Below are 144,179 nucleotides of genomic sequence, written 5' to 3'. Positions count from 1 at the left end.
CCCAGTTCCAATACAGTACATAGAAACCCCCCACAATAATCAGAGAATGTGTGTAAAGATTAAAATCCACACTCACAAACCAGAAATTCACAGGTATTGATTAAAACACTCACTAATATATCCCAAACAGAAAGTGGATTAAAATTTGACTGGATCCTACGGCCATGAATTGAACCCAGATCAACTAGCTTGGAAGGCAGCTGTGCTCACCACTCGACCACCATCACACGCATCAAGCGGGACAGCATCCCTTTCTGCTTTTACACGTGCCTGTCAATCCCACACTGACACACTGTACCAGACAGTGACAGATAGTGTCTTTACTATACTTCCCAGTCAATCCCACACTGACACACTGTACCAGACAGTGACAGATACAGTGTCTTTACTATACTCCCCAGTCAATCCCACATTGACACACTGTACCAGACAGTGACAGATACAGTATCTATCCTACACTGACCAGTGAATCCCACAATAGCACACAGCACCTGAGTGACAGAGGCAGTGTCTGTCCCACACTCGATGATTAACCCCAGCACAGTAGACGGCTCTGCAAAGGCACGTTTGGTTGAAATGGATTGCCCAGTAATGTCTATCCCACACTCAGTGATTAACCCCACTGTTCACACTAGAATCGGATGAGCGCCTCCAACTGCTTTTAATGGTTGTTTGGAGTTTTCAGCCGGACCAATAAAATACTTTGCAATAGTTTAAGCTGAACATAAACATGGTTCTGAACAATTTCTGGAATTTAAAATGGGTTCTGCTGAATGATTGTCACTTGTTGCAGCACTCGCTTTCAGCCAGGAGATGGCAGCAACCTCTAACAGTTAGGAGTGTGCAGGTTGTGTCCACACATCGAGACGGGCATTAGTCTGGCACTGCCCGGGGAGCTAGCCAAGCACACCAGCTCCAAGTAAATCTCCACAAATTACTGACAAAAAACCAGAAAACACCACGATTCACAAACAAGAAACTGAAAGATGCAGGTTAAAATCTCAACTCCAGTGATTCACAACCCTCAGTGAACAAATTTCTCCCAATCTCAGTTCTATATCATTGTACCAACGCTACCTTACTCCAACCCATTTGGATTAAGGGCTAACATATCATTTATCTTCCTAATTGTTTGCTGTAACTGCATGTTAACTTTCTGTGATTCTTGTACAAGGACACTCAGATTCCACTCAATAACATTTACTCGTCTTTCTCTTTGTAAAAAAGATTAGTTACATTCATATAAAATAAAATCCACACACACACTTCAGAGTCTGAACAATACACAATAAAACCCACACTCACATAACAGAAACTTACAGGTAGAGAGTAAAACACGCATTTGCATAACAGAAACTGACAGGTGCAGAATAAAACCCACACACACATCCCAGGGACAGTGAGATACTGTGAAAATCACACTCACATACTCGAAGCTGACAGGTGTACAATGAAACCCAAATTCGCCAAGCAGAAACTGAAGAAAAAACAACACTCACATACCAGAGACTGACATCTGTAAGAAATAGGAGAAGGCCATAAGGCCCATCGAGCCTGTTCCACAATTCAATAGGATCATGGCTGAACAGCCAAAAATCCACGTGGTGCTCCAGACAAAGAAATCCAATGCTGGCCCCAGCAAGAGCAAGTAAAGTGGACAAGATTTAATCTAATAACACGTTGGTTCTTTTCAGAGCCACGCACTCTATCTGTGAAAGGGCTGGTTACTGTCTGAAGAAACTGATCTATTGATCACAATCTTATCAGCTGTGCTTCAGTTGGTAGCACCCTCGCTTCTGAGTCAGAAGGTTGTCGGTTCAAGTCCCACTCCAGGGACTTGAGCACAAAAATCTAGGCTGACATGCCAGTGCAGTGATGAGGGAGTGCTGCACTGTCGGAGGTGCCATCTGTAGGAAGAGACGTTAAACCGAGGCCCGTCGCGCTCTCAGGTGGTTGTAATAGATACCACGGCCACTATTTTGAAGAAGAGCAGGTCAGTTATCCCCGGTGTCCTGGCCAATACTTATCCCTCGATCAATACAACACAACAGATTATCTGGTCATTATCACATTGCTGTTTATGGGAGCTTGCTGTGCGTGAAATTTCTGCCGCCGTTCCTACATTACTACAGTGTCGACACTTCAAAAAGCACTTCATTGGCTGCGAAGCATGTTTAGAAGTCCGATGGTCGTGAAAGGCGCAATATAAATCCAGGTCACTATTTCTCTACTTGATATTAAATCCCTATGGTTGATAAACTGGGAGTTTCCTGACCAGAAGTCACCCTCAGTCAATCTCGGTTATAAACCGGTCAATGTCTGTTGAACATGTAAAAATCTAGATCGATAAACAGAGCAGCGAGTTTGCTGTTCAGATTATTGAATATATACGAAAAGATTTATGAACCTTGCTCATAAGATTTTTGTCTGCTAACAGAACAGAAACACACAAAGAACAGAGTATAAATCAGGAGGTGTTGCAACACATGACCTCATTCAAGAATTTGAGATTATGGCGAGCAACAAATCTGATTGGTCTCTTTAAACATCCAATCAGAGAGATACAGAACAATGGATATTGACAAGCCAATCACAACCATTGCCTTCCCCCATCCCTCATTAGCATAGGGCTGTGGGCGGAGTGTGGGGCTGCCGATATAATGCGGGTTCGGAGCAGAATTTCCCCAAATCTACGCCTGACGAAACGAGACGATGGCTGACAAAAAGAAAACAGGTCCCGCCAAGAAAGGCGCCAAGAAAGTAATCAAGAAAACCCCAGCGAAAAGCGGCAAGAGGCGCAGAAGGTCGAGGAAGGAGAGTTACGCCATCTACATCTACAAAGTGATGAAGCAGGTTCACCCCGACACCGGCATCTCCTCCAAGGCCATGGGCATCATGAACTCGTTTGTGAGCGATATTTTCGAGCGCATCGCGGGTGAGGCTTCCCGCCTGGCCCATTACAACAAGCGCCGCACCATCAGTTCCCGGGAAATCCAGACCGCCGTGCGCCTGCTGCTGCCCGGGGAGCTGGCCAAGCACGCCGTGTCGGAAGGGACAAAGGCGGTGACCAAATACACCAGCTCCAAGTGAGACTGCCCCGCTGTCCTGAGAGATCAAACCTCAAACACAACGGCTCTTTTAAGAGCCACCCACAACCTCTCTGAACGAGCTGCACAAACGCATCTCCCTTTACACTCTGTTTACTGTAATTATTTCCTGAACAAGTATATTTGAGAACCTTTACACTTCCAGTTGTAGATTTAGTTTTGAATTCTCAGATATCAGTTTCACTGTCTGGTTCCACTTTGCGTCGCTGGAATTTTCCGCCAACTACAAACACGGTCCCTGGTCGCTGTTTCCCTTTGCTCTCAGACCCGTTCATTTTCACCGCCTGCCAAATTAAGAGCTTGTTTTGGGGCTGAGACTCAGATTTCAGTCACACATTCTCTCTCGCAAGCCCTTTTCAAGTTTATTTTTCAATTCCTGTTGCGGGTCAGTCCGTTTATTCAACCGACACTCCCCCGCAGTGTAACAACCCAGAATGGGAGTTCTTACAGAGATCAGAACCGGGGCAGTTTGAACACTCTGTCCCTCTTCTCTTTTCACAGAAGGACCCCCAGTTCTCGACTCACTTTCCGCCTTTGCAGGGGATCGATCGATAATCTGTGAAACACAACTTTTACAAAGATTGAGTTGGAATGTGTCCCGTTACAGAATCGGTGGGGATTGATTCCCGCCCATTAGACAGTTTGAAATAGTACCCGAATTTAATCCTGATTGTAACAGCCTGGAACTTGCAAGGGAAATATGGAATAAGACAAAAGGAATTAAAACGTGTTGGGAAATCTTTGACTAATGGTGAATTTATATTAACATAATCCGCTATTTAAAAATTTCTTGGCGGGGTTTTTGAATTAAAAATCGATATTCTGACTGTTGGAGACAGTAATTTCCGCCCTACTTTCATTGGTGGGCGAACCAGACTGTGACCTGAAAAGACCAATGAAATGCACCACCGAGCGACCAATCACAAATTCGCGCCCTGCATTCCTCCAGAAGGTATAAGAAAGACAGATGTGGGAGGAGTTTCTCATTCTTTCTCTGAACGTGTGGATTGTGGAAATGTCTGGGAGAGGAAAAACCGGAGGTAAAGTTCGGGCCAAGGCCAAGTCTCGCTCCTCGCGGGCCGGACTGCAGTTCCCTGTGGGCCGTGTTCACAGGCATCTGCGAAAGGGGAACTACGCTGACCGTGTGGGTGCCGGAGCCCCGGTCTACATGGCTGCTGTGCTCGAGTATCTGACCGCTGAAATCCTGGAGCTGGCCGGCAACGCGGCCCGCGACAACAAGAAGACCCGCATCATTCCCAGACACCTGCAGCTGGCCATCCGCAACGACGAGGAGCTCAACAAGCTGCTGGGAAAGGTGACCATCGCTCAGGGCGGAGTGCTGCCTAATATCCAGGCTGTGCTACTGCCCAAGAAAACCGCCAGTGCGCCCAAGGGCAAGTAAAGCGGACAGGATTTAATCTAATAACCCAAAGGCTCTTTTCAGAGCCACCCACATTGTCTGTGAAAGGGCTGCTTTCTGTTCTGTGGAACATAATTGTCCAAGATTTAATTTAACATACTATACTGTCATTAAGGTGGGAGTTTGCTGATCAGAAATGAGCCGCAGACATTCTCAGTTATAAGCATAACCATCTAGAAGTCCGGATCATCAAACAGTGCCGCATGTTTGCTGTTAGCCGATATTCTGATCAGCGATTTAATATAGAGGGGGTCTGGCTTCCGAGAAATGCAGAACAGACGGAAGCTGAACGTGAGACCGTTAGTCATTGAACATGTTGGAGAGCCGAATATGAACCGGATGTTAAGAGCTAAGTGTAAAGGGAATGAGCGGTTGATGGGCCCACCGTCTCCTATTCGGGCAATAATTCAAAAAGGGAGAAGTATATACATCCTGAACACATTGATCCATGCAGACCTTTAACCTTTTAATTTTCTGGAGGGAACCAGAATTCCAGCTTTGGTTAATTCAAAATATCCCAAATAGTATCCCACCTGTGCCCGCATTAAGAGCTGGGTTAAAGGTGAGATACAGATTGCAGGCAGCTCGTCCCCTCTCTGGAATTTATCCATCCCATACTCCACACCCAGAGATGGCTATCAGAGAGAGCGATAGAGAGACAGACACAGTATCAGTCTTAAACTCCCGAACTGTGTCTCCATATGATCGCACATTCATGCACAGCACCAGCGGAAAAGACACAGAGACAGACACAGTATCAGTTTTACACTTTGTATCAGTGTCTCCATAATACGCTCAGTAACAGTGTCACACCTTCACGTATCGCACCACAGAGAAACAGAGACATTATCAGTCTTGCACTTCCAACAGTGTTTCAACATCACGCTAAATAACAGTATCCCGCCTTCACAAACAGTAAGAGAGAGCGGATAGAAACTGAGAGGCAGAGAGAGGGGAGACGGCTGAGCGAGAGACAGGAGAGTGCGAGGTAGGGCGATGAGACACAGAAAGAGATGCACAGTATCAGTTCCAGACTGACCGGTGAAGTCCCGTTTTATTCTGAAAGATCCCATTGGAGAGACAGAAGATGCAGTCTCCTCTCTCACTGATATTGTACCAGAGACAGACACATTATTAATCCCACACTGCGGGCCAGTGTCAGAGAGTGAGAGAAACAATGTCACACATTTATCACTCGCTTGCCTGTTGCACTCTCTGCAATCTTGCAGCTCAGCGCCATAAGAACATAACAAATCGGAACAGGAGTAGGCCATTTGGCTCCTCGAGCCTGCTCTGCCATTCAATAAGATCATGGCTGATCTGATCATGGACTCAGCTCCACTTCTCTGCCCCCTCCCCATAACCATTTACTCCCTTATCGCTCAAAAATCTGACTATCTCCGCCTTAAATATATTCAATGACACAGCCTCCACAGTTGTCTGGGGCAGATAATTCCATAGATTTACAGCCCTCCGAGAAGAAATTCCTCCTCATCCCAATTTTAAATGGGCGGTCCTTTATTCTAAAACTATGTAACCTAGTTTTAGTTGCCCCTTTGTGGAAATATCCTCTCTACATCCACCTTGTCAAGCCCCCTCATTATCTTATAAGTTTCAATAAGATCACCTCTCATTCTTCTGATCTCCAATGTGTACAGACCCAACCTACTCAAACCTTTCCTCATAAATCAACCCCCTCATCTCCGGAATCAACCGAGTGAACCTTCTCTGAACAGCCTCCAATGTAATTATATCCTTCCTTAAATACGAAGACCAAAACTGTACACAGTACTCCAGGTGTGGCCTTACCAATACCCTGTACAGTTGTAGCAGGACTTCTCTGCTTTTATACTATGTCCCCCTTGCAATAAAATCCAACGTTCCATTTGTGTTACTGATTACTTGCTATACCTGCACACTGACTTTTTGTGTTTCATGCACAAGGACCCCCAAGGCTCTCTGTACTGCTGCACATTGCAATTTTTCTCCATTTAAATTATAATTTTCTTTTCTATTATTTCTGCCAAAATGGATAACCTCTCATTTTCCCACATTATACTCCATCTGGAAGTGGACCTGAGTCTATGAGCGGATCAGCCATGATTGTATTAAATGTCGGAGCAGGCTCGAGGGGCCATATGGCCTACTCCTGCTCCTATTTCTTATGTTCTTATGTTATTATCTGCCAAATGTTTGCACACTCACTTAGCCTGTCGAGATCCCTTTGCATATCTACTGTGTCCTCATCACAATTTGCTTTCCCACCTATCTTTGTATCATCAGCAAACTTGGCTAAATTAAACTTGGCCCCTTCATCCAAGTCATTAGTATTGATTGTAAATAGTTGACGACCCAGCACCGATCCCTGTGGCACCCAACTCATCACTGTTTGCCAACCGGAAAATGACCCATTTATCCTGATTCTCTGTTTTCTGTTAGTTACCCAATTCTCTATCCATGCTGATATATTGCTCCCAATCTCATGAGCTTTAATCTTGTGCAGTAACCTCTTATGTGGCACCTTATCGAATGCCTTCTGGAAATCCAAATACACCACATCCACAGGTTGTCCCTTATCTACCGTACTGGTTACATCGTCAATGACCTCCAGCAAATTTGTCAAACATGATTTCCCTTTCATAAAACCATGCTGACTCTGCTTGATTCAATCATGCTTTTCCAAATGTCCTGCTACTGCTTCCTTAGTAATGGACTCCAGCATTTTCACAACAACAGATGTTCGGCTAACTGGTCTATAGTTTCCTGCTTTTTGTCTGCCTCCTTTTTTGAACATTTGCAATTTTCCAATCTGCTAGGACCTCCCCAGAATCCAGGAAATTTTGGTAGATTACAAACAATGCATCCACTATCTCTACAGCCACATTTCTTAAGACCACAGGATGTAAGCCACCAGGTCCAGGGGACTTGTCCGTCTTTAGTCCCATTATTTTACCGAGTACTACTTCATTAGTGACAGTGATTGTAATAAGTTCCTCCCTACCTATAACCTCTTGATTGTACACTTCGGTATTACTCACAGTGAGAGTGTTTAAACTAATCTCGGACTCTTTCTGTCAGATATTAACTCCTGCACGGTCCCAGCAAACACTCCCACTCCCTCGTCCCTCCGATGTTTCTGCAGGATTGCTTTGTGAAGACGGGCTCATGGAGAGAGAAATACCCTGCACGGAATGATCCCAAATTGAGCATCTCCAAGGGACAAGGCTCCCAGCTTTAATCATTCTCTGTCCTTTCCCCCCAGGCCCAGTTCCTTTGTCAGATTCTGATAAAAGTAAATTGGGAAAGGTGCACTTTGATTTTTACAGGCTGAATTATTGCAGAGAGCTGCGCATGCGCGGCTCAGCCCCGCCCCCTGTGTCGATTCCCAGTGAGCAGAAGAGCGCATGCGCCCTCCCCTCCCCAAGTCCTGCCTTTGATCGCCATTCACTCTGAGCGAAAGAAGATGGTTTCAAACAGCCCGGAATGGAGAGCCCGCGGCCCCGGGGTAAGGCAGCGAGCAGCAGCCTCCTTACAGCAGCGCAGCGCTTTGGGAGCGTGTCCGCAGATGGGCTCAGAGACCGGCACTGAGTCCGGGGGGAGTCGGGGGCTGTGTGCAAGGGGCGGAGTGGAGCAAGAACCAGTGTCAGTGCGTGGTGTGAGTGGGGGGAGGGAGAGGCCATTCTCGGGCTGTGTGTGTCCAGGGGGAAGGGAGACAGAATGGGCAGAATCTGCTGTTTACAATCATTGCTGCTTTCTCTCTCCTAACCAGGAGTGAACGTTACTGGTTTAGTTCCGTCGGGGGCTGTTTGTTTGTCAGAGGCAGAGTGAAGCAGGAACTAGTTCCGGAACATGGAGTGAGTGGGAGAAGGGAGAGGCCATTCTCGGGCTGTGTGTGGACAGTCTCTTACTTTCTACTTGAGGATAAAATGGTCCTCTGATGATTCTGGTTGTAAGCAGTACTTACAGTAGCATCTCATGGTTCTCCGCAGGCCGTTGCACATGAACCAATGAACGTTACTTGGTAGAGTTTGCTTGATGGCTCCTGCATAAGGATGACACTCGTTAATCGTTTGCACTTCAGTCCCCTGCTCCTGATCTTTGGGCCCCCTGTGTGGAGGGGAGCGGGCAGATCGGAAGGTCTCCTCATCGGACTGCTCCTGGGCATGACCAAGGTTGCCATTAACCGGTTCAGGCCACGGGCGGTCGAGGGGGTGTTCAGCCCGACTGCCTGCCTCTCTTCCGCGGTTATGTTCGAGCCAGGGTGTCCCTGGAGATGGAGCACGCGGTGTTCACCGGTACGCTCGCGGCCTTCTGTGAGAGATGGGCGCCAGAGGGACTGGAGTGCATCATCACCCCCAGGAACCAAATTTTAATTTGATCCATTTAATGCCAAAGTTTAATTTGTCTGTTTTAATGCCCCTTTAATAAGGGGGTACTTGATTTATTGTTTTACTAAAATAGTTGTGTATACAGTGTGGGGTAACAGTGAAAGTAAATCACCTCGCTCTTTCAAATCATTGCTGCTTTCTTTCCCCAAATCAGTAGTGAATGTTCCTGATTCAGTCCCAATCTCACCGTGTCTGTTGTTCTTGGACAGTGAACAGTGGAAACACACCCTGAAGGTGAGGACGTGAGGAGTTTCACAAAGTGTATCTATTGCAGACACCAGGTGAGGAGTGTGGGAGAAGACATTTCAAGCATCGGTTATTTTGTTTTGGTGCATTGAGTTGTCCAGAACCGTTGTTGCTGGTGATCGAGAGACTGTCGCTGCCTCAGATGCATCAGGATCCTGGCTCTGTGACATTCTGTTAACTACACAGGCCCTCAACTCAGTTTCAGAAGACTGAAAACAAGTGTTGTACAGCCCAGGTACTATGGTTATATTCCAGGAAGAGATTCAGAATTTTACAAGTAGTCCCATGGGAGTGGGAGATATAAACCTGAACTGTTCCAATCGGGTGGTCCTATTCATGGACCAGTGCTGTTTGTATCGTGGTTTCCCCTCTCCAGATACTTTACTTTATTATAAACAAACATGTTAATTATAACTTTACTTTTTATATTCTCCCACTCACCTGTCCATATCATAACTAATATTGTTCTTGTATTATTATTCTCAGAGAGAAGTACTTCACTGAGCCTGAATAAATGTGATCTTTACTCCACCCGGAACACAAGGAACAGTACTGTCAGCTCCTTCTCACTCACAGTAAGTATATTATCACTTACAGAGCACAGAGACACAAAACTGGTCTCAATCCTATTGTCATAGGCAGCAGAAGCAGTCAGTCCCACAGTGATCCGAATTTCCAGAGTTACATTATGAATCCCAGAGTCACTTGGAGCAGTACAATAAGATGTTGTTTCAAAGTCCAAACATATCGCACTGAGAGACAGATCCATTTTCACTCACTTACTCACAAACACAGGAACAGACAGACACTGACATAGTGTCAATCCACACTGCTGGCATACACGGACTGTCAACCAGTGCAGGCAGCTCCTTCCCACACACAGTAAGTACATTATCACTCACAGAGCGCAGAGACACAGAACTGGCCTCAATCCTATTATCACAGGCAGCAGAAGCAGTCAGTCCCACAGTAATCCACAGTACAAGAGTTACATTGTGAATCTTACAAGGAGCAGTAGAATCAGACGCTGTTTCACCATTGAAACAGATCAAACTGACATGTAGATTAAACACCCGCACTCACTTGCCAGAGACTGGCAGGTAGAGAATAAAACACACAATCACATACCTTAATATATAAGTTAGAAAGTAAAAACCATACTCTCATATCAGAAGCTGACGGGTACAGAGCAAAAGCAATAATCACGTATCAGGAAAGGAGCGATTCAGTATTAAGCCACCTCAAATATACCAGAAAATGACAGGTGCAGAATAAAACCATAGACTGACAGATACAATATACAACCCACACCCACAGAGATGAAAATGACACGCACAGAGTAAACTCCACACCAGAGAGTGACAGGTAGAGTGTAAATCCCAGAGTCACGTCAGAAAACACAGATAAAAAGGAAAACTGATACTTGCATTGCAGAATCTGACAGTTTCTGAGCTAAAGACATATTACCATCTCATAAACTGGCAGATGGAGAGTGAAACCCACACACACCTATCAGAAAGGTAAAACCTTTACTCACATATCAGACAAATTCAGGTACAACATAAAACAGATATTCACGTTCACATACCAGAGACGGGCAGATACAGAGTAAATCCCCGCTCATATAGCAGGAACTGACAGGTACAGTCTAAAACATACACCCAAATTGCAGGAGCTAATAGGTGCTGATTAAACCCAGACTAACACACCAGAAACTGAGAGGCACAGATTTAACCCCCACACACATACCTAAATCTGACAGTTACAGAAATATACACAGACTCGCATATGAAAGACACATACAGTATAAAGCCCATATTCATGTATCATACATAAAAGCTGACAGTTACAAGTTAAACTACCACTCGTAAGCCAGAAACTGACGGGTACAGATTAAACCAACACTCACATATCAGAAACTGACAGGTTCAGAATAAAATCCACAATCACATACCAGAAACTGACCAGTACAGATTAAAACAATACTCAAATACCAGAAACTGACAGGAACAGATTAAAACACACACTCAGATATAAGAAACTGACAGGTACAGAATAAACCCCACTCTCACATACCAGAAACTGACAAGTACAGATCATAACGCACATTCACATACAATAGACTGATAAGTACAGAATAAAACACATCCTCATATATCAGAAACTGACTGGCAGAGATTAAGCACCACACTCATCTATTGAATCTTACATATCAGAAACTGACAGGTAAAATAAAACCTATACTTAGATACTGACAGATACAGAGTAAATGCCACATTCGTGTTCTAGCGAAAGATACATACAGTGTAAATTACTAACCCACTAACTTGAAATCAACAGGTGCAGAATAAAGTACCCAATCACATACCAGAAAGTGACATGTACAAAGTAAAACCCACACTCACATAACAGATAGAGAAAAGCATATACGCATATACCAGAGCCAGACAGATGCAGTGTGAACTCACACTCACATACCAGAGACAGATAGATACAGAATGAACTCACACTCACAGACCACAGACAAATAGGTACAGAATGAACTCTCACTCACATACCAGAGACAGATAGATACAGAGTGAACTCACACTCACATACCAGAGACACATAGATACAGAGTGAAACTCACACTCACATACCAGAGACAGATAGATAGAGTGAAACTCACACTTACATACCAGAGACAGATAGATACAGAATGAACTCACACTCACATACCAGAGACAGATAGATACAGTGTGAACTCTCACTCACATACCAGAGACAGATAGGTACAGAGTGAACTCCCACTCAATACCAGAGACAGATAGATACAGAATGAACTCACACTCACATACCAGAGACAGATAGGTACAGAATGAACTCACACACCAGAGACAGATAGGTACAGAATGAACTCACACTCACATACCAGAGACAGATAGATACAGAGTGAACTCACACTCACAAACCAGAGACAGATTGATACAGAGTGAAACTCTCACTCACATACGAGGGACAGATAGATACAGAGTTAACTTACACTCACAAACCAGGGACAGATAGATACAGTGTGAACTCACACTCACATACCAGAGACAGATAGGTAGAGAATGAACTCACACTCACATACCAGAGACAGATAGATACAGTGTGAACTCCCACTCACATACCAGAGACAGATAGGTGCAGAATGAACTCGCACTCATATAAGAACATAAGCAATTGGAGCAGGAGTTGGCCATTTGAGGGACAGGATAAAGCTTCATTTGGAAAGACAGGGATTAATCAAGGACAGTCAGCATGGATTTGTTAAAGGAAGGTCATGTCTGACTAACTTGATTGAATTTTTCGAGGAGGTAACCAGGAGGATCGATGAGGGCAGTGCATGTGATGTAGTGTATATGGATTTTAGCAAAGCTTTTGATAAGGTCCAACATGGCCAACTGGTCACAAAAGTAAAAGCCGATGGGATCCAGGACAAAGTGGCAAGTTGGATCCAAAATTGGCTCAGAGGCAGAAAGCAAAGGGTAATGGTTGATAGGTGTTTTTGTGACTGGAAGGATGTATCTAGTGGGGTTCCGAGGGGCTCAGTGCTGGGTTCCTTGCTTTTTGTGGTATATATCAATGACTTGGACTGGAATGTTGTGGGTATGATTAAGAAGTTTACAGTTGACAGTAAAATAGGCTGTGCGGTTGATAATGAAGAAGAAAGCTGTGGATTGCAGGAAGATATCAATGTACTGGTCAGGTGGGTGGAACAGTGCCAAATGGATTCAATCCAGAGAAGTGTGAGGTCATGCATTTGGGGAGGGCTAACAAGGCAAGGGAATACACATTAAATGGTACACCACTGAAAAGTGTAGAGGAACAAAGGGAACTTGGAATACATTTCCACAGATCCCTGAAGGTAGCAGGCCAGGTAGATAAGGTGGTTAAGAAGGCATATGGAATACTTGCCTTTATTAGTCTAGGCATAGAATACAAGAGCCAAGGAGGTTGTGCTTGAACTGTATAAAACACTGGTTAGGCCGCAGCTGGAGTACTGTGTGTAGTTCTGGTCACCACATTACAGTAAGGTGTGATGGCACTGGAAAGGGTGCAGAGGAGATTTACAAGAATGTTGCCTGGACTGAAGAATATTGACAATGAGGAAAAATTGGAGAGAGGAGGCTGAGGAGAGACCTGATTGAGGTGGATAAAATTATGAGGGTTCTGGATAGAGTGGAAAGGAAGGACTTGTTTCCCTTGGCAGAGGGGTCAACAGCCAGGGGACATAGATTTAATGTAATTGGGGGGAGGTTTAGAGGGGATACGAGGGGAAATGACTTCACCCAGCTGGTAGTGGGGGTCTGGAACACACTGCCCGAAAGGGTGGTAGAGGCAGAAACCCTCACTACATTTAATACTTGGATATGCACTTAAAAGTGCCGTAACCTTCAGGACTAGGGACCAAGAGCTGGAAAATGGGATTAGGCAGGATAGCTCTTGGTCGGCCGGCGTGGACGCAATGGTCCAAAATGGCCTCCTTCCATGCTGTAAATTTCTATGATTCTATGATTTGCCCCTCGAGCCTGCTCCGCCATTGAATTCGATCATGGCTGATCTTCTACCTCAACTCCCGTTGCCCGCACTATCCCCATATCCCTTGGTTCCCTTAGTATCAAACAAAATGTCAATCTCAGTCTTGAATACACGTATCACCTGAGCATCCACATCCCTCTGGGATAGAGCATTCCAAAGATTCACAACCCTCTCAGTGAAGACATTTCTCCTCATCTAAGATCTAAATGGCTGAGCCCTTATTGTGAGTCTAACACTCCTAGTTCTGGACTGTCCATCCAGTGGAAGCAGCCTCTCAGCATTTACCCTGTCAATCCTCCTCAGGGTCTTATATGTTTCAATAAGATCACCTCTCATTCTTCTCATCTCCAAGTGTATAGACCCACACCTTTCACCTTCCTAAGTGCTTGCTGTACCTACATGTTAACTTTCAATGTTTCGCGTACAATGGCACTCAAGTCCACCTGAATTGCAACATTTACTAATCTCTCAGGTTTTAAACAATATTCTGGTTTTCTATTCATATAAAGTAAAACCTCCACTCATACCAGAAACTAGCAGATACAGAGGAATACCCACACTCACATCTCAGAGCCTGAAAGATACAGAGTAATACCCACACTCGCGTACCAGAAAATGAGAGTTACAGAATAAAACCCACAAATGTAATTCCAGAGACAGACAGGGACAGAGTAAAACCCACATTCTCATTTCAGACACTGACTGGTACATAATAAAACCCACATTCACAGACCAGAAAGAGAAGATACTGAAAAAAAAAATCACACACACAAAGCAGGGACTGACGGATAAAGACTAAAACCCACACTCACGTAAACCCCTCTCTTCCACAGCAGAAATTGACAGGTAGAAAGGAAAACCCACACTCATGTAGTGGTAAATGAATGGTACACATCAGAAACTGACAGGTACAGAGTGGAACCCACATTCACAAACTAGAAACTGACAGTTACAGCGTAAAACCCACTCTCACTTTTCACAACCTGACAGTTAGAGTAAAACACAGATTTGCATATCAGAAACTGACAGGTAGATTAAGTCCCACATTCGCAAACAGAAACTGATACATACAGTGTAAACCACATATCCACTTCGCTGAAATCAGCTGGTACATAATAAAATACGCACTCACACACCAGAACTGGTGCAGAGTGAAACTCACTCACATATCAGAGACAGATAGATACAGAGTGAAACTCACACACTCTGTGTTGTACCATTATTTTATAAAAGGGCGATAGCAGAATGAATAAATCAACTAAATTAACACTGTGGTTTCCTCTTAAAAGAGCCGTTGCCTTTTTTAATGCTTTTTCCTGTGTTGTGAATTTATTTGCAATGGTCACCGCCTTTGTCCCATTCCGACACGGCGTGCTTGGCCAGCTCCCCGGGCAGCACCAGACTCACAGCGGTCTGGGTGTGGACACAATCCACAACAGCCAAACTATTGGAGGTTGGTGCCATCTTCTGGCTGCCAGCCAGTAGTACAACAAGATAACCATTCATCAGTAACTGTTTTAAGCTGGAGACAAATAACCTGAACACCTTGTTTACGTTCAGATTACAATGATTGCAGTTAGTCCTGACTAAAGCTCCAAAGACCCATGGTGAGTGGTCTGTCAATACAGAGGTTTACATGTTAAACTTAGTGTGATGGTGCTATAGTGCTGAGCATAGCTGCCTTCCCAGGGGTTGACTCAGGTTTCATTCTCGGCCAGCACAAACAGGCTCCATTTAATACAGTTTATGTCACCATGTCGCAGTTTAGAACCGAACACGAGTACCTTCCAGCAAATGCCATTTCTCTAACATTTACAAAGCACATTCATCATCCATTTATTTTTGGTGATAACTATTGTTTAATCTAGAGGGGACTGAAGAAAAAGTAACTGGGGTGAGGACTCAGTCCAGACTTTAAACTAATAAATGGGGTGAGGGCTCAGTCCAAGCAAGATTACTATTGACAGTGACCATTTGTAATTGGAGGGAAAGTGTCCCAGCACCGTGCTTACATTCTGATTAAAATGATTGCACAGCAATTTATTTGTCCCGCTGAAGACCCGTAAGAAGCAGTTTGTCTGCAAATACAAAATGACTGCTGTGTGGGCAATGGTGGTATACTGCTGAGCATAGCTGCCTTTCAAGCAGTTGACCCAGGTTCGATTCTTGGCCATCTCAACCGAGGTACTTTTAATATCCGTCGCAGGTCAGAACTGAATTATGGGATCTTGCAGCAGGATTTTACAACCAGACAATTGCCAATCCCATTTGTAAATTAAAATTAACAAAATTAAACTAAAAGGGACTTCAAACTAATAAATGAGTACTCAGTGAAAAACTATAGTAAAAATGGTAGTTAAATGTCCAAAAAATGGGTGAAGAGCAGAGTTCGGGTTCCAAATAGTGCCAAGGATACTCCAAGTGAAGATAATAGTAAAACAACGAATGTAGTTACAGCAGCAGTGACAGACAAGAAAGGTGTTGATTTAAACGGTATGAGATAGGCGGCATCAATTCTCAATTAAGCAGAAACTGTTAGGTACAGAGGAAGACCCACACTCACATACCAGAGACAGGTATATACAGAGAAAATCCCACCCTCACACACCAGAGACATATATACAGAGAAAATCCCAAACTCACACACCAGAGACCGATAAACACAGGGAAAATCCCACCCTCTCACAACAGAGACCGATAAACACAGGGAAAATCCCACCCTCTCACACCAGAGACCGATTATATTCAGGGAAGATCCCACCCTCACACACCAGAGACAGATATACAGAAACACAGAAAATAGGTGCAGGAGTAGGCCATTCAGCCCTTAGAGTCTGCACCGCCATTCAATGAGTTCATGGCTGAACATGCAATCTCAGTACCCCATTCCTGCTTTCTCGCCATACCCCTTGATCCCCCGAGGAGTAAGGACTATATCTAACTCCTTTTTGAATATATTTAGTGAATTGGCCTCAACAACTTTCTGTGGTAGAGAATTCCACAGGTTCACCACTCTCTGGGTGAAGAAGTTTCTCCTCATCTCAGTCCTAAATGGATTACCCCTTATCCTTGGACTGCGAGCCCTGGTTCTGGACTTCCCCAACATTGGGAACATTCTTCCTGCATCTAACCTGTCTAAACCCGTCAGAATTTTAAATGTTTCTATGAGATCCCCTCTCATTCTTCTGAACTCCAGTGAATACAAGCCCAGTTGATCCAGTCTTTCTTGATATGTCAGTCCCGCCATCCTGCGAATCAGTCTGGTGAACCTTCGCTGCACTCCCTCAATAGCAAGAATGTCCTTCCTCAAGTTAGGAGACCAAAACTGTACACAATACTCCAAGGCCCTGTACAACTGTAGCAATACCTCCCTGCCCCTGTACTCAAATCCCCTCGCTATGAAGGCCAACATGCCATTTGCTTTCTTAACCGCCTGCTGTACCTGCATGCCAACCTTCAATGACTGATGTACCATGATACCCAGGTCTCGTTGCACCTTCCCTTTTCCTAATCTGTCACCATTAAGATAATAGTCTGTCTCTCTGATTTTACCACCAAAGTGGATAACCTCACATTATAATTCATCTGCCATTCATTTGCCCACTCACCTAACCTATCCAAGTCACTCTGCAGCCTCATAGCATCCTCCTCGTAGCTCACACTGCCACCCAACTTAGTGTCATCCGCAAATTTGGAGATACTACATTTAATCCCCTCGTCTAAATCATTAATGTACAATGTAAACAGCCGGGGCCCCAGCACAGAACCTTGCGGTACCCCACTAGTCACTGCCTGCCATTCTGAAAAGTCCCCATTTACTCCTACTCTTTGCTTCCTGTCTGACAACCAGTTCTCAATCCACGTCAGCACACTACCCCCAATCCCATGTGCTTTAACTTTGCACATTAATCTCTTGTGTGGGACCTTGTCGAAAGCCTTCTGAAAGTCCAAATATACCACATCAACTGGTTCTCCTTTGTCCACTTTACTGGAAGCATCCTCAAAAAATTCCAGAAGATTTGTCAAGCATGATTTCCCTTTCACACATCCATGCTGACTTGGACCTATCATGTCAACATTTTCCAAATGCGCTGCTATGACATTCTTAATAATTGATTCCATCATTTTACCCACTACTGAGGTCAGGCTGACCGGTCTATAATTCCCTGTTTTCTCTCTCCCTCCTTTTTTTTAAAAAGTGTGGTTACATTGGCTATCCTCCACTCCATAGGAACTGATCCAGAGTCAATGGAATGTTGGAAAATGACTGTCAATGCATCCGCTATTTCCAAGGCCACCTTCTTAAGTACTCTGCGATGCAGTCCATCAGGCCCTGGGGATTTATCGGCCTTCAATCCCATCAATTTCCCCAACACAATTTCCCGACTAATAAAGATTTCCCTCAGTTCCTCCTCCTTACTAGACCCTCTGACCCCTTTTATATCCGGAAGGTTGTTTGTGTCCTCCTTAGTGAATACTGAACCAAAGTAATTGTTCAATTGGTCTGCCATTTCTTTGTTCCCCGTTATGACTTCCCCTGATTCTGACTGCAGGGGACCTACGTTTGTCTTTACTAACCTTTTTCTCTTTACATACCTATAGAAACTTTTGCAATCCGCCTTAATGTTCCCTGCAAGCTTCTTCTCGTACTCCATTTTCCCTGCCCTAATCAAACCCTTTGTCCTCCTCTGCTGAGTTCTAAATTTCTCCCAGTCCCCGGGTTCGCTGCTATTTCTGGCCAATTTGTATGCCACTTCCTTGGCTTTAATACTATCCCTGATTTCCCTAGATAGCCACGGTTGAGCCACCTTCCCTTTTTTATTTTTACGCCAGACAGGAATGTACAATTGTTGTAATTCATCCTTGCGGTCTCTAAATGTCTGCCATTGCCCATCCACAGTCAACCCCTTCAGTATCATTCGCCAATCTATCCTAGCCAATTCACGCCTCATACCTTCAAAGTTACCCTTCTTTAAGTTCTGGACCATGGTCTCTGAATTAACCGTTTCATTCTCCATCCTAATGCAGAATTCCACCATATTAGGGTCACTCTTCCCCAAGGGGCCTCGCACAATGAGATTGCTAATTAATCCTCTCTCATTACACAACACCCAGTCTAAGATGGCCTCCCCCCTAGTTGGTTCCTCGACATATTGGTCTAGAAAACCATCCCTTATGCACTCCAGGAAATCCTCCTCCACTGTATTGCTTCCACTTTGGCTAGCTCAATCTATGTGCATATTAAAGTCACCCATTATAACTGCTGCACCTTTATTGCATGCACCCCTAATTTCCTGTTTGATGCCCTCCCCAGCATCACTACTACTGTTTGGAGGTCTGTACACAACTCCCACTAACGTTTTTTGCCCTTTGGTGTTCTGCAGCTCTACCCATATAGATTCCACATCATCCAAGCTAATGTCTTTCCTAACTATTGCATTAATCTCCTCTTTAACCAGCAATGTTACCCCACCTCCTTTTCCTTTTATTCTATCCTTCCTGAATGTTGAATACCCCTGGATGTTGAGTTCCCAGCCCTGATCATCCTGGAGCCACGTCTCCGTAATCCCAATCACATCATATTTGTTAACATCTATTTGCAGTTAATTCATCCACCTTATTGCGGATACACCTTGCATTAAGACACAAAGCCTTCACGCTTTTTTTTTTTAACACCCTTTGTCCTTTTAGAATTTTGCTGTACAGTGGCCCTTTGTTCTTTGCCTTGGGTTCCTCTGCCCTCCACTTTTCCTCATCTCCTTTCTGTCTTTTTCTTTTACCTCCTTTTTGTCTCCCTCTGTCTCCCTGCATTGGCTCCCATCCCCCTGCCATATTAGTTTAACTCCTCCCCAACAGCACTAGCAAACACTCCCCCCTAGGACATTGGTTCCGGTCCTGCCCAGGTGCAGACCGTCCGGTTTGTACTGGTCCCACCTCCCCCAGAAGCGGTTCCAATGCCCCAGAAATTTGAATCCCTCCCTGCTGCACCACTGCTCAAGCCACGTATTCATCTGCGCTATCTTGCGATTCCTACTCTGACTAGCACATGGCACTGGTAGCAATCCCGAGATTACTACTTTTGAGGTCCTACTTTTTAATTTAGCTCCTTAAATTCGTTCCGTCGGACCTCATCCCTTTTTTTACCTATGTCGTTGGTACCAATGTGCACCACGACAACTGGCTGTTCTCCCTCCCATTTCAGAATGTCCTGCACCTGCTCCGAGACATCCTTGACCCTTGCACCAGGGAGGCAACATACCATCCTGGAGTCTCGGTTGCAGCCGCAGAAACGCCTATCTATTCCCCTCACCATTGAATCCCCTATCACTATTGCGCTCCCACTCTTTTTCCTGCCCGCCTGTGCAGCAGAGCCAGCCACGGTGCCATGAACTTGGCTGCTGCTGCCCTCCCCTGCTGAGTCATCCCCCCCAATAGTACTCAAAGCGGTGTATCTGTTTTGCAGGGGGATGACCACAGGGGACCCCTGCACTACCTTCCTTGCACTGCTCTTCCTGCTGGTCTTCCATTCCCTATCTGGCTGTGGACCCTTCTCCTGCGGTAAGACCAACTCACTACACGTGATACTCACGTCATTCTCAGCATCGTGGATGCTCCAGAGTGAATCCACCCTCAGCTCCAATTCCACAACGCGGACCGTCAGGAGCTCGAGGTGGATACACTTCCCGCACACGTAGTCGTCAGGGACACCGGAAGTGTCCCTGAGTTCCCACATGGTACAGGAGGAGCATAACACTCGACCGAGCTCTCCTGCCATGACTTAACCCTTAGATACACTTAAATTGGCAACAACAATGTTAAAAGTTACTAATATAAAAAAGAAAAAGAAAAATTACTCACCAATCACCAGCCAATCACTTACCCCCTAGGCTGTGACGTCACCTTTCTGTTTCTTTCTACTTTTTTGCCTTCTCCCTGTAGCTGCACAAGTACGTATTCTATAGGCCTCTGCTGATCCCCGGACTCACGCTTCACCAAGGAACTCCCGACGTCTCTCGCGGCCTTTTATAGGCCTCCGACCCCGGACTCACGCCTCACCAACGAACTCCCGACGCCTCTCGCGGCCTTTTATAGGCCTCCGACCCCGGACTCACGCCTCACCAACTAAGAAATAGGAGAAGGCCAAAAGGACTCTGGAGCCTGCTCCACAATTTAATAGGATCATGGCTAAACTGCCCAATATCCAGGCAGTGCTTCTGACAAAGAAATCCAAGGCTGGGTTCAGCAAGAACAAGTAAAGTGGACAAGATTTAATCTAATACCACGTTGGTTCTTTTCAGAGCCACCCACTCTATCTGTGAAAGGGCTGGTTACTGTCTGACGAAACTGATCTATTGATCACAATCTTATCAGCTGTGCTTCAGTTGGGAGCACCCTCACTTTTGAGTCAGAAAGTTGTGGGTTCAAGTCCCACTCCAGGGTCTTGAGCAGAAAAATCTAGGCTGAAACTCCAGTGCAGTGTTGAGGGAGCGCTACATTGTCGGAGGTGACATCGATCGGATAAGACGTTAAAGCGAGCCACCATCTGCTCTCTCAGCTGGACGCAAAAGATCTCATAGCAATATGGGGAGTTATCGCGTGTCTTGGGCAATATTTATCCCTCGATCAACACAACACAACAGATCATTTGACCATTATCATGTTGCTGTTTGTGGGAGCTTGCTGTTCCCAAAATGGCTGCCACGTTACATTACATCAGTGCCGACACTTCAAAAAGTATTTCATTGGATGTGAAGCAGGTCATGAAAGGCGCTATATAAATCCAAGTCAGTATTTTTCTACTTAATATTAAATCCCGACGGTTGATAAACTGGGAGTTTCCTGACCAGAAGTTACCCTCAGTCAATCTCGGGTATAAACCGGTCAATGTCTGTTGAACATGTAGAAATCGAGATCGGCAAACAGAGCAGCGAGTGGAAGGGACAAAGGCGGTGACCAAGTACACCAGCTCCAAGTGAGACTGCCCGCTGTCCTGACAGATCAAACCCCAAACACAACGGCTCTTTTAAGAGCCACCCACAACCTCTCTGAAAGAGCTGCACAAACGCATCTCCCTTTACACTCTGTTTACTGTAATTATTTCCTGAACAAGTATATTTGAGAACTTTTACATTTCCAACTGTAGATTTAGTTTTGAATTCTCAGATATCAGTTTCACTGTCCGGTTCCACCTTAGCGTCGCGGGAATTTTCCGCCAACGACAAATACGGTCCTTGGTCGCTGATTCCCTATGCTCTCAGACCCGTTCATTTTCACCGCCTGCCAAATTAAGAGCTTGTTTTGGGGCAGAGACTCAGATTTCAGTCACACATTCTCTCTCGTAAGCCCTTTTCAAGTTTATTTTTCAATTCCTGTTGCGGGTCAGTCCATTTATTCAGCCGACACTCCCCGCAGTGTAACAACCCAGAATGGGAGTTCTTACAGAGATCAGAACCGGGGCAGTTTGAATACTCTGTCCCTCTTCTCTTTTCACAGAAGGACTCCCAGTTCTGGGTTCACTCCCGCCTTTGCAGGGGCTCGATCGATAATCTGTGAAACACAACTTTTACAAAGATTAAGTCCCGTTACAGAATCGGTGGGGATTGATTTCCGCCCATTAGACAGTTTGAAATAGTACCCGAATTTAATCCTGATTGTAACAGCCTGGAACTTGCAAGGGGAATATGTAAAAGACAAAATTAATTAAAACGTGTTGGGAAATCTTTGACTAATGGTGAATTTATATTAACATAATCCGCTGTTTTAAAATTTCTTGGCGGGGTTTTTGAATTAAAATCGTTATTCTGACTGTTGGAGACAGTAATTTCCGCCCTACTTCCATTGGTGGGATAAACAGATTGTGATTGGTCACCTGAAAAGACCAATGAAATTCACCACCGAACGACCAATCACAAATTCGCTCCCTGCATTCCTCCAGAAGGTATAAGAAAGGCAGATGTGGGAGGAGTTTCTCATTCTTTCTCTGAACGTGTGGATTGTGGAAATGTCTGAGAGAGGAAAAACAGGCGGTGAAGTTCGGGGCCAAGGCCAAGTCTCGCTCCTCCCGGGCCGGACTGCAGTTCCCTGTGGGCCGTGTTCACAGGCTCCTGCGAAAGGGCAACTACGCTGACCGTGTGGGTGCCGGAGCCCCGGTCTACATGGCTGCTGTGCTGCTCGAGTATCTGACCGCTGAAATCCTGGAACTGGCCGGCAACAAGAAGACCCGCATCATTCCCAGACACCTCCAGCTGGCCATCCGCAACGACGAGGAGCTCAACAAGCTGCTGGGAAAGGTGACCATCGCTCAGGGCGGAGTGCTGCCTAATATCCAGCCTGTGCTGCTGCCCAAGAAAACCGCCAGTGCACCCAAGAGGAAGTAAAGCGGACAGGATTTAATCTAATAACACAAAGGCTCTTTTCAGAGCCACCCACAATATCTGTGAAAGGGCTGCTTTCTGTTCTGTGGATCACAATTGACCCTCATCTAATTTCATACAAAACAGATGGAAGCTGAACGTGAGACCGCCAGTCATTGAACATGTTGGCACAGCCGAATATGAAACCGATCATAAGAGCCGAGTATAAAGGAATGAGCGGTTGATGGGCTCAGTCTTTTATTGGGGCAATAATTCCACAGGGAGAAATATATACATTTGAACACATTGATCCATGCGAACTTTTACCCTTTTTTTAAATTTGCGTAAAGGGGAGAGAGAGATTACAGGCAGCTCGTCCCCTCTCTGGAATCTGTCCCAGTATGTGCAGTGGGATCAATACACGATCAGATCTCCCACTTATAGTTCGCGACACACATTGGGCGGGTGCAGTCGGTATACTGGGCATCTGACTCAGATTAAAACCTGGAGCAACGCTACACCGTCAAATAATCACCGCCTACATTGTATAAAGCCCCAGTTATCGTAACACTACAAGACATGCACGATGTGTCCACAGGACAGTTTGCGTGGAGCCGGTCGCAACTCTTTCCTTTGCTGATTTGGTGGCTCTGAAAAGAGCCGTTGTTGCATTTGGTGCTAAAACTTGGAGCCCGGGCAGGGGGAGTCTAGGCGCGCTCCCCGCGGATGCGGCGGGCCAGCTGGATGTCTTTGGGCATGATGGTGACTCGCTTGGCGTGGATGGCGCACAGGTTGGTGTCCTCAAAGAGCCCCACCAGATAAGCCTCGCTGGCCTCCTGCAGGGCCATGACAGCCGAGCTCTGGAAGCGCAGGTCAGTCTTGAAGTCCTGAGCGATCTCCCGCACCAGGCGCTGGAAGGGCAGCTTGCGGATCAGCAGCTCGGTGGATTTCTGGTAGCGGCGGATCTCCCTCAGAGCCACGGTGCCGGGTCTGTAGCGATGAGGCTTCTTCACTCCGCCCGTGGCCGGAGCGCTCTTCCGGGCCGCTTTGGTTGCCAGCTGTTTGCGAGGAGCTTTCCCTCCGGTCGATTTGCGCGCTGTCTGCTTGGTCCTGGCCATCTTCTGAACGGATCTCAGCACAATCTGGGACACACGGACTGGGAATGGTCCTTTTAAAGTGTCTGTCAGGGCCCGCCCCTGGGCTGTGAGTGGTCATAACCCGACCGCCAATCATGTTTCAACCAATCACCAAGAGCGAAAGGGAAGGGCGGGGATTACTGGGCCATGATTGACTGAAATGAAACTGACAGTTCGTCAATTTCAAACAGCCCGCCAATTTCAGAGTCTCAACGAACAGAGATTAAAGAAACTCTAATTTCCCGCCAGCAATTTAAGAATTCGACTCTTTATAACCTCGATGGTGCCCCATTATAAATCACCAATCCCATTCTCTTTAACATTCCGGTTTGAATTCTGTCCCATTCCCTGATGGGTCTGTACCGGGCGGGAATAATTCCCCGGTCACTGCATCCTGTAAACACAAAGTCCCGCATCCATCCCGCCAGTGCCGTCCCGTTTCACCGATTGTCACACACAAAGCTCACAACATGACAGGATTATCTGTGAGGGGAGACTGTAATGTCGGGTAAAGGAGACTGTGTATTCCCGCCCGCTCATTGTGACCGGGACACCCGGAGTTTCTGATCTCATATTAAACTATTGTTCGAAAATATTTCATAGTTCCATATTCCTACAGCGACTACACTGCAAAAGTACTTCATTGGCTTTGAGAAGTCCGATGGCCGTGTAAGGCACTATATATATCCAAGTGTTTCTTTCCTTTAATTAAATAGCTGAAATAATTTCCCAACAAAACTTTCCACACTGCCATCCCCAGGTCACTACTCTCTCTGTGAGGCGGTGGGTGGCTCTTAAAAGAGCCTTTGTGTTGTGCTGGGTGGAAAGGGTGGAGTTGTTCAGCCACCGAATCCATAGAGAGTGCGGCCCTGACGTTTGAGAGCGTACACCACATCCATGGCAGTGACCGTCTTGCGCTTGGCGTGCTCGGTGTAGGTGACGGCGTCCCTGATGACATTCTCCAGGAAAACCTTCAGTACCCCGCGGGTCTCCTCGTAGATCAGGCCCGAGATCCGCTTGACACCGCCACGGCGAGCCAGGCGGCGGATGGCGGGTTTCGTGATGCCCTGGATGTTATCACGGAGCACTTTACGGTGCCGCTTGGCTCCACCTTTGCCCAGTCCTTTGCCTCCTTTTCCTCGTCCAGACATGATTATTCTTCACTCAAACTGTCGCTGAATGACGAACCAACTGCTCCTGGCTCCTTTTTTATAGAGCCGGCCCCGACCTGACTGAGAAAGCGCAGAGTGAGAGAGGCGGGAAGGGGAGGAGACAGAGTGAGAGATTAAACAGAGAGCGCGGCAGGGGAGGAGACAGAATCAAGATTGAGAGACAGCAGAGCGCGGCCTCTGATCTTCCAGCTCCACCTCCAGCTTTCTGCAACCGCCAATTTCAAATTGTTTTCTCCACAATACAACCGATACACAGCGCTCTGCACAAACCCTTACAGACTCGGAATTCATATTCAAGGCTTCCAGGGACCAGAAGCTGTTAAATAAGGTCCCGGTACAATTAACAATCAGGAATATTCCCGCCTATATAGTTCGTTCGCTGTCAATCTCAGACCTTATTCCATCTCCTTTCACAGACCGGTTCAGCACTTTACAAACACCTTATTCCAGCTGATTTGGAGAATCTGGTGTTTGGGGTTTGAGTTGTGAGGCGGGGTATCGCCGCCAGTCCCACTGTCTCACAGAGACTCTTCCCCTTGAATCTGTGAAATGACTGACCAGGAACTGAGACTGGAGCCGGACTCAAACCCCAGTTACAGTGAGGCCCGGGCCGGACATCACATTCTCTGTGTTTTATTGTAGGCACTGGGGGAGGGGTGTGTGCAGACACGGGATGGGTGCAGACACTGGGGAAGGGGTGGGTGCAGACACTGGGGGAGGGGGGTGTGCAGACACTGGGGGAGGGGCGGGTGCAGACACTGAGGGGGGCGGGGATGGGTGCAGCCAATGCCAACGAGTCACGAGGGATCCACGGGTCATTTTCAATTATTTCTATCTGGAATCTGAGCCCGGGACAGGGATTATTTGATTCCGGGATCAGCTCTTTTCTGAGAGGCGTGGGTGGCTCTGAGAAGAGCCTTTGGGTTTAAATATTTAGAAGTTGCTTTTTATTTACTTTTTGGGTGCTGCTTTCTTGGCCTTTGCTGATTTGGGCGTGGCCTTGACCCTCGGGTTCTCCACCTTTTTGGCCGCCTTCACTTTCTTGGGGCTCTTGGGCTTCTTCACCGCCGCCTTCTTCCCAGCCGGCCCTTTCGCTATCTTTTTTGCCGTTGGCACCTTCTTGGTGCTCGTTTTCTTGGCTGCTGCTTTCTTTGCTGGAGATTTCTTGGCTGCTGCTTTCTTTGCTGGAGATTTCTTGGCTGATGCTTTCTTTGCTGGAGATTTCTTGGCTGTTGCTTTCTTTGCTGGAGATTTCTTGGCTGCTGGCTTCTTCACCTTCTTTCCCACTTTCTCCTGGGGATCCGTCTTAGCGATTTTGAAGGAGCCCGAGGCGCCCGTGCCCTTGATGTGCTTCAGGGAGCCATTCATCACATTCTTCTGATTACTGAATCTGATCTGGGACCCGCGCTTCTCCACATCCACGCTTTTGGCCGCCAGAGCCTTCTTTATCGTGGCCAGGGACATTCCCCTGCAATCCTTGCCATCGGCCACAACCTTGAGGATGTTGGTCGCCCAGACACAGACAGATACAGTATCAGTTTTACACTTTGTATCAGTGTCTCCATAATACGCTCAGTAACAGTGTTACACCTTCACGTATTGCACCAGAGAGAGAAACAGAGACATTATCCGTCTTGCACTTCCAACAGTGTTTCCACATCACGCTAAATAACAGTATCCCGCCTTCACAACCAGTACAAGAGAGAGCGGATAGCAACAGAGAGGGGAGAGGTCTGAGCGAGAGACAGGAGAGTGCGAGGTCGGGCGGTGAGACACAGAAAGACATGCACAGTATCAGTTCCAGACTGACCTGTGAAGTCCCGTTTTATTCTGGAGAGACAGAAGATGAAGTCTCCTCTCTCACTATATTGTACCAGAGACAGACACATTATGAATCCCACACTGCGGGACAGTGTCAGAGAGTGAGAGAAACCGTGTCCCACATTTATCACTTGCTTGGCTGTGATCAGAGCAGGAGTAGGCCATTTGATCCCTCAAGCATGGTCTGCCATTCAATAAAATCATGGCTGATCTGATCATGGACTCAGCTCCACTTCCCTGCCCGCTCCGCATAACCCTTTTGTTATATCTGTATACTTGTATTTACTCTGTACATCCACCAGAGGGCTCATCCCCTGGAGTCCCAAGGATCCCATAATTCTTTGGGAGCACAGGTATTTAAGGAGGCTTCCCAGGTTGGAGAGGCACTCTGGAGACCTGCAATCAAAGACAAAGGTCACACTTTACTTTGAGCTCACAGTGTTCAGTCTGACTCTTTCTCCACACACACCTTTACTCGATTATCGCTCAAAAATCTGACTATCTCCGCCTTAAATATATTCAATGACCCAGGCACCACAGCTCTCTGGCGCAGAAAATTCCATAGATTTACAACCCTCTGAGAGAAGAAATTCCTCCTCTTCCCAGTTTTAAATGGGCAGCCCCTAATTCTAAGATTATGTCCCCAAGTTTTAGTTGCCCCTATGAGTGGAAATATCCTCTCTGTATCCACCTTGTCAAGTCCCCTCATTATCTTATAAGTTTTAATAAGATCACCGCTTATTCTTCTGAACTCCATTGTTTTTAGGCCCAATCTACTCAAACCTATCCTCATAAGTCAATTGCCTCATCTTCGGAATCAACTGAGTGAACCTTCTCTGAACAGCTTCCAATGCAAGTATATCTTTCCTTAAATACGGAGACCAAAACTGTACACAGTACTCCAGATGTGGCCTCACCAATACCCTGTACAGTTGTAGCAGGACTTCTCTGTTTTTATACTCTATCCCCCTTGCAATAAAGGCCAACATTCCATTTGCCTTCCTGATCACTTGATGTACCTGCATGCAAACTTTTTGTGTTTCATGCACAAGGATCCCCAGATCGCTTTGTACTGCTGCACTTTGTAATTTTTCTTTATTTAAATTATAATTTGCTTTTCTATTATTTCTGCCAAAGTGGATAACCTCACATTTTCCCACTTTATACTCCATCTGGAAGTGGACCTAAGTCCATGATCGGATTAGCCATGATCATACTAAATAGCGGACCAGGCTCGAGGGACTATATGGCCTACTCCTGCTCCTATTTCTTATGTTCTTATGGGCCACATTTATGCTCACTCACTTAGCCTGTCTATATTCCTTTGCAGATTTTTTGTGTCTTCCTCACAATTTGCTTTCCCACCCATCTTTGTATCATCAGCAAACTTGGCTAAATTAAACTCGATCCCGTCATCCAGGTCATTAATATTGATTGTAAATAGTTGAGTACCCAGCACTAATCCCTGCGACACCCCACTAGTTACTGTTTGCCAACCGGAAAATGACCCATTTATCTCGACTCTCTGTTTTCAGTTCGTTCGTCAATCCTCTATCCAAGCATATATTATTCCCAATCCCGTGAGCTTTTATCTTGTGCAGTAACCTCTTATGTGGCACTTTATCGTATGCCTTCTGAAAATCCAAATACACCACATCCACTGGTTCCCCCTTATCCACCCTGCTCGTTACATCCTCAAAGAACTCCAGCAAATTTTTCAAACATGATTTCCCTTTCATAAAACCATGCTGACTCTGCTTGATTGAATCATGCTTTTCCAAATGTCCTGCTACTGCTTCCTTAATAATGGACTCCAGCATTTTCCCAATGATAGATGTTAGGTTAACTGGGTGATAGTTTCCTGCTTTTTGTCTGCCTCCTTTTTTAAATAAGGGTGTTAAATTTGCGGTTTTCCAATCTGCTGGGACCACCCCAGAATCCAGGGAATTTTGGTAGATTACAAACAATGCATCCACCATCTCTACAGCCACATTTCATAAGACCACAGGATGTAAGCTATCAATTCCAGGTGACTTGTCCGTCTTTCGTCCCATTATTTCACCGAGTACTACTTCATTCGTGATAGTGATTGTATTAAGTTCCTCCCGACATATAACCTCTTGATTATCCACTTCGATATTACTCTCAGGGACCGAGTGTTTGACTCTAATAGAAACATAGAAAATAGGTGCAGGAGTAGGCCATTCGGCCCCTCCAGCCTGCACCGCCATTCAATGAGTTCATGGCTGAACATGCAACTTCAGTATCCCATTCCTGCTTTCTCGCCATACCCCTTGATCCCCCTAGTAGTAAGGACTTCATCTAACTCCTTTTTGAATATATTTAGTGAATTGGCCTCAACAACTTTCTGTGGTAGAGAATTCCACAGGTTCACCACTCTCTGGGTGAAGAAGTTTTTCTAACTAAACTAATCTCAAACTATTTATGTCAGATATTAACTCCTGCGCGGTCCCAGCAAAAACTCCCACTCCCTCGCCCCTCCGATGTTTTTGCAGGATTGCTTTGTGAAGATGGCTGAATGGGGAGAAATTACAACATGCTGCGGTGCAGAGGGACCTGGGGGTCCTTGTGCATGAATCCCAAAAAGTTAGTTTGGAGGTGCAGCAGGTAATCAGGAAGGTGAATGGAATGTTGGCCTTCATTGTGAGAGGGATGGAATACAAAAGCAGGGTCCTGCTGCAACTGTATAGGGTATTGGTGAGGCCGCACCTGGAGTACTGCGTGCAGTTATGGTCACCTTACTTAAGGAAGGATATACTAGCCATGGAGAGGGTACAGAGATGATTCACTAGGCTGATTCTGGAGATGAGGGGGTTACCTTATGATGATAGATTGAGTAGACTGGGTCTTTAATCATTGGAGTTCAGAAGGATGAGGGGTGATCTTATAGAAACATTTAAAATAATGAAAGGGATAGACAAGATCGAGGCAGAGAGGTTGTTTCCACTGGTCAGGGAGACTAGAACTAGGGGGCACAGCCTCAAAATACGGGGGAGCCAATTTAAAGCTGAGTTGAGAAGGAATTTCTTCTCCCAGAGGGTTGTGAATCTGTGGAATTCTCTGCCCAAGGAAGCAGTTGAGACTAGCTCATTGAATGTATTCAAATCACAGCTAGATAGATTTTTAACCAATAAGGGAATTAAGGGTTATGGGGAGCGGGCGGGTAAGTGGAGCTGAGTCCACGGCCAGATCAGCCATGATCTTTTTGAATGGCGGAACAGGCTCGAGGGGCTAGATGGCCCACTCATGTTCCTAATTCTTATGTTCTTATATTATGTAAACACCCTGCACGGAATGATCCCAAATTGAGCATTTCCAAGGGACAAGGCTCCCAGCTTTAATCATTCTCTGTCCTTTCCCCCCAGGCCCAGTTCCTTTGTTCAGATTCTGATAAAAAGTAAATTGTGAAAAGTGCACTTTGATTTTTACAGGCTGAATTATTGCAGAGAGCTGCGCATGCGCGGCTCAGCCCCACCCCCTGTGTCGAGTCCCAGTGAGCAGAAGAGCGCATGCGCCCTCCCCTGCCCCAGTCCTGCCTGTGATCACCATTCACTCAGTGAGCGAAAGAAGATGGTTTCAAACAGCCGGAAATGGAGAGCCCGCGGCCCCGGGGTAAGACAGCGAGCAGCAGCCTCCTTAGAGCAGTGCAGCGCTTTGGGAGCGTGTCCGCAGATGGGCTCAGAGACCTGCACTGAGTCCGGGGGCTGTGTATAAGAGGATGATTGAAGCAAGAACCAGTGTCAGTGAGTGGGGGGAGGCAGAGGCCATTCTCGGGCTGTGTGTGGACAGTGTAAGATAACAGAGAAAGTAAATCACCTCGCTCTTTCAAATCGTTGCTGCTTTCTTTCCCCAAATCAGTAGTGAATGTTCCTGATTCAGTTCCAATCTCACCGTGTCTGTTGTTCTTGGACAGTGAACAGTGGAAACACAGCCTGGCAGTGAGGATGTGAGGAGTTTCACAAAGTGCATCTATTGCAGGAGAGGAGTGTGTGAGAAAATATTTTAAAACTGGTTATATTGTCTGGTGCACTGACTTCTCAATTGACTGCTGGTGATCGAGAGATACATTGTTGCTCTCTCAGATCCATCATAATCTTCACCTGCATCTTGTGACTAATATTGTTCTTGTATGATTATTCTCAGAGCAATATTCTTCAACCAGCCAGAACAAATGAGAGCTTTCCTCCACCCGGAACACGAGGAACAGTTCAGGCAGCTCCTTCTCCCACACAGTAAGTACATTATCACTCACAGAGCGTAGGGACACAGAACTGGCCTCTAATCCTATTATCACAGGCAGCAGAATCAGTCAGTCCCACAGTGATCCGAAGTGGCAGAGTTACATTGTGAATCTTACAGCCACGTGGAGCAGTAGAATCAGATGCTGTTTCACCATTGAAACCGATCGCACTGGCAGGTACATTAAACACCCCACACTGGCAGGTACATTAAACACCCACACTCACTTGTCAGAAACTGGCAGGTAGAGAATAAAACCCCTATCGGAACAGATAACAAATAGATAGTATAAATCGTACTCTCATATCAGAAGCTGATGGGTACAGAGCAAAAGCCATATTCAAGTTTCAGAATCTGACGGATTCAGTATTTAACCCCCAGAACATAACAGAAGATGACAGGTGCAGAATAAAACCCACATTCCTGTACCATAGATTGACAGATACAGTATACAACACACACATACACATACATGAAAGTGACAGTAACAGAATAAAATCCGCACTTGCACACCAGAGAGTGACCGGTAAAGTGTAAATCCCATGTGCACATATCCAAAAACTGAAAGGCAGTAAGTAAAATTGGTACTTGCATCGCAGAAACTGATAGGGGCAGAGTAAAACCCACATGCACACACCAGAAAAATGACAGGTAGAAGGCAAAATCTTCACTCCCATATCAGAGAAATACAGGTAAAAAGTAAAATTGATCCTCACGTTCACATACCAGATACAGAGTAATTTCCACACTCTCACAGCAGAAACTGACAGGTACAGACTAAAACACACAATCAAGTAGCAGGAACAAATAGGTACAGATTAAACCCAGACCAACATAGCAGAAACTTAGAGGCACAGATTAAACCTCAACACACATACCAAAACCTGACGGGTACAGAATAATACACACACTCGCACATCAGAGACTGAGGATACAGTATAAAACCCACACTCACATATCAGAGGCTGAGAGAAAGTATAAAACCCACACTCACATATCAGAGGCTGACATATTAAAATCCACATTCCCATAACATAAATTGACAGACACAGTGAAATGCCATACTCACTTATCAGTACTTGACAGGTACAGAGTAAAGACATCTCTTCCATACCAGAAACTGACAGGTACAAAGAAAAGCCCACTCTCAATTAAGCAGAAACTGGCAGGTACAGAGTAAGGCCCACAATCACATATCAGAACTTGACAGGTACAGAATACCTTCCGGATATAAAAGGGGTCGGAGGGTCTAGTAAGGAGGAGGAACTGAGGGAAATCCTTATTAGTCGGGAAATTGTGTTGGGGAAATTGATGGGATTGAAGGCTGATAAATCCCCAGGGCCTGATGGACTGCATCCCAGAGTACTTAAGGAGGTGGCCTTGGAAATAGTGGATGCATTGACAGTCATTTTCCAACATTCCATTGACTCTGGATCAGTTCCTATGGAGTGGAGGGCAGCCAATGTAACCCCACTTTTTAAAAAAGGAGGGAGAGAGATAACAGGGAATTATAGACCGGTCAGCCTGACATCAGTAGTGGGTAAAATGATGGAATCAATTATTAAGGATGTCATAGCAGTGCATTTGGAAAGAGGTGACATGAGAGGTCCAAGTCAACATGGATTTGTGAAAGGGAAATCATGCTTGACAAATCTTCTGGAATTTTTTGAGGATGTTTCCAGTAGAGTGGACAAGGGAGAACCAGTTGATGTGGTATATTTGGACTTTCAGAAGGCTTTCGACAAGGTCCCACACAAGAGATTAATGTGCAAAGTTAAAGCACATGGGATTGGGGATAGTGTGCTGACATGGATTGAGAACTGGTTGTCAGACAGGAAGCAAAGAGTAGGAGTAAATGGGGACTTTTCAGAATGGCAGGCAGTGACTAGTGGGGTACCGCAAGGTTCTGTGCTGGGGCCCCAGCTGTTTACACTGTACATTAATGATTTAGACGAGGGGATTAAATGTAGTATCTCCAAATTTGCGGATGACACTAAGTTGGGTGGCAGTGTGAGCTGCGAGGAGGATGCTATGAGGCTGCAGAGCGACTTGGATAGGTTAGGTGAGTGGGCAAATGCATGGCAGATGAAGTATAATGTGGATAAATGTGAGTTTATCCACTTTGGTGGTAAAAACAGAGAGACAGACTATTATCTGAATGGTGACAGATTAGGAAAAGGGGAGGTGCAAAGAGACCTGGGTGTCATGGTACATCAGTCATTGAAGGTTGGCATGCAGGTACAGCAGGCGGTTAAGAAAGCAAATGGCATGTTGGCCTTCATCGCGAGGGGATTTGAGTACAGGGGCAGGGAGGTGTTGCTAAAGTTGTACAGGGCCTTTGTGAGGCCACACGTGGAGTATTGTGTACAGTTTTGGTCTCCTAACCTGAGGAAGGACATTCTTGCTATTGCGGGAGTGCAGCGAAGGTTCACCAGACTGATTCCCGGGATGGCGGGACTGACCTATCAAGAAAGACTGGATCAACTGGGCTTGTATTCACTGGAGTTCAGAAGAATGAGAGGGGACCTCATAGAAACGTTTAAAATTCTGACGGGGTTAGACAGGTTAGATGCAGGAAGAATGTTCCCAATGTTGGGGAAGTCCAGAACCAGGGGACACAGTCTAAGGATAAGGGGTAAGCCATTTAGGAGATGAGGAGGAATTTCTTCACCCAGAGAGTGGTGAACCTGTGGAATTCTCTACCACAGAAAGTTGTTGAGGCCAATTCATTAAATATATTCAAAAAGGAGTTAGATGAAGTCCTTACTACTAGGGGGATCAAGGAGTATGGTGAGAAAGCAGGAATGAGGTACTGAAGTTGCATGTTCAGCCATGAACTCATTGAATGGCGGTGCAGGCTAGAAGGGCCGAATGGCCTACTCCTGCACCTATTTTCTATGTTTCGATGTAAAACCCAGACTCCCATAACAGAAATGGAGAGATACAGAGAAAGGCCCACACTCACATACCAGAGACAGATAGATACAGAGTGAAACTCAGACTCATTTACCAGAGACTGACAGATTCAGCATAAACACTCACCTCCATAACAAAAATTGACAGAAAGTAAAACGAATACCCTATCAGGAATTGGTGGTACATAGTAAAACAATACTAACATACTGGAGAATGACGGGTATGAAGGAGAGCTCACATTCACATAACACAGATGGACAGATAGAGCACAAAACACACACACTCACACACCAGGAATGGAAAGATACAGAATGAAACCCACAGGCAATTATCAGAAATTGATAGGTACAGGATAAAACCCACACTCTCGTATTAGAAACTGACACACACAGTAAAACCCTCATCCACATACCAGAGATGGGCAGATACAGAGTCAACCCACATTCATATACCAGACACCCACAATATAAAAAAATAAGAACATAAAAAATAGGAGCAGGAGTACGCCATACGGCCCCTCGAGCCTGCTCCGCCATTTAATACGATCATGACTGATCCGATCATGGACTCAGGTCCAATTCCATGCCTGCTCCCCATAACCTCTTATTCCCTTATCGGTTAATAAACTGTCTATCTCGATCTTAAATATATTCAATGTCCCGGCTTCCACAGCTCTCTGAGACAGCGAATTCCACAGATTTACAACCCTCTGAGAGAAGAAATTCCTCCTCATCTCAGTTTTAAATGGGTAGCCCCTTATTCTAAGATTATGCCTCCTAGTTCTAGTCCCCCCTATCAGTGAAAACATTCTCTCTGCATTCAACTTGTCAAGCCCCCTCATAATCTTATACATTTCAATAACTCACCTCTCATTCATTCTTCTGAATTCCAATGAGTAGAGGCCCAACCTCTTCTCATAAGTCAATCCCTTCATAGAAACATAGAAACATAGAAAATAGGTGCAGGAGCAGGCCATTCAGCCCTTCTAGCCTGCACCGCCATTCAACGAGTTCATGGCTGAACATGAAACTTCAGTACCCACTTCCTGCTTTCACGCCATACCCCTTGATCCCCCGAGTAGTAAGGACTTCATCTAACTCCCTTTTGAATATATTTAGTGAATTGGCCTCAACTACTTCCCGTGGTAGAGAATTCCACAGGTTCACCACTCTCTGGGTGAAGAAGTTTCTCCTTATCTCGGTCCTAAATGGCTTACCCCTTATCCTTAGACTGTGACCCCTGGTTCTGGACTTCCCCAACATTGGGAACATTCTTCCTGCATCCAACCTGTCCAAACCCGTCAGAATTTTAAACGTTTCTATGAGGTCCCCTCTCACTCTTCTGAACTCCAGTGAATACAAGCCCAGTTGATTCAGTCTTTCTTGATAGGTCAGTCCCACCATCCCGGGAATCAGTCTGGTGAATCTTCGCTGCAGTCCCTCAACAGCAAGTATGTCCTTCCTCAAGTTAGGAGACCAAAACTGTACACAATACTCCAGGTGTGGCCTCACCAAGGCCCTGTACAACTGTAGCAACACCTCCCTGCCCCTGTACTCAAATCCCCTCGCTATGAAGGCCAACATGCCATTTGCTTTCTTAACCGCCTGCTGTACCTTCATGTCCGGAATCAACCTAATGAACCTTCTCTGAACTGCCTCCAAAGCAACTATATCCTTTCATAAATATGGAAACCAAAACTGCACGCAGTATTCCAGTGTGGCCTCACCAATAACCTGTAACCTGTATAACTGTAGCAAGACTTCCCTGCTTTTATACTCCAGCCCCTTTGCAATAAAGGTCAAGATTCCATTGGCCTTCCTGATCACTTGCTTTACCTGCATACTAACCTTTTGTGTTTCATGCACAAGTACCCCCAGGTCCCGCTGTAGTGCAGCACTTTGCAATCTTTCTCCATTTAAATAATAACTTGCTCTTTGATATTTTTTCTGCCAAAGTGCATGACCTCACACTTTCCAACATTATACTCCATCTGCCAAATTTTTGCCCACTCACTGAGCCTAACTGTGTCCTTTTGCATATTCTTTGTGTCCTCCTCACACATTGTTTTTCCTCCCATCTTTGTGTCATCAGAAAACTTGGCTACGTTACACTCAGTCCCTTCTTCCAAGTCATTAATATAGATTGGAAATAGTTGGGGTCCCAGCACTGATCCCTGTGGCACCCCACTAGTTACTGATTGCCAACCCGAGAATGAACCATTTATCCCGACTCTCTGTTTTCTGTTAGTTAGCCAATCCTCAATCCATGCTAATATATTACCCCCAACCCCGTGAACTTTTATCTTGTCCAGTAACCTTTTATGTGGCACCTTGTCAAATACCTTCTGGATGTCCAATTACACCACATCCACTTTATCCACCCTGTTCATTACATGCTCAAAGAATTCCAGCAAATTTGTCAAACTTAATTTCCCCTTCATTAATCCTTGCTGACTCTGCCTGACCGAATTTTGCTTTTCCAAATGTCCTGCTACTGCTTCTTTAATAATGGACTCCCAACGTTTTCCGAACAACAGATGTCAGGCTAATTGGTCGACAGTTTCCTGCTTTTTGTCTGCCTGTTTTTTCACCGAGTGCGGCTCTCAGGCCCCAGGTAACACCCAGTGCAGCTCTCAGGCCCCTGGTAACACTGAGTGCAGCTCTCAGGCCCCGAGTCAGAGCCGCCAAGCCTGGCACCAGCAAACCCCGGGGGCAGTGCCACCCGCACACCACTTGCATTTATGCAGCAGGCCCAGCAATTCCCAGTTGCTCTTTCAGGGAGGGCGCTGGATGTGGAAGTCTCTCCCTGACCTCCTGTGTGGGTCTGTTCGTTGCATCAGTTTGAGCTGGAGTGGGGAGGAGGGAGAAGCTGCTGGGTTTCACCCCCAGTACTTCTGGGCCCAGTGGGACCAACAATTTCCCATGTGGGACTGTCACGGGAGGTGGGTTCCCTTCCCTGAAGGACAGTCGTGACCCAGATGTGTTTTTATGACAATCCGGCAGCTTTCATTGTCACTTTTTTCTAGTGCTGGCCCCACAAATGACCAGATTCATCAAGCTCAATTTCATAACCTGCCTTTGTGTTTTTGTGGGTTCTCTCTCACACTCCCTTTTTCCTGTTTGAAATTCACTTTATAAGGTATTAAAAGGGGAGGATTTGTAGACTGGAAGCTCAAACCAAACATCACTTCAAGATCTGACAGTCACTCGATACATCGGGACCGGAATATCATCAGCTTTTGACCATGGAAGCAGAAGGCACCGTTCACAGTGGGGAGAAACGGTACACGTGCTCTGTGTGTGGACAAGGCTTCAGCCAATCATCCAACCTGGAGAGACACAAGCGCAGTCACATTGGGGAGAAACCATGTAAATGTGAGGACTGTGGAAAACTATTCAACTACCCGTCCCAGCTGAAAATGCACCAGCCGTTTACCTGCTCCGACTGTGGGAAGGGATTCACTGCATCATCACACCTGCTGACACAGCAAGTTCCCACTGGGGAGAGGCTGTTCATCTGCACGGAGTGTGGGAAGGGATTCACTGTATCATCCAGCCTGCTGACACACCAGTGAGTTCACACTCGGGAGAGTCCGTTCACCTGCTCCGATTGTGGGAAGGGATTCACTGCATCATCCCACCTGCTGACACACCAGCAAGTTCCCACTGGGGAGAGGCCATTCATCTGCACGGAGTGTGGGAAGGGATTCACTGTATCATCCAGACTGCTGACACACCAGCGAGTTCACACTGGGGAGAGGCTGTTCACCTGCTCCGACTGTGGGAAGGGATTCACTCAGTTATCCGCCCTACTGAGACACCAGCGAGTTCACACTGGGGAGAGACCTTTTAAATGTTCTGACTGTGAGAAGAGTTTTAAAAGCAAACAGCAACTCCTGACACGTCAGCGACTTCACACTGGGGAGAGGCCGTTCACCTGCTCCGAGTGTGGGAAGAGATTCACTCAGTCATCCAGCCTGCTGACACACCAGCAAGTTCACACCGGAGAGAGGCCGTTCACCTGCGTGGAGTGTGGGAAGGGTTTCACTGTATCATCCAGCCTGCTGATACACCAGCAAGTTCACACTGGGGAAAGACCGTTCTCCTGCTCCGACTGTGGGAAGGGATTCACTCAGTTATTCGCCCTGCTGAGACACCAGCGAGTTCACACTGAGGAGAGACCTTTTAAATGTTCTAACTGTGAGAAGAGTTTTAAAAGCAAACAGCACCTGCTGATACACCAGCGACTTCACACTGGGGAGAGGCCGTTCAGCTGCTCCGAGTGTGGGAAGGGATTCACTCTGTCATACCACCTGCTGAGACATCAGCGAATTCACACTGGGGAGAGGCCGTTCAGCTGCTCTGAATGTGGGATGGGATTCACTCGGTCATACCACCTGCTGAGACACCAGTGAATTCACACTGGGGAGAGGCCGTTCACCTGCTCAGAGTGTGGGAAGGGATTCATTCGATCATCCAACCTGCTGAGCCACCAGCGAGTTCACAAGTGACTGCAGGGGTTGGATTCTGCTGTTATTGCTGCTGTTAATCACATCCTGGACTGAATTGTGTTCATTCTGACAGTTGGGGTTTATATCTCTTGTAACGCTAATGTTAATAACTCCTGTAGCTGGACTGGAATTTAATATTTGATATATAGACACATAAATTAGTGTTGCTTTCAACACATTGCTGTGGATTTTTGTCTTTCCCACCTGAATGTTTAGCATCACCTGGCTGGAGCTGAGAAAGGACAATCTGGGGGGAGGATCATACAGGGGGAACAGAATTTCAGCCTGGACACACTCCTTCAGGGCCACACTAAGATCACTTCATTCCTCTGAACTCAAATGTGTATAGGCCCAACCTATCGTCATAAGTCGACCCCCCTCACCTCCGGAATCTACAGCAGACATGAGCAAGGACCTGAGGCTTATTAAAAGACACATTTCATTACAGACAAGGTTACACTGGGAGAAATGTTCAGTTAGAACTTAAGAAATAGGAGCAGGAGTAGGCCATTTGGCCCCTCAGGCCTGCTCCGCCATTCAATAAGACCATGGCTGATCTGATCATGGACTCAGCTCCACTTCCCTGCCCGCTCCCCATAACCTTTTACTCCCTTATCACTCAAAAATCTGTCTATCTCTGCCTTAAATATATTCAAAGACCCAGCCTCCACAGCTCTCTTGGGCAGAGAATTCCATAGATTTACACCCATCAGAGAAGAAATTCATCACCTCAATTTTAATTGGGCGGCCCCTTATTCTAAGACTATATCCCCTAGGTTTAGTTTCCCGTATGAGTGGAAATATCCTCTCTGCATCCACCTTATTGTGCCCCCTCATCATCTTATATGTTTTGATAAGATCACCTCTCATTCTTCTGAACTCCAATTTGTATAGGCCCAACCTACTCAACCTTTCTTGATGAGTCAACCCCCTCATCTCTGGAATCAACCTAGTGAACCTTCAATGAACAGCCTCTAATGCAAGTATATCCTTTCTTAAATACAGAGACCAAAATACAGAGTCCATTACAGGCAAAATGCCGAGCAAACCAGCAGCACACTGGCACCTTAACAGTGTCTCATCGGTCTACAGGCTTTTCTTAAATAGATTTGCTGAGTGGATATAAACTTATACAAAGTTTGCAGGCATGGTGCTCTATTCACATATTGGAGGTAGAAGAGATGCTGTGAGGTACTTTCAGTAGCTGAAAGTGATTAACAGACTAGGTTTTGTGTTTAGTGAGCCTGGGCGTGTTACCAATACCAGCAAATTCGGGACAGTGCAGCATGGATATGAAAGTGGCTAAGTGACACAAACAGAGTAGTGGTGAACGGTTGTTTTTCAGACTGGAGGAAGTGGTGTTCCCCAGGGGTCAGTACTGGGGCCACTGCTTTTTTTGATCTATATTAATGACTTAGACTTGGGGGTACAGGGCACAATTTCCAAATTTGCAGATGACACAAAACTTAGAAGTACAGTGAACAGTGAGGAGGATAGTGATAGATCTTGAAAGACATACACAGGCTGGTGGAATGGATGGACATGTGGCAGATGAAATTTAACATAGAAAAGTTCAAAAATGATACATTTTGGTCGGAAGAAAGAGGAGTGGAAATATAAACTAAAGAATACAATTTTAAAGGGGTGCATGAACAGAGAGACCCAGGAGTATATGTGAACCAATTGCTGAAGGTGGCAGCGCAGGTTGAGAAAGCAGTTAGAAAGGCTTATGGGATCCTAGGCTTCATGAATAGAAGTATAGAGTACAGAAGTGTGGATATTATGTTGGACTTGCATAAAATACTGGTTCGGCCTCAACTGGAATATTGTGTCCAATTCTGGGTCATTATCATAGGCACCCCTCTGAATCGAGGCAGACATGCTTCCACTCTAAAAATGAATCCTGAGGTGGCTGAACAGTCCAATATGAGAACCACAGTCCCTGTCACAGGTGGGACAGATAGTCGTTGAGGGAAAGGGTGGGTGTGACAGGTTTGCCGCACGCCCATTCCCATGCCTGCGTTTGATTTCTGTGTGCTCTCGGCGATGAGACTCGAGGTGCTCGGTGCCCTCCCGGATGCACTTCCTCCACTTAGTGCGGTCTTTGGTCAGGGACTCCCAGGTGTCAGTGGGGATGTTGCACTTTTTCCGGGAGGCTTTGAGGATGTCCATGTAACATTTCCTCTGCCCACCTTTGGCTCGTTTGCTGTGAAGGAGTTCCGAGTAGAGCGCTTGCTTTGGGAGTCTCATGTCTGGCATGCGAACAATGTGGCTTGCCCAGCGGAGTTGATCAAGTGTGGTCAATGCTTCAGTGTTAGGAATGTTGGCCTGGTCGACGACGCTAATGTTGGTGCATCTGTCCTCCCAGGGGCTTTGTAGGATCTTGCGGAGACATCGTTGGTGGTATTTCTCCAGCAACTTGAGGTGTCTACTGTACATGGTCCATGTCTCTGTGACATACAGGAGGGCAGGTATTACTACAGCCCTGTAGACCATGAGTTATGTCACAAATTTGAGGGCCTGGTCTTCAAACACACTTTTCCTCAGGCGGCCGAAGGCTCTTGTTGATAAGAGGTTCCCGTACGGTCCACGTTGTCCAGGACCGCGCCGTGGATCCTTGATGACTGGGGGTCCGGGGGGGAGATTTGTGGAGGATCTTTGTCTTACGGATGTTTAGCGTAAGGCCCATGCTTTCGTACGCCTCAGTAAATACGTTGACTATGATTTGGAAGTTCAGCCTCTGTATGTGTGCAGACACAGACATCGTCCGCGTATGGTAGCTCGACGACCGAGGTTGGGGTGGTCTTGGACCTGGCCTGGAGACGACGAAAGTTGAACAGGTTCCCACTGGTTCTGTACTTCACTCCAGCGAGGAGCTTGTTGACTGAGATGGAGCAATTCTGGGTACCGCATTTTAGCAAGTATGCGAAGGCTTTGGAGAGGGTGCAGAAAAGATTTATGAGAATGATTCAGGGATGAGGGACTTCAGTTACGTGGATAGTCTGGAGAAGCTGAGGTTGTTCTCCTCAGGGCAGAGAAGATTGAGAGGAGATTTGACAGAGGTATTCAAAATCATGAAGGGTCTGGACAGAGTAGATGGAGTGGGATTAGCTGACGCTCTTGCAGATAGCCGGCATGGGCTCGATGGGCAAAACGGCCTCCTTCCGTGTTGTAACCAGTCTCTGATTCTAAGATGAAGAAAAACCTGTTACCTAGGATGCTCCATCTCCCGGGCACTGGGACCCAGTTGGGAACAGAGACCCTGAAGCCCGGTCCATTCTCTGTTCCTGAACCAAGATGGCCATGCATGTGCCCTGATCCCGCCCTGTGCAAGATGGCAGCCAGTGACCCTGCTCACCCGGGCCTGTCACCATAGAAACATAGAAACATAGAAAATAGGTGCAGGAGCAGGCCATTCAGCCCTTCTTGCCTGCACCGCCATTCAATGAGTTCATGGCTGAACATGAAACTTCAGTACCCACTTCCTGCTTTCACGCCATACCCCTTGATCCCCCGAGTAGTAAGGACTTCATCTAACTCCCTTTTGAATTTCTTCAGTGAATTGGCCTCAACTACTTCCTGTGGTAGAGAATTCCACAGGTTCACCACTCTCTGGGTGAAGAAGTTTCTCCTTATCTCGGTCCTAAATGGCTTACCCCTTATCCTTAGACTGTGACCCCTGGTTCTGGACTTCCCCAACATTGGGAACATTCTTCCTGCATCCAACCTGTCCAAACCCATCAGAATTTTAAACGTTTCTATGAGGTCCCCTCTCACTCTTCTGAACTCCAGTGAATACAAGCCCAGTTGATCCAGTCTTTTTGATAGGTCAGTCCCACCATCCCGGGAATCAGTCTGGTGAATCTTCGCTGCACTCCCTCAATAGCAAGAATGTCCTTCCTCAAGTTAGGAGACCAAAACTGTACACAATACTCCAGGTGTGGCCTCACCAAGGCCCTGTACAACTGTAGCAACACCTCCCTGCCCCTGTACTCAAATCCCCTCGCTATGAAGGCCAACATGCCATTTGCTTTCTTAACCGCCTGCTGTACCTGCATGCCAACCTTCAATGACTGATGTACCATGACACCCAGGTCTCGTTGCACCTTCCCTTTTACTAATCTGTCACCATTCAGATAATAGTCTGTCTTTCTTTTTACCACCAAAGTGGATAACCTCACATTTATCCACATTATACTTCATCTGCCACGCATTTGCCCACTCACCTAACCTATCCAAGTCACTCTGTAGCCTCATGGCATCCTCCTCGCAGCTCACACTGCCACCCAACTTAGTGTCATCCGCAAATTTGGAGATACTACATTTAATCCCCTCGTCTAAATCATTAATGTACAATGTAAACAGCTGGGGCCCCAGCACAGAACCCTGCGGTACCCCACTAGTCACTGCCTGCCATTCCGAAAAGTACCCATTTACTCCTACTCTTTGCTTCCTGTCTGACAACCAGTTCTCAATCCACGTCAGCACACTACCCCCAATCCCATGTGCTTTAACTTTGCACATTAATCTCCTGTGTGGGACCTTGTCGAAAGCCTTCTGAAAGTCCAAATATACCACATCAACTGGTACTCCTTTGTCCACTTTATTGGAAACATCCTCAAAAAATTCCAGAAGATTTGTCAAGCATGATCTCCCTTTCACAAATCCATGCTGACTTGGACCTATCATGTCACCATTTTCCAAATGCGCTGCTATGACATCCTTAATAATTGATTCCATCATTTTACCCACTACTGAGGTCAGGCTGATCGGTCTATAATTCCCTGCTTTCTCTCTCCCTCCTTTTTTAAAAAGTGGGGTTACATTGGCTACCCTCCACTCGATAGGAACTGATCCAGAGTCAATGGAATGTTGGAAAATGACTGTCAATGCATCCGCTATTTCCAAGGCCACCTCCTTAAGTACTCTGGGATGCAGTCCATCAGGCACTGGGGATTTATCGGCCTTCAATCCCATCAATTTCCCCAACACAATTTCCCGACTAATAAAGATTTCCCTCAGTTCCTCCTCCTTAATAGACCCTCTGACCACTTTTATATCCGGAAGGTTGTTTGTGTCCTCCTTAGTGAATACTGAACCAAAGTACTTGTTCAATTGGTCTGCCATTTCTTTGTTCCCCGTTATGACTTCCCCTGATTCTGACTGCAGGGGACCTACGTTTGTCTTTACTAACCTTTTTCTCTTTACATACCTATAGAAACTTTTGCAATCCGCCTTAATGTTCCCTGCAAGCTTCTTCTCGTACTCCATTTTCCCTGCCCTAATCAAACCCTTTGTCCTCCTCTGCTGAGTTCTAAATTTGTCCCAGTCCCCGGGTTCGCTGCTATTTCTGGCCAATTTGTATGCCACTTCCTTGGCTTTAATACTATCCCTGATTTCCCTAGATAGCCACGGTTGAGCCACCTACCCTTTTTTATTTTTACGCCAGACAGGAATGTACAATTGTTGTAATTCATCCATGCGGTCTCTAAATGTCTGCCATTGCCCATCCACAGTCAACCCCTTAAGTATCATTCGCCAATCTATCCTAGCCAATTCACGCCTCATACCTTCAAAGTTACCCTTCTTTAAGTTCTGGACCATGGTCTCTGAATTAACTGTTTCATTCTCCATCCTAATGCAGAATTCCACCATATTAGGCTCACTCTTCCCCAAGGGGCCTCGCACAATGAGATTGCTAATTAATCCTCTCTCATTACACAACACCCAGTCTAAGATGGCCTCCCCCCTAGTTGGTTCCTCGACATATTGGTCTAGAAAACCACCCCTTATGCATTCCAGGAAATCCTCCTCCACCGTATTGCTTCCAGTTTGGCTAGCCCAATCTATGTGCATATTAAAGTCACCCATTATAACTGCTGCACCTTTATTGCATGCACTCCTAATTTCCTGTTTGATGCCCTCCCCAACATCACTACTACTGTTTGGAGGTCTGTACACAACTCCCACTAACGATTTTTGCCCTTTAGTGTTCTGCAGCTCTACCCATATAGATTCCACATCATCCAAGCTAATGTCTTTCCTAACTATTGCATTAATCTCCTCTTTGACCAGCAATGCTACCCCACCTCCTTTTCCTTTTATTCTATCCTTCCTGAATGTTGAATACCCCTGGATGTTGAGTTCCCAGCCCTGATCATCCTGGAGCCACGTCTCCGTAATCCCAATCACATCATATTTGTTAACATCTATTTGCACAGTTAATTCATCCACCTTATTGCGGACACTCCTTGCATTAAGACACAAAGCCTTCAGGCTTGCTTTTTTAACACCCTTTGTCCTTCTAGAATTTTGCTGTACAGTGGCCCTTTTTGTTCTTTGCCTTGGGTTTCTCTGCCCTCCACTTTTCCTCATCTCCTTTCTGTCTTTTGCTTTTGCCTCATTTTTGTCTCCCTCTGTCTCCCTGCATAGGTTCCCATCCCCCTGCAATATTAGTTTAACTCCTCCCCAACAGCACTAGCAAACACTCCCCCTCGGACATTGGTTCTGGACCTGCCCAGGTGCAGACCATCCGGTTTGTACTGGTCCCACCTCCCCCAGAACCGGTTCCAATGCCCCAAGAATTTCAATCCCTCCCTGCTGCACCACTGCTCAAGCCATGTATTCATCTGCGCTATCCTGCGATTCCTACTCTGACTAGCACGTGGCACTGGTAGCAATCCCGAGATTACTACTTTTGAGGTCCTACTTTTTAATTTAGCACCTAGCTCCTTAAATTCTTTTCGTAGGACCTCATCCCTTTTTTTAACCTATGTCGTTGGTACCAATGTGCACCACGACAACTGGCTGTTCTCCCTCCCATTTCAGAATGTCCTGCACCCGCTCTGAGACATCCTTGACCCTTGCACCAGGGAGGCAACATACCATCCTGGAGTCTCGGTTGCGTCCGCAGAAACGCCTATCTATTCCCCTCACCATCGAATCCCCTATCACTATCGCGCTCCCACTCTTTTTCCTGCCCTCCTTTGCAGCAGAGCCACCTACGGTGCCATGAACTTGGCTGCTGCTGCCCTCCCCGGATGAGTCATCCTCCCCAACAGTACTCAAAGCAGTGTATCTGTTTTGCAGGGGGATGACCACAGGGGACCCCTGCACTATCTTTCTTGCACTGTTCTTCCTGCTGGTCTTCCATTCCCTATCTGGCTGTGGACCCTTCTCCTGCGGTAAGACCAACTCACTACACGTGATACTCACGTCATTCTCAGCATCGTGGATGCTCCAGAGTGAATCCACCCTCAGCTCCAATTCCGCAACGCGGACCGTCAAGAGCTCGAGGCGGATACACTTCCCACACACGTAGCACCCAGGGACACCGGAAGTGTCCCGGAGTTCCCACATGGTACAGGAGGAGCATATCACGTGACCGAGCTCTCCTGCCATGCCTTAATCTTAGATACACTTAAATTGGTAATAACAATGTTGCAGTTCACTTACTGACATAAAAAAGAAAAGAAAAGCTACTCACCAATCACCAGCCAATCACTTACCCCATTGGCTGTGACGTCACTTTTTGATTACTTTCTACTTCTATTTTGCTTTCTCTCCCGCTGTAGCTGCACCGGTACGCTGGCTCTCGATCTCCCGCTGGGCTTTTGATAGGTCGCTCTCCTCTCACCAACTGCCGCTGGCTCTCGATCTCCCGCTGGGCTTTTGACAGGTCGCTCCCCTCTCACCAACTGCCGCTGGCTCTCGATCTCCCGCTGGGCCTTTATAGGTCGCTCCCCTCTCACCAACTGCCGCTGGCTCTCGATCTCCCGCTGGGCCTTTATAGGTCGCTCCCTTCTCACCAACTGCCGCTGGCTCTCGATCTCCCGCTGGGCTTTTGATAGGTCGCTCCCCTCTCACCAACTGCTGCTGGCTCTCGATCTCCCGCTGGGCTTTTGACAGGTCGCTCCCCTCTCACCAACTGCCGCTGGCTCTCGATCTCCCGCTGGGCTTTTGACAGGTCATCAGGGCTCTAATTTGGGGTCTGGAATTTATCTGTATCTAAACCGTGCTGTACCTGCCCTGGGATTGTTTGATGAGATAGTGTAGAGGGAGCTTTACTCTGAATCTAACCAGTGCTGTACCTGCTCTGCTAGTCTTCGACAGGAAGCTGTCGAGGAAGTGTTTCAATACATATGAAAAATGACGGACAGGTAAAGACCATCTGGTCCATCAAGCCTGTCCCACACAATTGCGATATATCACAGCACCCGAATCCATGTGATCTCCTGGGAGAGGCAAAAAAACATGAAAAAAACCCAGGCCAATTTGGGAAAATAAAATATGGGAAATTCCTCTCCGACCCATCTAAGCGATCGAAACTAGTCCAGGAGATCACTCTGGCCATTAAATTCTCTGCAGTACCTACCTTCTGTAAGTGTTAATCTCCGCCGCAGCCACAAACAAATCCAGCTTTTGCTTGAAGGAATTCAGTGAGTCTGTATCCACCACATGAGAGGGCAGCTTGTTCCAGAGGTCTACTATTCTCTGGGAAAAGAACCACCTCCTGACATCTAACCTAGATGTAGCCTTATACAACTTAAATTTGTGCCCCTGGTCCTGCCTAACCTACTTCATTGAAATAAACGGTCAGCTGGAACACTTTCACGTTCATTATCTTATAAACCTCAATCATATCCCCCTAAGTCTACGCTGTTCTAAGGAAAAGAGTCCCAACTCTTTTAACCTATCTTGATAACTAAGATACTTTAGACTTGGAATTAGTCTAGTGGCCCTCTTCTGCACCTTTTCCAGAGCCTCAATATCACCCACCATGTGAGGAGACCAAAACTGGACACAGTATTCCAAGTGCAGCCTGACTAAGGTGTTGTATCAGGACAAAACAGAATGCCTCGTCTTATACTCCATTGTCCTATGGATACACCCAGCACCCTATTTGCTCCAGCTATCGCTGCACAGCATTGCTCATGTACCTTTAAGGATGTATGCACTAGAATGCCCAAATCTCTTTCTATCTCCACCATCTTTAATGCCTTTCCCAAGAGGGTTTACGAATGTTGAGCATTTGCCCTGCCCACATGCATACCACTGAACTTATCTAAGTTATACATCGTTTTCCAGTCATGAGACCAGACTCCCAACACCTTAAGATCTGCCTGATTCAGACGAGCCTATTCTACAGTTCTAGCACTTGCACAGATCTTCGTATTTCCAAATTTGCAAACTGTGCCCCCAAGCCCAAAATCCAGATCCTTAATATAATTAGTGAAAAGCAACGGTCCCAGCACTGATCCCTGCGGGACACCACTGGTGAGCGGTCTCCAAACAGATCCAAATCCATCTATAACTGCTCTTTACCTGCATCTTGCCAGCCAGATCTGAATTCAGCTCAATATATTTCCACGAATACCAGAGGCTCCCATCTCACAGAGAAGCTTCTTGTGTGGAATCCTCTCAAAAGCTTTTTGAAAATCTAAGTAGACAATGTCTACTGGGCTTCCCTCATCCACCAACTCTGTAACTTTTTCAAAAAATATAATTAAAATTGGAGACATGAACTCTTTTTTTATGAAGCCATATTGGGTGTCCCTAATATGTCCCTCCCTGTCCAAGTATTCATATATTGCATCCCTTATGATTCAAGCATCTTACCTATTGCTGATATTAAACTGATGGGCCTATAGTTACCCGGGTCTGCCTTGTCACAATTTTTTTAAATGGGGACTACCTTAGCCTCCTTCCAGTCTGTAGGAATCATTCCAGATTGCAGTGAGCTATTTAAAATACAGGCCAGGGGCTCGCACAGCACATGTCCCATCTCCCGGAGGACCCTCGGGTGGCTATTATCCGGCCCTGCTGCTTGATCTATTTTCAAGTTCTTAAATTTTTCTAAAGCAATCTGCTTATATAAGTTAATGTTACTGATAAAACTAGTATTATTAAATTCTAATATTTGAGCATGATTTTCAAGGGTGAAGACTGATGCAAAGTACTCATTTAATATTTCGGCCATACTCAGTGAGTCCTTTGTAACCTGTCCTTGAACACCCTTCAGTGGCCCAAAACAGTCTTTGATAGTTCTCTGACTCTTCACATAACTCAAAAAGCTCTTCCCATGACTGCCACAGTTGTCCACAATCCTTTTTCCCATTAGCCTTTTTGCTGATCGAATAGCAGCCTTCGTTTTCTTTAGTTGTTCCTTGTATTCACCCTATTTATTTGAGTGTTAAATGATTTAAGGATGTCATAGCAGTGCATCTGGAAAATGGTGACATGATAGGTCCAAGTCAGCATGGATTTGTGAAAGGGAAATCATGCTTGACAAATCTTCTGGAATTTTTTGAGGATGTTTCCAGTAAAGTGGACAAAGGAGAACCAGTTGATGTGGTATATTTGGACTTTCAGAAGGCTTTCGACAAGGTCCCACACAAGAGATTAATGTGCAAAGTTAAAGCACATGGGATTGGGGGTAGTGTGCTGATGTGGATTGAGAACTGGTTGTCAGACAGGAAGCAAAGAGTAGGAGTAAACGGGTACTTTTCAGAATGGCAGGCAGTGACTAGTGGAGTGCCGCAAGGTTCTGTGCTGGGGCCCCAGCTGTTTACATTGTACATTAATGATTTAGACGAGGGGATTAAATGCAGTATCTCCAAATTTGCAGATGATACTAAGTTGGGTGGCAGTGTGAGCTGCGAGGAGGATGCTATTAGGCTGCAGAGTGACTTGGATAGGTTAGGTGAGTGGGCAAATGCATGGCAGATGAAGTATAATGTGGATAAATGTGAGGTTATCCACTTTGGTGGTAAAAACAGAGAGACAGACTATTATCTGAATGGTGACAGATTAGGAAAAGGGAAGGTGCAACGAGACCTGGGTGTCATGGTACATCAGTCATTGAAGGTTGGCATGCAGGTACAGCAGGCGGTTAAGAAAGCAAATGGCATGTTGGCCTTCATAGCGAGGGGATTTGAATACAGGGGCAGGGAGGTGTTGCTACAGTTGTACAGGGCCTTGGTGAGGCCACACCTGGAGTATTGTGTACAGTTTTGGTCTCCTAACTTGAGGAAGGACATTCTTGCTATTGAGGGAGTGCAGCGAAGGTTCACCAGACTGATTCCCGGGATGGCGGGACTGACCTATCAAGAAAGATTGGATCAACTGGGCTTGTATTCACTGGAGTTCAGAAGAATGAGAGGGGATCTCATAGAAACGTTTAAAATTCTGACGGGTTTAGACAGGTTAGATGCAGAAAGAATGTTCCCAATGTTGGGGAAGTCCAGAACCAGGGGTCACAGTCTGAGGATAAGGGGTAAGCCATTTAGGACCGAGATGAGGAGAAACTTCTTCACCCAGAGAGTGGTGAACCTGTGGAATTCTCTACCACAGAAAGTAGTTGAGGCCAATTCACTAAATATATTCAAAAGGGAGTTAGATGAAGTCCTTACTACTCGGGGGATCAAGGGTTATGGCGAGAAAGCAGGAAGGGGGTACTGAAGTTTCATGTTCAGCCATGAACTCATTGAATGGCGGTGCAGGCTAGAAGGGCTGAATGGCCTACTCCTGCACCTATTTTCTATGTTTCTATGTTTCTATGTTTAATTTATAGAGACATTTCTGTTTATATCTGATTTGTCTTTGTACAGAGCCAGTCGGCCACCTTGGCTTTTTCTCACCACATGTCTATCTTTTGATTTTGTCGACATGTTGGTTTTCAACATTTTTAATCATATTCTTAAAAACTTTCCATTTATATTCAACATCGGTCGCATCAGCACCGAGGGGGGTTGGCTAATTTACCTGTTGCAAGTCCTCTGCCATTTTGGAGAAGTTTGCCCGTCTGAAATGTGGCGCGAGTCGCAGGTTCTCAGTCCCTTTGGTTCTCCCGGCCAATTGGGAGCGTATAATGTGATCAGTGTTGCCCAGATGTTCCCCCACACCAGGTCAGGCTCACTACTAAACACCAGGTCCAATATATAACTTTCCCCAGTTACTTCATTAACATGTTGAGTAAGGAAACAGTCCTGTATATTGTCAATAAATCTTTCAGCTGCACTTCCCCCAACAGCAGGTAAAGCAGCGTGCCCCTGAATGTCAGGGCAATAACAATGAGCTTCCCTCAGGTTAATTCTCTCTCTGTCCCCCCACACAAGCTGCCTGAGCGGCTGAGTGTTTCCAGCACCTTCTGTCTTTATTCTCTCAGATTGCAGCATTCCCGCTGCTGAGCTCAGGGACTGTGTGGGCGGGGCCCTGACGTCACACACGGCGGGCGGGGCCATGTCCCGCGCGCTGTCCGGCTCGCGAAGTGACAGTTCAACTGTCCCGGGTTAAAATCAGGAGCCACGTGACCCCGCGCGGTACCTTCTGCAGGCCTCTGGGCGGGGCTCTGTGGTGGAGCGGAACTGGAATTGGTGCAAGGGGCTGTGCAGCCAGGGTTACCGGGGCCGCGCTCTGTCACTGGGGGAACTGGGCTCACGGACTGAGAGCGGGCGGCTCAGCCCGAGAGCTGAACAAACACCGGGAGGGACTTTAAAGTGTAACAGTGCCGCTTTGTAACTGTGCACAGAAAATGGCGCATTGCCATCTACATGAGGGAAAATGCGGAAGTGTCAGATCTGATGTTTGCTGTCACACAGGGCGGGACTTTAAAGTTTAAATTAAAGTGTTTGTAAGTGAGCACAGAAACCGAAGTTAGATTACTGTCATCGTCAGGTCCCGGGGAATGTGCTGACCCGGACAGTGTGTAACCCGGGGGCCCAGTGAGATCAGACAGTGTGCAACCCGGGGGTGGGCCCAGTGAGATCAGACAGTGTGTAACCCGGGGGCCCAGTGCGATCAGACAGTGTGTAACCCGGGGGTGGGCCCAGTGAGATCAGACAGTGTGTAACCCGGGGGCCAGTGAGATCAGACAGTGTGTAACCCGGGGGCCCAGTGAGATCAGACAGTGTGTAACCCGGGGGCCCAGTGAGATCAGACAGTGTGTAACCCGGGGGCCCAGTGAGATCAGACAGTGTGTAACCCGGGGGCCCAGTGAGATCAGACAGTGTGTAACCCGGGGGCCCAGTGAGATCAGACAGTGTGTAACCCGGGGGCCCAGTGAGATCAGACAGTGTGTAACCCGGGGGCCCAGTGAGATCAGACAGTGTGTAACCCGGTGGCCCAGTGAGATCAGACAGTGTGTAACTATGGGGCCGATTGAGATCAGACAGTGTGTAACCCGGGGGTCCAGTGAGATCAGACAGTGTGTAACCCGGGGGCCCAGTGAGATCAGACAGTGTAACCCAGGGGTCCAGTGAGATCTGACAGTGTGTAACCCGGGGGTGGGCCCAGTGAGATCAGACAGTGTGTAACCCGGGGGCCCAGTGAGATCAGACAGTGTGTAACCCGGGGGCCCAGTGAGATCAGACAGTCTGTAACCCGGGGGCCCAGTGAGATCAGACAGTGTGTAACCCGGGGGTGGGCCCAGTGAGATCAGACAGTGTGTAACCCGGGGGCCCAGTGAGATCAGACAGTGCGTAACCCGGGGGCCAGTGAGATCAGACAGTGTGTAACCCGACAGCCAGTGAGATCAGACTGTGTGTAACCCGGGGGCCAGTGAGATCAGACAGTGTGTAACCCGGGGGCCAGTGAGATCAGACAGTGTGTAACCCGGGGAGGATGGGCCCAGTGAGATCAGACAGTGTGTAACCCGGGGGCCCAGTGAGATCAGACAGTGTGTAACCCGGGGGCCCAGTGAGATCAGACAGTGTGTAACCCGGGGGCCCAGTGAGATCAGACAGTGTGTAACCCGGGGGCCCAGTGAGATCAGACAGTGTGTAACTATGGGGCCCAGTGAGATCAGACAGTGTGTAACCCGGGGGCCCAGTGAGATCAGACAGTGTAACCCGGGGGTCCAGTGAGATCTGACAGTGTGTAACCCGGGGGTGGGCCCAGTGAGATCAGACAGTGTGTAACCCGGGGGCCCAGTGAGATCAGACAGTGTGTAAATATGGGGCCCAGTGAGATCAGACAGTGTGTAACCCGGGGGCCCAGTGAGATCAGACAGTGTGTAACCCGGAGGTGGGCCCAGTGAGATTAGACAATGTGTAACCCGGGGGCCCAGTGAGATCAGACAGTCTGTAACCCGGGGGCCCAGTGAGATCAGACAGTGTGTAACCCGGGGGTGGGCCCAGTGAGATCAGACAGTGTGTAACCCGGGGGCCCAGTGAGATCAGACAGTGTGTAACCCGGGGGCCCAGTGAGGACAGTGTGTAACCCGGGGGTGGGCCCAGTGAGATCAGACAGCGTGTAACCCGGGGAGGATGGGCCCAGTGAGATCAGACAGTGTGTAACCCGGGGGCCAGTGAGATCAGACAGTGTGTAACCCGGGGGCCAGGGAGATCCGACAGTGTGTAACCCGGGGAGGATGGGCCCAGTGAGATCAGACAGTGTGTAACCCGGGGGCCCAGTGAGATCAGACAGTGTGTAACCCGGGGGTCCAGTGAGATCAGACAGTGTGTAACCCGAGGGTGGGCCCAGTGAGATCAGACAGTGTGTAACCCGGGGGCCCAGTGAGATCAGACAGTGTGTAACCCGGGGGCCCAGTGAGATCAGACAGTGTGTAACACGGGGGGCCCAGTGAGATCAGACAGTGTGTAACCCGGGGGTCCAGTGAGATCAGACAGTGTGTAACCCGGGGGCCCAGTGAGATCAGACAGTGTAACCCGGTGGTCCAGTGAGATCTGACAGTGTGTAACCCGGGGGTTGGCCCAGTGAGATCAGACAGTGTGTAACCCGGGGGCCCAGTGAGATCAGACAGTGTGTAACTATGGGGCCCAGTGAGATCAGACAGTGTGTAACCCGGGAGCCCAGTGAGATCAGACAGTGTGTAACCCGGGGGTGGGCCCAGTGAGATCAGACAGTGTGTAACCCGGGGACCCATTGAGATCAGACAGTCTGTAACCCGGGGGCCCAGTGAGATCAGACAGTGTGTAACCCGGGGGTGCGCCCAGTGAGATCAGACAGTGTGTAACCCGGGACCCAGTGAGATCAGACAGTGTGTAACCCGGGGGCCCAGTGAGATCAGACAGTGTGTAACCCGGGGGCCCAGTGAGATCAGACAGTGTGTAACCCGGGGGTGGGCCCAGTGAGATCAGACAGTGTGTAACCCGGGGGTGGGCCCAGTGAGAGCAAACAGTGTAACCCGGGGTCCCAGTGAGATCAGACAGTGTGTAACCCGGGGGCCCAGTGAGATCAGACAGTGTGTAACCCGGGGGCCCAGTGAGATCAGACAGTGTGTAACCCGGGGGCCCAGTGAGATCAGACAGTGTGTAACCCGGGGGCCCAGTGAGGTCAGACAGTGTGTAACCCGGGGGCCCAGTGAGATCAGACAGTGTGTAACTCGGGGGTGGGCCCAGTGAGATCAGACAGTGCGTAACCCGGGGGCCCAGTGATCAGACATTGTGTAACCCGGGGGCCCAGTGAGATCAGACAGTGTGTAACCCGGGGGTGGGCCCAGTGAGATCAGACAGTGTGTAACTCGGGGAGGATGGGCCCAGTGAGATCAGACAGTGTGTAACCCGGGGGTGGGCCCAGTGAGATCAGACAGTGTGTAACCCGGGGGCCCAGTGAGATCAGACAGTGTGTAACCCGGGGAGGATGGGCCCAGTGAGATCAGAAAGTGTGTAATCCGGGGGTCCAGTGAGATCAGACAGTGTGTAACCCGGGGGCCCAGTGAGATCAGACAGTGTGTAACCCGGGGGCCCAGTGAGATCAGACAGTGTGTAACCCGGGGGTGGGCCCAGTGAGATCAGACAGTGTGTAACTCGGGGAGGATGGGCCCAGTGAGATCAGACAGTGTGTAACCTGGGGGTGGGCCCAGTGAGATCAGACAGTGTGTAAACCGGGGGCCCAGTAAGATCAGACAGTGTGTAACCCGGGGGTGGGCCCAGTGAGATCAGACAGTGTGTAACCCAGGGAGGATGGGCCCAGTGAGATCAGACAGTGTGTAACCCGGGGGCCCAGTGAGATCAGACAGTGTGTAACCCGGGGGGCCCAGTGAGATCAGACTGTGTGTAACCCGGGGGTGGGCCCAGTGAGATCAGACAGTGTGTAACCCGGGGGCCCAGTGAGATCAGACAGTGTGTAACCCGTGGGAAAGTGAGATTAGACAGTGTGTAACCCGGGGGTTGGCCCAGTGAGATCAGACAGTGTGTAACCCGGGGGTGGGCCCAGTGAGATCAGACAGTGTGTAACCCGGGGGCCCAGTGAGATCAGACAGTGTGTAACCCGGGGGCCCAGTGAGATCAGACAGTGTGTAACCCGGGGGCCCAGTGAGATCAGACAGTGTGTAACCCGGGGGCCCAGTGAGATCAGACAGTGTGTAACCCGGGGGCCGAGTGAGATCAGACAGTGTGTAACCCGGGGGCCAGTGAGATCAGACAGTGTGTAACCCGGGGGCCCAGTGAGATCAGACAGTGTGTAACCCGGGGGCCCAGTGAGATCAGACAGTGTGTAACCCGGGGGCCAGTGAGATCAGACAGTGTGTAACCCGGGGGCCAGTGAGATCAGACAGTGTGTAACCCGGGGAGGATGGGCCCAGTGAGATCAGACAGTGTGTAACCCGGGGGCCCAGTGAGATCAGACAGTGTGTAACCCGGGGGTCCAGTGAGATCAGACAGTGTGTAACCCGGGGGTGGGCCCAGTGAGATCAGACAGTGTGTAACCCGGGGGCCCAGTGAGATCAGACAGTGTGTAACTATGGGGCCCAGTGAGATCAGACAGTGTGTAACCCTGGGATGGGCCCAGTGAGATCAGACAGTGTGTAACCCGGGGGCCCAGTGAGATCAGACAGTGTGTAACCCGGGTGCCCAGTGAGATCAGACAGTGTGTAACACGGGGGCCCAGTGAGATCAGACAGTGTGTAACCCGGGGGTGGGCCCAGTGAGATCAGACAGTGTGTAACCCGGGGGTGGGCCCAGTGAGAGCAAACAGTGTAACCCGGGGTCCCAGTGAGATCAGACATTGTGTAACCCGGGGGCCAGGGAGATCAGACAGTGTGTAACCCGGGGAGGATGGGCCCAGTGAGATCAGACAGTGTGTAACCCGGGGGCCCAGTGAGATCAGACAGTGTGTAACCCGGGGGCCCAGTGAGATCAGACAGTGTGTAACCCGGAGGTGGGCCCAGTGAGATTAGACAATGTGTAACCCGGGGGCCCAGTGAGATCAGACAGTCTGTAACCCGGGGGCCCAGTGAGATCAGACAGTGTGTAACCCGGGGGTGGGCCCAGTGAGATCAGACAGTGTGTAACCCGGGGGCCCAGTGAGATCAGACAGTGTGTAACCCGGGGGCCCAGTGAGGACAGTGTGTAACCCGGGGGTGGGCCCAGTGAGATCAGACAGCGTGTCACCCGAGGAGGATGGGCCCAGTGAGATCAGACAGTGTGTAACCCGGGGGCCAGTGAGATCAGACAGTGTGTAACCCGGGGGCCAGGGAGATCAGACAGTGTGTAACCCGGGGAGGATGGGCCCAGTGAGATCAGACAGTGTGTAACCCGGGGGCCCAGTGAGATCAGACAGTGTGTAACCCGGGGGTCCAGTGAGATCAGACAGTGTGTAACCCGAGGGTGGGCCCAGTGAGATCAGACAGTGTGTAACCCGGGGGCCCAGTGAGATCAGACAGTGTGTAACCCGGGGGCCCAGTGAGATCAGACAGTGTGTAACACGGGGGGCCCAGTGAGATCAGACAGTGTGTAACCCGGGGGTCCAGTGAGATCAGACAGTGTGTAACCCGGGGGCCCAGTGAGATCAGACAGTGTAACCCGGGGGTCCAGTGAGATCTGACAGTGTGTAACCCGGGGGTTGGCCCAGTGAGATCAGACAGTGTAACCCGGGGGCCCAGTGAGATCAGACAGTGTGTAACTATGGGGCCCAGTGAGATCAGACAGTGTGTAACCCGGGAGCCCAGTGAGATCAGACAGTGTGTAACCCGGGGGTGGGCCCAGTGAGATCAGACAGTGTGTAACCCGGGGACCCATTGAGATCAGACAGTCTGTAACCCGGGGGCCCAGTGAGATCAGACAGTGTGTAACCCGGGGGTGCGCCCAGTGAGATCAGACAGTGTGTAACCCGGGACCCAGTGAGATCAGACAGTGTGTAACCCGGGGGCCCAGTGAGATCAGACAGTGTGTAACCCGGGGACCCAGTGAGATCAGACAGTGTGTAACCCGGGGGTGGGCCCAGTGAGATCAGACAGTGTGTAACCCGGGGGTGGGCCCAGTGAGAGCAAACAGTGTAACCCGGGGTCCCAGTGAGATCAGACAGTGTGTAACCCGGAGGCCCAGTGAGATCAGACAGTGTGTAACCCGGGGGCCCAGTGAGATCAGACAGTGTGTAACCCGGGGGCCCAGTGAGATCAGACAGTGTGTAACCCGGGGGCCCAGTGAGGTCAGACAGTGTGTAACCCGGGGGCCCAGTGAGATCAGACAGTGTGTAACCCGGGGGTGGGCCCAGTGAGATCAGACAGTGCGTAACCCGGGGGCCCAGTGAGATCAGACATTGTGTAACCCGGGGGCCCAGTGAGATCAGACAGTGTGTAACCCGGGGGTGGGCCCAGTGAGATCAGACAGTGTGTAACTCGGGGAGGATGGGCCCAGTGAGATCAGACAGTGTGTAACCCGGGGGTGGGCCCAGTGAGATCAGACAGTGTGTAACCCGGGGGCCCAGTGAGATCAGACAGTGTGTAACCCGGGGAGGATGGGCCCAGTGAGATCAGAAAGTGTGTAATCCGGGGGTCCAGTGAGATCAGACAGTGTGTAACCCGGGGGCCCAGTGAGATCAGACAGTGTGTAACCCGGGGGCCCAGTGAGATCAGACAGTGTGTAACCCGGGGGTGGGCCCAGTGAGATCAGACAGTGTGTAACTCGGGGAGGATGGGCCCAGTGAGATCAGACAGTGTGTAACCCGGGGGTGGGCCCAGTGAGATCAGACAGTGTGTAAACCGGGGGCCCAGTGAGATCAGACAGTGTGTAACCCGGGGGGCCCAGTGAGATCAGACTGTGTGTAACCCGGGGGTGGGCCCAGTGAGATCAGACAGTGTGTAACCCGGGGGCCCAGTGAGATCAGACAGTGTGTAACCCGTGGGAAAGTGAGATTAGACAGTGTGTAACCCGGGGGTTGGCCCAGTGAGATCAGACAGTGTGTAACCCGGGGGTGGGCCCAGTGAGATCAGACAGTGTGTAACCCGGGGGCTCAGTGAGATCAGACAGTGTGTAACCCGGGGGCCCAGTGAGATCAGACAGTGTGTAACCCGGGGGCCCAGTGAGATCAGACAGTGTGTAACCCGGGGGCCCAGTGAGATCAGACAGTGTGTAACCCGGGGGCCGAGTGAGATCAGACAGTGTGTAACCCGGGGGCCAGTGAGATCAGACAGTGTGTAACCCGGGGGCCCAGTGAGATCAGACAGTGTGTAACCCGGGGGCCCAGTGAGATCAGACAGTGTGTAACCCGGGGGCCAGTGAGATCAGACAGTGTGTAACCCGGGGGCCAGTGAGATCAGACAGTGTGTAACCCGGGGAGGATGGGCCCAGTGAGATCAGACAGTGTGTAACCCGGGGGCCCAGTGAGATCAGACAGTGTGTAACCCGGGGGTCCAGTGAGATCAGACAGTGTGTAACCCGGGGGTGGGCCCAGTGAGATCAGACAGTGTGAAACCCGGGGGCCCAGTGAGATCAGACAGTGTGTAACTATGGGGCCCAGTGAGATCAGACAGTGTGTAACCCTGGGATGGGCCCAGTGAGATCAGACAGTGTGTAACCCGGGGGCCCAGTGAGATCAGACAGTGTGTAACCCGGGTGCCCAGTGAGATCAGACAGTGTGTAACACGGGGGCCCAGTGAGATCAGACAGTGTGTAACCCGGGGGTGGGCCCACTGAGATCAGACAGTGTGTAACCCGGGGGTGGGCCCAGTGAGAGCAAACAGTGTAACCCGGGGTCCCAGTGAGATCAGACATTGTGTAACCCGGGGGCCCAGTGAGGTCAGACAGTGTGTAACCCGGGGGCCCAGTGAGATAAGAAAGTGTGTAACCCGGGGGGCCCAGTGAGATCAGACAGTGTGTAACCCGGGGGCCCAGTGAGATCAGACAGTGTGTAACCCGGGGGCCCAGTGAGATCAGACAGTGTGTAACCCGGGGGGCCCAGTGAGATCAAACAGTGTGTAACCCGGGGGCCCAGTGAGATCAGACAGTGTGTAACACGGGGGGCCCAGTGAGATCAGACTGTGTGTAACCCGGGGGTGGGCCCAGTGAGATCAGACAGTGTGTAACCCGGGGGCCCAGTGAGATCAGACAGTGTGTAACCCGGTGGCCCAGTGAGATCAGACAATGTGTAACCCGAGGGCCCAGTGAGATCAGACAGTGTGTAACCCGGGGGACAGTGAGATCAGACAGTGTGTTACCCGGGGGTTGGCCCAGTGAGATCAGACAGTGTGTAACCCGGGGGCCCAGTGAGATCAGACAGTGTGTAACCCGGGGTCCCAGTGAGATCAGACAGTGTGTAACCCGGGGGTGGGCCCAGTGAGATCAGACAGTGTGTAACCCGGGGGTGGGCCCAGTGAGATCAGACAGTGTGTAACCCGGGGGCCCAATGAGATCAGACAGTGTGTAACCCGGGGACCCAGTGAGATCAGACAGTGTGTAACCTGGGGGTGGACCAGTGAGATCAGACGGTGTGTAACCCGGGGGCCAGTGAGATCAGACAGTGTGTAACCCGGGGGTCCAGTGAGATCAGACAGTGTGTAACCCGGGGGTTGGCCCAGTGAGATCAGACAGTGTGTAACCCGGGGGCCCAGTGAGATCAGACAGTGTGTAACCCGGGGGTGGGCCCAGTGAGATCAGACAGTGTGTAACTATGGGGCCCAGTGAGATCAGACAGTGTGAAACCCGGGGGTCCAGTGAGATCAGACAGTGTGTAAACCGGGGGTGGGCCCAGTGAAATCAGACAGTGTGTAACCCGGGGGCCCAGTGAGACCAGACAGTGTGTAACTATGGGGCCCAGTGAGATCAGACAGTGTGTAACCCGGAGGCCCAGTGAGATCAGACAGTGTGTAACCCGGGGGTGGGCCCAGTGAGATCAGACAGTGTGTAACCCGGGGGCCCAGTGAGATCAGACAGTGTGTAACCCGGGGGTGGGCCCAGTGAGATTAGACACTGTGTAACCCGGGGGCCCTGTGTGATCAGACAGTGTGTAACCCGGGGGGCCCAGTGAGATCAAACAGTGTGTAACCCGGGGGCCCAGTGAGATCAGACAGTGTGTAACACGGGGGGCCCAGTGAGATCAGACTGTGTGTAACCCGGGGGTGGGCCCAGTGAGATCAGACAGTGTGTAACCCGGGGGCCCAGTGAGATCAGACAGTGTGTAACCCGGTGGCCCAGTGAGATCAGACAATGTGTAACCCGAGGGCCCAGTGAGATCAGACAGTGTGTAACCCGGGGGACAGTGAGATCAGACAGTGTGTTACCCGGGGGTTGGCCCAGTGAGATCAGACAGTGTGTAACCCGGGGGCCCAGTGAGATCAGACAGTGTGTAACCCGGGGTCCCAGTGAGATCAGACAGTGTGTAACCCGGGGGTGGGCCCAGTGAGATCAGACAGTGTGTAACCCGGGGGTGGGCCCAGTGAGATCAGACAGTGTGTAACCCGGGGGCCCAGTGAGATCAGACAGTGTGTAACCCGGGGACCCAGTGAGATCAGACAGTGTGTAACCTGGGGGTGGACCAGTGAGATCAAACGGTGTGTAACCCGGGGGCCAGTGAGATCAGACAGTGTGTAACCCGGGGGTCCAGTGAGATCAGACAGTGTGTAACCCGGGGGTTGGCCCAGTGAGATCAGACAGTGTGTAACCCGGGGGCCCAGTGAGATCAGACAGTGTGTAACCCGGGGGTGGGCCCAGTGAGATCAGACAGTGTGTAACTATGGGGCCCAGTGAGATCAGACAGTGTGAAACCCGGGGGTCCAGTGAGATCAGACAGTGTGTAAACCGGGGGTGGGCCCAGTGAAATCAGACAGTGTGTAACCCGGGGGCCCAGTGAGACCAGACAGTGTGTAACTATGGGGCCCAGTGAGATCAGACAGTGTGTAACCCGGGGGCCCAGTGAGATCAGACAGTGTGTAACCCGGGGGTGGGCCCAGTGAGATCAGACAGTGTGTAACCCGGGGGCCCAGTGAGATCAGACAGTGTGTAACCCGGGGGTGGGCCCAGTGAGATTAGACACTGTGTAACCCGGGGGCCCTGTGTGATCAGACAGTGTGTAACCCGGGGGGCCCAGTGAGATCAGACAGTGTGTAACCCGGGGGCCCAGTGAGATCAGACAGTGTGTAACCCGGGGGCCCAGTGAGACCAGACAGTGTGTAACTATGGGGCCCAGTGAGATCAGACAGTGTGTAACCCGGGGGCCCAGTGAGATCAGACTGTGTGTAACCCGGGGGTGGGCCCAGTGAGATCAGACAGTGTGTAACCCGGGGGTCCAGTGAGATCAGACAGTGTGTAACCCGGGGGCCCAGTGAGATCAGACAGTGTGTAACCCGGGGGCCCCGTGAGATCAGACAGTGTGTAACCCGGGGGCCCAGTGAGATCAGACAGTGTGTAACCCGGGGGTGGGCCCAGTGAGATCAGACAGTGCGTAACCCGGGGGCCCAGTGAGATCAGATATTGTGTAATCCGGGGGCCCAGTGAGATCAGACAGTGTGTAACCCGGGGGCCCAGTGAGATCAGACAGTGTGTAACTCGGGGGGCCCAGTGAGATCAGACAGTGTGTAACCCAGAGGCCCAGTGAGATCAGACAGTGTGTAACTGTGGGGCCCAGTGAGATCAGACAGTGTGTAACCCGGGGGTCCAGTGAGATCAGACAGTGTGTAACCCGGGGGCCCAGTGAGATCAGACAGTGTAACCCGGGGGTCCAGTGAGATCTGACAGTGTGTAACCCGGGGGTGGGCCCAGTGAGATCAGACAGTGTGTAACCCGGGGGCCCAGTGAGATCAGACAGTGTGTAACTATGGGGCCCAGTGAGATCAGACAGTGTGTAACCCGGGGGTCCAGTGAGATCTGACAGTGTGTAACCCGGGGGTGGGCCCAGTGAGATCAGACAGTGTGTAACCCGGGGGCCCAGTGAGATCAGACAGTCTGTAACCCGGGGGCCCAGTGAGATCAGACAGTGTGTAACCTGGGGGTGGGCCCAGTGAGATCAGACAGTGTGTAACCCGGGGGCCCAGTGAGATCAGACAGTGTGTAACCCGGGGGCCAGTGAGATCAGACAGTGTGTAACCCGGGGGCCAGTGAGATCAGACAGTGTGTAACCCGGGGGCCAGTGAGATCAGACAGTGTGTAACCCGGGGGCCAGTGAGATCAGACAGTGTGTAACCCGGGGAGGATGGGCCCAGTGAGATCAGACAGTGTGTAACCCGGGGGCCCAGTGAGATCAGACAGTGTGTAACCCGGGGGCCCAGTGAGATCAGACAGTGTGTAACCCGGGGGCCCAGTGAGATCAGACAGTGTGTAACCCGGGGGCCCAGTGAGATCAGACGGTGTGTAACTATGGGGCCCAGTGAGATCAGACAGTGTGTAACCCGGGGGTCCAGTGAGATCAGACAGTGTGTAACCCGGGGGTGGGACCAGTGAGATCAGACAGTGTGTAACCCGGGGGCCCAGTGAGATCAGACAGTGTGTATATATGGGGCCCAGTGAGATCAGACAGTGTGTAACCCGGGGGCCCAGTGAGATCAGACAGTGTGTAACCCGGGGGTGGACCCAGTGAGATCAGACAGTGTGTAACCCGGGGGCCCAGTGAGATCAGACAGTGTGTAACCCGGGGGTGGGCCCAGTGAGATCAGACAGTGTGCAACCCGGGGGTGGGCCCAGTGAGATCAGACAGTGTGTAACCCGGGGAGGATGGGCCCAGTGAGATCAGACAGTGTGTAACCCGGGGGCCAGTGAGATCAGACAGTGTGTAACCCGGGGGCCAGTGAGATCAGACAGTGTGTAACCCGGGGAGGATGGGCCCAGTGAGATCAGACAGTGTGTAACCCGGGGGCCCAGTGAGATCAGACAGTGTGTAACCCGGGGGTCCAGTGAGATCAGACAGTGTGTAACCCGAGGGTGGGCCCAGTGAGATCAGACAGTGTGTAACCCGGGGGCCCAGTGAGATCAGACAGTGTGTAACCCGGGGGCCCAGTGAGATCAGACAGTGTGTAACTATGGGGCCCAGTGAGATCAGACAGTGTGTAACCCGGGGGTCCAGTGAGATCAGACAGTGTGTAACCCGGGGGCCCAGTGAGATCAGACAGTGTAACCCGGGGGTCCAGTGAGATCTGACAGTGTGTAACCCGGGGGTTGGCCCAGTGAGATCAGACAGTGTGTAACCCGGGGGCCCAGTGAGATCAGACAGTGTGTAACCCGGGGGTGGGCCCAGTGAGATCAGACAGTGTGTAACCTGGGGGCCCAGTGAGATCAGACAGTGTGTAACCCGGGGGTGGGCCCAGTGAGATCAGACAGTGTGTAACCCGGGGACCCATTGAGATCAGACAGTCTGTAACATGGGGGCCCAGTGAGATCAGACAGTGTGTAACCCGGGGGCCCAGTGAGATCAGACAGTGTGTAACCCGGGGGCCCAGTGAGATCAGACAGTGTGTAACCCGGGGGTGGGCCCAGTGAGATCAGACAGTGTGTAACCCGGGGGTGGGCCCAGTGAGAGCAAACAGTGTAAACCGGGGTCGCAGTGAGATCAGACAGTGTGTAACCCGGGGGCCCAGTGAGATCAGACAGTGTGTAACCCGGGGGCCCAGTGAGATCAGACAGTGTGTAACCCGGGGGCCCAGTGAGATCAGACAGTGTGTAACCCGGGGGCCCAGTGAGATCAGACAGTGTGTAACCCGGGGGCCCAGTGAGATCAGACAGTGTGTAACCCGGGGGCCCAGTGAGATCAGACAGTGTGTAACCCGGGGGCCCAGTGAGATCAGACAGTGTGTAACCCGGGGGCCCAGTGAGGTCAGACAGTGTGTAACCCGGGGGCCCAGTGAGATCAGACAGTGTGTAACCCGGGGGCCCAGTGAGATCAGACAGTGTGTAACTCGGGGAGGATGGGCCCAGTGAGATCAGACAGTGTGTAACCCGGGGGCCCAGTGAGATCAGACAGTGTGTAACCCGGGGGTGGGCCCAGTGAGATCAGACAGTGTGTAACCCGGGGAGGATGGGCCCAGTGAGATCAGAAAGTGTGTAACCCGCGGGTCCATTGAGATCAGACAGTGTGTAACCCGGGGGCCCAGTGAGATCAGACAGTGTGTAACCCGGGGGCCCAGTGAGATCAGACAGTGTGTAACCCGGGGGCCCAGTGAGATCAGACAGTGTGTAACCCGGGGGTGGGCCCAGTGAGATCAGACATTGTGCAACCCGGGTGCCCAGTGAGATGAGACAGTGTGTAACCCGGGGGCCCTGTGTGATCAGACAGTGTGTAACTCGGGGGGCCCAGTGAGATCAGACAGTGTGTAACCCGGGGGCCCAGTGAGATCAGACAGTGTGTAACCCGGGGGGCCCAGTGAGATCAGACTGTGTGTAACCCGGGGGTGGGCCCAGTGAGATCAGACAGTGTGTAACCCGGGGGCCCAGTGAGATCAGACAGTGTGTAACCCGTGGGAAAGTGAGATTAGACAGTGTGTAACCCGGGGGTTGGCCCAGTGAGATCAGACAGTGTGTAACCCGGGGGTGGGCCCAGTGAGATCAGACAGTGTGTAACCCGGGGGAGGCCCCAGTGAGATCAGACAGTGTGTAACCCGGGGGCCCAGTGAGATCAGACAGTGTGTAACCCGGGGGCCCAGTGAGATTAGACAGTGTGTAACCCGGGGGCCCAGTGAGATCAGACAGTGTGTAACCCGGGGGCCCAGTGAGATTAGACAGTGTGTAACCCGGGGGCCCAGTGAGATCAGACAGTGTGTAACCCGGGGGCCGAGTGAGATCAGACAGTGTGTAACCCGGGGGCCAGTGAGATCAGACAGTGTGTAACCCGGGGGCCCAGTGAGATCAGACAGTGTGTAACCCGGGGGCCCAGTGAGATCAGACAGTGTGTAACCCGGGGGCCAGTGAGATCAGACAGTGTGTAACCCGGCGGCCAGTGAGATCAGACAGTGTGTAATCCGGGGAGGATGGGCCCAGTGAGATCAGACAGTGTGTAACCCGGGGGCCCAGTGAGATCAGACAGTGTGTAACCCGGGGGTCCAGTGAGATCAGACAGTGTGTAACCCGGGGGTGGGCCCAGTGAGATCAGACAGTGTGCAACCCGGGGGCCCAGTGAGATCAGACAGTGTGTAACTATGGGGCCCAGTGAGATCAGACAGTGTGTAACCCTGGGGTGGGCCCAGTGAGATCAGACAGTGTGTAACCCGGGGGCCCAGTGAGATCAGACAGTGTGTAACCCGGGGGCCCAGTGAGATCAGACAGTGTGTAACCCGGGGGCCCAGTGAGATCAGACAGTGTGTAACCCGGGGGTCCAGTGAGATCAGACAGTGTGTAACCCGGGGGTGGGCCCAGTGAGATCAGACAGTGTGCAACCCGGGGGCCCAGTGAGATCAGACAGTGTGTAACTATGGGGCCCAGTGAGATCAGACAGTGTGTAACCCGGGGGTGGGCCCAGTGAGATCAGACAGTGTGTAACCCGGGGGGCCCAGTGAGATCAGACAGTGTGTAACCCGGGGGTTGGCCCAGTGAGATCAGACAGTGTGTAACACGGGGGTGGGCGCAGTGAGATCAGACTGTGTGTCACCCGGGGGCCCAGTGAGATCAGACAGTGTGTACCCCGAGGAGGATGGGCCCAGTGAGATCAGACAGTGTGTAACCCGGGGGGCCCAGTGAGATCAGACAGTGTGTAACCCGGGGGTTGGCCCAGTGAGATCAGACAGTGTGTAACCCGGGGGTGGGCCCAGTGAGATCAGACAGTGTGTAACCCGGGGAGGATGGGCCCAGTGAGATCAGACAGTGTGTAACCCGGGGGTCCAGTGAGATCAGACAGTGTGTAACCCGGGGTCCAGTGAGATCAGACAGTGTGTAACCCGGGGGCCCAGTGAGATCAGACAGTGTGTAACCCGGGGGCCCAGTGAGATCAGACAGTGTGTAACCCGGGGGTGGGCCCAGTGAGATCAGACAGTGCGTAAACCGGGGGCCCAGTGAGATCAGACATTGTGTAACCCGGGGGCCCAGTGAGATCAGACAGTGTGTAACCCGGGGGCCCTGTGTGATCAGACAGTGTGTAACCCGGGAGGCCCAGTGAGATCAGACAGTGTGTAACCCGGGTGCCCAGTGAGATCAGACAGTGTGTAACACGGGGGGCCCAGTGAGATCAGACAGTGTGTAACCCGGGGGTGGGCCCAGTGAGATCAGACAGTGTGTAACCCGGGGGCCCAGTGAGATCAGACAGTGTGTAACCCGGGGGCCCAGTGAGATCAGACAATGTGTAACCCGAGGGCCCAGTGAGATCAGACAGTGTGTAACCCGGGGGACAGTGAGATCAGACAGTGTGTTACCCGGGGGTTGGCCCAGTGAGATCAGACAGTGTGTAACCCGGGGGCCCAGTGAGATCAGACAGTGTGTAACCCGGGGGCCCAGTGAGATCAGACAGTGTGTAACCCGGGGGCCCAGTGAGATCAGACAGTGTGGAACCCGGGCGCCCTGTGTGATCAGACAGTGTGTAACGCGAGGGCTCAGTGAGATCAGACAGTGTGTAACCCGGGGTCCCAGTGAGATCAGACAGTGTGTAACCCGGGGGTGGGCCCAGTGAGATCAGACAGTGTGTAACCCGGGGGTGGGCCCAGTGAGATCAGACAGTGTGTAACCCGGGGGCCCAGTGAGATCAGACAGTGTGTAACCCGGGGGACAGTGAGATCAGACAGTGTGTTACCCGGGGGTTGGCCCAGTGAGATCAGACAGTGTGTAACCCGGGGACCCAGTAAGATCAGACAGTGTGTAACCTGGGGGTGGACCCAGTGAGATCAGACGGTGTGTAACCCGGGGGCCAGTGAGATCAGACAGTGTGTAACCCGGGGGTCCAGTGAGATCAGACAGTGTGTAACCCGGGGGCCCAGTGAGATCAGACAGTGTGTAACCCGGGGGGTGGGCCCAGTGAGATCAGACAGTGTGTAACTATGGGGCCCAGTGAGATCAGACAGTGTGTAACCCGGGGGTCCAGTGAGATCAGACAGTGTGTAAACTGGGGGTGGGCCCAGTGAAATCAGACAGTGTGTAACCCGGGGGCCCAGTGAGACCAGACAGTGTGTAACTATGGGGCCCAGTGAGATCAGACAGTGTGTAACCCGGGGGCCCAGTGAGATCAGACAGTGTGTAACCCGGGGGTGGGCCCAGTGAGATCAGACAGTGTGTAACCCGGGGGCCCAGTGAGATCAGACAGTGTATAACCCGGGGGTGGGCCCAGTGAGATCAGACACTGTGTAACCCGGGGGCCCTGTGTGATCAGACAGTGTGTAACCCGGGGGGCCCAGTGAGATCAGACAGTGTGTAACCCGGGGGCCCAGTGAGATCAGACAGTGTGTAACACGGGGGGCCCAGTGAGATCAGACTGTGTGTAACCCGGGGGTGGGCCCAGTGAGATCAGACAGTGTGTAACCCGGGGGCCCAGTGAGATCAGACAGTGTGTAACCCGGGGGCCCAGTGAGATCAGACAGTGTGTAACCCGGGGGCCCAGTGAGATCAGACAGTGTGTAACCCGGGGGCCCTGTGTGATCAGACAGTGTGTAACGCGAGGGCTCAGTGAGATCAGACAGTGTGTAACCCGGGGGCCCAGTGAGATCAGACAGTGTGTAACCCGGGGGTGGGCCCAGTGAGATCAGACAGTGTGTAACCCGGGGGCCCAGTGAGATCAGACAGTGTGTAACCCGGGGGCCCAGTGAGATCAGACAGTGTGTAACCTGGGGGTGGACCCAGTGAGATCAGACGGTGTGTAACCCGGGGGCCAGTGAGAACAGACAGTATGTAACCCGGGGGCCCAGTGAGATCAGACAATGTGTAACCCGAGGGTCCAGTGAGATCAGACAGTGTGTAACCCGGGGGCCCAGTGAGATCAGACAGTGTGTAACCCGGGGGTTGGCCCAGTGAGATCAGACAGTGTGTAACCCGGGGGCCCAGTGAGATCAGACAGTGTGTAACCCGGGGGCCCAGTGAGATCAGACAGTGTGTAACGCGAGGGCCCAGTGAGATCAGACAGTGTGTAACCCGGGGGTCCAGTGAAATCAGACAGTGTGTAACCCGGGGGTGGGCCCAGTGAGATCACACAGTGTGTAACCCGGGGCCCAGTGAGATCAGACAGTGTGTAACCCGGGGGTGGGCCCAGTGAGATCAGACAGTGTGTAACTATGGGGCCCAGTGAGATCAGACAGTGTGTAACCCGGGGGTTGGCCCAGTAAGATCAAACAGTGTGTAACCCGGGGGCCCAGTGAGATCAGACAGTGTGTAACCCGGGGGCCCAGTGAGATCAGACAGTGTGTAACCCGAGTGCCCAGCGAGATCAGACAGTGTGTAACCCGGGGGCCCTGTGTGATCAGACAGTGTGTAACCCGAGGGCCCAGTGAGATCAGACAGTGTGTAACCCGGGGGCCTGGTGAGATCAGACAGTGTGTAACCCGGGGGTGGGCCCAGTGAGATCAGACAGTGTGTAACCCGGGGGCCCAGTGAGATCAGACAGTGTGTAACCCGGAGGCCCAGTGAGATCAGACAGTGTGTAACCCGGGGGCCCAGTGAGATCAGACAGTGTGTAACCTAGGGGCCCAGTGAGATCAGACAGTGTGAAACCCGAGGGCCCAGTGAGATCAGACAGTGTGTAACCCGGGGGTGGGCCCAGTGAGATCAGACAGTGTGTAACCCGGGGGCCCAGTGAGATCAGACAATGTTTAACCCGGGGGCCCAGTGAGATCAGACAGTGTGTAACCCGGGGGCCCAGTGAGATCAGACAGTGTGTAACCCGGGGGTGGGCCCAGTGAGATCAGACAGTGTGTAACCCGGGGGCCAGTGAGATCAGACAGTGTGTAACCCGGTGGCCCAGTGCGATCAGACAGTGTGTAACCCGGGGGCCCAGTGAGATCAGACAGTTTGTAACCCGAGGGCCCAGTGAGATCAAACAGTGTGTAACCCGGGGGTGGGCCCAGTGAGATCAGACAGTGTGTAACCCGGGGGCCAGTGAGATCAGACAGTGTGTAACCCGGGGGCCCAGAGAGATCAGACAGTGTGTAACCCGGGGGCCCAGTGAGATCAGACAGTGTGTGCCACGTGCTCGTCAGAGTAGGAATTGCAGGATAGCGCAGATGAATACGTGGCTTGAGCAGTGGTGCAGCTGGGAGGGATTCAAATTCGTGGGGCATTGGAACCGCTTCTGGGGGAGGTGGGACCAGTACAAACCGGACGGTCTGCACCTGGGCAGGACCGGAACCAATGTCCAAGGGGGAGTGTTTGCTCGTGCTGTTGGGGAGGAGTTAAACTAATATGGCAGGGGAATGGGAACCAATGCAGAGAGACAGAGGGAAACAAAAAGGAGACAAAAGCAAAGGACAGAAAGGAGATGAGGAAAAGTGGAGGGCAGAGAAACCCAAGGCAAAGAACAAAAAGGGCCACTGTACAGCAAAATTCTAAAAGGACAAAGGATGTTAAAAAAACAAGCCTGAAGGCTTTGTGTCTTAATGCAAGGAATATCCGTAATAAGGTGGATGAATTAACTGTGCAAATCGATGTTAATAAATATGATGTGATTGGGATTGCGGAGACGTGGCTCCAGGATGATCAGGGCTGGGAACTCAACATCCAGGGGTATTCAACATTCAGGAAGGATAGAATAAAAGGAAAAGGAGGTGGGGTAGCATTGCTGGTTAAAGAGGAGATTAATGCAGTAGTTAGGAAGGACATTAGCTTGGATGATGTGGAATCTATATGGGTCGAGCTGCAGAACACCAAAGGGCAAAAAACGTTAGTGGGAGTTGTGTACAGACCTCCAAACAGTAGTTGTGATGTTAGGGAGGGCATCAAACAGGAAATTAGGGGTGCATGCAATAAAGGTGCAGCAGTTATAATGGGTGACTTTAATGTGCACATAGATTGAGCTAACCAAACTGGAAGCAATACGGTGGAGGAGGATTTCCTGGAGTGCAAAAGGGATGGTTTTCGAGACCAATATGTCGAGGAACCACCCAGGGGGGAGGCCATCTTAGACTGGGTGTTGTGTAATGAGAGAGGATTAATTAGCAATCTCGTTGTGCGAGGTCCCTTGGGGAAGAGTGACCATAATATGGTGGAATTCTGCATTAGGATGGAGAATGAAACAGTTAGTTCAGAGACCATGGTCCAGAAATTAAAGAAGGGTAACTTTGAAGGTATGAGGCGTGAATTGGCTAGGATAGATTGGCGAATGATACTTAAGGGGTTGACTGTGGATGGGCAATGGCAGACATTTCGAGACCGCATGGATGAATTACAACAATTGTACATTCCTGTCTGGCGTAAAAATAAAAAAGGGAAGGTGGCTCAACCGTGGCTATCAAGGGAAATCAGGGATAGTATTAAAGCCAAGGAAGTGGCATACAAATTGGCCAGAAATAGCAGCGAACCCGGGGACTGGGAGAAATTTAGAACTCAGCAGAGGAGGACAAAGAGTTTGATTAGGGCAGGGAAAATGGAGTACGAGAAGAAGCTTGCAGGGAACATTAAGACGGATTGCAAAAGTTTCTGTAGATATGAAAAGAGATAAAGGTTCGTAAAGACAAACATAGGTCCCCTGCAGTCAGAATCAGGGGAAGTCATAACGGGGAACAAAGAAATGGCAGACCAATTGAACAAGTGCTTTGGTTCGGTATTCACTAAGGAGGACACAAACAACCTTCCGGATATAAAAGGGGTAAGAGGGTCTAGTAAGGAGGAGGAACTGAGGGAAATCCTTATTAGTCGGGAAATTGTGTTGGGGAAATTGATGGGATTGAAGGCCGATAAATCCCCAGGGCCTGATGGACTGCATCCCAGAGTACTTGCAGAGGTGGCCTTGGAAATAGCGGATGCATTGACAGTCATTTTCCAACATGCCATTGACTCTGGATCAGTTCCTATCGAGTGGAGGGTAGCCAATGTAACCCCACTTTTTAAAAAAGGAGGGAGAGAGAAAACAGGGAATTATAGACCGGTCAGCCTGACCTCAGTAGTGGGTAAAATGATGGAATCAATTATTAAGGATGTCATAGCAGCGCATTTGGAAAGAGGTGACATGACAGGTCCAAGTCAGCATGGATTTGTGAAAGGGAAATCATGCTTGACAAATCTTCTGGAATTTTTTGAGGATGTTTCCAGTAGAGTGGACAAGGGAGAACCAGTTGATGTGGTATATTTGGACTTTCAGAAGGCTTTCGACAAGGTCCCACACAAGAGATTAATGTGCAAAGTTAAAGCACATGGGATTGGGGGTAATGTGCTGACATGGATTGAGAACTGGTTGTCAGACAGGAAGCAAAGAGTAGGAGTAAATGGGTACTTTTCAGAATGGCAGGCAGTGACTAGTGGGGTACCGCAAGGTTCTGTGCTGGGGCCCCAGCTGTTTACACTGTACATTAATGATTTGGACGAGGGGATTAAATGTAGTATCTCCAAATTTGCGGATGACACTAAGTTGGGTGGCAGTGTGAGCTGCGAGGAGGATGCTATGAGGCTGCAGAGTGACTTGGATGGGTTAGGTGAGTGGGCAAATGCATGGCAGATAAATGTGAGGTTATCCACTTTGGTGGTAAAAACAGAGAGACAAACTATTATCTGAATGGTGACAGATTAGGAAAAGGGGAGGTGCAACGAGACCTGGGTGTCATGGTACATCAGTCATTGAAGGTTGGCTTGCAGGTACAGCAGGCGGTTAAGAAAGCAAATCGCATGTTGGCCTTCATAGCGAGGGGATTTGAGTACAGGGGCAGGGAGGTGTTGCTACAGTTGTACAGGACCTTGGTGAGGCCACACCTAGAATATTGTGCACAGTTATGTTCTCCTAACTTGAGGAAGGACATTCTTGCTATTGAAGGAGTGCAGCGAAAGTTCACCAGACTAATTCCCGGGATGGCGGGACTGACCTATCAAGAAAGACTGGATCAACTGGGCTTGCATTCACTGGAGTTCCGAAGAATGAGAGGGGACCTCATAGAAATGTTTAAAATTCTGATGGGTTTAGACAGGTTAGATGCAGGAAGAATGTTCCCAATGTTGGGGAAGTCCAGAACCAGGGGACACAGTCTAAGGATAAGGGGTAAGCCATTTAGGACTGAGATGAGGAGAAACTTCTTCACCCAGAGAGTGGTGCACCTGTGGAATTCTCTACCACAGAACGTTGTTGAGGCCAATTCACTCAATATATTCAAAAAGGAGTGAGATGAAGTCCTTACTACTAGGGGGATCAAGGGGTATGGCGAGAAAGCAGGAATGGGGTACTGAAGTTGCATGTTCAGCCATGAACTCATTGAATGGCGGTGCAGGCTAGAAGGGCCGAATGGCCTACTCCTGCACCTATTTTCGATGTTTTGTTTCTATGTAACCCGGAAGCCCAGTGAGATCAGACTGGTGTAACCAGGGGAGGATGGGCCCAGTAAGTTCAGACAGTGTGTAACCCGGGGAGGAATGGCCCAGTGAGATCAGACAGTGTGAAACCCGGGGAACCGGTGAGATCAGACAGTGTGTAACTCAGGGGGCCCAGTGAGATCAGACAGTGTGTAACCCGGGGGTGGGCCCAGTGAGATCAGACAGTGTGTAACCTGGGGGCCAGTGAGATCAGACAGTGTGTAACCCGGGGGCTCAGTCAGATCAGACAGTGTGTAACCTGGGGAGGATGGGCCCAGTGAGATCAGACAGTGTGTAACCCGGGGAGGATGGGCCCAGTGAGATCAGACAGTGTGTAACCCGGGGGCCCAGTGAGATCAGACTGGTGTCACCCGGGGAGGATGGGCTCAGTGAGTTCAGACAGTGTGTAACCCGGGGAGGATGGGCCCAGTGAGATCAGACAGTGTGTAACCCGGGGGCCCAGTGAGATCAGACAGTGTGTAACCCGGGGGCCCAGTCAGATCAGACAGTGTATAACCCGGGGTGTGTGGGCCCAGTGAGATCAGACAGTGTGTAACCCCAGGGCCCAGTCAGATCAGACAGTGTGTAACCCGGGGAGAATGGGCCCAGTGAGATCAGACAGTGTGTAACCCGGAGGCCCAGTGAGATCAGACTGGTGTCACCCGGGGAGGATGGGCTCAGTGAGATCAGACAGTGTGTAACCCGGGGAGGATGGGCCCAGTGAGATCAGACAGTGTGTAACCTGGGGACCCAGTGAGATCAGACTCTGTGTAACCCGGGGAGGATGGACTCAGTGAGATCACCCAGTGCCTGTTTGTCTAAGCAATAGACAGTAAATTACGCAGTTTTGTCAAGAACTCTGGCAATTTGTGTGATGCTCCCGTGGGCTTGCCGAAGAAATGACAAACTCCAACAAGAATACTCAACCCTGAACTTTCAGTTTTATTAAGCGTCAGAAAAGTATACATTACATTCCACTGCACACCGTCAATATTTGTCTCATTTTCTGCCCTGCCATTATTAGATCTTCCGGTGAATGATGGAGTGATTGAGAAAGTTCCACAGGTGGAAGGAAACAGGGACTGTAGACTGAGGAACAATGGCCAGTGAACCAGCACAGGATTGTGAGAGCACCAACCAGAGATAACCCTTCAGATTCAAAGAGCTTCCATAGATCGACAGGGGCGAAAGGTAAGAGAGAGTCCCATTGACCCAGATACACACTGGAGATGGACCACTGAGAAAGGTCAGAGAGAGTCCCATTGACTCAGATACACACTGGTCCTGGGGATGGACTGGGGAGAAAGGTCAGAGAGAGTCCCATTGACTCAGATACACACTGGTGCTGGGGATGGACTGGGGAGAAAGGTCAGAGAGAGTCCCATTGACTCAGATACACACTGGTCCTGGAGATGGACTGGGGAGAAAGGTCAGAGAGAGCCCCATTGACTCAGATACACACTGGTCCTGGAGATGGACTGGGGAGAAAGGTCAGAGAGAGTCCCATTGACTCCGATACACACTGGAGATGGACTGGGGAGAAAGGTCAGAGAGAGCCCCATTGACTCAGATACACACTGGTCCTATAGACAGTACACAAAGATTACAAGGTAAGGCAGGAAATGATGGGAATGAGATTGGGAGAGTCTGACCACCGAGCACAATTATCCAGCAGGAGGTCGTGCAGTGGGACATGAAATAAGGTCAGTTTCTGTCTCTGAACACACAGTCACATTGAATCGTGTGTGTTTTTAGAGTAAATTAAGTATCACAGTGTTGAGGAAAGTGCAGTAGAGGTTGTATACATGGACTTTGAAAAGCCATTTGATAAAGTATCACATAATGGACTTGTTTGTAAAATTGAAGCACATGGTGTTAAAGGGACAGTGGTAAATTGGATCTGTCATTAGCTGAGGGACAGGGGGCAGAGAGCAGTGGTGGACCGATGTTTCTCCAACTGCGGAGAAGTTTACATTGGGTCAACCAGGTGTCGCAATTGATGCCTTTGCTTTTCTGGTTATATTTTAAATGACCTGGTCTTTGCTATCGGGAGTGGACCTTCGAGGTTTGCTGAGGGCAAGAAAGTTGATTGTAGTAAATGGTGAGCAGGATCGCAGCAGACTTTAGAAAGGCACAGACAGACTGGTGAACTGGACTGAAACATGGCAGATGCAATTTATTATAGCCCAGTGTGAAATGATACACTTTGGGAAGTTCAACATGGAGAGGCAGTATAATGCAGACGGTACTATTTTGAGGGGATGTAAGAGCAGAGAGACCTGGGGGTAAATATCCACAAATGTTTGAAGATGGAAGGGTAAGCTGATAAGACATTTAAGAGAGTGTATGGGATCTTTCACTTTGTAAATGGAGCACTAAACATAAAAACAAGGAGTTCAATGCTAACCCATTACAAATCAGTGGTGAGGCTGGAGTATTGTGTACAATTCTGAGCAACACACATTAGGAAGAATGCCAAGGTGTTGGAGAGGGTACAGAGGAGGTTTACCAGGATGATACCTGAGACTTCAATTATGTGGAGAGATTAGTCATGCTTGACCAATCTTCCAGAATCTTTTGAGGATGTAACTAATAGAGTGGATAAGGGAGAACCAGTGGATGTGGTGTATTTCGAATTTCAAAAGGCTTTTGACAAGGTCCCACACAAGAGATGTGCAAAATTAAAGCACATGGTATTGGGGGTAATGTATTGACATGGATAGAGAACTGGTCGGCAGACAGGAAGCAAAGAGTAGGATCAAACGGGTTATTTTCAGAACGGCAGGCAGTGACTGGTGGGGTGCTGGAAGGTTCCATGCGGCTGGGGGGAGTCGGGGGTTGTGGAAGGGGCGTGGGGGGGGGAGGTGCTGGGGTGGCTGATCAGCCATGATCTTGTTGAATGGTGGTGCAGGCTTGAAGGGCCAAATGGCCTACACCTTCACCTATTTTCTATGTTTCTATGCTGGGACACCAGCTATTTACAATATACATTCATGATTTAGACAAAGGAATTGAATGTAATATCCCTACATTTGCAGATGACACTAAGCTGGGTGGCAGTGTGAGCTGTGAGGAGGAAGCTAAGAGGCTGCAGGGTGACTTGGACAGGTTAGGTGAGTGGGCAAATGCATGGCAGATGCAGTATAATGTGGATAAATGTGATGTTATCCACTTTGGTGGCAAAAACAGGAAGGCAGAATATTACCTGAATGGTGACAGATTAGGAAAAGGGGAGGTGCAACGAGACCTGAGTGTCATGGTACATCAGTCATTGAAGGTTGGCATGCAGGTACAGCAGGCGGTTAAGAAAGCAAATCGCATGTTGGCCTTCATAGCGAGGGGATTTGAGTACAGGGGCAGGGAGGTGTTGCTACAGTTGTACAGGGCCTTTGTGAGGCCACACCTGGAGTATTGTGTACAGTTTTGTTCTCCTAACTTGAGGCAGGACATTCTTGCTATTGAGGGAGTGCAGCGAAGGTTCACCAGACTGATTCCTGGGATGGTGGGACTGACCTATCAAGAAAGACTGGATCAACTGGGCTTGTATTCACTGGAGTTGAGAAGAATGAGAGGGGACCTCATAGAAACGTTTAAAATTCTGATGGGTTTAGACAGGTTAGATGCAGGAAGAATGTTCCCAATGTTGGGGAAGTCCAGAACCAGGGGTCACAGTCTAAGGATAAGGGGTAAGCCATTTAGGACTGAGATGAGGAGAAACTTCTTCACCCAGAGAGTGGTGAACCTGTGGAATTCTCTACCACAGAAAGTTGTTGAGGCCAATTCACTAAATATATTCAAAAAGGAGTTAGATGTAGTCCTTACTACTAGGGGGATCAAGGGGTATGGCGAGAAAGCAGGAATGGGCTACTGAAGTTGCATGTTCAGCCAACATGGCGGTGCAGGCTCGAAGGGCTGAATGGCCTACTCCTGCACCAATTTTCTATGTTTCTATACCAAAGACTGACAGGAACAAAGATAGATACATACTCCCATATCAGAGACTGACTTGCACACAGATAGATAAATACTCCCATACCAGAGACGGACAGGCACACAGATAGATACATAATCCCATACCAGAGACTAACAGGGACAGAGATAGATATATACTTCCAGACCAGACACTGACGAGCACAGAGATAGATACATACTTCTATACCGGTCACTGACAGGCACACAGATAGATACATACTCCCATACCACAGACTGACAGCACAGAGATAGATACATACTCCCACACCAGGCACAGAGATAGTTACATACTCCGATATCAGACAGTGACAGGCACAGATAGATACATACTCCCATACCAGAGACTGACAGGCACAGCGATAGATACATACTCCCATACCAGCGACTGACAGCACAGAGATAGATACATACTCCCAGACCAGAAAATGACAGCACAGATAGATGCAAACTCCCATACCAGAGACTGACAGGCACACAGATAGATGCATACTCCCAGACCAATACATAAGAATTAGGAACAGGAGTAGGCCATCTAGCCCCTTGAGCCTGCTCCGCCAAGCAAAAAGATCATGGCTGATCTGGCCGTGGACTCAGCTCCACTAACACGCCCGCTCCCCCTAACCCTTAATTCCCTTATTGGTTAAAAATCTATCTGTCTGTGACTTGAATACATTCAATGAGCTAGCCTCAACTGCTTCCTTGGGCAGAGAATTCCACAGATTCACAATCCTCTGGGAGAAGAAATTCCTTCTCAACTCGGTTTTAAATTGGCTCCCCCGTATTTTGAGGCTGTGACCCCAAGTTCTAGTCTCCCCGACCAGTGGAAACAACCTCTCCGCCTCTATCTTGTCTATCCCTTTCATTATTTTAAATGTTTCTATAAGATCACCCCTCATCCTTCTGAACTCCAACGAGTAAAGACCCAGTCTACTCAATCTATCATCATAAAGTAACCCCCTCATCTCCGGAATCAGCCTAGTGAATCGTCTCTGTACCCGCTCCAAAGCCAGTATATCCTTCCTTAAGTAAGGGGACCAAAACTGTACGCAGTACTCCAGGTGCAGCCTCACCAATACCCTATACAGTTGCAGCAGGACCTCCCTGCTTTTGTACTCCATCCCTCTCGCAATGAAGGCCAACATTCCATTCACCTTCCTGATTACCTGCTGCACTTGCAAACTAACTTTTTGGGATTCATGCACAAGGAGGTCCAGGGTGTCCCTGGAGATGGAACACGCGGTGTCCACCGGTACGCTCGCGGCCTTCCGCGAGAGGTGGGCACCGGAGGGACTGGAGTGCATCATCACGCCCGGCAACCAAATTTTAATTTGATTTTACGTTTTAAAGTTTAATTTATTTTAATTGCCGGTGCTTTTAGTGTCCCCCTCCCCTTTTATAGGGGGCACGGGAAAAAAAAAATTGATATTAGTGCCTAAAAAAAACCCCAAAATAAAGAAAAACACAAAAAGAAAAAGGAAAAAAAGGGCCTTGTAAATGTCTGCTGTGTCATCCAAGGCAGGTGGCACGGATTAATGTTTATGTTTTTTCAGGTAAACTCCAAAAGAGTTTCATGCACAAGGAGGTCCAGGGTGTCCCTGGAGATGGAGCACGCGGTGTCCACCGGTACGCTCGTGGCCTTCCGTGAGAGGTGGGCACCGGAGGGACTGGAGTGCATCATCACGCCCGGCAACCAAATTTTAATTTGATTTTACGTTTTAAAGTTTAATTTGTTTTAATTGCCGGTGCTTTTAGTGTCCCCCTCCCCTTTTATAGGGGGCACTTGGAGAAAAAATATGTTTTTTGTGCCCAAAAAAAAATACCACAAAAAAAAATAAAAGGGCCTGTAAATGTTTGGTGTTTCCCCCAGATCGGGGGGGGCACGGTTTAATGTTTTTTGTTTACTCCCAAAAAGAGTTTCATGCACAAGGAACCCCAGGTCCCTCTGCATCTCAGCATGTTGTAATTTCTCCCCATTCAAATAATATTCCCTTTTACTGTTTTTTTTCCCCAAGGTGGATGACCTCACACTTTCCGACATTGTATTCCATCTGCCAAACCTTAGCCCATTCGCTTAACCTATCTAAATCTCTTTGCAGCCTCTCTGTGTCCTCTCCACAACCCGCTTTCCCACTAATCTTTGTGTCATCTGCAAATTTTGTTACACAACACTCTGTCCCCTCTTCCAGGTCATCTATGTATATTGTAAACAGTTGTGGTCCCAGCACCGATCCCCGTGGCACACCACTAACCACCGATTTCCAACCCAAAAAGGACCCATTTATCCCGACTCTCTGCTTTCTGTTCGCCAGACAATTCTCTATCCATGCTAATACATTTCTTCTGACTCCGCGTACCTCTATCTTCTGCAGTAACCTTTTGTGTGGCACCTTATCAAATGCCTTTTGGAAATCTAAATACACCACATCCATCGGTACACCTCTATCCACCATGCTCGTTATATCATCAAAGAATTCCAGTAAATTAGAAAATTCCAGAAAAAACAGAAACTGACAGCACAGAGATAGATACATACTCCCATACCAGAGTCTGACTTGCACAGAGTTAGATACATACTTCCATACCAGACAGTGACAGGCACACACACATATATATATATATATATATACAGCCATGCCAGAGATTGACTGGGACAGAGATAGATACATACTTCTATACCGGACACTGACAGGCACACAGATAGATACATACACCCATACCAGCGATTGACTGGGCCAGAAATAGATAAATACTCTCATAACAGAGACTGATGGGCACACAGATACTTACTCCCATAATAGACACTGACAGCACAGAGATAGATACATACTCCCATACCAGAGACTGACAGGTACAGAGTTAGATACAAAGTCCCATACCCGACACTGACAGGCACACAGATAGATACATGCTCCCATACCAGAAACTGACAAGCACACAGATAGATACACACTCCCACACCAGAGACTGACAGCACAGAGATAGATACATACTCCCACACCCGGCACAGAGATAGATACATACTCCCATTCCAGAGACTGACAGCACACAGATTGATACATGCTCCCATACCCGAGACTGACGGGCACAGAGATAGATACATACTTCCATACCAGACAGTGACAGGCACAGAAAGACACATATTCCCACACCAGTGACTGACAGGCACAGAGATAGATACATGCTCCCATACCAGAGACTGACAGGCACAGAGATAGATGCATACTTCCATACCCGACACTGACAGGCACAGACTGATACGTTCTCCCATACCTGAGACTGACGGGCAGAGGTGGATACATACGCCCATACCAGCGTCTGACAGGTACAGACATAAATAGGTGCTCCCATACCAGAGATTGATTGGCACAGAGATAGATACATTCTCCCTCACATGAGACTGACAGGCACACAGATAGATACTTACTCCCATATCAGAGACTGACAGGCACAGAGATAGATACATACTTCCATACCAGAGACTGACAGGCACAGAGGTAGATATATACTTCCATTCCAAGCACTGATAGGCACAGAGTTGGATACAGACTCCATACCAGAGAGTGGCAGAGACAGAGGTACATAGTTCCATACCAGAGATTGACAGATTCAAAGGAAAACCATCTCTGAATTAGGTAAAAACTGGCAGTTATAGGATAAGACCCATACTAATAAATCAGAAGATGACAAGTACAGAATAAAATCCAGATTCCCATAACAGACACTGCCAGATACAGAGTAAAGTCCACACGCACATACCAGGGACCAATAGATACAGAGCGACACTCACGTACCAGGGACTAAGAGAAACAGACTAAAACCTACCATCGCAAAGCTGAAAATGACAGATACAGAGTACTCCCCTCTATTCCATATCAATAAAAGTGGAGCAAGGAACAGAGTTAATGTTTCAGGTGTATGAGCCTTTGTCATCGAACTGAAACGTTAACTCTCTCTCTCTCTCTCTCTCTCTCTCTCTCTCTCTCTCTCTCCACAGATGCTGCCTGACCCGCTGAAATTTCCAGCATTTTCTGTTTTTATTTCCAATTCCAGCATCCACAGTATTTTGCTTTTATACTTGTATATCATAATAAAAATAAGAACATAAAAAATAGGAGCAGGACTGGTATGGAATCAAACACACTGTCATATCAAACACTGACAGATACAGAGTAAAAGTCATAATCACATACCAGAGGTGGGCTGATACAGAATAAAGTCCATAATCATAAACCCGGTTCCAATACAGTACATAGAAACCCCCCACAATAATTAGAGAATGTGTGTAAAGATTAAAATCCACACTCACAAATGAGAAATTCACAGGTATTGATTAAAACACTCACTTATATATCCCAAACAGAAAGTGGATTCAAATTTGACTGGATCCTACGGCCGTGAATTGAAATCAGATCAACTAGCTTGGAAGGCAGCTGTGCTCACCACTCTACCACCATCACACGCATCAAGCGGGAAAGCATCGCTTTCTGTTTTTACACGTGCCGGTCAATCCCACACTGACACACTGCACCAGACAGTGACAGATAGTGTCTTTACTATACTCCCAGTCAATCCCACACTGACACACTGTACCAGAGAGTGACAGATAGTGTCTTTACTATACTCCCAGTCAATCCCACACTGACACATTGTACCAGACAGTGACAGATAGTGTCTTTACTATACTCCCCAGTCAATCCCACACTGACACACTGTACCAGACAGTGACAGATACAGTGTCTTTACTATACTCCCAGTCAATCTCACACTGACACACTGTACCAGAGAGTGACAGATAGTGTCTTTACTATACTCCCAGTCAATCCCACACTGACACACTGTACCAGAGAGTGACAGATAGTGTCTTTACTATACTCCCAGTCAATCCCACACTGACACACTGTACCAGACAGTGACAGATAGTGTCTTTACTATACTCCCAGTCAATCCCACACTGACACACTGTACCAGACAGTGACAGATACAGTGTCTTTACTATACTCCCAGTCAATCCCACACTGACACACTGTACCAGAGAGTGACAGATAGTGTCTTTACTATACTCCCAGTCAATCCCACACTGACACACTGTACCAGAGAGTGACAGATAGTGTCTTTACTATACTCCCAGTCAATCCCACACTGACACACTGTACCAGACAGTGACAGATAGTGTCTTTACTATACTCCCAGTCAATCCCACACTGACACACTGTACCAGACAGTGACAGATACGGTATCTATCCTACACTGACCAGTGAATCCCACATTAGCACACAGTAGCTGAGTGACAGAGGCAGTGTCTGTCCCACACTCAATGATTAACCCCAGCACTGTAGACGTCTCTGCAAAGACACGTTTGGTTGAAATGAATTGCCCAGTAATGTCTATCCCACACTCAGTGATTAACCCACTGTTCACACTACAATCGGGTGAGCGCCTCCACCTGCTCTTAATGGTTGTTTGGAGTTTTCAGCCGGACCATTAAAATACTTTGCAATAGTTTAAGCTGAACATAAACATGGTTCTGAGCGATCTGTGGAATTTAAAATGGGTTCTGCTGAATGATTGTCACTTGTTGCAGCACTCGCTTTCAGCCAGGAGATGGCAGCAACCTCTAACAGTTAGGAGTGTACAAATTGTGTCCACACATCTCGACGGCCATGAGTCTGGTACTACCCGGAGAGCTGGCCAAGCACACTAGCTCCAAGTAAATCTCCACAAATTACTGACAAAAAAACCCAGAAAACACCACGATTCACATACAGGAAACTGACAGATGCAGGTTAAACTCCAGTGATTCACAACCCTCTGAGTGAACAAATTTCTCCCAATCTCAGTTCGATATTATTGTACCAACGCTACCTTACTCTTATACTCCAACCCATTTGCATTAAGGGCTAACATACCATTTATCTTCCTAATTGTTTGCTGTAACTGCATGTTAACTTTCTGTGATTCATGTACAAGGACACTCAGATTCCACTCAATAACATTTACTAGTCTTTCTCTTTTAAATAAAGTCAGTTGTTTCATTCATATAAAGTAAAATTCACACTCACATCTCAAAGTCTGAACAATACATCATAAAACCCACACTCACATATCAGTGACTGTCAGGGACAGAATAAAACACACTCATAACAGAAACTGACAAGTAGAGAGTAAAACATGCATTTGCATAACAGAAACTGACCAGGTACAGAATAAAACCCACACACACATCCCAGAGACAGCGAGACAATGTGAAAATCACACTCACATACTCGAAGCTGACAGGTGTATAATGAAACCCAAATTCGCCGAGCAGAAACTGAAGAAAAAACAACACTCACATAAATCATATTTCCAAATATGTTTATCAAAGTTAGGTGCGCCTTTGTCGAGCTGTGTCAAGTAAATAGCCCTTACGTTTGAGAAATTCCTTGACCTGCAAGTCGAAATAAATATTTAATCACTTAACACAATGATGTAATCAAATTCAGCTGTAAGAAATGGGAGAAGGCCATAAGGCCCCTCGAGCCTGCTCCACAATTCAATAGGATCATGGTTGAACAGCCAAAAATCCACGCGGTGCTCCTGACAAAGAAATCCAATGCTGGGCCCAGCAAGAGCAAGTAAAATGGACAAGATTTAATCTAATACCACGTTGGTTCTTTTCAGAGCCACGCACTCTATCTGTGAAAGGGCTGGTTACTGTCTGAAGAAACTGATCTATTGATCACAATCTTATCAGCTGTGCTTCAGTTGGTAGCACCCTCGCTTCTGAGTCAGAAGGTTGTGGGTTCAAATCCCACTCCAGGGACTTGAGCACAAAAATCTAGGCTGACACACCAGTGCAGTGATGAGGGAGTGCTGCACTGTTGGAGGTGCCATCTGTAGGAAGAGACGTTAAACCGAGGTCCGTCGCTCTCTCAGATGGATGTAATAGATCCCACGGCCACTATTTTGAAGAAGAGCAGGTCAATTATGCCCGGTGTCCTGGCCAATACTTATCCCTCGATCAACACAATACAATGGATTATCTGGTCATTACACATTGCTGTTTGTGGGAGCTTGTTGTGCGCGAAATGTCTGCCGCCGTTCCGACATTACTACAGTGTCTACACTTCAAAAAGCACTTCATTGGCTGCGAAGCACGTTCAGAAGTCCGATGGTCGTGAAAAGCGCAATATAAATCCAGGTCACTATTTCTCTGCTTGATATTAAATCCCTACGGTTGATAAACTGGGAGATTCCTGACCAGAAGTCACCCTCAGTCAATCTCGGTTATAAACCGTTCAATGTCTGTTGAACATGTAAAAATCTAGATCGATAAACAGAGCAGCGAGTTTGCTGTTCAGATTATTGAATATATACTAAAAGATTTATGAACCTTCCTCATAAGATTTTTGCCTGAAAGCAAAACAGAAACACATAAAGAACAGAGTATAAATCAGGAGGTGTTGCAACACATGACCTCATTCAAGAATTTTAGATTGTGGCGAGCACAAATTTGATTGGTCTCTTTAAACATCCAATCAGAGAGATATGGAACAATGGCTATTGACAAGCCATTCACAACCATTGCCTTCACCCATCCCTCATTAGCATAGGGCTGTGGGCGGAGTGTGGGGCTGCCGATATAATGTGGGCTCGGAGCAGAGTTTCCCCAAATCTGCGCCTGACTGAACGAGACGATGGTTGAAGAAAAGAAAACAGGTCCCGCCAAGAAAGGCGCCAAGAAAGTAATCAAGAAAACCCCAGCGAAGAGCGGCAAGAGGCGCAGAAGGTCGAGGAAGGAGAGTTACGCCATCTACATCTACAAAGTGATGAAGCAGGTTCACCCCGACACCGGCATCTCTTCCAAGGCCATGGGCATCATGAACTCGTTTGTGAAGGATATTTTCGAGCGCATCGCTGGTGAGGCTTCCCGCCTGGCCCATTACAACAAGCGCCGCACCATCAGTTCCCGGGAGATCCAGACCGCCGTGCGCCTGCTGCTGCCCGGGGAGCTGGCCAAGCACGCCGTGTCGGAAGGGACAAAGGCGGTGACCAAGTACACCAGCTCCAAGTGAGACTGCCCGCTTCCTGAGAGATCAAACCCCAAACACAACGGCTCTTTTAAGAGCCACCCACAACCTCTCTGAAAGAGCTGCACAAACGCATCTCCCTTTACACTCTGTTTACTGTAATTATTTCCTGAACAAGTATGTTTGAGAACTTTTACACTTCCAGTTGTAGATTTAGTTTTGAATTCTCAGATATCAGTTTCACTGTCCGGTTCCACCTTAGCGTCGCTGGAATTTTCCGCCAACTACAAATACGGTCCTTGGTCGCTGTTTCCCTTTGCTCTCAGTCCCGTTCATTTACAACGCCTGCCGAATTAAGAGCTTGTTTAGGAGGTGGGTGGGGTGGCTTGACCCATCCACCTCCATGGCACGAACCTGGTATTGCAGTACTTCCAGGAACGGTGCAGTGGCTCTAGGCCTTTTGGCTAAGAGCATTGGCGCAGAGTGATCCTTGGCGTGTGCAAGGTGACCACTGGCGTTTGTGATTTGACAAAGAATTGGAACGATTGGCTACGAATTTCAAAAAAAAAAATTAAGAGCTTGTTTAGGGCGCTTCTCGGCCTTTTGGCTAAGAACATGCGTAACTGACCTGACAGGGGAGTAACCATGACCCCAAAGTGGTTCTCCCTGGATCAGGAAGGTGGTTCTCCTATGATTTTTGGAAATAGGAGGTGGGTGAGGTGGCTTGACCCATCCACCTCCACGGAGGTGTGTGGATGGCCTGACCCATCCACCTCCATGGCACGAACCTGGTATTGCAGTACTTCCAGGAACGGTGCAGTGGCTCTAGGCCTTTTGGCTAAGAGCATTGGCGCAGAGTGATCCTTGATGTGTGCAAGGTGACCTCTGGCGTTTGTGATTTGACAAAGAATTGGAAAGATTGGCAACGAAAAATTAAAAAATTATATTAAGAGCTTGTTTAGGGACTGAGAATCAGATTTCAGTCACACATTCTCTCTCGCAAGCCCTTTTCAAGTTTATTTTTCAATTCCTGTTGCGGGTCAGTCCGTTTATTCAGCCGACACTCCCCGCAGTGTAACAACCCAGAATGGGAGTTCTTACAGAGACCAGAACCGGGGCAGTTGGAATACTGTGTCCCTCTTCTCTTTTCACAGAAGGACTCCCAGTTCTGGGCTCACTCCCGCCTTTGCCCAATTTTTACAAAGATTGAGTTGGAATGTGTCCCGTTACAGAATCGGTGGGGATTGATTCCCGCCCATTAGACAGTTTGAAATAGTACCCGAATTTAATCCTGATTGTAACAGCCTGGAACTTGCAAGGGGAATATGTAAAAGACAAAATTAATTAAAACGTGTTGGGAAATCTTTGACTAATGGTGAATTTATATTAACATAATCCGCTGTTTTAAAATTTCTTGGCGGGGTTTTTGAATTAAAATCGATATTCTGACTGTTGGAGACAGTAATTTCCGCCCTACTTCCATTGGTGGGCTAAACAGACTGTGATTGGTCACCTGGAAAGTCCAATGAAATTCACCAGCGAGCGACCAATCACAAATTCGCTCCCTGCATTCCTCCAGAAGGTATAAGAAAGGCAGATGTGGGAACAGTTTCTCATTCTTTCTCTGAACGTGTGGATTGTGGAAATGTCTGGGAGAGGAAAAAGTGGCGGTAAAGTTCGGGCCAAGGCCAAGTCTCGCTCCTCGCGGGCCGGACTGCAGTTCCCTGTGGGCCGTGTTCACAGGCATCTGCGAAAGGGCAACTACGCTGAGCGTGTGGGTGCCGGAGCCCCGGTCTACATGGCTGCTGTGCTCGAGTATCTGACCGCTGAAATCCTGGAGCTGGCCGGCAACGCGGCCCGCGACAACAAGAAGACCCGCATCATCCCCAGACACCTGCAGCTGGCCATCCGCAACGACGAGGAGCTCAACAAACTGCTGGGAAAGGTGACAATCGCTCAGGGTGGAGTGCTGCCTAATATCCAGGCTGTGCTGCTGCCCAAGAAAACCGCCAGTGCGCCCAAGAGCAAGTAAAGCGGACAAGATTTAATCGAATAACCCAAAGGCTCTTTTCAGAGCCACCCACACTATCTGTGAAAGGGCTGCTTTCTGTTCTGTGGATCACAATTGTCCCTGATCTAATTTTATACAAAACAGACGGAAGCTGAACGTCAGACCGCTAATCATTGAACAGGTTGGGACAGCCGAATATGAACCGGATGATAAGAGCCGAGTATAAAGGAATGAGCGGTTGATGGGCTCACTGAGTTTTATAGGGGCAATAACCCCATAGGGAGAAATATATGCATTCTGAACACATTGATCCATGAGGACTTTTATCCTTTTTTTAAATTTGCGCACAGAAGGATGGAATTCCAGCTCATGGCTAATTTAAAATATCCCAAATAGTATCCGACCTGTGCCCGCATTAAGAGCTGAGTTAAAGGTGAGATACAGATTAGAGACAGCTCGTCCCCTCTCTGGAATCTATTCCGGTCTGTGCAGTGGGATCAATTCACTATCAGATCTCCCACTTATAAGTTAGCGCGCCACATTGGGCGGGTGTAGTCGGTATACTGGGCATCTGACTCGCCTTGAAACCTGGATCAAAGTCGCACCGTCAGATAATCACCGCCTGCACTACATAAATCCCCCGTTACAGTAACACTACAAGACGTGCACGGTGTGTACACAGGCCAGTTTGCGTGGAGCCAGTTGCAGCTTTTTCCTTTGCTGATTTGGTGGCTCTGAAAAGAGCCGTTGTTGCACTTGGTGCTAAAGCTTGGAGCCCGGGCAGGGGGAGGTTAGGCCCGCTCCCCGCGGATGCGGCGGGCCAGCTGGATATCTTTGGGCATGATGGTGACTCGCTTGGCGTGGATGGCGCACAGGTTGGTGTCCTCAAACAGCCCCACCAGGTAAGCCTCGCTGGCCTCCTGCAGGGCCATGACGGCCGAGCTCTGGAAGCGCAGGTCGGTCTTGAAGTCCTGAGCGATCTCCCGCACCAGGCGCTGGAAGGGCAGCTTGCGGATCAGCAGCTCGGTGGATTTCTGGTAGCGGCGGATCTCCCTCAGAGCCACGGTGCCGGGTCTGTAGCGATGAGGCTTCTTCACTCCGCCCGTGGCCGGAGCGCTCTTCCGGGCCGCTTTGGTCGCCAGCTGTTTGCGAGGAGCTTTCCCTCCGGTCGATTTGCGCGCTGTCTGCTTGGTCCTGGCCATCTTCTGAACGGATCTCAGCACAATCTGGGACACATAGACTGGGAATGGTCCTTTTAAAGTGTCTATCAGGGCCCGCCCCTGGGCTGTGAGTGGTCATAACCCGACCTCCAATCATGTTTCAATCAATCACCGAGAGCGAAAGGGAAGGGCGGGGATAACTGGGCCATGATTGACTGAAATGAAACTGACAAGTTCGTCAATTTCAAACAGCCCGCCAATTTCAGAGTCTCAACGAACAGAGATTAAAGAAACTCTAATTTCCCGCCAGCAATTTAAGAATTCGGCTCTTTATAACCTCGATGGTGCCCCATTATAAATCACCAATCCCATTCTCTTTCACATTCCGGTTTGAATTCTGTCCCATTCCCTGATGGGTCTGTAGCGGGCGGGAATAATTCCCCGGTCACTGCATCCTGTAAACACAAAGTCCCGCATCTATCCCGCCAGTGCCGTCTCGTTTCAACAATTGTCACACACAAAGCTCACAACATGACAGGATTATCTGTGAGGGGAGACTGTGTATCCCCGCCCGCTGATTGTGACCGGGACACCCGGAGTTTCCGATGTCATATTAAACGATTGTTCTCAAATATTTAATAATTCCCATGTTCCTAAAGCGACTACACTGCAAAAGTACTTTATTGGCTTTGAGAAGTCCGATGGCCGTGTAAGGCGCTACATAACTCGGCGTGTTACTTTCCATGAAATAAATAACTAAAATAATTTCCCACCCAAACGGTCCACACTACGATCCCCAGGTCACTGCTCTCTCTGTGAGGCGGTGGGTGGCTCTTAAAAGAGCCTTTGTGTTGTGCTGGGTGGAAAGGGTGGAGTTGTTCAGCCGCCGAATCCATAGAGAGTGCGGCCCTGGCGTTTGAGAGCGTACACCACATCCATGGCAGTGACCGTCTTGCGCTTGGCGTCCTCGGTGTAGGTGACGGCGTCCCTGATGACATTCTCCAGGAAAACCTTCAGTACCCCGCGGGTCTCCTCGTAGATCAGGCCCGAGATCCGCTTGACACCGCCACGGCGAGCTAGGCGGCGGATGGCGGGTTTGGTGATGCCCTGGATATTATCACGGAGCACTTAACGGTGCCGCTTGGCTCCGCCTTTGCCCAGCCCTTTGCCTCCTTTTCCTCGTCCAGACATGATGATTCTTCACTCAAATTGTCACTGAATGAGGAACCAACTGCTCCTGGCTCCTTTTTTATAGAGCCGGCCCCGACCTGACTGAGAAAGCGCAGAGTGAGAGAGGCGGGAAGGGGAGGACACAGAGTGAGAGATTAAACAGAGAGCGCGGCAGGGGAGGAGACAGAATCAAGATTTAGAGACAGAGCAGAGCGCCGCCTCTGATCTTCCAGCTCCATCTCCAGCTTTCTGCAACCGCCAATTTCAAATTGTTTTCTCCACAATACAACCGATACACAGCGCTCCGCACAAACCCTTACAGACTCGGAATTCATATTCAAGACTTCCAGGGACCAGAAGCTGTTAAATAAGGTCCTGGTACAATTAACAATCAGGAATATTCTCGCCTAAATACTCCGTTCGCTGTCAATCTCAGACCTTATTCCATCTCCTCTCACAGACAGGTTCAGCACTTTACAAACACCTTATTCCAGCTGATTTGGAGAATCTGGAGTTTGGGGTTTGAGTTGTGAGGCGGGGTATCGCCGCCAGTCCCACCGTCTCAGAGACTCTTCCCCCTGAATCTGTGAAATGACAATGACCAGGAACTGAGACTGGAGCCGGACTCAAACCCCAGTTACAGTGAGGCCCGGGCCGGACATCCCATTCTGTGTTTTATTGTAGGCACTGGGAGAGGGGTGGGTGCAGACACTGTGGGAGGTGCGGGTGCAGACACTGGGGGAGGGGCGGGTGCAGACACTGAGGGAGGGGTAGGTGCAGACACTGGGGGAGGGGTGGGGTGCAGCCAATGCCAACGAGTCACGAGGGATCCCGGGGTCATTTTCAATGATTTCTATCTGGAATCTGAGCCCGGGACAGGGATTATTTGATTCCGGGATCAGCTCTTTTCTGAGAGGCGTGGGTGGCTCTGAAAAGAGCCTTTGGGTTTAAATGTTTAGAAGTTGCCTTTTTATTTACTTTTTGGGCGCTGCTTTCCATACCTTTGCTGATTTGGGCGTGGCCTTGACCCTCGGGTTCTCCACCTTTTTGGCCGCCTTCACTTTCTTGGGGCTCTTGGGCTTCTTCGCCGCCGCCTTCTTCCCAGCCGGCCCTTTCGCTGCCTTTTTTGCTGTTAACGCCTTCTTGGTGCTCGTTTTCTTGGCTGCTGCTTTCTTTGCTGGAGATTTCTTGGCTGCTGCTTTCTTTGCTGGAGATTTCTTGGCTGCTGGCTTCTTCACCTTCTTTCCCACTTTCCCCTGGGGATGTGTATTAGCGATTTTGAATGAGCCCGAGGCGCCCGTGCCCTTGATCTGCTTCAGGGAACCATTTATCACATTCTTCTTGATACTGGACCTGATCTGGAAGCCGCGCTTCTCCACATCGACGCCTTTGGCCGCCAGAGCCTTCTTTATCGCGGCCAGGGACGTTCCCCTGCGATCCTTGCCATCAGTCACAACCTTGAGGATCTGGTCGCCCAACTTGGGACCGGCTGGCCCGGAGCGGGGAGCCGCCTTCTTCTTCTTGCTGGGAGCCTTGGTTTGAGCGACGGCGGCAGGAGGAGCCGTTTCGGCGGCTGCAGTATCAGTCATGTCGGCGACTCTGGAAAATCTCTCTGACAGTCAGAGCTGGGTCAGAAATGAAACGAGAGGCGGCGACACAGAGCAACTTAAAGGCAGCGAGCGGACGGGGTGGAGACATCCTGCTGTCAGCTCCCGGCCCCTCCAGCCTCTCTGTGTTTCTCTCTCCTCACTAACTCTCCGATTCCAATTCAACTCGGGCCCTCCACATTCCAGACTGGCCTCTTTCTGTCCCGAAGACCGGGATGTTTGCTGCCGAGAAAGTTCCATCCGAATTGAAGGCAGCAATTTCGATTTAAACCCGTTTCATTGCTGCACTGGTCGCGCTCTCTCAGCCGATCGCGGATATTTTCTCTGTTTTTTGACTGAAATTTGAAACCAAATCAAACTTTCTGATTCATTGCCACTTCAGGCCTGAGCAGGGCAGCAGGGCGATCCTGTGACGGGGAAATCTTTGAATTTTACACAAGAGGGACTCTGAAATCCGGCGATGAGAGCGGACACACAAACACAGTGACATTAGTCTAACCCGCCCGTCCCTTTAACACACTCTCGCTCACACAATGTTGAAATCTGCACATTCACAGCACAAACTGTTCCCATATTTACAGTTCCCAGCACAGGTTTTCCTCTCCGCTCGGCTGTGCTGCCGATTCTCGGGTCAATTGCAGTTTCCCAGCTCAGTAAATGTGAAACACTCTGAGGCCGGCGCTCCTCACAGTGTCTGTTCCCAGATTCAGGGGCAGGAGCCAATCACAGCTGTGGCTGGCTTAACCCATATCTGCTTTTAAGTTGTTATTGTTCTAATGCAGAAATATGTTTGACTAACATGAAAATACAAATTATGAGCTCACCGCCCCTGCAGCCTCTCTTTGTCTCTCTCTCCTCAGAAAATGAGGGACATATAACAGTAACTGGTGCCCTATCCATCCCATACTCAACACCCAGAGATGGCTATCAGAGAGAGCGGCAGAGAGACAGACACAGTATCAATCTTAAACTACCGAACTGTGTCTCCATATTATTCTCAATAATATTATCACACATTAATGTACAGCACCAGCGAAAAAGACACAGAGACAGATACAGTATCAGTTTTACATTTTGTATCAGTGTCTCCATAATACGCTCAGTAACAGTGCCACACCTTCACGTATTGCACCAGAGAGAAGCAGAGACATTATCAGTCTTGCACTTCCAACAGTGTTTCCACATCACGCTAAATAACAGTATCCCGCCTTCACAAAAAGTACAAGACAGAGGGATAGCAACAGAGAGGCAGAGAGAGGGGAGCGGGCTGAGCGAGAGACAGGAAAGTGCGAGGTAGGGCGGTGAGACACAGAAGACATGCACAGTATCAGTTCCAGACTGACCTGTGAAGTCCCGTTTTATTCTGAAAGTTCCCATTGGAGAGACAGAAGATGCAGTTCTCCTCTCTCACTGATATTGTACCAGAGACAGACACATTATTAATGTCAGAGAGTGAGAGAATCAGTGTCAGAGAGTGAGAGAAACAATGTCCCACATTTATCACTCGCTTGCCTGTTGAACTATCTGCAATCGTGCAGCCCAGGGCCATAAAAACATAACAAATCGGAACAGGAGTAGGCCATTTAGCTCCTCGAGCCTGCTCTGCCATTCAATAAGATCACGGCTGATCTGATCATGGACTCAGCTCCACTTCCCTGCTCCCTCCCCATAACCATTTACTCCCTTATCGATCAAAAATCTGTCTATCTCCGCCTTAAATATATTCAATGACACAGCCTTCACAGTTGTCTGGGGCAGATAATTCAATAGATCTACAACGCTCTGAGAGAAGAAATTCCTCTTCATCCCAATTTTAAATGGGCGGCCCCTTATTTTAAGACTATGTAACCTAGTTTTAGTTGCCCCATGTGGAAATATCCTCTCTGCATCCACCTTGTCAAGCCCCCTTATTATTTTATAAGTTTCAATAAGATCACCTCTCATTCTTCTGATCTCCAATGTGTACAGATCCAACCTACTCAAACCTATCCTCATAACTCAACCCCCTCATCTCCGGAATCAACCGAGTGAACCTTCTCCGAACAGCCTCCAATGTAAGTATATCCTTCCTTAAATACGTAGACCAAAACTGTACACGGTACTCCAGGTGTGGCATTACCAATACCCTGTACAGCAGGACTTCTCTGCTTTTAGACTCTATCCTTCTTGCAATAAAGGCCAACATTCCATTTGACTTCCTGATTACTTGCTGTACCTGCATGCAAATTTTTTGTGTTTCATGTACAAGGACCCCCAGGGCTCTCTGTACTGCTGCACATTGCAATTTTTCTCCATTTAAATTATAATTTTCTTTTCTATTATTTCTGCCAAAATGGATAACCTCTCATTTTCCCACATTATACTCCATCTGGAAGTGGACCTGAGTCTATGAGCGGATCAGCCATGATTGGTTTAAATGGCGGAGCAGGTTCTTATGTTCTTATCTGCCAAATATTTGCACACTTACTTAGCCTGTCGAGATCCCTTTGCATATCTACTGTGTCCTCATCACAATTTGCTTTCCCACCCATCTTTGTATCATCAGCAAACTTGGCTAAATTAAACTCGGCCCCTTCATCCAAGTCATTAATATTGATTGTAAATAGTTGAGGACCCAGCACCGATCCCTGTGGCACCCCACTCATCACTGTTTACCATCCATAAAATGACCCATTTATCCTGACTCTCTGTTTTCTGTTAGTTAGCCAATTCTCTATCCATGCTGATATATTGCTCCCAATCCCATGAGCTTTTATCTTGTGCAGTAACCACTTATCTGGCACCTTATCGAATGCCTGCTGGAAATCCAAATACACCACATCCACAGGTTGCCCCTTATCTACCCTGCTTGTTACATCCTCAATGACCTCCAGCAAATTTATCAAACATGATGTCCCTTTCATAAAACCATGCTGACTCTGTTTGATTGAATCATGCTTTTCCAAATGTCCTGCTCCTGCTTCCTTAATAATGGACTCCAGCATTTTCACAACAACAGATGTTCGGCTAACTGGTCTATAGTTTCCTGCTTTTTGTTTGCCTCCTTTTTTGAACATTTGCAATTTTCCAATCTGCTAGGACCTCCCCAGAATCCAGGGAATTTTGGTAGATTACAAACAATGCATCCACTATCTCTACAGCCACATTTCTTAAGACCACAGGATGTAAGCCATCAGGTCCAGGGGACTTGTCCGCCTTTAGTCCCATTATTTTACCGAGTACTACTTCATTAGTGACAGTGATTGTAATAAGTTCCTCCCTACCTATAACCTCTTGATTGTACACTTCGATATTACTCACAGTGAGAGTGTTTAAACTAATCTCGAACTCTTTCTGTCAGATATTAACTCCTGCACGGTCCCAGCAAACACTCCCACTCCCTCGTCCCTCCGATGTTTCTGCAGGATTGCTTTGTGAAGACGGGCTCATGGAGAGAGAAACACCCTGCACGGAATGATCCCAAATTGAGCATCTCCAAGGGACAAGGCTCCCAGCTTTAATCATTCTCTGCCCTTTCCCCCCAGGCCCAGTTCCTTTGTCAGATTCTGATAAAAGTAAATTGGGAAAAGTGCACTTTGATTTTTGCAGGCTGAATTATTGCAGAGAACTGCGCATGCGCGGCTCAGCCCCGCCCCCTGTGTCGATTCCCAGTGAGCAGAAGAGCGCATGCGCCCTCCCCTCCCCCAGCCCTGCCTGTAATCGCCATTCACTCAGTGAGCGGAAGAAGATGGTTTCAAACAGCCGGGAATGGAGAGCCCGCGGCCCCGGGGTAAGGCAGCGAGCAGCAGCCTCCTTACAGCAGCGCAGCGCTTTGGGAGCGTGTCCGCAGATGGGCTCAGAGACCGGCACTGAGTCCGGGGAGAGTTCAGGGGAAGTCGGGGGCTGTGTGTAAGGGGCGGGGCGGAGCGGAGCAAGAACCCGTGTCAGTGCGTGGGGGTAGGGAGAGGCCATTCTCGGGCTGTGTGTGGACAGTGTGTGTTCAGGGGGAAGGGAGACAGAATGGGCAGAATCTGCTGTTTACAATCATTGCTGCTTTCTCTCTCCTAACCAGGACTGAACGTTCCTGGTTTAGTTCCGTCGGGGGCTGTTTATTTGTCAGAGGCAGAGTGGAGCAGGAACTAGTTCCGGAACATGGAGTGAGTGGGGGAAGGGAGAGGCCATTCTCGGGCTGTGTGTGGACAGTCTCTTACTTTCGACTTGAGGATAAAATGGTCCTCTGATGACTCTGGTTGTAAGCAGTACTTACAGTAGCATCTCATGGTTCTCCACAGGCCGTTGCACATGAACCAATGAACGTTACTTGGTCGAGTTTGCTTGATGGCTCCTGCATAAGGATGACACTCGTTAATCGTTTGCACTTCAGTCCCCTGCTCCTGATCTTTGGGCCCCCTGTGCGGAGGGGAGCAGGCAGATCGGAAGGCCTCCTCGTAGGACTGCAGCTGGGCATGGCCAAGGTGGCCATTAACCGGTCCAGGCAGCGGGCGGTCGAGGGAGTTTTCAGCCCGACTGCCTGCCTCTCTTCCACGGTTATGTTCGAGCCAGGGTGTCCCTGGAAATGGAGCACACGGTGTTCACCGGTACGCTCGTGGCCTTCCGTGAGAGGTGGGCGCCAGAGGGACTGGAGTGCATCATCACCCCCGGGAACCAAATTTTAATTTGATCCATTTAATGCCAAAGTTTAATTTGTCTGTTTTAATGCCCCTTGAATAAGGGGGCACTTGATTTATTGTTTTACTAAAATAGTTGTGTATACAGCGTGAGGTAACAGTGAAAATAAATCACCTCGCTCTTTCAAATCATTGCTGCTTTCTTTCCCCAAATCAGTAGTGAATGTTCCTGATTCAGTTCCAATCTCATCGTGTCTGTTGTTCTTGGACAGTGAACAGTGGAAACACAGCCTGACGGTGAGGTTGTGAGGAGTTTCACAAAGTGCATCTATTGCAGACACCAGGTGAGGAGTGTGCGAGAAGACATTTCAAGCATCGGTTATTTTGTTTTGGTGCAGTGAGTTGTCCAGAACCGTGTTGCTGGTGATCGAGAGCCTGTCGCTCCCTCAGATACATCAGGATCCGGGCCCTGTGACATACTGTTAACTACACAGGCCCTCAACTCGGTTTCAATAGACTGAAAACAATTGTTATACAGCCCAGGTACTATGGTTATGTTCCTGGAAGTGATTCAGAATTTTACAAGTAGTCCCATGGGAGTGGGAGATATAAACCTGGACTGTTCCAATCGGGTGGTCCTATTCATGGACCAGTGCTGGGTTTTGGTTGTGTCTGGATGCTGATAACTTACTATAGAACTGTCCTACACACCTGGTGTGGAGAATCTCAGTGCCACTGTACTGCAGTGAAGTCAGACAATGACAATGTTTGTATCGCGGTTTCCCCTCTCCAGATACTTTACTTTATTATAAGCAAACATGTTAATTATAACTTTATTTTTTATATTCTCCCACTCACCTGTCCATATCATAACTAATATATTGTTCTCGTATTATTACTCTCAGAGAGAAGTACTTCACTGAGCCTGAATAAATGTGATCTTTCCTCCACCCAGAACACAAGGAACAGTGCTGTCAGCTCCTTCTCACTCACAGTAAGTATATTATCACTTACAGAGCGCAGAGACACAAAACTGGTCTCAATCCTATTGTCATAGGCAGCAGAAGCTGTCAGTCCCACAGTGATCCACAGTACCAGAGTTACATTGTGAATCTTACATGGAGCAGTAGAATCACCATTGAAACAGATCAAACTGACATGTAGATTAAACACCCACACTCACTTGCCAGAAACAGGCAGTTAGAGAATAAAACACACAATCACATCCCTTAAATTAGAAGTTATAAAGTAAAAACTGTACTCGCATATCAGAAGTTGACGGGTACAGAGCAAAATCAATAATCACGTATCAGGAGAGATTCAGTATTAAGCCACCTTGAACATACCAGAAAATGACAGGTGCAGAATAAAACCCACACTCCCGTACCATAGACTGACAGATACAGTATACAACCCACAACATAGATGAAAGTGACACATAGAGTAAACTCCACACCAGAGAGTGACATGTAGAGTGTAAATCCCAGAGTCACATGTCAGAAAACAGAGGTAAAAAGTAAAACTGATACTTGCATTGCAGAATCTGACAGTTGTTGAGCAAAAGACATATTACCATCTCAGAAACTGACAGATGCAGAGTGAAACCCACACACACATATCAGAAAGGTAAAACCTTTACTCACATATCAGACAAATTCAGGTAGAACATAAAACAGATATTCACATTCACATACCAGAGACGGGCAGATACAGAGTAAATCCCCGCTCATATAGCAGGAACTGACAGATACAGTCTAAAACACAGACCCAAATTGCAGGACGAAGAGGTTCAGATTAAACCCAGAGTAACACATCAGAAAGTGAGAGACACAGATTAAACCCCCACACACATACCTAAATCTGATCGTTAGAGAACTATACACACACTCGCATATCAGAGACACATACAGTATACATTCATGTATCATACATAGAAGCTGACAGGTACAGGTTAAACCAGAAACTGACAGGTACAGATTAAATGCACACTCACATATCAGAAACTGACCAATACATGTTAAAATCAAAACTCACAAAACAGAAAATGAAAGGTATCAAATATCTCATATCAGAGATTGACAGGTACAGAATAAAATACACACTCAAAACTGAAACTGACAAGTACTGAATAAACCCACACTGGCAAATTAGAGACTGACTTGAACAGAATGAACCCACACACACGTACCAGAAACTGACAGGTACAGAATAAAACCCACACTCACATCCAGAAACTGTCAGGTATAGATGCAAGACACACTCACATACCTGAAACTTCTACAGATTAAAACACACATTCACATAACAGAGACTAAAAGGTACAGATTAAACACCACACTCATATACGAGAAACTGACAGGTACAGAATAAATCCCACACTCACATCCAGAAACTGACAGGTAGAGGATAAAACACAGTCAAATACCAGAAACTGACATATACAAATTAAACCCACACTCATACCACAGATTGACAGGGACAGATAAAATACACACTCATACCAGAAATTGACAGGTACAGATTAAGCACCACACTCATCTGCCAGAAACTGACAGGTACAGATTAAAACCCACATTCACATACCAGAGACTGAAAGCTACAGATTAAATCCCACACTCATATACCAGAAACTGATATATACAAATTAAACCCACACTTATATACCACAGATTGACAGGGACAGATAAAATACACACTCATATACCAGAAACTGACAGGTGCAGATTAAACCCCACACTCGCATACCAGAAACTGATAGGTATATATTAAACCCCACACTCATACCAGAAACTGATAGGTATATATTAAACCCCACACTCACATAGAGGATATAACGAGCATGATGGATAGAGGTGTACCGATGGATGTGGTGTATTTAGATTTCCAAAAGACATTCGATAAGGTGCCACACAAAAGATTGCTGCAGAAGATAAAGGTATGCGGAGTCAGAGGAAATGTATTAGCATGGATCGAGAATTGGCTGGCTAACAGAAAGCAGAGAGTCAGGATAAATGGGTCCTTTTCAGGTTGGAAATCAGTGGTTAGTGGTGTGCCACAGGGATCGGTGCTGGGACCACAACTGTTTACAATATACATAGATGACCTGGAAGAGGGGACAGAGTGTAGTGTAACAAAATTTGCAGATGACACAAAGATTAATGGGAAAGCGGGTTGTGTAGACGATACAGAGAGGCTGCAAAGAGATTTAGAGAGGGTAAGTGAATGGGCTAAGGTTTGGCAGATGGAATACAATGTTGGAAAATGTGAGGTCATCCACCTTGGGAAAAAAAAAACAGTAAAAGGGAATATTATTTGAATGGGGAGAAATTACAGCATGTTGCGGTTTAGAAGGACCTGTGGGTCGTTGTGCATGAAACTCTTTTTGGAGTTTATCTGCAAAACACAAAACATTAAACCGTGCCACCCGACCTGGATGACACACCAGACATTTAGAAGGCCCTTTTTTTTTTGGCTTTTTTTTTTGTGTTTTTCTTTTTTTTTTTGGTTTTTTTTGGGCGCTAAAATCACATTTTTCCCCAGTGCCCCCTATAAAAGGGAAGGGGGACACTAAAAGCACCGGCAATTAAAACAAATTAAACTTGAGCAGCCCGTACAGGAAACCCCTCCGCGCGGAACTGAAAGGCACGGAGGGGATTTCCCTGAGGCGGCTCAAGTTGTGAGGCGCCGGCCCCCGAGGGAGGTTCCGGGGTTTGGCGCCAATGAGGAATTCCGTCCGGACGGGGGTCAGTTCGGACAGGATCTCCCCACGTGCTTGAGCCTCCTCGATGCACCTAACAGAATCAGGGCCCAAAGCTGTTTTTAGCGACCCGATGGCTTCGGCCGCGTGGCGGACATCGGCTGAATTTAGGCGCCGCGCCAGCGTGCCTGGCACCATCCAGCCCGCTCCTCCGCCATCGAGCAGGTCCCTGACCCTGGTCACCTCACCAGCCACAGCCCTCTCTTCCGACCGCCACATAAAACCTCGGTCGTGGAGGTACGGATTCCCGAGCAACGGCTCCTGCAGGACAGCCGCCACTCCAGCCGGCGGAGAGCTGCGCTTGGTGGAGACTTTGTTCCAGACCCTGATGAGGTCCCTGTAAAAGACAGGCAGCTCCCGGAGGGTGGTCCTGACACCCCCCAAGTTCACAAACAGGAGCTGCGTGTCGTAGTTGAGGTTGCGCTGCTGGCGGAAGAAATACGTCGCCAGAGCGCACCACCTAGGAGGGGGCTCGACGTAAAGGTATCTCTGCAGGGTCTGAAGACGGAAAGTCGCGAGCTGGGCGCTGACTCACACCAACGACTGACCGCCCTCCTCAAGCGGGAGACTCAAGACCGCAGCAGAGACCCAGTGCTTCCTGTTGTTCCAGAAGAAGTCCACCAGCTTCTTCTGTATCTTGGCGATAAACGCAGGGGGAGGGGTCAAAGTGACCAGCCGGTACCACAACATTGCGGCCACCAGCTGGTTTATGACTAGCGCTCGACCCCTGTAGTACAGCACTCGGAGCAGTCCTGTCCAGCGCCCTAGGCGAGCGGCGACCTTGGCCTCCAGCTCCTGCCAGTTCGCCGGCCAGGCTCCCTCGTCGGGGCTAAGGTAGACTCCCAGATAGAGGAGATGGGTCGTGCTCCAGGCAAAAGGCCTGAGCTCCTCCGGCAGGGAGTCCACCCGCCACTGACCCACCAGGAGTCCGGAACATTTCTCCCAGTTGATTCTGGCGGAGGATGCGGCCGAGTAAATCTCTTGGCACTCGCGCATCCTCCACAGGTCAGCGGGATCCTCTACCGCGAGGAGCACGTCATCGGCGTAAGCCGAGAGGACGACCTCCACGCCCGGCCCTTGCAGAGCCAGTCCCGTCAACCTCGTCCGCAAGAGGCGCAGGAAAGGCTCCACGCAGATGGCATATAACTGGCCGGACATGGGGCATCCCTGGCGCACCCCTCTCCTAAAGCGAAGGGGCGCTGTCAAGGACCCGTTGACCTTAATCAGACACTCCGCGGCGGCGTACAAAAGTCGGATCCGGGCGACGAAATGCGTCCCGAACCCGAAAGCGCGCAGAGTTCCGAGCAGATCGTCGTGATCCACCCTGTCGAAAGCCTTCTCTTGGTCGAGAGATAAGAAGGCGACCGACAGACCAACATCCTGGGAATGATGGATGAGGTCCCGGACCAGATGGATGTTGTCGTGGATTGTCCGGCCCGGGACCATGTAGGACTGGTCGGGGTGGATCATGTGGTCCAGCACGGCACCAAGGCGAGCAGACATTGCCCTGGCGAAGATTTTGTAGTCCGTGCTGAGGAGGGAGACCGGGCGCCAGTTCTTAAGGAGGCGGAGATCGCCCTTCTTAGGCAGCAGGACGATGACTGCCCTGCGCCAAGAGAGGGGCATCTCCCCGGTCGCCAGACTTTCCCCCAGGACCCGCGCGTAGTCGCCCCCCAGGACGTCCCAGAACGCCCTGTGGAACTCCACGGTCAGCCCGTCCAGCCCCGGGGATTTTCCCCTCGAGAGCCGGTCGAGGGCACCGGTCAGCTCCGCCAGGCTTAGCGGAGCTTCCAGATTTTCGGCGCCCTCCGGGCTGACCTTCGGCAGGTCCGCCCACAAAACTCTACGCGCTTCCTTGCTGGACGGATCCGGAGAGAACAGAGCCCTGTAATATTCACGGGCCCTGTTGTTGACGCCCTCCGGATCCGAGACGAGAGAGCCGTCGTCGGCCAGCAGCGTCAAGAGCTGCTTACGGACACTCTGCCTTTTTTCCAGCGAGTAGAAGAAGGGGGAGCCGCGGTCCAGATCCCGCAGGAACCGGATCCGCGACCTCACGAACGCACCTCGGGACCCGACGAGCTGCAGGTCCTTCAGCGCGGCCTTCTTCGCTTCGTACACCGTCCGCAGGGCCGGGTCCTCGACGACTTGACCGAGACGGGATTCCAGGTCGAGCACCTCTTTTTCTAGGCGCCCGACCCTGGCCGACCGCCTCTTGGTCGACCCCCTCGCGTACTCTTGACAGAAGACGCGGACGTGAGCCTTGCCCACCATAGCCTCAAGGAGGGGAAGCCCCCCTGCTTCCTTCTCCAGTCGGACCAGAATCGACGGAACGAGTCCTGGAACTGCTCGTCCTCCAGCAGCCGGTTGTTAAAGTGCCAGTACGTGGACTCCGTCCTCGCGCGGAGCGAAGCGAGCTCCGCCCACACCAGGTGGTGGTCCGAATACGGCACCGGCCGTATGGAGGCCGCCGGGACGCAGGAAACGTACGTCCGAGACACGTAAAGGCGGTCGACTCTAGACCATCCTACTCCAGGCCTCACCCAAGTAAAGGCGCTGGAGTCGGGGTGGAGATTTCGCCAGACGTCCACCAAGTCGAAGGACCCGACCAGGTCCCTCAACTTCTCCATCGCCGTCATGCACTGCGGGGCACCGGAGCGGTCCCTCGCCTCGAAGGTGCAGTTAAAATCCCCCCCGGGGACAATGCAGTCGCCGACGTCGACGGAGCCAAGAAGATCGGTCAGCTCTTCAAAGAAGCGCATTTGCTGCGGGCCGGGCTGAGGGGCGTACACGTTCACGAGATGGAGCGGCACGTCCCCCAGGCGAACCGTTACATGCAGCAAGCGGCCTGGCATGGGCTCCTCGACCCCCAAGATCTCCGGCTTAAAATGCGGGCCCAGCAAGATGGCCACCCCACTAGAAGTGACGGTGAGGTGGCTCATGCGGACCTCTCCTTGCCATTCCAGGAGCCACGTGGCTTCGTCTCCCGGAACGGTGTGGGTTTCTTGCAGGAAGTACACCGCATATTTCCCCTCCCGCAGGAGCGAAAAATTGTCAAATCTACGGCGTGCCCCTCTGCCGCCGTTGATGTTGAGGCTGGCTATGGTTATCTTCATGACAAAAGCATAGTGCAACCTCTACTGTAACCTATTGTGGGGGAGGGAGCGGAGTCTTTTGTTGAACTGCACTCCCTCCGCAGCCCAGCGAGGAGTCCCTCGAGCTCGCGCTGCTCAAGGTGTTGCGCCTTTGTCAAGGGCCCGCCCGCGGCCAAGGTTTTTGCGGCGGCGCGGACGGACCCCTTGATCAGCTCTGGCTCGGACCATTTTTCCAGGGCCAGTCGGGCTTGGTTGCAGCGACCTCGGCTCTGGGCCAAAAAGTCCCGGAGTTCCTTTGCAGGAATGAGGAGGGCCTCAGCGGCGGCCGCGAGCAGATCCACCGCCTCCCTGGCGGTGGTCTCGAGTTCTTCTCCCGCGTCCCCCACCGAGTCCCCGTCCTCCTCCGGGAGGTGGCCACCAGCAGCCGGCCCATCGACCGCACAAGGTACGGCAAATGACCCGGCCGCTCCAACCGGCCCTGGCTCTGCCCCGATCCCACCCCCGGGATCGTCGGCAGAGGAGTCCCCACTGGGCTCTTTTAAAAATGGTGCTGGGTCGGGAAACGACAGCGGAAGGGGTTCCCCCTCCGCCCCCGGAACCGGGGAACAAGGAGAGACCCGGCCATAGGAAATCCTCAGGCTCCCCAAGTGCTCCAGCTCCAAAGTAAGGGGGCGAGGGTGGGTGTTCTTCCCCCTCCCCGCTGCCACCCCCCGGCCCAGCATCTACAGTGTCATTAAAATCATTAATTTCAGTTTCTGCCGGGTCGAGCGACTCCCGGGGGAAGTTGGATAATAGCTGGGCGGGCTCAGGTTCGGCCTTTTCGGCCCCGCCCGCCTCAGTCCCCGGGACGCCCGGCCCGGCGGCAAAGCATTCCTCCGCTAACCCCACGCCCCCCACGACGGGCAAATCCCCCACGCCATCCCCGAGAGGCAGAGGCTGGGCAGCCTCGACCGGCTCACCCTCCCCGGGGACGGACTCCTCCCGCCTACGGCGCAGCTTGGGGGCGCTGGTGGGGGACGCGGGACACGCGGCGGGCACCGACTCCTCCGCGGAGGGATGTTGTTCCCCCTCCGCCTCATTGGGGCGGTGCCTCTTTTTGGTCCTGGGGGGGCGCGGAGGCAGGGAGACCTCCATGTCTGCCGAGGCCTCCCGCTCCGCCCCCCCCCCCTTTTCCTTTTCTTGCCCGCGCCCGGGCCCCTCTGCGGTGTTGTTCATGGGCTCGGGCATGGGCTCAGGACACCCCGCGCTCGCCGGTGACTAGGTTGGGCTGAGCGCGGTGGTCAAACTTTCTGGTGCACTGAGGGGACCCGCCTCTAGATGTTTCGCCTTGTTCTGCGCCTTCTTTCCGGTCGGACGCTCTCCCTCCCCCCCCCCCCCCCCCCCCCGCCGGAGGCAATGAAAACAAAGGCCTCCGACGATGCCCGCGCACCTACGGCTCCCGGCACGCGGACGCAACTAGGGGGAGGGGTGGCGGCGACGCCAGCCTTGGCCGCCCTCGGTGGTTTGGCGGCCTTGGAGGCGGGGCAGTTCTTACGAACATGCCCCACCTCCCTACAGGCATGGCACCGCACGCCGTCCGACGTCCAGAAGACGCGGTAGGCAGTCCCCTCGTGCACCACATTAAAATTCCCCTCCGTCGTCTCCTCCCGCGCCAGCCGGACAAAGAGCTGGCGGCGGAAGGAGAACACGTGGCGCAGGCCGTTCTCCCTGAGGCCGAGCGGTATGGGGTTGATCCCCGACCTTACCTCCCCCAGTTGGTGTAGGTGAGGGAGGAGGAGCTCAGCGGGAACAAAGGGCGGGAGGTTTGAAACGATGACCCTCTGCGCGGTGGCCTCGAGAGGGTCCACTGGCAGGAACGTCCCGCCCACCGTGAGCCCCTTTTCAAGGGCCAGGGACACCGCCTGCTCCGACCCCAGGAAGAACACGGCCTTCCCAGACATCTTGGAGGCTGCGACAATGGCCGAGGGGCCGACTACCCCAGCCATCGGCCGCACGCACTCCTCGATGCTCATTGTGGGGTGAGTGTAGCTCTTGACCCCGTGTTTCTTTGTAATAAGTCTGAATGGTGGCAGGGCAGCAGGTGGCGCAGGAGGTGCCGTGATTGTGGATGCCGCCTGCGCATAAGTCCTAGCTGGCCCTGCCACCGGCGTGGATGGGGTCGCCATCACGGGGTCCCTTTAAGGGCTACACCCACCCCAAAGTCACAGGCCTTAATGGTCTTAATTGGCCTCGTTCAAAAGACTGAGCAGAGGAGCTCTTAACGAGGCACACCTCTCCCCTGGTTGGCAATTGGGGAGGGGCCTTGCTCCCTCTGCTCAGTTGTTTTATTTTTTGCTTTTTAAAATTTGGAGGAAAGGGCTCTCAGAGAGAGAGGGGAGAGACAGAGAGAGAGAGATAGAGAAAAGGGGGTGCGGGAAAGAGGGAGGCTGCGAGGGCAGGTCTCCCCTCACAGCAATGGGTGGGTGCACTCCCCAGATGGCAAAAACAAAGTACAGTCTTTGGGGTGGTCTTCGGGTGGGGGGAGAAGATGTCTTCGTCTGGGGCAGCTAGAGCCACACAGGCACACACTCCCGACGATGTTTAAAGGGTGATTAAAGAAATCTTCAGCCAGGTAGCTCCAGCTATCCCAGGCTAGGAAATGGGGGAGGGGTGTTTCAATTGTGTGTGGGGCCTAGTTGTAAGCAAGGCCCCCACACACACTCCCCCCGCGATGTTCCGGCCCTCAGTGGTCTTCTTTCCTCCCCCCACCGATACAGCAAAGTCTTTTAGGAGAATGCACCCACACCCACCTGTAGAATGGTAGAGTCTCCCTCCTTCCACACTGGATGTTGTTGTTGGTCTTTCCCCCTCTCTCCAACTCTTTATAGAATGGTAGAGTTGTTAAAAGTTTTCTGCTTTCCTCCTCTCCCTCTGGGTGAAAGTTGGTGGTGAAGCCCCTTCCTTCCTTCTCTTCCTGGGCTGATTCACAGGCCCAGCCAGGAGCAAAAGCAGTAGCTGCTCTCCTCACTGCTCACTCAGCCAACTGAGCAGGACACGCCTCCACTGCTCCACCATTGGTGCATGAAACTCTTTTTGGAGTTTATCTGCAAAACAAAAAACATGAAACCGTGCCACCCGCCCTGGATGACACAGCAGACATTTTCAAGGCCCATTTTTTTTTTTCCTTTTTTGTGTTTTTTTTTTTGTTTTTCTTTTCTTTTTTTTTTGGGGCGCTAAAATCACATTTTTCAAAGTGCCCCCTATAAAAGGGGAGGGGAACACTAAAAGCACCGGCAATTAAAACAAATTAAACTTTAAAACGTAAAATCAAATTAAAATTTGGTTGCCGGGTGTGATGATGCACTCCAGTCCCTCCGGTGCCCACCTCTCGCGGAAGGCCGCGAGCGTACCGGTGGACACCGCGTGCTCCATCTCCAAGGACACCCTGGACCGGATGTAAGAGCGGGAGAGAGGCAGGCAGTCAGGTTGAACGACCCCCTCGACCGCCCGCTGCCTGGACAGGCTGATGGCACCCTTGGCCGTGCCCAGGTGCAGTCCTACGAGGAAGCCTTCGGACCTACCCGCTCCCCTCCGCACAGGGTGCCCAAAGATCAGGAGAGTGGGACTGAAGTGCAGCCAGAATTTCAGGAGCAGCCCCTTCAAATAATAAAACAGGGGCTGCAACCTTGTGCATCCATAAAAAACATGGAACACGGACTCTTCCAGACCGCAGAAATTGCAGGCGGCCTGGGAGTCCGTGAACCGGCTTAAAAATTTGTTGCACGGCACTGCTCCGTGCACCACCCTCCAGGCCAAGTCCCCAATGAATAGTGGGAGGACCCCTGCGTAGAGTGCCCTCCATCGGGGACCCCCGCCTCCTCCGGATGGCAAGATGGTACGCCATGGCGTGTCCGGACGGCCGGCGAGGATGGCAAAGTTGAGAGTGTGCAGGAGCAGCCCGTACAGGAAACCTCTCCGCGCGGAACTGAAAGGCACGGAGGGGATTTCCCCGAGGCGGCTCAAGTTGTGAGGCGCCGGCCCCCGAGGGAGATTCCGGGATTTGGCGCCAATGAGGAATTCTCCTTGTGCATGAATCCCTGTGCATGAAACTCTTTTGAGCTTTCCTGAAAATAAACATAAACATTAAACCGTGCCACCCGCCTGGGTGACACAGCAGACATTTTCAAGGCCCCTTTTTTCCTTTTTTTTGGGGGGCGCTAAAATCAAATTTTTTCCAGTGCCCCCTATAAAAGGGGAGGGGGACACTAAAAGCACCGGCAATTAAAACAAATTAAACTTTAAAACGTAAAATCAAATTAAAATTTGTTTGCCGGGCGTGATGATGCACTCCAGTCCCTCCAGTGCCCACCTCTCGCGGAAGGCAGCGAGCGTACCGGTGGACACCGCGTGCTCCATCTCCAAGGACACCCTGGACCGGATGTAAGAGCGGAAGAGAGGCAGGCAGTCAGGTTGAACGACCCCCTCGACCGCCCGCTGCCTGGACCGGCTGATGGCACCCTTGGCCGTGCCCAGGAGCAGTCCTACGAGGAGACCTTCGGACCTACCCGCTCCCCTCCGCACAGGGTGCCCAAAGATCAGGAGAGTGGGACTGAAGTGCAGCCAGAATTTCAGGAGCAGCCCCTTCAAATAATGGAACAGGGGCTGCAACCTCGTGCACTCAATAAAAATATGGAACACGGACTCTTCCAGACCGCAGAAATTGCAGGCGGCCTGGGAGTCCGTGAACCGGCTTAAAAATTTGTTGCACGGCACTGCTCCGTGCACCACCCTCCAGGCCAAGTCCCCAATGAATAGTGGGAGGACCCCTGCGTAGAGTGCCCTCCATCGGGGACCCCCGCCTCCTCCGGATGGCAAGATGGTACGCCATGGCGTGTCCGGACGGCCGGCGAGGATGGCAAAGTTGAGAGTGTGCAGGAGCAGCCCGTACAGGAAACCCCTCCGCGCGGAACTGAAAGGCACGGAGGGGATTTCCCCGAGGCGGCTCAAGTTGTGAAGCGCCGGCCCCCGAGGGAGGTTCCAGGATTTGGCGCCAATGAGGAATTCTCCTTGTGCATGAAACTCTTTTGAGTCTCTCCTTGTGCATGAATCCCCAAATGTTAGTGTCCCCAAATGTTAGTTTGCAGGTGCAGCAGGTAATCAGAAAGGCGAATGGAATGCTGGCCTTCATTGTGAGAGGGATGGAGTACAAAAGCAGGGAGGTCCTGCTGCAACTGTATAGGGTATTGGTGAGGCCGCATCTGGAGTACTGCGTGCAGTTTTGGTCACCTTACTTAAGGAATGATATACTAGCCTTGGAGAGAGTACAGAGGCGATTCACTAGGCTGATTCTGGAGATGAGGGGGTTACCTAATGATGATAGATTGAGTAGACTGGGTCTTTACTCGTTGGAGTTCAGAATGATGAGGGCTGATCTTATAGAAACATTTAAAATAATGAAAGGGATAGACAAGATAGAGGCGGAGAGGTTGTTTCCACTGGTCGGGGAGACTAGAACTAGGGGGCACAGCCTCAAAATACTGGGAGCGAATTTAAAACCGAGTTGAGAAGGAATTTCTTCTCCGAGGATTGTGAATCTGTGGAAATCTCTGCCCAAGGAAGCAGTTGAGACTAGCTCATTGAATGTATTCAAATCACAGATAGATAGATTTTTAACCAATAAGGGAATTAAGGGTTATGGGGAGCGGGCGGGTTGGTGGAGCTGAGTCCACGGCCAGATCAGCCATGATCTTTTTGAATGGCGGAGCAGGCTTGAGGGGCTAGATGGCCCACTCATGTTCCTAATTCTTATGTTCTTATGTTATGTAACCACCCTGCACGGAATGATCCCAAATTGAGCATTTCCAGGGGACAAGGCTCCAAGCTTCAATCATTCTCTGTCCTTTCCCCCCAGGCCCAGTTCCTTTGTTCAGATTCTGATAAAAGTAAATTGGGAAAAGTGCACTTTGATTTTTACAGGCTGAATTATTGCAGAGAGCTGCGCATGCGCGGCTCAGCCCCACCCCCTGTGTCGAGTCCCAGTGAGCAGAAGAGCGCATGCGCCCTCCCCTCCCCCAGCCCTGCCTGTGATCGCCATTCACTCAGTGAGCGGAAGAAGATGGTTTCAAACAGCCGGAAATGGAGAGCCCGCGCCCCGGGGTAAGGCAGCGAGCAGCAGCCTCCTTACAGCAGCGCAGCGCTTTGGGAGCGTGTCCGCAGATGGGCTCAGAGACCGGCACTGAGTCCGGGGGGAGTTCGGGGCTGTGTGTAAGGGGCGGAGTGGAGCAAGAACCAGTGTCAGTGCGTGGTGTGAGTGGGGGGAGGGAGAGGTTATTCTCGGGCTGTGTGTGGACAGTGTGTGTCCAGGGGGAAGGGAGACAGAATGGGCAGAATCTGCTGTTTACAATCTTTGCTGCTTTCTCTCTCCTTACCAGGAGTGAACGTTCCTGGTTTAGTTCCGTCGGGGGCTGTTTGTTTGTCAGAGGCAGAGTGGAGCAGGAACTAGTTCCGGAGCATGGAGTGAGTGGGGGAAGGGAGAGGCCATTCTCGGGCTGTGTGTGGACAGTGTAAAATAACAGAGAAAGTAAATCACCTCGCTCTTTCAAATCGTTGCTGCTTTCTTTCCCCAAATCAGTAGTGAATGTTCCTGATTCAGTTCCAATCTCACCGTGTCTATTGTTCTTGGACAGTGAACAGTGGAAACATAACCTGGCAGTGAGGATGTGAGGAGTTTCACAAAGTGCATCTATTGCAGAAGAGGAGTATGGGAGAAAATATTTTAAAACTGGTTATATTGTCTGGTGCATTGACTTCTCCAGAACCGTGTTGCTGGTGATCGAGAGATACATTGTTCTTCTCTCAGATCCATCATAATCTTCACCTGCATCTTGTGACTAATATTGTTCTTGTATGATTATTCTCAGAGCAATATTCTTCAACCAGCCAGAACGAATGTGAGCTTTCCTCCACCCGGAACACGAGGAACAGTTCAGGCAGCTCCTTCTCCCACACAGTAAGTACATTATCACTCACAGAGCGTAGGGACAAAGAACTGGCCTCAATCCTATTATCACAGGCAGCAGAATCAGTCAGTCCCACAGTGATCCGAAGTGGCAGAGTTACATTGTGAATTTTGCAGCCACATGGAGCAGTAGAATCAGATGCTGTTTCACCATTGAAACCGATCACACTGGCAGGTACATTAAACACCCACACTCACTTGCCAGAAATTGGCAGGTAGAGAATAAAACCCCTATCGGAACAAATAACAAATAGATAGTATAAATCGTACTCTCATATCAGAAGCTGATGGGTACAGAGCAAAAGCCATATTCAAGTTTCAGAATCTGACGGATTCAGTATTTAACCCCCAGAACATACCAGAAGATGACAGGTGCAGAATAAAACCCACATTCCTGTACCATAGACTGACAGATACAGTATACAACACACACAGACATACATGAAAGTGACAGTTACAGAATAAAACCCGCACTTGCACACCAGAGAGTGACAGGTAAAGTGTAAATCCCATGTGCACATATCCAAAAACTGAAAGGCAGTAAGTAAAATTGCTACTTGCATCGCAGAAACTGATAGGGGCAGAGTAAAACCCACACGCACACACCTGAAAAATGAAGGTAGAAGGCAAAATCTTCACTCCCATATCAGAGAAATATAGGTAAAAAGTAAAATTGATCCTCACATTCACATACCAGATACAGAGTAAATTCCACACTCTCACAGCAGGAACTGACAGGTACAGACTAAAACACACAATCAAGTAGCAGGAACAAATAGGTACAGATTAAACCCAGACCAACATAGCAGAAACTTAGAGGCACAGATTAAACCTCAACACACATACCAAAACCTGACGGGTACAGAATAATACACACACTCGCACATCAGAGACTGAGGATACAGTATAAAACCCACACTCACATATCAGAGACTGAGGATACAGTATAAAACCCACACTCACATATCAGAGGCTGAGATATAGTATAAAACCCACACTCACATATCAGAGACTGACATTAAAATCCACATTCCCATAACATAAATTGACAGACACAGTGAAATGCCATACTCACTTATCAGTACTTGACAGGTACAGAGTAAAGACATCTCTTCCATAGCAGAAACTGACAGGTACAAAGAAAAGCCCACTCAATTAAGCAGAAACTGGCAGGTGTAGAGTAAGGCCCACAATCACACATCAGAACTTGACAGGTACAGAATAAAACCCAAACTCCCATAACAGAAATGGAGAGATACAGAGAAAGGCCCACACTCACATACCAGAGACAGATAGATACAGAGTGAAACTCAGACTCATTTACCAGAGACTGACAGATTCAGCATAAACACTCACCTCCATAACAAAAATTGACAGAAAGTAAAACAAATACCCTATCAGGAATTGGTGGTACTCAGTAAAACAATACTAACATACTGGAGAATGACGGGTATGAAGGAGAGCTCACATTCACATAACACAGATGGACAGATAGAGCACAAAACACACACACTCACACACCAGGAATGGAAAGATACAGAATGAAACCCACAAGCAATTACCAGAAATTGACAGGTACAGGATACAACCCACACTCTCGTATTAGAAACTGACACACAGTAAAACGCTCATCCACATACCAGAGATGGGCAGATACAGAGTCAATCCACATTCATATACCAGACACCCACAATATAAGAACATAAAAAATAGGAGCAGGAGTAGGCCATACGGCCCCTCGAGCCTGCTCCGCCATTTAATACGATCATGACTGATCTGATCATGGACTCAGGTCCAATTCAATGCCTGCTCCCCATAACCTCTTATTCCCTTATCGGTTAATAAACTGTCTATCTCGATCTTAAATATATTCAATATCCCAGCTTCCACAGCTCGCTGAGGCAGTGAATTCCACAGATTTACCACCCTCTGAGAGAAGAAATTTCTCCTCATCTCAGTTTTAAATGGGTAGCCCCTTATTCTAAGATTATGCCTCCTAGTTCTAGTCCCCCCCTATCAGTGAAAACATTCTCTCTGCATCCACCTTGTCAAGCCCCCTCATAATCTTATACATTTCGATAAATCACCTCTCATTCATTCTTCTGAATTCCAATGAGTAGAGGCCCAACCTCTTCTCATAAGTCAATCCCTTCATGTCCGGAATCAACCTAATGAACCTTCTCTGAACTGCCTCCAAAGCAACTATATCCTTTCATAAATATGGAAACCAAAACTGCACGCAGTATTCCAGGTGTGGCCTCACCAATAACCTGTAACCTGTATAACTGTAGCAAGACTTTCCTGCTTTTATACTCCAGCCCCTTTGCAATAAAGGTCAAGATTCCATTGGCCTTCCTGATCACTTGCTTTACCTGCATACTAACCTTTTGTGTTTCATGCACAAGTACCCCCAGGTCCCGCTGTACTGCAGCACTTTGCAATCTTTCTCCATTTAAATAATAACTTGCTCTTTGATTTTTTTTCTGCCAAAGTGCATGACCTCACATTTTCCAACATTATACTCCATCTGCCAAATTTTTGCCCACTCACTGAGCCTAACTGTGTCCTTTTGCATATTCTTTGTGTCCTCCTCACACATTGCTTTTCCTCCCATCTTTGTATCATCAGCAAACTTGGCTACGTTGCACTCAGTCCCTTCTTCCAAGTCGTTAATATAGATTGTAAATAGTTGGGGTCCCAGCACTGATCCCTGTGGCACCCCACTAGTTACTGATTGCCAACCCGAGAATGAACCATTTATCCTGACTCTCTGTTTTCTGTTAGTTAGCCAATCCTCAATCCATGCTAAGATATTACCCCCAACCCCGAGAACATTTATCTTGTGCAGTAACCTTTTATGTGGCACCTTGTCAAATACCTTCTGGATGTCCAATTACACCACATCCACTTTATCCACCCTGTTCATTACATGCTCAAAGAATTCCAGCAAATTTGTCAAACTTAATTTCCCCTTCATTAATCCTTGTTGACTCTGCCTGACCGAATTTTGCTTTTCCAAATGTCCTGCTACTGCTTCTTTAATAATGGACTCCCAACATTTTCCCAACAACAGATGTAAGGCTAATTGGTCGACAGTTTTCTGCTTTTTGTCTGCCTGTTTTTTCACCGAGTGCGGCTGTCAGGCCCCGGGCAACACCCAGTGCGGCTCTCGGGCCCCGGGCAACACCCAGTGCAGCTCTCGGGCCCCGGGCAACACCCAGTGCAGCTCTCGGGCCCCGGGCAACACCCAGTGCAGCTCTCGGGCCCCGGGCAACACCCAGTGCAGCTCTCGGGCCCCCGGCAACACCCAGTGCAGCTCTCGGGCCCCGGGCAACACCCAGTGCAGCTCTCGGGCCCCGGGCAACACCCAGTGCAGCTCTCGGGCCCCGGGCAACACCCAGTGCAGCTCTCGGGCCCCGGGCAACACCCAGTGCAGCTCTCGGGCCCCGGGCAACACCCAGTGCAGCTCTCGGGCCCCGGGCAACACCCAGTGCAGCTCTCGGGCCCCGGGCAACACCCAGTGCAGCTCTCGGGCCCCGGGCAACACCCAGTGCAGCTCTCGGGCCCCGGGCGACACCCAGTGCAGCTCTCGGGCCCCGGGCGACACCCAGTGCAGCTCTCGGGCCCCGGGCGACACCCAGTGCAGCTCTCGAGCCCCGGGCGACACCCAGTGCAGCTCTCGGGCCCCGGGCGACACCCAGTGCAGCTCTCGGGCCCCGGGCGACACCCAGTGAAGCTCTCGGGCCCCGGGCGACACCCAGTGCAGCTCTCGGGCCCCGGGCGACACCCAGTGCAGCTCTCGGGCCCCGGGCGACACCCAGTGCAGCTCTCGGGCCCCGGGCGACACCCAGTGCAGCTCTCGGGCCCCGGGCGACACCCAGTGCAGCTCTCGGGCCCCGGGCAACACCCAGTGCAGCTCTCGGGCCCCGGGCGACACCCAGTGCAGCTCTCGGGCCCCGGGCGACACCCAGTGCAGCTCTCGGGCCCCGGGCGACACCCAGTGCAGCTCTCGTGCCCCGGGCGACACCCAGTGCAGCTCTCGGGCCCCGGGCGACACCCAGTGCAGCTCTCGGGCCCCGGGCGACACCCAGTGCAGCTCTCGGGCCCCGGGCGACACCCAGTGCAGCTCTCGGGCCCCGGGCGACACCCAGTGCAGCTCTCGGGCCCCGGGCGACACCCAGTGCAGCTCTCGGGCCCCGGGCGACACCCAGTGCAGCTCTCGGGCCCCGGGCGACACCCAGTGCAGCTCTCGGGCCCCGGGCGACACCCAGTGCAGCTCTCGGGCCCCGGGCGACACCCAGTGCAGCTCTCGGGCCCCGGGCGACACCCAGTGCAGCTCTCGGGCCCCGGGCGACACCCAGTGCAGCTCTCGGGCCCCGGGCGACACCCAGTGCATCTATCGGGCCCCGGGCAACACCCAGTGCATCTCTCGGGCCCCGGGCAACACCCAGTGCATCTCTCGGGCCCCGGGCAACACCCAGTGCAGCTCTCGGGCCCCGGGCAACACCCAGTGCATCTCTCGGGCCCCGGGCAACACTGAGTGCAGCTCTCAGGCCCCGAGTCAGAGCCGCCAAGCCTGGCACCAGCAAACCCCGGGGGCAGTGCCACCCGCACACCACTTGCATTTATGCAGCAGGCCCAGCAATTCCCAGTTGCTCTATCAGGGAGGGCGCTGGATGTGGAAGTCTCTCCCTGACCTCCTGTGTGGGTCTGTTCGTTGCATCAGTTTGAGCTGGAGTGGGGAGGAGGGAGAAACTGCTGGGTTTCACCCCCAGTACTTCTGGGCCCAGTGGAACCAACAATTTCCCATGTGGGACTGTCACGGGAGGTGGGTTCCCTTCCCTGAAGGACAGTCATGACCCAGATGTGTTTTTATGACAATCCGGCAGCTTTCATTGTCACGTTTTTCGAGTGCTGGCCCCACAAATGACCAGATTCATCAAGCTCAATTTCACAAACTGCCTTTGTGTTTTTGTGGGTTCTCTCTCACACTCCCTTTTACCTGTTTGAAATTCACTTTATAGGGTATTAAAAGGGGAGGATTTGTAGACTGGAAGCTCAAACCAAACATCACTTCAAGATCTGACAGTCACTCGATGCATCGGGACCGGAATACCATCAGCTTTTGACCATGGAAGCAGAAGGCACCGTTCACAGTGGGGAGAAACTGTACACGTGCTCTGTGTGTGGACAAGGCTTCAGCCAATCATCCAACCTGGAGAGACACAAGCGCAGTCACATTGGGGAGAAACCATGTAAATGTGAGGACTGTGGGAAACGATTCAACTACCCAACCCAGCTGAAAATGCACCAGCCATTTACCTGCTCCGACTGTGGGAAGGGATTCACTGCATCATCCCACCTGCTGACACACCAAGTTCCCACTGGGGAGAGGCTGTTCATCTGCACGGAGTGTGGGAAGGGATTCACTGTATCATCCAGCCTGCTGACACACCAGCGAGTTAACACTCGGGAGAGTCCGTTCACCTGCTCCGACTGTGGGAAGGGATTCACTGCATCATCCCACCTGCTGACACACCAGCAAGTTCCCACTGGGGAGAGGCCGTTCATCTGCACGGAGTGTGGGAAGGGATTCACTGTATCATCCAGACTGCTGACACACCAGCGAGTTCACACTGGGGAGAGGCCGTTCACCTGCTCCGACTGTGGGAAGGGATTCACTCAGTTATCCGCTCGACTGAGACACCAGCGAGTTCACACTGGGGAGAGACCTTTTAAATGTTCTGACTGTGAGAAGAGTTTTAAAAGCAAACAGCAACTCCTGACACACCAGCGAGTTCACACTGGGGAGAGGCCGTTCACCTGCTCCGAGTGTGGGAAGAGATTCACTCAGTCATCCAGCCTGCTGACACACCAGCAAGTTCACACCGGGGAGAGGCCGTTCACCTGCGTGGAGTGTGGGAAGGGTTTCACTGTATCATCCAGCCTGCTGATACACCAGCAAGTTCACACTGGGGAAAGACCGTTCTCCTGCTCCGACTGTGGGAAGGGATTCACTCAGTTATTCGCCCTGCTGAGACACCAGCGAGTTCACACTGAGGAGAGACCTTTTAAATGTTCTAACTGTGAGAAGAGTTTTAAAAGCAAACAGCAACTCCTGACACACCAGCGAGTTCACACTGGGGAGAGGCCTTTTAAATATTCTGACTGTGAGAAGAATTTTAAAAGCAAACAGCACCTGCTGATACACCAGCGACTTCACACTGGGGAGAGGCCGTTCACCTGCTCAGAGTGTGGGAAGGGATTCACTCTGTCATACCACCTGCTGAGACACCAGCGAATTCACACAGGGGAGAGGCCGTTCAGCTGCTCTGAATGTGGCATGGGATTCACTCGGTCAGCCCACCTGCTGAGACACCAGCGAATTCACACTGGGGAGAGGCCGTTCAGCTGCTCTGAATGTGGGAAGGGATTCATTCGATCATCCAACCTGCTGAGCCACCAGCGAGTTCACAAGTGACTGCAGGGGTTGGATTCTGCTGTTATTGCTGCTGTTAATCACATCCTGGACTGAATTGTGTTCATTCTGACAGTTGGGGTTTATATCTCTTGTAACGCTAATGTTAATAACTCCTGTAGCTCGACTGGAATTTAATATTTGATATATCGACACACAAATTAGTGTTGCTTTCAACACATTGCTGTGGATTTTTGTCTTTCCCACCTGAATGTTTAGCATCAGCTGGCTGGAGCTGAGAAAGGACAATCTGGAGGGAGGATCATACAGGGGGAACAGAATTTCAGCCTGGACACACTCCTTCAGGGCCACACTAAGATCACTTCATTCCTCTGAACTCAAATGTGTATAGGCCCAACCTATCGTCATAAGTCGACCCCCCTCATCTCCGGAATCTACAGCAGACATGAGCAAGGACCTGAGGCTTATTAAAAGACACATTTCATTACAGACAAGGTTACACTGGGAGAAATGTTCAGTTAGAACTTAAGAAATAGGAGCAGGAGTAGGCCATTTGGCCCCTCAGGCCTGCTCCGCCATTCAATAAGACCATGGCTGATCTGATCATGGACTCAGCTCCACTTCCCTGCCCGCTCCCCATAACCTTTTACTCCCTTATCACTCAAAAATCTGTCTATCTCTGCCTTAAATATATTCAAAGACCCAACCTCCACAGCTCTCTTGAGCAGAGAATTCCATAGATTTACACCCATCAGAGAAGAAATTCATCACCTCAATTTTAATTGGGCGGCCCCTTATTCTAAGACTATGTCCCCTAGTTTTAGTTTCCCGTATGAGTGGAAATATCCTCTCTGCATCCACCTTATTGAGCCCCCTCATCATCTTATATGTTTTGATAAGATCACCTCTCATTCTTCTGAACTCCAATTTGTATAGGACCAACCTACTCAACCTTTCTTGATGAGTCAACCCCCTCATCTCTGGAATCAACCTAGTGAACCTTCACTGAACAGCCTCCAATGCAAGTATATCCTTCCTTAAATACAGAGACCAAAATACAGAGTCCATTACAGGCAAAATGCCGAGCAAACCAGCAGCACACTGGCACCTTAACAGTGTCTCATCGGTCTACAGGCTTTTCTTAAATAGATTTGCTGAGTGGATATAAACTTATACAAGGTTTGCAGGCGTGATGCTCTATTCACATATTGGAGGTAGAAGAGATGCTGTGAGGTACTTTCAGTAGCTGAAAGTGATTAACAGACTTGGTTTTGTGTTTAGTGAGCCTGGGCGTGTTACCAATACCAGCAAAATTGGGACAGTGCAGCATGGATATGAAAGTGGCTAAGTGACACAAACAGAGTAGTGGTGAACGGTTGTTTTTCAGACTGGAGGAAGTGGTGTTCCCCAGGGGTCAGTACTGGGGCCACTGCTTTTTTTGATCTATATTAATGACTTAGACTTGGGTGTACAGGGCACAATTTCCAAATTTGCAGATGACACAAAACTTAGAAGTACAGTGAACAGTGAGGAGGATAGTGATAGATCTTGAAAGACACAGACAGGCTGGTGGAATGGATGGACATGTGGCAGATGAAATTTAACATAGAAAAGTTCAAGAGTGATACATTTTGGTCGGAAGAAAGAGGAGTGGAAATATAAACTAAAGAATACAATTTTAAAGGGGTGCATGAACAGAGAGACCCAGGAGTATATGTGAACCAATCGCTGAAGGTGGCAGTGCAGGTTGAGAAAGCAGTTAGAAAGGCTTATGGGATCCTAGGCTTCATGAATAGAAGTATAGAGTACAGAAGTGTGGATATTATGTTGAACCTGCATAAAATACTGGTTCGGTCTCAACTGGAATATTGTGTCCAATTCTGGGTCATTATCATAGGCAGCCCCTCTGAATCGAGGCAGACATGCTTCCACTCTAAAAATGAATCCTTAGGTGGCTGAACAGTCCAATATGAGAACCACAGTCCCTGTCACAGGTGGGACAGATAGTCGTTGAGGGAAAGGGTGGGTGTGACAGGTTTGCCGCACGCCCATTCCCATGCCTGCGTTTGATTTCTGTGTGCTCTCGGCGATGAGACTCGAGGTGCTCAGTGCCCTCCCGGATGCACTTCCTCCACTTAGTGTGGTCCTTGGCCAGGGATTCCCAGGTGTCAGTGGGGATGCTGCACTTTTTCCAGGAGGCTTTGAGGATGTCCATGTAACATTTCCTCTGCCCACCTTTGGCTCGTTTGCCGTGAAGGAGTTCCGAGTAGAGCGCTTGCTTTGGGAGTCGCATGTCTGGCATGCGAACAATGTGGCTTGCCCAGCGGAGTTGATCAAGTGTGGTCAATGCTTCAGTGTTAGGAATGTTGGCCTGGTCGACGACGCTAATGTTGGTGCATCTGTCCTCCCAGGGGCTTTGTAGGATCTTGCGGAGACATCGTTGGTGGTATTTCTCCAGCAACTTGAGGTGTCTACTGTACATGGTCCATGTCTCTGTGACATACAGGAGGGCAGGTATTACTACAACCCTGTAGACCATGAGTTATGTCACAAATTTGAGGGCCTGGTTTTCAAACATACTTTTCCTCAGGCAGCAGAAGGCTGCACTGGTGCACTGGAGGCAGTGTTGAATCTTGTTGTCAATGTCTGCTCTTGTTGATGAGAGGTTCCCGTATGGTCCACGTTGTCCAGGACCGCGCCGTGCATCCTTGATGACTGGGGGGCGGGAGGGGGAGGTTTGTGGAGGACCTTTGTCTTACGGATGTTTCGCGTAAGGCCCATGCTTTCGTATGCCTCAGTAAATACGTTGACTATGATTTGGAAGTTCAGCCTCTGTGCGCAGACACAGGCATCGTCCGCGTATGGTAGCTCGACGACCGAGGTTGGGGTGGTCTTGGACCTGGCCTGGAGACGACAAAAGTTGAACAGGTTCCCACTGGTTCTGTAGTTTAGTTCCACTCCAGCGAGGAGCTTGTTGACTGAGATGGAGCAATTCTGGGTACCGCATTTTAGCAAGTATGCGAAGGCTTTGGAGAGGGTGCAGAAAAGATTTATGAGAATGATTCAGGGATGAGGGACTTCAGTTACGTGAATAGTCTGGAGAAGCTGGGGTTGTTCTCCTCAGGGCAGAGAAGATTGAGAGGAGATTTGACAGAAGTATTCAAAATCATGAAGGGTCTGGACAGAGTAGATGGAGTGGGATTAGCTGACGCTCTTGCAGATAGCCAGCATGGGCTCGATGGGCAAAACGGCCTCCTTCCGTGTTGTAACCAGTCTCTGATTCTAAGATGAAGAAAAACCTGTTACCCAGGATGCTCCATCTCCCGGGCACTGGGACCCAATTGGGAACAGAGACCCTAAAGCCCCGTCCATTCTCTGTTCCTTAACCAAGATGGCCATGCATGCGCCCTGATCCCGCCCTGTGCAAGATGGCGGCCAGTGACCCTGCTCACCCGAGCCTGTCACCATGGGGCATGAGGGCTCTAATTTGGGTTCTGAGATTTATCTGTATCTAAACCGTGCTGTACCTGCCCTGGGATTGTTTGATGAGATAGTGTAGAGGGAGCTTTACTCTCAATTTAACCAGTGCTGTACTTGCTCTGGTAGTCTTCGACAGGAAGGTGTCGAGGAAGTGTTTCAATACATATGAAAAATGACGGACAGGGAAAGACCATCTGGTCCATCAAACCTGTCCCACACAATTGCGATATTTCACAGCATATACACTCCACTCCACCCGAATCCATGTGATCTCCTGGGGGAGGCAAAAAAACATGAAAAAAACCCAGGCCAATTTGGGAAAATAAAATGTGGGAAATTCCTCTCCGACCCATCTAAGCGATCGAAACTAGTCCAGGAGATCACTCTGGCCATTAAATTCTCTGCAGTACCTACCTTCTGTAAGTGTTAATCTCCGCCGCAGCCACAAACAAATCCAGCTTTTGCTTGAAGGAATTCAGTGAGTCTGTATCCACCACATGAGAGGGCAGCTTGTTCCAGAGGTCTACTATTCTCTGGGAAAAGAAGCACCTCCTGACATCTAACCTAGATGTAGCCTTATACAACTTAAATTTGTGCCCCTGGTCCTGCCTAACCTACTTCATTGAAATAAACAGTCAGCTGGAACACTTTCATGTTCATTATCGTATAAACCTCAATCATATCCCCCTAAGTCTACGCTGCTCTAAGGAAAAGAGTCCCAACTCTTTTAACCTATCTTGATAACTAAGATACTTTAGACTTGGAATTAGTCTAGTGGCCCTCTTCTGCACCTTTTCCAGAGCCTCAATATCACCCACCATGTGAGGAGACCAAAACTGGACACAGTATTCCAAGTGCAGCCTGACTAAGGTGTTGTATCAGGACAAAACAGTGCGCCTCGTCTTATACTCCATTGTCCTATGGATACACCCAACACCCTATTTGCTCTAGCTATCGCTGCACAGCATTGCTCATGTACCTTTAAGGATGTATGCACTAGAATGCCCAAATCTCTTTCTATCTCCACCATCTTTAATGCCTTTCCCGAGAGGGTTTATGAATGTTGAGCATTTGCCCTGCCCACATGCATGCCACTGAACTTATCCAAGTTATACATCATTTTCCAGTCATGAGGCCAGACTCCCAACACTTTAAGATCTGCCTGAATCAGACGAGCCTATTCTACAGTTCCAGCACTTGCACAGATCTTCGTATTTCCAAATTTGCAAACTGTGCCCCCAACCCCAAAATCCAGATCCTTAATATAATTAGTGAAAAGCAACGGTCCCAGCACTGATCCCTGCGGAACACCACTGGTAACCGGTCTCCAAACAGATCCAAATCCATCTATAACTGCTCTTTTCCGGCATCCTGCCAGCCAGATCTGAATCCAGCTCAACATATTTCCACTAATACCAGAGGCTCCCATCTCACAGAGAAGCTTCTTGTGTGGAATCCTCTCAAAAGCTTTTTGAAAATCTAAGTAGACAATGTCTACTGGGCTTCCCTCATCCAGCAACTTTGTAACTTTTTCAAAAAATATAATTAAAATTGTGAGACATGAGCTCTTTTTTTTTATGAAGCCATGTTGGGTGTCCCAAATATGTCCCTCCCTATCTAAGTATTCATATCTTGCATCCCTTATGATTCAAGCATCTTACCTATTGCTGATATTAAACTGATGGGCCTATAGTTACCCGGGTCTGCCTTGTCACAATTTTTTTGAATGGGGACTACCTTAGCCTCCTTCCAGTCTGTGGGAACCATTCCAGATTGCAGTGAGCTATTTAAAATACAGGCCAGGGGCTCGCACAGCACATGTCGCATCTCACGGAGGACCCTCGGGGGGGTATTATCCGGCCCTGCTGCTCGATCTATTTTCAAGTTCTTAATTTTATCTCAAACAATCTGGTTATATAAGTTAATGTTACTGATAAAACTAGTATTATTAAATTCTAATATTTGAGCATGATTTTCAAGGGTGAATACTGATGCAAAGTACTCATTTAATATTTCCACCATACTCAGTGAGTCCTTTGCAACCTGTCCTTGAACACCCTTCAGTGGCCCAAAACAGTCTTTGATAGTTCTCTGACTCTTCACATAACTCAAAAAGCTCTTCCCATGACTGCCACAGTTGTCCACAATCCTTTTTTCCCATTAGCCTTTTTGCTGATCGAATAGCAGCCTTCGTTTTCTTTAATTGTTCCTTGTATTCACCCTATTTATTTGAGTGTTAAATGATTTAATTTATAGAGACATTTCTGTTTATATCTGATTTGTCTTTGTACAGAGCCAGTCGGCCACCTTGGCTTTTTCTCACCACATGTCTATCTTTTGATTTTGTCTCCATGTTGGTTTTCAACATTTTTAATCGTATTCTGAAAAACTTTCCATTTATATTCAACATCGGTCGCATCAGCACCGAGGGGGGTTGGCCAATTTACCTGTTGCAAGTCCTCTGCCATTTTGGAGAAGTTTGCCCGTCTGAAATGTAGCGCGAGTCGCAGGTTCTCAGTCCCTTTGGTTCTCCCGGCCAATTGGGAGCGTATAATGTGATCAGTGTTGCCCAGATGTTCCCCCACACCAGGTCAGGCTCACTACTAAACACCAGGTCCAATATATAACTTTCCCCAGTTACTTCATTAACATGTTGAGTCAGGAAACAGTCCTGTATATTGTCAATAAATCTTTCAGCTGCACTTCCCCCAACAGCAGGTAAAGCAGCGTGCCCCTGAATGTCAGGGCAATAACAATGAGCTTCCCTCAGGTTAATTCTCTCTCTGTCCCCCACACAAGCTGCCTGAGCGGCTGAGTGTTTCCAGCACCTTCTGTCTTTATTCTCTCAGATTGCAGCATTCCCGCTGCTGAGCTCAGGGGCTGTGTGGGCGGGGCCCTGACGTCACACACGGCGGGCGGGGCCATGTCCCGCGCGCTGCCCGGCTCGCGGAGTGACAGTTCAACTGCCCCTAGTTCAAATCAGGAGCCACGTGACCCCGCGCGGTACCTTCTGCAGTCCTCTGGGCGGGGCTCTGTGGTGGAGTGGAACTGGGATTGGTGCAAGGGGCTGTCAATCTCCTGTGTGCAGCCAGGGTTACCGGGGCCGCGCTCTGTCACTGGGGGAACTGGGCTCACGGACTGAGAGCGGGCGGTTCAGCCCGAGAGCTGAACAAACACCGGGAGGGACTTTAAAGTGTAACAGTGCCGCATTGTAACCGTGCACAGAAAATGGCGCATTGCCATCTACATGAGGGAAAATGCGGAAGTGTCAGATCTGATGTTTGCTGTCACACAGGGCGGGACTTTAAAGTTTAAATTAAAGTGTTTGTAAGTGAGCACAGAAACCGAGGTTAGATTACTGTCATCGTCAGGTCCCGGGGAATGTGCTGACCCGGACAGTGTGTAACCCGGGGGTGGGCCCAGTGAGATCAGACAGTGTGTAACCCGGGGGTGGGCCCAGTGAGATCAGACAGTGTGTAACCCGGGGGTGGGCCCAGTGAGATCAGACAGTGTGTAACCCGGGGACCCAGTGAGATCAGACAGTGTGTAACCCGGGGGTGGGCCCAGTGAGATCAGACAGTGTGTAACCCGGGGGCCAGTGAGATCAGACAGTGTGTAACCCGGGGGTGGGCCCAGTGAGATCAGACAGTGTATAACCCGGGGGCCAGTGAGATCAGACAGTGTGTAACCCGGGGGTGGGCCCAGTGAGATCAGACAGTGTGTAACCCGGGGGGCCCAGTGAGATCAGACAGTGTGTAACCCGAGGGCCCAGTGAGATCAGACAGTGTGTAACCCGGGGTTGGGCCCAGTGAGATCAGACAGTGTGTAACCCGGGGGCCAGTGAGATCAGACAGTGTGTAACCCGGGGGCCCAGTGAGATCAGACAGTGTGTAACCCGGGAGCCAGTGAGATCAGACAGTGTGTAACCCGGGGGCCAGTGAGATCAGACAGTGTGTAACCCGGGGAGGATGGACCCAGTGAGATCAGACAGTGTGTAACCCGGGGGTGGGCCCAGTGAGATCAGACAGTGTGTAACCCGGGGGCCCAGTGAGATCAGACAGTGTGTAACCCGAGGGTGGGCCCAGTGAGATCAGACAGTGTGTAACCCGGGGGCCCAGTGAGATCAGACAGTGTGTAACCCGGGGGTGGGCCCAGTGAGATCAGACAGTGTGTAACCCGGGGGCCCAGTGAGATCAGACAGTGTGTAACCCGGGGGCCCAGTGAGATCAGACAGTGTGTAACTATGGGGCCCAGTGAGATTAGACAGTGTGTAACCCGGGGGCCCAGTGAGATCAGACAGTGTGTAACCCGAGGGCCCAGTGAGATCAGACAGTGTGTAACCCGGGGGCCCAGTGAGATCAGACAGTGTGTAACCCGGGGGCCCAGTGAGATCAGACAGTGTGTAACCCGGGGACGCAGTCAGATCAGACAGTGTGTAACCCGGGGTTGGGCCCAGTGAGATCAGACAGTGTGTAACCCGGGGGCCAGTGAGATCAGACAGTGTGTAACCCGGGGGCCCAGTGAGATCAGACAGTGTGTAACCCGGGAGCCAGTGAGATCAGACAGTGTGTAACCCGGGGGCCAGTGAGATCAGACAGTGTGTAACCCGGGGGCCAGTGAGATCAGACAGTGTGTAACCCAGGGGTTGGCCCAGTGAGATCAGACAGTGTGTAACCCGGGGGCCCAGTGAGATCAGACAGTGTGTAACCCGGGGGCCCAGTGAGATCAGACTGTGTGTAACCCGGGGACCCAGTCAGATCAGACAGTGTATAACCCGAGGGGCCCAGTGAGATCAGACAGTGTGTAACCCGGGGGCCCAGTGAGATCAGACAGTGTGTAACCCGAGGGCCCAGTGAGATCAGACAGTGTGTAACCCGGGGGCCCAGTGAGATCAGACAGTGTGTAACCCGGGGGCCCAGTGAGATCAGACAGTGTGTAACCCGGGGACCCAGTCAGATCAGACAGTGTGTAACCCGGGGGTGGGCCCAGTGAGATCAGACAGTGTATAACGTGGGGTGTATGGGCCCAGTCAGATCAGACAGTGTGTAACCCGGGGGTGGGCCCAGTGAGATCAGACAGTGTGTAACCCGGGGGCCCAGTGAGATCAGACAGTGTGTAACCCGGGGGCCCAGTGAGATCAGACAGTGTGTAACCCGAGGGTGGGCCCAGTGAGATCAGACAGTGTGTAACCCGGGGGCCCAGTGAGATCAGACAGTGTGTAACCCGGGGGTGGGCCCAGTGAGATCAGACAGTGTGTAACCCGGGGGCCCAGTGAGATCAGACAGTGTGTAACCCGGGGGCCCAGTGAGATCAGACAGTGTGTAACTATGCGGCCCAGTGAGATCAGACAGTGTGTAACCCAGGGGCCCAGTGAGATCAGACAGTGTGTAACCCGGGGGCCAGTGAAATTAGACAGTGTGTAACCCGGGGGCCCAGTGAGATCAGACGGTGTGTAACCCGGGGGCCCAGTGAGATCAGACAGTGTGTAACCCGGGGACCCAGTCAGATCAGACAGTGTGTAACCCGGGGGTGGGCCCAGTGAGATCAGACAGTGTATAACCTGGGGTGTATGGGCCCAGTCAGATCAGACAGTATGTAACCCGGGGAGGATGGGCCCAGTGAGATCAGACAGTGTGTAACCCGGGGGCCCAGTGAGATCATGACAGTGTATAACCCCAGGGCCCAGTCAGATCAGACAGTGTGTAACCCGGGGAGGATGGGCCCAGTGAGATCAGACAGTGTGTAACTCGGGGGTCAGTGAGATCAGACAGTGTGTAACCCGGGGGCCAGTGAGATCAGACAGTGTGTAACCCAGGGGTTGGCCCAGTGAGATCAGACAGTGTGTAACCCGGGGGCCCAGTGAGATCAGACAGTGTGTAACCCGGGGGCCCAGTGAGATCAGACTGTGTGTAACCCGGGGACCCAGTCAGATCAGACAGTGTATAACCCGAGGGGCCCAGTGAGATCAGACAGTGTGTAACTCCAGGGCCCAGTGAGATCAGACAGTGTGTAACCCGGGGAGAATGGGCCCAGTGAGATCAGACAGTGTGTAACCCGGGGGCCCAGTGAGATCATGACAGTGTGTAACCCCAGGGCCCAGTCAGATCAGACAGTGTGTAACCCGGGGAGGATGGGCCCAGTGAGATCAGACAGTGTGTAACCCGGGGGCCCAGTGAGATCATGACAGTATATAAGCCCGGTGCCCAGTGAGATCAGACAGTGTGTAACCCGGGGGCCCAGTGAGATCAGACAGTGTGTAACCCGGGGGCCCAGTGAGATCAGACAGTGTGTAACTATGGGGCCCAGTGAGATCAGACAGTGTGTAACCCGGGGGCCCAGTGAGATCAGACAGTGTGTAACCCGAGGGCCCAGTGAGATCAGACAGTGTGTAACCCGGGGGCCCAGTGAGATCAGACAGTGTGTAACCCGGGGGCCCAGTGAGATCAGACAGTGTGTAACCCGGGGGCACAGTGAGATCAGACAGTGTAACCCAGGGGCCCAGTGAGATCAGACAGTGTGTAACCCGGGGGCCAGTGAAATTAGACAGTGTGTAACCCGGGGGCCCAGTGAGATCAGACAGTGTGTAACCCGGGGGCCCAGTGAGATCAGACAGTGTGTAACCCGGGGACCCAGTCAGAGCAGACAGTGTGTAACCCCTGGGTGGGCCCAGTGAGATCAGACAGTGTATAACCTGGGGTGTATGGGCCCAGTCAGATCAGACAGTGTGTAACCCGGGGAGGATGGGCCCAGTGAGATCAGACAGTGTGTAACCCGGGGGCCCAGTGAGATCATGACAGTGTATAACCCCAGGGCCCAGTCAGATCAGACAGTGTGTAACCCGGGGAGGATGGGCCCAGTGAGATCAGACAGTGTGTAACCCGGGGGCCAGTGAGATCAGACAGTGTGTAACCCGGGGGCCAGTGAGATCAGACAGTGTGTAACCCAGGGGTTGGCCCAGTGAGATCAGACAGTGTGTAACCCGGGGGCCCAGTGAGATCAGACAGTGTGTAACCCGGGGGCCCAGTGAGATCAGACTGTGTGTAACCCGGGGACCCAGTCAGATCAGACAGTGTATAACCCGAGGGGCCCAGTGAGATCAGACAGTGTGTAACTCCAGGGCCCAGTCAGATCAGACAGTGTGTAACCCGGGGAGGATGGGCCCGTGAGATCAGACAGTGTGTAACCTGGGGAGGATGGGCCCAGTGAGATCAGACAGTGTGTAACCCGGGAAGGATGGGTCCAGTGAGATCAGACAGTGTGTAACCTGGGGAGGATGGGCCCAGTGAGATCAGACAGTGTGTAACCCGGGGAACCAGTGAGATCAGACAGTGTGTAATCCGGGGAGGATGGACTCAGTGAGATCACACAGTGCCGGTTTGTCTAAGCAATAGACAGTAAATTCCGCAGTTTTGTCAAGAACTCTGGCAATTTGTGTGATGCTCCCGTGGGCTTGCCGGGGAAATGACAAACTCCAACAAGAATACTCAACCCTGAACTTTCAGTTTTATTAAGCGTCAGAAAAGTATACATTACATTCCACTGCACACCGTCAATATTTCTCATTTTCTGCCCTGCCATTATGAGATCTTCCGGTGAATGATGGAGTGATTGAGAAAGTTCCACAGGTGGAAGGAAACAGGGATTGTAGACTGAGGAACAATGGCCGGTGAACCAGCACAGGATTGTGAGAGCACCGACCGGAGATAACCCTTCTGATTCAAAGAGCTTTCATAGATCGACAGGGGCGAAAGGTAAGAGAGAGTCCCATTGACCCAGATACACCCTGGTCCTGGGGATGGACTGGGGAGAAAGGTCAGAGAGAGTCCCATTGACCCAGATACACCCTGGTCCTGGGGATGGACTGGGGAGAAAGGTCAGAGAGAGTCCCATTGACTCAGATACACACTGGTCCTGGGGATGGACTGGGGAGAAAGGTCAGAGAGAGCCCCATTGACTCAGATACACACTGGTCCTGTAGACAGTGCACAAAGATTACAAGGTAAGGCAGGAAATGATGGGAATGAGATTGGGAGAGTCTGACCACCGAGCACAATTATCCAGCAGGAGGTCGTGCAGTGGGACATGAAATAAGATCAGTTTCTGTCTCTGAACACACAGTCACATTGAATCGTGTGTGTTTTTAGAGTAAATTAAGTATCACAGTGTTGAGGAAAGTGCAGTAGAGGTTGTATACATGGACTTTCAAAAGCCATTTGATAAAGTATCACATAATGGACTTGTTTGTAAAATTGAAGCACATGGTGTTAAAGGGACAGTGGTAAATTGGATCTGTCATTAGCTGAGGGACAGGGGTCAGAGAGCAGTGGTGGACCGATGTTTCTCCAACTGCGGAGAAGTTTACATTGGGTCAACCAGGTGTCACAATTGATGCCTTTGCTTTTCTGGTTATATTTTAAATGACCTGGTCTTCGCTATCGGGAGTGGACCTTCGAGGTTTGCTGAGGGCAAGAAAGTTGATTGTAGTAAATGGTGAGCAGGATCGCAGCAGACTTTAGAAAGGCACAGACAGACTGGTGAACTGGACTGAAACATGGCAGATTCAATTTATTATAGCTCAGTGTGAAATGATACACTTTGGGAAGTTCAACATGGAGAGGCAGTATAATGTAGACGGTACTATTTTGAGGGGATGTAAGAGCAGAGAGACCTGGTGGTGAATATCCACAAATGTTTGAAGATGGAAGGGTAAGCTGATAAGACATTTAAGAGAGTGTATGGGATCTTTCACTTTGTAAATGGAGCAATACACATAAAAACAAGGAGTTCAATGCTAACCCATTACATATCAGTGGTGAGGCTGGAGTATTGTGTACAATTCTGAGCAACACACATTAGGAAGAATGCCAAGGTGTTGGAGAGGGTACAGAGGAGGTTTACCAGGATGATACCTGAGACTTCAATTATGTGGAGAGATTAGTCATGCTTGACCAATCTTCCAGAATCTTTTGAGGATGTAACTAATAGAGTGGATAAGGGAGAACCAGTGGATGTGGTGTATTTCGAATTTCAAAAGGCTTTTGACAAGGTCCCACACAAGAGATGTGCAAAATTAAAGCACATGGTATTGGGGGTAATGTATTGACATGGATAGAGAACTGGTTGGCAGACAGGAAGCAAAAAGTAGGAACAAACGGGTTCTTTTCAGAACGGCAGACAGTGACTGGTGGGGTGCTGGAAGGTTCCATGCGGCTGGGGGGGTCGGGGGTTGTGGAAGGGGCGTGGGGGGGAGGTGCTGGTGTGGCTGATCAGCCATGATCTTGTTGAATGGTGGTGCAGGCTTGAAGGGCCGAATGGCCTACTCCTGCACCTATTTTCTATGTTTCTATGCTGGGACCCCAGCTATTTACAATATACATTCATGATTTAGACAAAGGAATTGAATGTAATATCCCTACATTTGCAGATGACACTAAGCTGGGTGGCAGTGTGAGCTGTGAGGAGGAAGCTAAGAGACTGCAGGGTGACTTGGACAGGTTAGGTGAGTGGGCAAATGCATGGCAGATGCAGTATAATGTGGATAAATGTGATGTTATCCACTTTGGTGGCAAAAACAGGAAGGCAGAATATTACCTGAATGGTGACAGACTAGGAAAAGGGGATGTGCAACGAGACCTGGGTGTCATGGTACATCAGTCATTGAAGGTTGGCATGCAGGTACAGCAGGCGGTTAAGAAAGCAAATGACATGTTGGCCTTCATAGCGAGGGGATTTGAGTTCAGGGGCAGGGAGGTATTGCTACAGTTGTACAGGGCCTTGGTGAGGCCACACCTGGAGTATTGCATACAGTTTTGGTCTCCTAACTTGAGGAAGGACATTCTTGCTATTGAGGGAGTGCAGCGAAGGTTCACCAGACTGATTCCCGGGATGGCGGGACTGACCTATCAAGAAAGACTGGATCAACTGGGCTTGTATTCACTGGAGTTCAGAAGAATGAGAGGGGACCTCATAGAAACGTTTAAAATTCTGATGGGTTTAGACAGGGTAGATGCAGGAAGAAGGTTCCCAATGTTGGGGAAGTCCAGAACCAGGGGACACAGTCCAAGGATAAGGGGTAAGCCATTTAGGACTGAGATGAGGAGAAACTTCTTCACCCAGAGAGTGGTGAACCTGTGGAATTCTCTACCACAGAAAGTTGTTGAGGCCAATTCACTAAATATATTCAAAAAGGATTTAGATGTAGTCCTTACTACGAGGGGGATCAAGGGGTATGGCGAGAAAGCAGGAATGGGGTACTGAAGTTGCATGTTCAGCCATGAAGTCATTGAATGGCGGTGCAGGCTCGAAGGGCTGAATGGCCTACTCCTGCACCTATTTTCTATGTTTCTATACCAAAGACTGACAGGAACAAAGATAGATACATACTCCCATATCAGAGACTGACTTGCACACAGATAGATAAATACTCCCATACCAGAGACGGACAGGCACACAGATAGATACATAATCCCATACCAGAGACTGACAGGGACAGAGATAGATATATACTTCCAGACCAGACACTGACGAGCACAGAGATAGATACATACTTCTATACCGGTCACTGACAGGCACACAGATAGATACATACTCCCATACCACAGACTGACAGCACAGAGATAGATACATAATCCCACACCGGGCACAGAGATAGATACATACTCCCATATCAGACAGTGACAGGCACAGATAGATACATACTCCCATACCAGAGACTGACAGCACAGATAGATGCAAACTCCCATACCAGAGACTGACAGGCACACAGATGGATGCATTCTCCCAGACCAATACTTAAGAATTAGGAACAGGAGTCGGCCATCTAGCCCCTTGAGCCTGCTCCGCCAATCAATAAGATCATGGCTGATCTGGCCGTGGACTCAGCTCCACTTACACACCCGCTCCCCGAAACCCTTAATTCCCTTATTGGTTAAAAATCTATCTATCTGTGACTTGAATACATGCAATGAGCTAGCCTCAACTGCTTCCTTGGGCAGAGAATTCCACAGATTCACAACCCTCTGGGAGAAGAAATTCCTTCTCAACTCGGTTTTAAATTGGCTCCCCCGTATTTTGAGGCTGCGCCCCCAAGTTCTAGTCTCCCCGACCAGTGGAAACAACCTCTCCGCCTCTATCTTGTCTATCCCTTTCATTATTTTTAATGTTTCTATAAGATCACCCCTCATCCTTCTGAACTCCAACGAGTAAAGACCCAGTCTACTCAATCTATCATCATAAAGTAACCCCCACATCTCCGGAATCAGCCTAGTGAATCGTCTCTGTACCCGCTCCTAAGCCAGTATATCCTTCCTTAAGTAGGGGACCAAAACTGCACGCAGTACTCCAGGTGCGGCCTTACCAATACCCTATACAGTTGTAGCAGGACCTCCCTGCTTTTGTACTCCATCCCTCTCGCAATGAAGGCCAACATTCCATTCGCCTTCCTGATAACCTGCTGCACCTGCAAACTAACTTTTTGGGATTCATGCACAAGGAACCCCAGGTCCCTCTGCATCTCAGCATGTTGTAATTTCTCCCCATTGAAATAATATTCCCTTTTACTGTTTTTTTTCCCCAAGGTGGATGACCTCACACTTTCCGACATTGTATTCCATCTGCCAAACCTTAGCCCATTCGCTTAACCTATCTAAATCTCTTTGCAGCCTCTCTGTGTCCTCTCCACAACCCGCTTTCCCACTAATCTTTGTGTCATCTGCAAATTTTGTTACACAACACTCTGTCCCCTCTTCCAGGTCATCTATGTATATTGTAAACAGTTGTGGTCCCAGCACCGATCCCTGTGGCACACCACTAACTACCGATTTCCAACCCGAAAAGGACCCATTTATCCCGACTCTCTGCTTTCTGTTCGTCAGACAATTCTCTATCCATGCTAATACATTTCCTCTGACTCCGCGTACCTCTATCTTCTGCAGTAACCTTTTGTGTGGCACCTTATCAAATGCCTTTTGGAAATCTAAATACACCACATCCATCGGTACACCTCTATCCACCATGCTCGTTATATCATCAAAAAATTCCAGAAAAAACAGAAACTGACAGCATAGAGATAGATACATACTCCCATACCAGAGTCTGACTTGCACAGAGTTAGATACATACTTCCATACCAGACAGTGACAGGCACACACATATGTATATATATATATACAGCCATACCAGAGATTGACTGGGACAGAGATAGATACATACTCCCATACCAGAGACTGACAGGTGCAGAGATTGATACATACGCCCATACCAGAAACTGACAGCACAGATAGATACAGACTCCGATACCAGAGAATTATAGGCACAGAGATAGATACATACTCCCACACCAGAGATTGGCATCACAGAGGTAGTTACATAATTGTATACCGGACACTGACGGGCACAGAGATAGATACATACTCCCATACCAGAGACTGACTTGCACACAGATAGAAACATACTCCCAGACCAGAGACTGACCGCACAGAGATAGATACATACTCCCACACCCGGCACAGAGATACTCCCACACCAGACAGTGACAGGCACACACATATATACATACTCCCACACCAGAGATTGACAGCACAGAGGTAGTTACATAATTGTATACCGGACACTGACGGGCACAGAGATAGATACATACTCCCATACCAGAGACTGACTTGCACACAGATAGATACATACTCCCAGACCAGAGACTGACCGCACAGAGATAGATACATACTCCCACACCCGGCACAGGGATACTCCCATACCAGACAGTGACAGGCACACACATATATACATACACCCATACCAGCGACTGACAAGCAGAAAGATAGATACAAACTTCTGTACCGGACACTGACATGCACACAGATAGATACATAATCCCATACCCGAGATTGACAGGCACAGAGATAGATACATACTCCCATACCAGAAACTGACTTGCACACAGATAGATACATACTCGCAGACCAGAGACTGACGGGCACAGAGTTAGATACATGCTCCCATACCAGAAACTGACAAGCACACAGATAGATACACACTCCCACACCAGAGACTGACAGCACAGAGATAGATACATACTCCCACACCCGGCACAGAGATAGATACATACTCCCATTCCAGAGACTGACAGCACACAGATTGATACATGCTCCCATACCCGAGACTGACGGGCACAGAGATAGATACATACTTCCATACCAGACAGTGACAGGCACAGAAAGACACATATTCCCACACCAGTGACTGACAGGCACAGAGATAGATACATGCTCCCATACCAGAGACTGACAGGCACAGAGATAGATGCATACTTCCATACCAGAGACTGACAGGCACAGATAGATACATACTCAAATACCCGACACTGACAGGCACAGACTGATACGTTCTCCCATACCAGAGACTGACGGGCAGAGGTGGATACATACGCCCATACCAGCGTCTGACAGGTACAGACATAAATAGGTGCTCCCATACCAGAGATTGACTGGCACAGATAGATACATACTCCCATACCAGAGACTGACAGGCACAGAGATAGATACATACTTCCATACCAGAGACTGACAGGCACAGAGATAGATAAATACTTCCATACCAGAGACTGACAGGCACAGAGATAGATATATACTTCCATTCCAAGCACTGATAGGCACAGAGTTGGATACATACTCCATACCAGAGAGTGGCAGAGACAGAGATACATAGTCCCATACCAGAGGGTGACAGAACAGAGATAGATACTTACTCCCATACCAGAGACTGACAGGCACAGATAGATACATACTCCTATACCAGAGACTGACAGGGACAGCGATAGATACATACTCCCAGACCAGTGAATGACAGGCACAGAAAGATACATACTCCCACACCAGAGACTGACAGGCACAGTGATAGATACATACTCCATACCAGAGAGTGACAGAGACAGAGATAGATACATACTCCGATACCAGAGACTGACAGGCACACAGATGGAAACATCCTTACCAGACACTAACTGGCACAGAGATAGATACATGCTCCCACACCAGCGACCGACAGGCACAAAAATAGATACATACTCCCGTGCCAGACACTGACACTGACAGGGACAGAGATAGATACATACTCCCATACCAGAGACGGACAGGGACAGAGATAGATACATACTCCCATACCAAACACGGACAGCATGGATCGATACATACTCCCGTACTTGACACTGAGTGGGACAGGCAGAAATGGATACATACTCCCATACCAGAGACTGACAGGTACACAGATAGATACAGATGGGAGTACCAGATGGGTAGATCAGGGCCAAGGAGAGGCTTGAGTTCGGGGCCCAGGAGAGGCGAGGGCCCAGGGGCAGCATGGACCAGCCCACACTGCGATATGTGTGCGCACTAGGTCAGTGCCGCAGAGCTGGTCTCCAGTCGTCTTGGATAACCCTTGCCACTGGACCAAGACCTAGCTCTGTCAAGTCCGTGTGGTGGCTGGTGTGCAACTGCCACCACATGTAAAAAAAAATCGACGCACAGGTACCTTTCACCCTTTAACATGTAGTTCGGGACCTGGAATATTAGGTCCTTCATTGAAACACCTGTGAACTTTTTGGCATGGAAGCAAGTCATCCTCGACTCGAGGGACTGCCTATGACGATGATGACTCCCATAACAGACACGGACTGCACGGATCGATACATACTCCCATAGCAGACACTGACAGGGACAGAAAGATACATAGTCCCACACCAGCGATCGACAGGTACAGAGATAGATACGTACTCCCATACCAGATATTGACCGGCACACAGATGGAAACACCCTTAGCAGACACTAACTGACACAGAGAAAGATACATACTCCTGTACCTGACACTGACAGGGACAGAGATAGATACATACTCACACACCAGTGACTGAAAGGGACAGAGATAGATACATACTTCCATACCAGAGAATGGCAGGCACAGAGATGGATACATACTCCCAAAGCAGAGACTGACAGGCACACAGATAGATATTACTCCCATACCAGTCACTGAATGCACACAGATAGATACGTACTCCCATACCAGGGACTGACAGGCACAGAGATAGATACATACTCCCATACCAGACACTGACAGACACAGAGATAGTAACATACTCCCATACTCGACACGGACAGCACAGATAGATACATACCCCCATACTAGAGACTGACAGGCACACCGATAGATACATACTTCCATACCAGGGATTGACAGGCACATAGATAGATACATACTCCCATACCAGAGACTGACAGATTCAAAGGAAAACCATCTCTGAATTAGGTAGAAACTGGCAGTTATAGGATAAGACCCACACTAATAAATCAGAAGATGACAAGTACAGAATAAAATCCAGATTCCCATAACAGACACTGCCAGATACAGAGTAAAGTCCACACGCACATACCAGGCACCAATAGATACAGAGCGACGCTCACGTACCAGGGACTGAGAGAAACAGACTAAAACCTACCATCGCAAAGCTGAAAATGACAGATACAGAGTACTCCCCTCTTTTCCATATCAATAAAAGTGGCAAGAGGAACAGAGTTAATGTTTCAGGTGTATGAGCCTTTGTCATCGAACTGAAACGTTAACTCTCTCTCTCTCTCTCTCTCTCTCTCCCCACAGATGCTGCCTGACCTGCTGAAATTTCCAGCATTTTCTGTTTTTATTTCCAATTCCAGCATCCACAGTATTTTGCTTTTCTACTTGTATATCATAATAAAAATAAGAACATAAAAAATAGGAGCAGGACTGGTATGGAATCAAACACACTGTCATATCAAACACTGACAGATACAGAGTAAAAGTCATAATCACATACCAGAGGTGGGCTGATACAGAATAAAGTCCATAATCACAAACCCGGTTCCAATACAGTACATAGAAACCCCCCACAATAATCAGAGAATGTGTGTAAAGATTAAAATCCACATTCACAAACGAGAAATTCACAGGTATTGATTAAAACACTCACTTATATATCCCAAACAGAAAGTGGATTAAATTTTGACTGGATCCTACGGCCATGAATTGAACCCAGATCAACTAGCTTGGAAGGCAGCTGTGCTCACCACTCTACCACCATCACACGCATCAAGCGGGAAAGCATCGCTTTCTGTTTTTACACGTGCCTGTTAATCCCACACTGACACACTGTACCAGACAGTGACAGATACAGTGTCTTTACTATACTCCCAGTCAATCCCACACTGACACACTGTACCAGACAGTGACAGATAGTGTCTTTACTATACTCCCAGTCAATCCCACACTGACACACTGTACCAGACAGTGACAGATACAGTGTCTTTACTATACTCCCAGTCAATCCCACACTGACACACTGTACCAGAGAGTGACAGATAGTGTCTTTACTATACTCCCAGTCAATCCCACACTGACACACTGTACCAGACAGTGACCGATAGTGTCTTTACTATACTCCCCAGTCAATCCCACACTGACACACTGTACCAGAGAGTGACAGATAGTGTCTTTACTATACTCCCAGTCAATCCCACACTGACACACTGTACCAGACAGTGACAGATAGTGTCTTTACTATACTCCCAGTCAATCCCACACTGACACACTGTACCAGACAGTGACAGATACAGTGTCTTTACTATACTCCCAGTCAATCCCACACTGACACACTGTACCAGACAGTGACAGATACAGTGTCTTTACTATACTCCCAGTCAATCCCACACTGACACACTGTACCAGAGAGTGACAGATACAGTGTCTTTACTATACTCCCAGTCAATCCCACACTGACACACTATACCAGACAGTGACAGATACAGTATCTATCCTACACTGACCAGTGAATCCCACATTAGCACACAGTAGCTGAGTGACAGAGGCAGTGTCTGTCCCACACTCAATGATTAACCCCAGCACTGTAGACGTCTCTGCAAAGACACGTTTGGTTGAAATGAATTGCCCAGCAATGTCTATCCCACACTCAGTGATTAACCCACTGTTCACACTACAATCGGGTGAGCGCCTCCACCTGCTCTTAATGGTTGTTTGGAGTTTTCAGCCGGACCAATAAAATACTTTGCAATAGTTTAAGCTGAACATAAACATGGTTCTGAGCGATCTGTGGAATTTAAAATGGGTTCTGCTGAATGATTGTCACTTGTTGCAGCACTCGCTTTCAGCCAGGAGATGGCAGCAACCTCTAACAGTTCGGAGTGTACAGATTGTGTCCACACATCTCGACGGCCATGAGTCTGGTACTACCCAGGGAGTTGGCCAAGCACACTCGCTCCAAGTAAATCTCCACAAATTAATGACAAAAAAAAACAGAAAACACCACGATTCACGTACAGGAAACTGACAGATGCAGGTTAAAATCCCAACTCCAGTGATTCACAACCCTCTGAGTGAAGAAATTTCTCCCAATCTCAGTTCGATATTATTGTACCAACGCTACCTTACTCTTATACTCCAACCCATTTGCATTAAGGGCTAACATACCATTTATCTTCCTAATTGTTTGCTGTAACTGCATGTTAACTTTCTGTGATTCATGTACAAGGACACTCAGATTCCACTCAATAACATTTACTAGTCTTTCTCTTTTAAATAAAGTCAGTTGTTTCATTCATATAAAGTAAAATTCACACTCACATCTCAAAGTCTGAACAATACATCATAAAACCCACACTCACATATCAGTGACTGTCAGGGACAGAATAAAACACACTCATAACAGAAACTGACAAGTAGAGAGTAAAACATGCATTTGCATAACAGAAACTGACCAGGTACAGGATAAAACCCACACACACATCCCAGAGACAGCGAGATATTGTGAAAATCACACTCACATACTCGAAGCTGACAGGTGTATAATGAAACCCAAATTCGCCGAGCAGAAACTGAAGAAAAAACAACACTCACATAAATCATATTTCCAAATATGTTTATCAAAGTTAGGTGCGCCTTTGTCGAGCTGTGTCAAGTAAATAGCCCTTACGTTTGAGAAATTCCTTGACCTGCACGTCTAAATAAATATTTAATCACTTAACACAATGGTGTAATCAAATTCAGCTGTAAGAAATGGGAGAAGGCCATAAGGCCCCTCGAGCCTGCTCCACAATTCAATAGGATCATGGTTGAACAGCCAAAAATCCACGCGGTGCTCCTGACAAAGAAATCCAATGCTGGGCCCAGCAAGAGCAAGTAAAATGGACAAGATTTAATCTAATACCACTTTGGTTCTTTTCAGAGCCACGCACTATCTGTGAAAGGGCTGGTTACTGTCTGAAGAAACTGATCTATTGATCACAATCTTATCAGCTGTGCTTCAGTTGGTAGCACCCTCGCTTCTGAGTCAGAAGGTTGTGGGTTCAAATCCCACTCCAGGGACTTGAGCACAAAAATCTAGGCTGACACACCAGTGCAGTGATGAGGGAGTGCTGCACTGTTGGAGGTGCCATCGATAGTAAGAGACGTTAAACCGAGGTCCGTCGCTCTCTCAGGTGGATGTAATAGATCCCACGGCCACTATTTTGAAGAAGAGCAGGTCAATTATGCCCGGTATCCTGGCCAATACTTAGCCCTCGATCAACACAACACAATGGATTATCTGGTCATTACACATTGCTGTTTGTGGGAGCTTGTTGTGCGCGAAATGTCTGCCGCCGTTCCGACATTACTACAGTGTCTACACTTCAAAAAGCACTTCATTGGCTGCGAAGCACGTTCAGAAGTCCGATGGTCGTGAAAGGCGCAATATAAATCCAGGTCACTATTTCTCTACTTGATATTAAATCCCTACGGTTGATAAACTGGGAGATTCCTGACCAGAAGTCACCCTCAGTCAATCTCGGTTATAAACCGTTCAATGTCTGTTGAACATGTAAAAATCTAGATCGATAAACAGAGCAGCGAGTTTGCTGTTCAGATTATTGAATATATACTAAAAGATTTATGAACCTTCCTCATAAGATTTTTGCCTGAAAGCAAAACAGAAACACAAAGAACAGAGTATAAATCAGGAGGTGTTGCAACACATGACCTCATTCAAGAATTTTAGATTGTGGCGAGCACAAATTTGATTGGTCTCTTTAAACATCCAATCAGAGAGATATAGAACAATGGCTATTGACAAGCCAATCACAACCATTGCCTTCACCCATCCCTCATTAGCATAGGGCTGTGGGCGGAGTGTGGGGCTGCCGATATAATGCGGGCTCGGAGCAGAATTTCCCCAAATCTGCGCCTGACTGAACGAGACGATGGCTGACGAAAAGAAAACAGGTCCCGCCAAGAAAGGCGCCAAGAAAGTAATCAAGAAAACCCCAGCGAAGAGCGGCAAGAGGCGCAGAAGGTCGAGGAAGGAGAGTTACGCCATCTACATCTACAAAGTGATGAAGCAGGTTCACCCCGACACCGGCATCTCCTCCAAGGCCATGGGCATCATGAACTCGTTTGTGAAGGATATTTTCGAGCGCATCGCGGGTGAGGCTTCCCGCCTGGCCCATTACAACAAGCGCCGCACCATCAGTTCCCGGGAGATCCAGACCTCCGTGCGCCTGCTGCTGCCCGGGGAGCTGGCCAAGCACGCCGTGTCGGAAGGGACAAAGGCGGTGACCAAGTACACCAGCTCCAAGTGAGACTGCCCGCTTCCTGACAGATCAAACCCCAAACACAACGGCTCTTTTAAGAGCCACCCACAACCTCTCTGAAAGAGCTGCACAAACGCATCTCCCTTTACACTCTGTTTACTGTAATTATTTCCTGAACAAGTATGTTTGAGAACTTTTACACTTCCAGTTGTAGATTTAGTTTTGAATTCTCAGATATCAGTTTCACTGTCCGGTTCCACCTTAGCGTCGCTGGAATTTTCCGCCAACTACAAATACGGTCCCTGGTCGCTGTTTCCCTTTGCTCAGACATGTTCATTTACACCGCCTGCCAAATTAAGAGCTTGTTTAGGGCGCTTCTCGGCCTTTTGGCTAAGATCATGCGTAACTGACCTGACAGGGGAGTAACCATGACCCCAAAGTGGTTCTCCCTGGATCAGGAAGGTGGTTCTCCTATGATTTTTGGAAATAGGAGGTGGGTGGGGTGGATTGACCCATCCACCTCCATGGCACGAACCTGGTATTGCAGTACTTCCAGGAACGGTGCAGTGGCTCTAGGCCTTTTGGCTAAGAGCATTGGCGCAGAGTGATCCTTGATGTGTGCAAGGTGACCTCTGGCGTTTGTGATTTGACAAAGAATTGGGAAGATTGGCAACGAAAAATTAAAAAATTATATTAAGAGCTTGTTTAGGGACTGAGAATCAGATTTCAGTCACACATTCTCTCTCGCAAGCCCTTTTCAAGTTTATTTTTCCATTCCTGTTGCGGGTCAGTCCGTTTATTCAGCCGACACTCCCCGCAGTGTAACAACCCAGAATGGGAGTTCTTACAGAGACCAGAACCGGGGCAGTTGGAATACTCTGTCCCTCTTCTCTTTTCACAGAAGGACTCCCAGTTCTGGGCTCACTCCCGCCTTTGCCGGATCGATAATCTGTGAAACCCAACTTTTACAAAGATTGAGTTGGAATGTGTCCCGTTACAGAATCGGTGGGGATTGATTCCCGCCCATTAGACAGTTTGAAATAGTACCCGAATTTAATCCTGATTGTAACAGCCTGGAACTTGCAAGGGGAATATGTAAAAGACAAAATTAATTAAAACGTGTTGGGAAATCTTTGACTAATGTTGAATTTATATTAACATAATCCGCTATTTTAAAATTTCTTGGCGGGGTTTTTGAATTAAAAATCGATATTCTGACTGTTGGAGACAGTAATTTCCGCCCTACTTTCATTGGTGGGATTAACAGACTGTGATTGGTCACCTGGAAAGACCAATGAAATTCACCACCGAGCGACCAATCACAAATTCGCTCGCTGCATTCCTCCAGAAGGTACAAGAAAGGCAGATGTGGGAGGAGTTTCTCATTCTTTCACTGAACGTGTGGATTGTGGAAATGTCTGGGAGAGGAAAAACCGGCGGTAAAGTTCGGGCCAAGGCCAAGTCTCGCTCCTCGCGGGCCGGACTGCAGTTCCCTGTGGGCCGTGTTCACAGGCATCTGCGAAAGGGGAACTACGCTGAGCGTGTGGGTGCCGGAGCCCCGGTCTACATGGCTGCTGTGCTCGAGTATCTGACCGCTGAAATCCTGGAGCTGGCCGGCAACGCGGCCCGCGACAACAAGAAGACCCGCATCATCCCCAGACACCTGCAGCTGGCCATCCGGAACGACGAGGAGCTCAACAAGCTGCTGGGAAAGGTGACCATCGCTCAGGGCGGGGTGCTGCCTAATATCCAGGCTGTGCTGCTGCCCAAGAAAACCGCCAGTGCGCCCAAGGGCAAGTAAAGCGGACAGCATTTAATCGAATAACCCAAAGGCTCTTTTCAGAGCCACCCACACTATCTGTGAAAGGGCTGCTTTCTGTTCTGTTGCACACAATTGTCCCTGATCTAATTTTATACAAAACAGACGGAAGCTGAACGTGAGACCGCTAATCATTGAACATGTTGGGACAGTCGAATATGAACCGGATGATAAAAGCCGAGTATAAAGGAATGAGCGGTTGATGGGCTCACTGCCAATAACCCCATGGGGAGAAATATATGCATTCTGAACACATTGATCCATGAGGACTTTTATCCTTTTTTTAAATTTGCGTACAGAAGGAAGGAATTCCAGCTCATGGCTAATTTAAAATATCCCAAATAGTATCCGACCTGTGCCCGCATTAAGAGCCGAGTTAAAGGTGAGATACAGATTAGAGACAGCTCGTCCCCTCTCTGGAATCTATTCCGGTCTGTGCAGTGCGATCAATTCACTATCAGATCACCCACTTATAGTTAGCGCCCCACATTGGGCGGGTGCAGTCGGTATACTGGGCATCTGACTCGCCTTGAAACCTGGATCAAAGTCGCACCGTCAGATAATCACCGCCTGCACTACATAAATCCCCCATTACAGTAACACTACAAGACGTGCACGGGGTGTACACAGGACAGTTTGCGTGGAGCCGGTCGCAGCCCTTTCCTTTGCTGATTTGGTGGCTCTGAAAAGAGCCGTTGTTGCACTTGGTGCTAAAGCTTGGAGCCCGGGCAGGGGGAGGTTAGGCCCGCTCCCCGCGGATGCGGCGGGCCAGCTGGATATCTTTGGGCATGATGGTGACTCGCTTGGCGTGGATGGCGCACAGGTTGGTGTCCTCAAACAGCCCCACCAGGTAAGCCTCGCTGGCCTCCTGCAGGGCCATGACGGCCGAGCTCTGGAAGCGCAGGTCGGTCTTGAAGTCCTGAGCGATCTCCCGCACCAGGCGCTGGAAGGGCAGCTTGCGGATCAGCAGCTCGGTGGATTTCTGGTAGCGGCGGATCTCCCTCAGAGCCACGGTGCCGGGTCTGTAGCGATGAGGCTTCTTCACTCCGCCCGTGGCCGGAGCGCTCTTCCGGGCCGCTTTGGTCGCCAGCTGTTTGCGAGGAGCTTTCCCTCCGGTCGATTTGCGCGCTGTCTGCTTGGTCCTGGCCATCTTCTGAACGGATCTCAGCACAATCTGGGACACATAGATTGGGAATGGTCCTTTTAAAGTGTCTATCAGGGCCCGCCCCTGGGCTGTGAGTGGTCATAACCCGACCTCCAATCATGTTTCAATCAATCACCGAGAGCGAAAGGGAAGGGCGGGGATAACTGGGCCATGATTGACTGAAATGAAACTGACAAGTTCGTCAATTTCAAACAGCCCGCCAATTTCAGAGTCTCAACGAACAGAGATTAAAGAAACTCTAATTTCCCGCCAGCAATTTAAGAATTCGGCTCTTTATAACCTCGATGGTGCCCCATTATAAATCACCGATCCCATTCTCTTTCACATTCCGGTTTGAATTCTGTCCCATTCCCTGATGGGTCTGTACCGGGCGGGAATAATTCCCCGGTCACTGCATCCTGTAAACACAAAGTCCCGCATCCATCCCGCCAGTGCCGTCCCGTTTCAACAATTGTCACACAAAGCTCACAACATAACAGGATTATCTGTGAGGGGAGACTGTGTATCCCCGCCCGCTGATTGTGACCGGGGCACCCGGAGTTTCCGATGTCATATTAAACGATTGTTCTCAAATATTTAATAATTCCCATGTTCCTAAAACGACTACACTGCAAAAGTACTTTATTGGCTTTGAGAAGTCCGATGGCCGTGTAAGGCGCTACGTAACTCGGCGTGTTACTTTCCATGAAATAAATAACTAAAATAATTTCCCACCCAAACTGTCCACACTACAATCCCCAGGTCACTGCTCTCTCTGTGAGGCGGTGGGTGGCTCTTAAAAGAGCCTTTGTGTTGTGCTGGGTGGAAAGGGTGGAGTTGTTCAGCCGCCGAATCCATAGAGTGCGGCCCTGCCGTTTGAGAGCGTACACCACATCCATGGCAGTGACCGTCTTACGCTTGGCGTGCTCGGTGTAGGTGACGGCGTCCCTGATGACATTCTCCAGGAAAACCTTCAGTACCCCGCGGGTCTCCTCGTAGATCAGGCCCGAGATCCGCTTGACACCGCCACGGCGAGCCAGGCGGCGGATGGAGGGTGTGGTGATGCCCTGGATGTTATCACGGAGCACTTTACGGTGCCGCTTGGCTCCGCCTTTGCCCAGCCCTTTGCCTCCTTTTCCTCGTCCAGACATGATGATTCTTCGCTCAAATTGTCGCTGAATGAGGAACCAACTCCTCCTGGCTCCTTTTTTATAGAGCTGGCCCCGACCTGACTGAGAAAGCGCAGAGTGAGAGAGGCGGGAAGGGGAGGAGACAGAATCAAGATTTAGAGACAGAGCAGAGCGCCGCCTCTGATCTTCCAGCTCCACCTCCAGCTTTCTGCAACCGTCAATTTCAAATTGTTTTCTCCACAATACAACCGATACACAGCGCTCCGCACAAACCCTTACAGACTCGAAATTCATATTCAAGGCTTCCAGGGACCAGAAGCTGTTAAATAAGGTCCTGGTACAATTAACAATCAGGAATATTCTCGCCTATATAGTCCGTTCCCTGTCAATCTCAGACCTTATTCCATCTCCTCTCACAGACAGGTTCAGCACTTTACAAACACCTTATTCCAGCTGATTTGGGGAATCTGGAGTTTGGGGTTTGAGTTGTGAGGCGGGGTATCGCCGCCAGTCCCACCGTCTCAGAGACTCTTCCCCCTGAATCTGTGAAATGACAATGACCAGGAACTGAGACTGGAGCCGGACTCAAACCCCAGTTACAGTGAGGCCCGGGCCGGACATCCCATTCTGGGTTTTATTGTAGGCACTGGGAAAGGGGTGGGTGCAGACACTGTGGGAGGGGCGGGTGCAGACACTGAGGGAGGGGCGGGTGCAGACACTGGGGGAGGGGCGGGTGCAGACATTGAGGGAGGGGTGGGGGAAGACACTGGGGGAGGGGCGGGTGCAGACACTGCGGGAGGGGTGGGTGCTGACACTGCGGGCGCGGTGGGGTGCAGCCAATGCCAACGAGTCACTAGGGATCCCGGGGTCATTTTCAATGATTTCTATCTGGAATCTGAGCCCGGGACAGGGATTATTTGATTCCGGGATCAGCTCTTTTCTGAGAGGCGTGGGTGGCTCTGAAAAGAGCCTTTGGGTTTAAATGTTTAGAAGTTGCCTTTTTATTTACTTTTTGGGCGCTGCTTTCCATACCTTTGCTGATTTGGGCGTGGCCTTGACCCTCGGGTTCTCCACCTTTTTAGCCGCCTTCACTTTCTTGGGGCTCTTGGGCTTCTTCGCCGCCGCCTTCTTCCCAGCCGGCCCTTTCGCTGTCTTTTTTGCCGCTAGCGCCTTCTTGGTGCTCGTTTTCTTGGTTGCTGCTTTCTTTACTGGAGATTTCTTGGCTGCTACTTTCTTTGATGAAGATTTCTTGGCTGCTGCTTTCTTTACTGGAGATTTCTTGGCTGCTGCTTTCTTTGCTGGAGATTTCTTGGCTGCTGGCTTCTTCACCTTCTTTCCCACTTTCCCCTGGGAATCAGTATTAGCGACTTTGAATGAGCCCGAGGCGCCCGTGCCCTTGATCTGCTTCAGGGAACCATTCTTCACATTCTTCCTGATACTGGACCTGATCTGGAAGCCGCGCTTCTCCACATCGACGCCTTTGGCCGCCAGAGCCTTCTTTATCGCGGCCAGGGACGTTCCCCTGCGATCCCTGCCATCAGTCACAACCTTAAGGATCTGGTCACCCAACTTGGGACCGGCTGGCCCGGAGCGGGGAGCCGCCTTCTTCTTCTTGCTGGGAGCCTTGGTTTGAGCGACGGCGGCAGGAGGAGCCGTTTCGGCGGCTGCAGTATCAGTCATGTCCGCGACTCTGGAAAATCTCTCTGACAGTCAGAGCTGGGTCAGAAATGAAACG

At 49.5% G+C, this 144,179-nt stretch overlaps 9 protein-coding genes, 1 non-coding gene and 1 pseudogene across 10 annotated transcripts; 8 read left to right on the top strand and 3 right to left on the bottom strand.

The window, feature by feature from the left end:
• Positions 1-2,712: 2,712 nt before the first annotated feature.
• Positions 2,713-3,090, top strand: LOC139248187 (histone H2B 1.2-like). The gene has a single exon (XM_070871925.1). It carries the CDS (start codon positions 2,713-2,715, stop codon positions 3,088-3,090), a length of 378 nt encoding a protein of 125 aa, XP_070728026.1.
• Positions 3,091-4,122: 1,032 nt separating this feature from the next.
• On the top strand, positions 4,123-4,509 carry LOC139248119 (histone H2A-like). The gene has a single exon (XM_070871867.1). It carries the CDS (start codon positions 4,123-4,125, stop codon positions 4,507-4,509), a length of 387 nt encoding a protein of 128 aa, XP_070727968.1.
• A 16,396-nt stretch (positions 4,510-20,905) lies between these two features.
• LOC139248118 (histone H2A.J-like) lies at positions 20,906-23,101 on the top strand. Its single transcript, XM_070871866.1, has 3 exons — positions 20,906-20,976; positions 21,628-21,696; positions 22,735-23,101. Exons 1-3 carry the CDS (start codon positions 20,906-20,908, stop codon positions 23,099-23,101), a joined length of 507 nt encoding a protein of 168 aa, XP_070727967.1.
• A 3,235-nt stretch (positions 23,102-26,336) lies between these two features.
• On the bottom strand, positions 26,337-26,849 carry LOC139248116 (histone H1-like). Its single transcript, XM_070871865.1, has one exon. It carries the CDS (start codon positions 26,847-26,849, stop codon positions 26,337-26,339), a length of 513 nt encoding a protein of 170 aa, XP_070727966.1.
• A 10,951-nt stretch (positions 26,850-37,800) lies between these two features.
• On the top strand, positions 37,801-115,560 carry LOC139248115 (zinc finger protein 850-like). Its single transcript, XM_070871864.1, has 3 exons — positions 37,801-37,909; positions 37,967-38,732; positions 114,226-115,560. Exons 1-3 carry the CDS (start codon positions 37,801-37,803, stop codon positions 115,310-115,312), a joined length of 1,962 nt encoding a protein of 653 aa, XP_070727965.1. The 3' UTR covers positions 115,313-115,560.
• Positions 85,018-85,214, top strand: LOC139248353 (U2 spliceosomal RNA). The gene has a single exon (XR_011591057.1). It is a non-coding gene; the product is annotated as a U2 spliceosomal RNA (small nuclear RNA).
• On the top strand, positions 86,076-86,462 carry LOC139248243 (histone H2A type 2-A-like). The gene has a single exon (XM_070871994.1). It carries the CDS (start codon positions 86,076-86,078, stop codon positions 86,460-86,462), a length of 387 nt encoding a protein of 128 aa, XP_070728095.1.
• Positions 87,233-90,360, bottom strand: LOC139248092 (histone H1-like). The gene is made up of 3 exons (XM_070871842.1): positions 89,773-90,360; positions 88,532-88,657; positions 87,233-87,295 (listed from the first exon to the last, which is right to left on the bottom strand). The coding sequence occupies exons 1-3, from the start codon at positions 90,358-90,360 to the stop codon at positions 87,233-87,235; spliced, it is 777 nt and encodes a 258-aa protein (XP_070727943.1).
• Positions 115,561-138,721: 23,161 nt separating the features above from the next.
• LOC139248346 (U2 spliceosomal RNA) lies at positions 138,722-138,923 on the top strand (annotated as a pseudogene).
• Positions 138,924-139,765: 842 nt separating this feature from the next.
• Positions 139,766-140,152, top strand: LOC139248331 (histone H2A type 2-A-like). Its single transcript, XM_070872124.1, has one exon. The coding sequence runs from the start codon at positions 139,766-139,768 to the stop codon at positions 140,150-140,152; it is 387 nt and encodes a 128-aa protein (XP_070728225.1).
• Positions 140,153-143,449: 3,297 nt separating this feature from the next.
• LOC139248114 (histone H1-like) lies at positions 143,450-144,147 on the bottom strand. The gene has a single exon (XM_070871863.1). It carries the CDS (start codon positions 144,122-144,124, stop codon positions 143,450-143,452), a length of 675 nt encoding a protein of 224 aa, XP_070727964.1. The 5' UTR covers positions 144,125-144,147.
• Between the last annotated feature and the right edge of the window lie 32 nt (positions 144,148-144,179).

Source organism: Pristiophorus japonicus, unplaced genomic scaffold (assembly GCF_044704955.1).
Source record: "Pristiophorus japonicus isolate sPriJap1 unplaced genomic scaffold, sPriJap1.hap1 HAP1_SCAFFOLD_29, whole genome shotgun sequence".
NCBI lineage: Eukaryota > Metazoa > Chordata > Chondrichthyes > Pristiophoridae > Pristiophorus > Pristiophorus japonicus.
Note: the sequence above shows the minus strand (reverse complement) of the source record. Positions and strands in the feature narration are given on the sequence as shown.

Bases quoted from the DNA above. Each gene is read 5' to 3' on its own strand.
- LOC139248118 (XM_070871866.1), top strand. From the start codon at position 20,906: ATGGCTAAACTGCCCAATATCCAGGCAGTGCTTCTGACAAAGAAATCC. The intron at 20,977-21,627 runs GTAAAGTGGACA...TTGAACATGTAG, and splicing joins GCTGGGTTCAGCAAGAACAA to AAATCGAGATCGGCAAACAG. The intron at 21,697-22,734 runs GTGAGACTGCCC...GAAATGTCTGAG, and splicing joins ACCAAGTACACCAGCTCCAA to AGAGGAAAAACAGGCGGTGA.
- LOC139248119 (XM_070871867.1), top strand. From the start codon at position 4,123: ATGTCTGGGAGAGGAAAAACCGGAGGTAAAGTTCGGGCCAAGGCCAAG.
- LOC139248114 (XM_070871863.1), bottom strand. From the start codon at position 144,124: ATGACTGATACTGCAGCCGCCGAAACGGCTCCTCCTGCCGCCGTCGCT.
- LOC139248116 (XM_070871865.1), bottom strand. From the start codon at position 26,849: ATGTCCCTGGCCACGATAAAGAAGGCTCTGGCGGCCAAAAGCGTGGAT.
- LOC139248331 (XM_070872124.1), top strand. From the start codon at position 139,766: ATGTCTGGGAGAGGAAAAACCGGCGGTAAAGTTCGGGCCAAGGCCAAG.
- LOC139248115 (XM_070871864.1), top strand. From the start codon at position 37,801: ATGCACCAGCCGTTTACCTGCTCCGACTGTGGGAAGGGATTCACTGCA. The intron at 37,910-37,966 runs GTGGGAAGGGAT...GAGTTCACACTC, and splicing joins GCTGTTCATCTGCACGGAGT to GGGAGAGTCCGTTCACCTGC. The intron at 38,733-114,225 runs GTTCAGCTGCTC...CACTGGGGAGAG, and splicing joins ATTCACACTGGGGAGAGGCC to GCTGTTCATCTGCACGGAGT.
- LOC139248092 (XM_070871842.1), bottom strand. From the start codon at position 90,360: ATGACTGATACTGCAGCCGCCGAAACGGCTCCTCCTGCCGCCGTCGCT. The intron at 88,658-89,772 runs GTATGGAAAGCA...GGCGGTGTCAAG, and splicing joins CCACGCCCAAATCAGCAAAG to CGGATCTCGGGCCTGATCTA. The intron at 87,296-88,531 runs GTGTACGCTCTC...ATCCACGCCAAG, and splicing joins CGGTCACTGCCATGGATGTG to CGAGTCACCATCATGCCCAA.
- LOC139248243 (XM_070871994.1), top strand. From the start codon at position 86,076: ATGTCTGGGAGAGGAAAAAGTGGCGGTAAAGTTCGGGCCAAGGCCAAG.
- LOC139248187 (XM_070871925.1), top strand. From the start codon at position 2,713: ATGGCTGACAAAAAGAAAACAGGTCCCGCCAAGAAAGGCGCCAAGAAA.